The sequence below is a fragment of the Eurosta solidaginis genome, unplaced genomic scaffold (assembly GCF_040869045.1).
Source record: "Eurosta solidaginis isolate ZX-2024a unplaced genomic scaffold, ASM4086904v1 ctg00000151.1, whole genome shotgun sequence".
Classification (NCBI taxonomy): domain Eukaryota; kingdom Metazoa; phylum Arthropoda; class Insecta; order Diptera; family Tephritidae; genus Eurosta; species Eurosta solidaginis.
Genome location: NW_027136891.1, coordinates 1,120,205 through 1,264,383, shown reverse-complemented (window position 1 = coordinate 1,264,383; position 144,179 = coordinate 1,120,205). Strand labels below are relative to the sequence as shown.

The 144,179-nt window shown below is 37.1% G+C and overlaps 3 protein-coding genes across 6 annotated transcripts; 2 read left to right on the top strand and 1 right to left on the bottom strand.

Moving 5' to 3' along the window:
* Nucleotides 1-52,738: 52,738 nt before the first annotated feature.
* On the bottom strand, nucleotides 52,739-58,292 carry LOC137235682 (pineapple eye protein-like). The gene is made up of 4 exons (XM_067758566.1): nucleotides 58,156-58,292; nucleotides 57,912-58,063; nucleotides 54,529-55,138; nucleotides 52,739-54,457 (listed from the first exon to the last, which is right to left on the bottom strand). Exons 2-4 carry the CDS (start codon nucleotides 58,041-58,043, stop codon nucleotides 53,361-53,363), a joined length of 1,839 nt encoding a protein of 612 aa, XP_067614667.1. The 5' UTR covers nucleotides 58,044-58,063; nucleotides 58,156-58,292; the 3' UTR covers nucleotides 52,739-53,360.
* A 15,144-nt stretch (nucleotides 58,293-73,436) lies between these two features.
* LOC137235674 (general transcriptional corepressor trfA-like) lies at nucleotides 73,437-106,371 on the top strand. 2 transcript variants are annotated; one of them, XM_067758558.1, is made up of 2 exons: nucleotides 73,437-73,521; nucleotides 101,546-106,371. In XM_067758558.1, the coding sequence occupies exon 2, from the start codon at nucleotides 101,629-101,631 to the stop codon at nucleotides 103,606-103,608; it is 1,980 nt and encodes a 659-aa protein (XP_067614659.1). In that variant the 5' UTR covers nucleotides 73,437-73,521; nucleotides 101,546-101,628; the 3' UTR covers nucleotides 103,609-106,371. The 2 variants fall into 2 exon arrangements, with proteins under 2 accessions (XP_067614659.1, XP_067614660.1); XM_067758559.1 differs by lacking the exon at nucleotides 73,437-73,521 and adding an exon at nucleotides 101,321-101,458.
* An 8,880-nt stretch (nucleotides 106,372-115,251) lies between these two features.
* LOC137235683 (serine/threonine-protein kinase greatwall-like) lies at nucleotides 115,252-120,672 on the top strand. Of its 3 annotated transcripts, XM_067758568.1 has the most exons (11): nucleotides 115,267-115,378; nucleotides 115,434-115,668; nucleotides 115,930-116,407; nucleotides 116,471-116,629; nucleotides 116,711-116,859; nucleotides 117,451-117,630; nucleotides 117,725-117,841; nucleotides 118,319-118,482; nucleotides 118,539-118,628; nucleotides 118,890-119,584; nucleotides 119,666-120,672. In XM_067758568.1, the coding sequence occupies exons 2-11, from the start codon at nucleotides 115,522-115,524 to the stop codon at nucleotides 119,929-119,931; spliced, it is 2,445 nt and encodes an 814-aa protein (XP_067614669.1). In that variant the 5' UTR covers nucleotides 115,267-115,378; nucleotides 115,434-115,521; the 3' UTR covers nucleotides 119,932-120,672. The 3 variants fall into 3 exon arrangements, with proteins under 3 accessions (XP_067614670.1, XP_067614668.1, XP_067614669.1); XM_067758567.1 differs by having other exon boundaries at nucleotides 115,260-115,668; XM_067758569.1 differs by lacking the exon at nucleotides 117,725-117,841 and having other exon boundaries at nucleotides 115,252-115,668.
* Nucleotides 120,673-144,179: the final 23,507 nt, after the last annotated feature.

The window sequence follows — 144,179 nt, the reverse complement described above, 5'->3', positions numbered from 1 at the left end:
CTTCTAATTGAAAAACCTTATTTCTAAAATTTGTATGTTGCTTCTCACGGGGTGTGAACCCAGGGTCTCCGGTGTGGTAGGCGGAGCACGCTACCTTCACACCACGGCGGCCGCCATATGCATACTTAAATATGTGCATACATATAGTACACAGCATACATAAGTACAAAGTAGAGAGCGTAAAATTCTCTTTGAAATTTGCTCATATATTGACTGTAGACTGCTGTTGAAATGACCAGTGAGATCAGTTGTGTTAACAAAAAAATCAGTTAGATTGATTAGGAATGTGCCAATTTTATAGAATTTTATTAACTTAAAAGCGACAATTTCTCTTCTGTTGAAATGACTAAACTAATTTGCTCGCTTGACAAAGAACTCGGTCGAAATAACCATAATTCGATCAATTTCACCAAATCTCCGTTAAGTCAAGAACAACATAACCGGTTTGTTGATTTTACTAGCACTATTTCTTTCAGTGTAATATAATATTTAATTTTTTATTTTTTTTTTGTTGTAATAGAAATATATTTTCAAAATCGGGTAAGTTTGAGTGTAATTGGAGGGCTTTTAATAAATCAAAATTAAAAAAATTTTAGTTCTTCCAAACTATTTTTTCAATTTTAAAGAGATAAAAACAAAGTTTGGAGTTAAGTAAAACGTTGCTGTTTTTTTTATTTGAAATAGCTAAAAAGGGCGCATATCTTGAAGCTTGTTCCGTAGACGTGCCAATTAGATTGGGCGAGATTAAGAGAAGGCGAGAGCTGTACATGATCGACCAAGCGGGAAAGGCGTGGTCCAAGCGCGATGCTGTAAACTGTCGAAGATTATGTGTAGGTTTTACAACCTTAGACTAACAAAGTTGCTTCTATTATTAAAAAGAGAGGACTGTAGCCTCATGACGGGTATTCTGACTGGACACTACCTTCTGGCGTCACATGCCTTTAAATTATGCTTGGTCAGTGATATCAGCTGTTGGAAATGCGGTGGAGGAGGTAAAGAACGAGCACGTTTTGTTACAGCCGTCAGATTTAGAAGCAGCAAATAGCATAACCTAACCTTGCTGCAAAATGGAAAATTTTCAATTTTTTTTTTTAGTTTTTCATATATATGTTTACAACGCAGAGAATGCAGTTTTTTTATAGATTCCGAATTCGTAAAAGATATGAACAGGGCCCGTGATCGAAAATCATTTTTTAAATCACAATAGCTCTTGAAAGGTAGATCGGATTAATGGCATATTTGAACTAGCGGGAAATAGTGCTCGTTAGATCCATTCTTTATTATAAGTTTTAAAACAGGTTTGACAGTTGCATAGTTATTGCTTGAGTCAAAATAGTTTTAAGTCACTGGTCGTAATACGTAATGTTTAATTTAAAATGTAGATTTTTATTTCCTTAATATTTTTTTTTTGTATTTTGTAAATATGAAAAGACATTACAATTTAGGTTTGATGCTTTGAAACTAAAAAAAAAATTATTAAGAGCTCGAAAAAAGATTACAAAAACGTTTTTTGAAATCCTAAAAGATACGAACAACATTTAAAAGCAGAAAAAAATTTTTAAATTTTCGTTTCTTTTTTGTAGCGGGTTCTGTCAAATTGGTTTTTTGATTTAAAGAATGAAAAAAAAAATTCAAAACTTTTTTGAGTTTTTCAAATATACATATATGTATATATATGGGGAAATCTTTGTCAAATCAGCCACCCCCTGTCCATTTCACTTTTGGAAAAAAATTTGTTTGAGCAAACGAATTTGAAATTTGACATCGGATTCTTGTTTACCGACCGCCACAATATTTCTAGTAAGTAACTTGGTCATTATTATTGAGGAATTATATTTTTTTCGATCATTTTCTACTAAAAAATGGCACTTTTTTGCGAGATTGCTCACTTTAGACAGTTTTTCCCAGGTTAAAAAACTTTATTTTTAAAAAAACACCTAACGGCATAAAGAACTACACTTCTTGGCGAATTTTTTCGAGTGCTCAAAAAATTTGTTTCCCCAAAATTTAAATGGGCAGGGGGGTGGCTGATTTGACAAAGAATTCCCCATATATAAACAAAGTTTAGAACGCGGATTTATATGGATGTCTAATTCTTAAACTATATGAACAGAGTTTACAATATAGATCTGGCTTTACAATTAGAAATTTTGCCATTAAATTTGAATAAAAAATCACAGCTTACATATTTATGTATCTTCTGAAATATTATAATAAACAGAAGTCAGAACGTAGATTCATAAGTCTTGAAAAATTACAAAAAAAAATGTTTGTACATGCAAATGTTTTCAAAACGTTATTAAGTTGTTAAAAGATATGAACAAAGTTTAGAGCGTACATTAATACTAAATTTGAATTAGATTTCTATTAAACAGTTTTTTAATTTTTTCATTACAAAATTAAATTTTTTTTTTAAATTTTCGAAACTTTTTTGAATGCTCAAAAGATATGAACGAAGTTTTGGACGTAGATGTTTAGCACTTTGAAATTGGACTTCTATAAGACGGTTATTTGGTGTTTTTGAATTAAGTATTGAAAAAAAGTTAATTTTCGAAAAATTTTTGAATTCTTAAAAGATATGAACAAAGTTTAAAATGTTGACCGATAGAGCTTTGACATTGATGTCTACAAAATTCTTATTGGAATTTTTTCTTTAATATTAAAAAAAAAAATTTTCAAAATGCTCAAAACTTTTTTGAATACTCAAATGAACACAGTTTATCTTGGGGCTGCAAAACTGTTAAGTGTTCAGTTCATGAGTTAAAATTTAAAAAAAAAAACTTTAAACACTTTTGAAACTTTTTCAAATTCTTAAGGAAAAACGTTTAGAACGCAGGTTAAGGGCTTTGAAATTAACTCGTAGATAATAATTGTTTCAAAATTAGAAATATTGCAATATATAAAAATATTGGTACTAAAGCTTGTGAATATTGGACACAAATGAACTTAAGGTATATAAGAGTAGCTCCAGGTATGTTCATTCTGTAACCTTTATTCATACAAAATTTGAAAAAGCTGTATAAACCTTTTTGTTTGTTTCGGAATATAAAAACTATAACAGTAATTTTATTATAAAAGTTTCTTTTGTTAGTCATCTAACGAACGCAATTTCATAAATTTCATAAGCACTCCTGTATGGTACACTCCAAACAAGTTGTAATGCCGTTAGAATTAATGCAGATGACCTAGAGCGGCATCAAATTCGGCCACGCCGGCTTTCTGCGGATCATTCCAGAAAACTTACATAAGCTTGTTTATGCCATTGATCCCCTCCTTAGACAACACGTTTTTTCATTAGAATACCAGAGAAGCACGAATAGGAAGAAATTTCTACACTAGACCCAGAGTCTCCAGCCGTCTTCATGAATGGCTCCAAACTTAAGGGGCAGTTGGAATTTGTATCTGCTTGGAAGATAAATGACTCTCTTTAAGTAGAGGGCTGCCGAAAATAACAGGGTCTATCAGGAGGAATTTGCAAAAAAAAACCGAAACTCATGGCAATTTTCTATGACAGGCAAGCACTTGAGATTGAAGTTCAGAAAATTACGTTTCATTATAAGTCATAAGAGCATAATTTTCATTTAAAATTCGGGAAATCTTAATTCAGTTTCCGAAAATTACAATTCACGCTATATTGCATGCATAGGCTAGGTAAGGTTGAACTTGCCAGGCAGTAAAGAGACCACATCGAAAAAAAGGGTCACGAAGAAGTGAAGATACCTTACGCCACTTATTGAAGCACAGTTTCCATCAGGAACTGATGTGAAGGAGTCGATAGGAAGTGGTTGGTTTTGTTTACATCCCTTTTGTTTTATTACAAAGAGAAAAAAGGGATTTTCCTTCATGAAATATTCATAAACTTGACAAGCAATATCATGTAAAATTTATACACATTTATGCCTTCAATTAATAATACGCGTAATCTATAAAATTATCGATGTATATTGGAACGATTTTCCGTCATCCCTTGTCAAACTTGGGTTTGAGACAAACCGGTTTCGGCGTTGTGTTGATTTTCGAAATTATTCTTAACTAAAAATTACGTTTTATTGCCACTTTTTTTGGAAATGCCCATATAATATATTGTGAAACCGTTTTTTTTTCTAATTGAACACCTACACAAAACATCTCTTTATTCCTTTTGAACTAATTGTTCTATAATTTTTGTTCTTAAATTAATTATAACGGCGCTGGCGTAGTTAAACATTAAAACTAATTAACTAAAACTTAATTTGAAATAGTGAAAAATACTAATGCGTTTTACGAGTATTTGTGTAGAAATTTCTAAATTAACTTTGTAGTATATCCCGTTGAAAATATAATTTCTCTAATTGAACTCCCCCATAATATTAAAAAACAATTAAGAAAGTCAAAGTTCGGGTGAAAGCGAACATTATACACAGCTGTGTACTTGGAAAGCGTTTGCTTTGTGTGGGTAATAGTGCTATAAGGCTGTGCAATAATACATATTTGGTTCTATTATCAACTCATTTTCGTTTAAAAGAAGCAAAAAGGATACAGAGGCTATTTCTAATCAAATTAAGGGGGCAAAAATACAGTTCCCCTTTCAGATATGGGGATTTCCCTACAAAAACCGTTTATTTTAAAATAAAGATAAAAACAGAACAATAAACATACTAAAAACACAAGTTCTTTTGTACTAAAAAGCATTATTGCTCGTTGAGGGTAATTTCAGAGCCAAGAGTTCTAGCTATGAAAAAAATGTTTATGCCAAAATTTCGTTCAGATTGGTAGATTTTTGTTCGACTTAGGTTAGGTTAGGTTGAACTGGCCGGTCCATGAGGACCTCACATGGACTGATTGAGTCCGTAGTGTTACCAGAAATTTGTTTTAACGACCAAACTGAAAAACCCTATCAAAAACCAGGACCTATGTTATAAAATTAACTCCGTCCTCTTGGCAAATACTAGAAGCTTCCTAGGACTTAAGCCACTTGCTGCTTCTAGATCTGACAGCTCTATCACTCCTAATAGCTGGAGTCCTCGCCTGGCAAGTGCTTTCCTCCTTCAACCCGCACTTCCTACATCTGCTATCACTGACCAAGCCTAATTTAAAGGCATGTGACGCCAAAAGGCAGTGTCCAGTCAGACTACCCGTCATGAGTCTACAGTCCTCTCTTTTTAATGATAGAAGCAACTTTGTTAGTCTAAGGTTGTAAGAACTACACATAATCTTCGACACTTCACAGCCCCGCGCTTGAACCCACGCCTTTCCCGCTTGGTCGATCATGTGCACCTCTCGCCTTCGCTTAATCTCGCCCAGTCTAATTCGGACGTCTACGGAGCAAGCTTCAAGGGATGCGCCCTTTTTAGCTAGTTCGTCCGCTTTTTCATTCCCATCTATTCCCATATGCCCTGGGACCCAATATAGATGTATGCTTCTCCATGTCCCGATTCTCTCCAGAGACTGCTTACACTCTAACACGCATTTAGATGCTGAGCTATTCTCTTCCAGGGTTTCTACTGCTATGGTTACGGCTAATATTTCCGCTTGGAAAACGCTACAGTAATCCGGCAGCCTGTAGGGTCTGCTTATTTCCGGATCACCACAGTATACCGCAGACCCTGCTCCTTCCACTACTTTGGCACCATCTGTGTACACATGTATCGCCTCGTCCACCATTTCCGCACCCTTGCGCCAACCGTCCACCTCTATTGTGGCCTTAAGATCTCCCTCGAAGCGCAGATAGGGAATCAGGTAGTCTGCTCGTCTTGTGATTGATGACGCTATACTACTATGGCCATATGGTCAGCGCTCAAGCTGCCCCGAGGCACCGTTCGACTTATGCCATTAAAATTATTTTGGAAAGAGTAACAAAAAAGAGGGCCGATGACGCCTACTTTCGAAATTTGTCTATGTTTTGTTCTTATCTCAGCTGTAATTACATAACATAGTTAATGCAAACTTTGTTAAGGTTAGACCTTTAGGAAAAGTGGGCATTGTCTATAACCGATTTTGATTATCTTCACTCTGTCTATATAATTTGACAAGGATAGGAAATTTCAATGTAATATCTTTAACCGTTTTGATTTACGGCTTGTTATACTTCCTAATTTTCTTCTTTTAAATGTGTCTTGTGCCACGCCAATATTCCAAAATTGTTTGGAATTCATATTTGGCGTCAGAAAAACAATTCACTTACCAAATTTCATTAGCTTAGCGATATTCGTTTTTGAATTTTCCATTTTTCTAAATTTTCGATAACAAAAAATTGGGCATGTTTATCATCCGATTTCGCTCATTTTCAATACCAATCTATTCTGGGTTCAGATAAGCCCGTATAGGGAAGATAACTCAATATTTGCTCAAGTTGTCATGTTAACGGACGGACATAGGGACAGACGGATAGGCGGAGGGACGGACATGGTTTAGTCAAATTTTTTTTCGATACTGATGATTTTGATATATATGGAAGTCTACATCTATCTCGATTCCTTTATTCCTGTACAACCAACCGTTATCCAATAAAAGTTATAATACTCTGTGTACAAGTACAGCTGGGTATAAAAAATTCACATTTGAACAATACTAATCTTTGTAAAACTGTGAAGCCAACTATTCGGTAAAAATATTACAACACTCTTCACACCACCTTATAGATCAATGAGCACAGCTGCTGTCGTAAACGATACCCGAGTTCAATGCCAAAATTTGGTTAATGCCACCGCAACAGCCAAACAAGAAAAGTAAAAAAAGTTGTCGTCAACTACACTGACGCTACTGCTAACTTTTTCATAAAATTCGAACGCCAAATGCCTTTTTGGTAATGCAAGAACTTCAGTAGCATAATATTCAACACATGATGTATACCATATACAGATTTGTTTACAAATATATATATTTATCTGATGACACTTAACAGCTGTTGCATGACGCACAGTGTAACTTTTAGGATGCCAAAAGTCCAAAAAACAATGTTCTCCAATCTCATGTATCAAATGTATACACAGCAAAGTAAAAAACCCATGATCACCATGATAAGCATTATGAAACTTGGATAATTGAAACAAGTGTAAAAATCATTTCACAGTCCAAAATTTTTGACCAATTTTGTGGCCACGTGGTGGATTTTTCGATAACTGTTTTGACTTCAAGGTATTTTATTTAACATACTTGGATAATTTATAACAGCATTGGTAAGTTTCAGCCACATAGCATTTTTTTAATTTTATTTTTTTTTTTGTTTTAGACAGCCACTAAAAGTTTGGTAAGCTTAGACAATTTTTCGTTTTCAATAGAATAAAACTTGCCTGCTTCCGCCCAATTCCATAGAACGAATACATACATATTAAAGGGAATTTCATATAGTTTCAGATAAAAAACAAACCATTGCGAAATTTTGCGTTTTTCTTTGTAATCGCCAACTTAAGGTCTCTATGCCGTCGCTCACGTATTAAGCGCTGTGACCTAACAATGGAATGTCCTCAATTCAAGGCTACAATACTAGATCCCAAAAAAAAAGGCAGTTATACCTGAAACGGTAAAAACCCAGAAAAAGGAAACTTGTACACTGAATAGCCTTCATTGTTTGTCATATGAGTTTTCCCATAATTAACGAGTTGTGCACTTATCCCATCAACTTGTGTTATGTATGCACGCCTACCTGAGGGTCGTCTATTATGGGTGATACTTCTAAGCAATTGAGTGCTTCGGGAATATACATATGTATGTATACATCACATAAACGTCTACCTAACGCTCTCTCGGCATATACATCACCGCAAAAGTGTTACATATGTAGGGGCTTTTCCAAAAGATATGAACAATATGCGAGCCCTGTCAGAGCGAAATGTTGGCAAACGCATGCTTGCTTTCGGAATTTCCCCTTTACATTCTTGGATACGATGCATGGAATGTATGCTTCACATCGCCTATCGAATGGAAATGAAGACCTGGTGTGTGCGGGGCGAAGAAAACAAGGAAAAATGAAAAAGCAGAAAGAACATATCCAAAATAGATTCAGGAAAGAAGTTGGTCTTTTGATTGATATGCCAAAGCAAAGAACCGGCAACACAAATGATGACAACACAGCGAGAAGATTCTTTGGAGATCCTGAAATAACATCAGACATAACCGACATAAACATCAATCTTTCGAAAAGGTTTCATACAATACTTTCATGCATAGGGTGTGGGTTTCAAATGAATTCTGAAGCTTTTGACCACTATGTGACAGAGACAAGGATATTCTTGTTACAATATGTCAGTGAGCGTACATAAAATTCTGTTTCATGGAAAGAGTATAATCGTGTCTGCTATTATTCCTATTGGTCAACTTTCGGAAGAAGCTCAAGAGTCCAGAAACAAAGATGCACGAAACTATCGAGAACTTTTCACCACAAAGTCAAGAATTTGTAGTAACTTGGATTTGCCTCACAATTTGCTGATATCGTCAGACCCGTTCATAAACAGTTTGCGGAAAACCCCTAGGACAAAGCGGCGAGCATTAACGAGTGAAGCTATTAGCTTATTATCTGAACCAGAACATGTCGACGATATTGTCTCCGACTAACTTTATACCAGTTAAAATGTCACTTTTTATTTATAAGTATGTATTTCGATTCAGTTTTTACAGATATATGTACCTATGTTGTGTTTGACTTTGAAAAAAAATTTGTTTAAATATTAATCAAATCTAAGCTAAAGTTAAGAAATATAAACAATTTTTTTTTATATTGGCACTGGAAAATGCTTTTAAAGTAGAAAATATGATTATGTGAAATTTCACCTTATATGAGGTCAAGGAGAAAAAGTGGGCGGATGATGCCCATTTTTATTCTCAAATCAGACACTGCAAAATTTCAAATGAATTGCTCCATTGGTTTGGCTATTATTAATTTTGGCATCCTAAAAGTGAAAAAAGTTACACTGTGTGACGGTTTGCCCCTTTAACTGAGAAAATACTGACCTTGTATGCGAAATAATTGGTGAATTTAGCAAAGAACCTCACCTCGTACAATGCCACACTAATAATTGACTTGTTGGTATGTACTCTTGTATATGAGCAATGTTCATGAAAAATAGCTGAAAATTATATATATTTTCTGTAATTCAATAAATGCTATGGCTAGAACAACTGCAATTGCGGGCGACAAGTGGCGGTGCATTAAGCAGTAAAATTATGAAAAAATAAAAATTGCTGCTTAAGCAAAAATTCACAAGATCGAAGTCAAGGCGATCGACTGAGGTTTTTTTCAGATCAATTTATGCATGTTTTTGCTTTTACTCTACGACAAAAAAGCAAATACACTTAAATACGGCGGCCGTGTTACGTCACATTTGTGTTTTGCATTGGTACACTGTTGGGAAATTTTAAAAAGTTAGATTTTCAAGCGAGTATTTTTTGTATATCCTCTACTATCTAAGAAACGGCTCAACAAATTGAATGCAGTTTGTTAGTACTTTTACAGAGTTTCACTCTAAGATTACCACCTGCTTCAGTTTTTTGTTTTTGTAATTAATAGAATATGCTTATATGGGTAACCAAAGCGATAGCAAGTCGAGTTTCAACAAAGATATTTCCAAGCGAGGTTTCAGCTATAGCTACCATTTTATAAATACGATTTTCATGTCAAATAAAACTTTTTGCAAATCAAGTGAAACTTTTTTCATATCAATTTAAACTTTTTCAGATCAAGTGAAACTTTTTTTGAAGTGAAATGAAATTTTTTTAGGAGTTAAGAGGGGAATGCCCTCATTGCTTTTTTAAATGAATGAAAACATTTATTTGAAGCAATTTTTAATTTATAATTTTATTTAATATTCTGAAAAAAAATATTTAAACAATTCATGCAAATAGACTTTTAATGATATATCAGGGGCTTTCGATAACACAACACATCAAGCTATCGAACAATCGATGTTAATCATATATAAGCTCTATAATAATACTGTAACGAATTTAGGGAAATTTCGCTCATTTGCAACCTTCTACTAACGTTCGTATCGCTAAACTGTTGAATAAATAAATCCAATATTCAACAATGCAAAATGGTCTTTATTAGACTACTTTAAAAATACTTCACAAAAACAATTATACTTCGCAACTGATAGCGTGCTTAAATCAAACTGTTTGCTGCTTACTCAGCTTTCACTCCTTTTATACTCTCTGCTGTGTCGTTCGCATACTTCTAGGCGTTTCTTCTTCTAGAATTTACTACTTAGTTACCAGCTATAAACTACAGATGCAGGTTTATAGCTTCTCGCATAGCCATATGCGGGTGTATATGTGAGTGATAATTCCACCGATGATTGCATACTTTTGTGAGTATCTCAGATATATGCATGTGTTTGTGCGTTCTCTCCGCTGCTTGCAGGTACATATGTGTAGACATAATGATTGATTTGTTTATGTACATACCAGTGACTGCTTAGTATCGGCTTAGAGATCATAGTATGCCTTAGTGTTGCTATTATTTGTCACAATACCATGGGTGCTGTCCTTGTTAAAGAGTAGAAACATCCATTTGGCACTGGGAGGGACAACTGAATCAATTGCAGCCACAAGAGGATGCCCACAAGGAGGTGTGCTCTCCCCTCTCCTGGTCATAGATGACTTCCTTCAGTTAATGAAAACCAAGGGATTTGACATACAAGGATATGCAGATGACCTAGTTATTTGCATCACAGATATGCACGAAGATACAATATCAGATCGCATGCAACAAGCCCTTTGCATCATAGAGACTGGTGCGATACCAAAGGATTGTCTATAAATCCTAACAAAACTATTATAGTGCCTTTCACCCGGAGAAGGAAATTATCCATCCCAGAACCATTCCTGGGTGGTAAAAAAATACAATTCTCAATGCAGGCTAAATATCTAGGAGTCACACTTGATATAACCCTCAAGTGGAATGCTCATTTGGATGCTATCCTAAACAAAGCAACAAGCGCTTTCTTCGCCTGTACTCGTATCTACGGCACAACATGGCGGATATGTCCAAAAATGGTTTATTGGACATATAATACTGTTGTAAGGCCAATAGTCACCTAGCTTCCCTAGTTTTTTGGCAGAAGGCCACGCAAAGAACGACAACAGCTAAACTAAGCAAACTGCATCGACTAGTTTTCGTTGGCATAACGGGTGCGATGAGAACCGCCCCTACTGACGCACTTAGTGCTTTAGTGGAAATACCTCCCTTCCCTATTCTGATAGAGAAAGAGGCAACACTAGACTAAGCCCTAAGCACTAAGACTTCCAAATATTTCTGAGTTGAAGCAAGGAAATATGATAGGGCATATGAAAGTAATAAGAAAATTCATAGGAAATCCCTCATTACAACTGCGTGACGTAATGTCCCCTAAGCTCAGAATCTCACGGAACTTTGAAGTGTCCATTGTGGACAGGACCCACTGGGAAATAGGGAATCCTTATAACGACCCTGACTCAGAGGTCTGGTTCATGGATGGATCGAAATTCGATAACGGAAGAGCGGGAGCTGGCATCTATGGGCCGAACCTCAAAAAATCGATACCAATGGGATGCTACCCCACCATATTTCAGGCAGAAATTCATGCAATAGGATTCTGTGATAGAGAATGTCTGCGAAGAGGCTCAACATCGAAGAGCATCTACATTATGTCGTACAGCCAGGCAACCCTGAGTGCCTTGCAATCCTACACAGTTACATCTAAGCTAGTGGATGAATGCACTGAAATCCTTAATGCCCTCGGAGCCAAAAACAAGGTTTTGTTAAGTTGGGTTCCCGGACATCAGGGACGTGAAGGTAATGAACATACATATTACCTATCAAAGCAGGGTGCTACATCAGCATTCTATGGTGCAGAGCCATTTTGTGGACTTACAAAAGCACATGCTAAACAATTCAGACGTCACTGGATTGACTGCCCAGGGCAAAGTCAGGCCAAACTGTTTATACTTCCGGCAACAAAAGTAGCAGCCAACCTCATTAATCTTAGCAGGGTGGACCTAACAACTCTTACTGGGTACTATAGGGGACACTGCGGTCTACGATATCACCTAAGTAAATTAAATCTATCGGATACCCAAATGTGTCGTTTCTGTGAGCTGGATGATGAAACGCCGGTTCACATTCTCTGCGAATGCGTCGCTCTAAGGTACAAAATTAGGCTTAAAGGTCTTGCACAATAGATCTGAACAAAGGTCGCAGTGCTTTCAGACATATTAATATAATAATAATAATAATACAAATAGACAATATTGGCCAATTCTTTGCAGTTCTATAAATAGAACAAAAGCAAAAATACCAGTTTCATTGAAACCGCCAACAAAAAGCATATCTTCAAAGTATGTACTGTTTAAAAAGAATAAAATATGCAAGGAAGGCAATTAGGATAAAGTTTCCAACAACTAAGGCATGACGTGGCTGAAAGCATTTGTAACACTTCAACCATCGTAGGAGTACGGGTTCAAATCCCACTACCGGGAGAAAAGGCTTTGAAGATATTTACAAGGTATAATCGAAGGATCTGTCGCCTTGACCGTCCTGATGTCACGTAGTTTAAATTTTCCCCAAATTATTAAATGAAACTTTTTAAATTTCAAATGAAACTTTTTTCCAATCAAATAAAAGCATTGTTTGGCTTATGTGATACACAGGTTTTAAATCTTGATTTTACAACCAAAAAGTATTGGTATTAAAACGATATTAAAGTGCAAATTATATTCTGACAGTGTGACTAGTCAGCTGATTTCCATAGAGCGCTACCATATGAACGCTGTTTCTTTATCAGCCTCAAACAATTTATATAAAAAATATATATTTATGCTTTAAAAGAGATTCACTGGCTTACAGTCAATTTGGCTTTTTCGTTTTTCAAATTAAAAAAATATGTTTAATAAAGAAATTTTAATTGTATAGGTACACCAAGCTAGTAATTAAAAACCAGCTGATTGAAATGTTGTACGAAAACTTGTGGCAGCTTAAACGTTATCCAGTTTTTATACCCAGCTGTATTTATACACAGGGTATTATAACTTTGATTGGATAACGGTTGGTTGTACAGGTATAAAGGAATCGAGATAGATATAGACTTCCCTATATCAAAATCATCAGTGTCGAAAAAAATTTGATTGAGCCATGTCCGTCCGTCCGTCCGTGTCCATCCGTCTGTTAACACGATAACTTGAAAAAATATTGAGATATCTTCACCAAATTTGGTCACGCCCACTTTTTATATATATAAAATTTTGGAAAACACAAAAACCCTAACTATTTAGTAAATAATGCACCTAGAATGTTGAAATTTGACGTGTGGACTGATATTGAGACTCTTGATAAAAATTTGAAAAAAAAATTTAAGATGGGCGTGGCACCGCCCACTTGTGATAAAATCAATTTTACAAATATTATTAATCATAAATCAAAAATCGTTAAACCTACCGTAACAAAATTCGGCTGAGCGGTTGCCTTTACTATATTGAATGCTTTGAAGAAAAATTAACGAAATCGGTTAAGGACCACGCCCACTTTTATATAAAAGATTTTTAAAAGGGTCGTCGACGAATAAAATAAGCTAGATCTTTACAAAAAAGAGCTTTATATCAGTGGTATTTCATTTACCAAGTGGATATATAACAATATATAGGAAAAACTTCAAATTTAAAAAAATGTGCGTGGCACCGCCCCTTTTATGACTAAGCAATTTTCTATGTTTCTGGAGCCATAACTCGAAGAAAAATTAGTTCAGAATAGAGCCATATGTATATGTATTATTGCGCAGCCTTTTAACACTTGCCGTCATCCAGTGAGTTTTACAGCTGCAGCTCACGCTCAATTCTCACGGGAATGCTCTGGATCATTGCGAGACTTGAGAAGCAGATGTCGTGACATTTTCGCACACGTGAAATGTGATAGGCAGATGTCGCTGCTGTTTTTCATTTAACTCATACGGCGAAAGGCTAAGCAGCGCCATCTATTTTTGAAAAAGTAGGTTTATGAAAGGCAGCGTTGCCAAACTAAAGACAAGTAAAAAACAAATTATCTGGCTCACAAATTGAACCAGACTTCTATCTGGATTTATCTGGCTCAAATCGTTGTTGTTGCATTTACATGCAAAATTGTTTATCTAGCTCAGGCTCTTTGCCACCGGATGATGGCTACTATTAAGCACAGAAAACAAACAACAACAGCATTTCAAGTGTACAGATGGGTATGTAATGTTCGGTTTCACCCGCTTAGACTTCCTTACTTGTTTATCAGCGGTTATGTGCTTACTTGCTATGCTAATTTCAAACCCTTTAGGAAGAATTTGTGCGTATAAGATTTAGAAATCTTACAATTATCGCGATGTTGTTATTGAGTGGTATATATAAAATTATATGTCTCATTAATATTTGAATAATTTTGCAATAGAAACCTTCAGTTCCGCTTAAACTTACATTTGTATGGATATGTACCGCCGAACAGGTTGAAAAGATATTAGTGATTCAAATTTACTTCCGTTTGATAGATAATTCCTTAAGATAACTCATTTACAAGTTTAAAATTTAGATTTTTTAAAAGCAATAAAACAACAAATTGCTAACAATTTTAAATCTAGAATTTTACCGGAATACATATAGCCCTAAAAGTTAATATTAGACTTAGAAATGAATTAAAAATAAACGATTAAAGGGAATGCAAATTTAAAGGCTACGAGCAGTGCTTAAGGTCAGCAAGCTAGCAAAAAAAAAACCAAACACGTTTCATTATCTCTGCCATGTTGACTAATGAATTCGCTGGGCGGCTACGCAAAAGGCGGCTTAAATTTATTGACCGGCTAGAAGAGATTTGAGTCACTGTAAAGAGCTTATTATTTTCAAATAGTGCAACCAAGTAGCTGAACAATAAAGTTTCCGCCTTTAAGATGCAAGTACCTTAAACTACAGCATACAAATTGTACGATAACAAGTTGTAATTTCTTTCATGAATTCTTAATTTCATTATTTCTCCGACTTATTAACAAATAACATTTTTTTTAGTTATTGATATTATAGTAAAATTACAAGGACAGTTACTAGGACATGTGACTGAATTACTCTCACTCATCAGCCAGCTTTTTGGAAGTTGAATATTGAACCAAAATCTTCTAGATTCATACTTTATAATAATGTTTAGGCTGATGCCTCTATACACTGAGCCATACGAATGCCCCACTGCACGCTTTGTAAATTTACTCTAAGTATCGCCCTTTTGTTTCTATTCCTTTTATATACAATTTTGGTACATAAATCTATATGTTTTTTAATCCAAATTATGTGGGATATTTACAGGCGCGCTTCGAGAGCTTAACATTGGAATTTTTGTATTATATGAAGCAATATGAGCCTGTTTCTGTATGTCAATTTTTAGTTAAACATAAATGGTCACATTAACAAGAGTTCATTGTTCGTTTCGGTTTCATTGCAATAGCCGTAAATATTGTAAAGACGGTTTGTAATAAATGACGTCATCACGAGTCCACGTTCAAAACTCGGAAGTGACGCTGGATTGTTTAAATGTTAAAGACCATAAATAATGATCACACACTTGTTGTTGTTGGTAATCTTAATATGTATTTTTTGTTCAAACGGATTTATTTACATACACTATATATACACATACAAATATATTAACACATTTGTGTTTATGTTTGTTTTTCTATTGGCAAATTTGCATACTAATTAAAATACATATGAGTTTGTTTACTCTTAATACATATATATATATATATATATATATATATATGAAGAGTTCGGTATTTTTTTTCTAGTTAAGGGCTCATTGATAAAAGTAATAATACATACATATGTCGTTGTATGTATAATACAGTGTGAGGCCTTGGCTCAGCCAAAACTCAGCAAAATGACTTCACCGCGTTATGTGGCACCAGACAGCGCTGCCTGAGAGCTTCTTTTTGGGATAACCTATGCCAGGTCGTGGAGTATAACATCAAGGACTTGATAGCTTTTATCAGGTCCTCAAAATGTTTCGAAAAGAAAATGTTATGGTGTTTTTGTGGTAATTCAACGGTCTGACTTATAATAGCCTGTGTGCTTCCGCCGCAACCACTTCAATTGAACCTAACCTTATGATCTATTGACTAGGTAAACAATACGAAAATTTGATAGTAAGCAAACTATGCTCAAGTCTTACCGGTTCTATTAAAAAACAGGCAGTTAAACTCAAAATATTTTAAACAAAGTAATAGTGAACTTGAGAGTTTTCTTTTCTGTGCGAATTTTTGTGTCAAACAAAAAAAACAAAATGCTAATTCGTTGAATTAAATTGTTTGGAATCTCAAAAATTTTGAAACACAACAAAAACTAATAACGTATGTATGTACATCCAAGAAATAAATTGGCGCATGCATCGGGCTCATCAAAGTAGAACGGCAAGCGCCTCTGGCGAGTCAATGATAAGTGTGCTGATTGTTATGTTGAAGTTGCCCATCATTCTAGTGGTAGGATCAAAAGTCAGCGCAAACAACTTCCAGTTGTAACTGAAAAAACATGCTTGGAAGATTCAGGGAGGTATTAGGAGGTTGTTGTTGTTTTACTAACGATAAAGACACTCCCCGAAGGCTTTAGGGAGTGTTATCGATGTTGATGGTCCTTTGCCGGATATAGATCCGGTACGTTCCGGTAACAAAGCACCATTAAGGTACTAGGCCCACCATCTCGGGAACGATTTATATGGCCACATTAAACCTTCAAGGCCATCCCTCCCTCCTCACCCCCTAGTTCCATGAGGAGCTTGGGGTCGCCAGAGCCTCGTCTGTTAATGAAAGAGGATTCGCCGCGGGTAGGTGATGTTGACAATTGGGTTGGAGAAGCTATATATTGCGCTGGCCACCCCTTGAGAGGGTTGCGCTACACAACCCCTTGAATCCCAATATAGGAGGTGTTCCATGTTAATGAAGCTTCCGTATTTTATCCTTCTGGTACTAGTCCGACTGCAGCGGAAACAATTGTTTTTGGCACCTGAAATTATTCTCCCTGTGAAGTTTAGTCATCTCTTACGGGCAGCATGCTTGGGACTATCGAGCCGTCTATTTTACCTGTTAAGCTGCTGAGCGTGTCTTATCGCATGCAAAGGTCCAAAAACTTTATAAGCAATTCCTACCTGAATATTTCAAAACGCATTTGTATATTTATCTCCTCCGCAGAATTCAATTTCATTTCTACTCAGTTCAAAGTTGCAGTTGTTGGCGGTTAGATTAGGTTGAACTGGCCGGTCCATGAGGACCTCACATAGATTGAATAAGACCGTGTTAGCAGAAGTTTGTTTTAACGACCAAACTGAAAAATCCTACCAAAAATCAGGACCTATGTTATAAAATAACTCCGTCCTCTTGGCAAATACTAGAAGTTTTCTGGGACTTCAGCTGTATCACTCCCAATAGCTGGAGTCTTAGCCTGGCAAGCACAGGGCACAAGCACAAAGCGTGCTCGATCGCGTCCTCCTCCAACCCGCACTTCCTACATCTGCTATCACTGACCAAGCCTAATTTAAAGTTGTATCTTGTATCTGGCGGTGTCCCAGGCGTCGGAACTGGTGCAGCGAATTATTTAGGCTTAGAATAGGATGGTAATGGGCCTCAAGGTGGGTTTGCCTTGCAACAGCATGACATTATCCTTACAATGGTAAGAAGCTTTGATATATTCCATGCTTTATCAAGGTAAGACTTTGTGATTGTACACCCGATTACAAGCTTAGTTGGTACAAATGATTGTGCACTGTAGTGTTTGGGCAGGAAAAATGCAGCCAAAAGTTGGGTCTTTGCTCATGCAGTTAAATACGCTGTGTTTTGGCACCTTGAGGTTGAACCTTCGGGGCAGGAACTTACGTGAAAAGCATACAACTAAATGTAACCCGCCGATATCAAGCCAATTATAAACCCGTAACTCGAACATAATTTTGTTTCAATAATAAGCCGGTAATAAAACAATAACTTGTCGGTATCGGTTCTTAGCGATAAGAAGTTGACGAAGCTCTTCTCAAACAGAACGAAATTAAATGCGTGCTTTACACACAGAGTATATTAACTTTGGTGATATAACGGTTGATCGTAACGGCATAAACGAATCGAGATGCATATAGACTTCTTATTATTATTATTTATTATATATTATATTTTTATTATTTATCTCTCATCGCTATTTAAAATAAGGGAAATCGAATGATTATCACGACCACTTTTTACATATATAACATTTTGGAAAAACCTGATCATTTAGTAAATAATACACGTAGAATGTTGAAATTTGACATGTGGACTGATATTGAGGCTCTTGTTAAAAATTTGAAAAAAATTTTAAATTGGGCGTGGCACCGCCCACTTGTGATAAAATCTATTTTACAAGTATTATTAATCATAAATCAAAAACCGTTAAACCTATCATAACAAAATTCGACAGAGAGGTTGCCTTTACTATGAGAAAAGCTTCGAAGAAAAATTAACGAAATAGGTTAGGGACCACGCCCACTTGTATATACAAGATTTTTAAAAGGTCGTTTATGAATTAAATAAGATATATCTTTGCAAAAAAGAGCTTTATATCAATGACGTTTCATTTCCGAAGTGAAATTAAAACAAGAAAAGCGAAAAAATTTAAATTTTTGAAAATGGGCTTGGCACCACCCGTTTTATGACCAAGCAATTTTTTACGAAAACGGCGACCTTGTAACTGATGTCCAGAAATTACTTAGATTATGGATGGAACACTTCTCTGCTCTCCTAAATGGAGACAGCGATTTAACGCACAGGGATTACGAACCCGATCCCGCAATCGATGATGATGGAATAAATGTCCCCCACCCGATTATGACGAAATCAGAATAGCAATAACCAGATTGAAAAAATACAAGGCCGCGGGCGCCGATGGATTGTCTGCGGAGCTATTCAAATACGGCGGCGAGGATTTGGTAAGGCGCATGCATCAGCTTCTTCGCAAAATATGACCGGACGAGTGCATGCCCGACGAATGGAATCTAAGTGTTCTTTGCCCATTCCACAAGAAGGGGATACTGCAAAATGCACCAACTATCGCGGAATCAGCCTTCTTAAAATCGCATACAAGTTCCTATCAAGTGTATTGTGCGACAGATTGAAGCTCACCGTGAATCGGCTGAATGGACCTTATCAGTGCGGCTTCAGACCTGGCAAATCTTCCATTGAACAGATTTTCACAATGCGCCAAATCTGGGAAAAACCCGCGAAAAAGGAATCGACACACATCACCTCTTCGTCGATTTTAAAGCCGTCTTCGACAGCACATCGAATTTGGTTTCCCCGCAAAACTTATATGGCTGTGCAAGATGACGTTGAGCAACACCATCAGCTCAGTCAGAATTGGGAAGGACCTCCCCGAGCCGTTCGAAACTAAACGAGGTTTCAGACAGGGTGACCCCTTATCGTGCGATTTCTTTAATTTGATTCTGGAGAAAATTATACTAGCTGCAGAACTTAACCGCTCTGGAAAAACATTCTATAAAAGCGTGCAATTACTGGCATATGCTGATGACATTAATATCATCGGCCTAAACACCCGCGTCGTTAGTTCTGCTTACTCCACACTGGAAAAAGAAGCGGTAAAGATGGGTTTGATGGTAAATGAGGACAGAACTAGGTACCTGCTGTTGTCGAGCAAAGAGTCAGCGCATATGCGCATTGGAAATCATGCTACTGTTGGCAGCTATAATTTCGAAATAGTAAAAGACTTCGTTTATTTGGGAACCAGCATCAATACTAGCAACATCAGCTCTGCAATCCAGCGAAGAATCATTCTTTCCAATAAATACTACTTTGGACTAGGTAGGCAATTTAAAAGTAAAGTTCTCTCTCGGCAAACTAAAATCATATTTTACAAGTCACTTATCGTTCCCGTCCTGCTATGTCCGTCTAGGAGTGTTCGAGAGAAAAGTTCTACGAAAGATTTATGGACCTCTACGCCTTGGCGAGTACCGAAAAAGATTTAACAATGAGGTGTACGCAGACATCAACATAGTCCAGTGAATTAAAACACAGCGGCTGCGCTGGCTAGACCATGTTATGCGAATGAAAGATGACGCTCCGGCCAAGAAATTGCTTCTATCAGAACCCGCCTATGGAAGCAGAGGTAAAGGGCGGCCCCCACTCCGTTGGAAGGACCAGGTGGAAAACGATTTAGGTTCCCTTGGTGTGACCAACTGGCGCCGGTTGGCAGAGAGTAGCGACTTGCGGGCCTTGTTTGACGGCTATAACCGTTTAAACGATTAAGCGCCAATTAGGTAAGTAAGTAAGTAATTTTCTATGTTTCGGGAGTCATAACTCAAAGGAAAATCAACGGATCGTGATGAGATTGGGTACACATATTTTCCTTATAGCCGGAAATATTTCTAGAAAAAATTACGAGGTCGGTTAAGGGCCACGCCCACATTTATATAAAAGACTTTTAAAGAGCCGTAGACGAATACAATAAGGTAGTGTTTTACATTCTAAATGGGATTATAACAAAAAGTTGAACATATTAACATTTTTTTAAATGGGCGTGGGACTACCGCTTTTTGGACTAAGCAATTTTCTATGTTTTGGGACCAATTACTCAAAGAAAAATTAGCATATCGTAATAAATTTGGAAATACATATTTTCCTTGTACCAGGAAATATTTTTAGTAAAAATAAACGGGATCAGTTACAGACCACGTGCACTTTTATATAAAGGACATTTAAAAAGGTCGTAGACTAGAATAATGAGCTATATCTTCGAAAAACAGTTAGGTATCAATGATATTTCGCTTACTAAGTTTTATTTTAAGAGGAAATTGGGAGACCTTTACCCTATTCCAGTCAAACATTAGACAAAAAAAATAAATTCCTCGTAACAAAATTAGAAAAAGTAATTTATCTCAAATAAATTGTACAATTGAAACTGACGCTGAGTATATAATGTTCGTTTACACCCGAACATAGACACCCTTACTTGTTTTTAGTTAAGTATTTCATAAATTGTGTAATTTTGTTATAAACATCGCCATATTGTAAATTTCACATTTACAAAATAATAATTAGAGGGCAAAGTCTCATTTTCTATATTTTTCCAATAATTTTGTTCAACTTTGTTGATTTTAAAATGCGTCACAGGTCAACAAACAGTTAAAATACTAGAATGAGTGATATGTAATTTGTAGATGCATCTAATATTTAAAAATCCCCCATAAAGCCAATACAACGAAAGACTTAGGACACGAACTTTAAGCGGAATAAAATTAAGCGTAAGAAATCAAGTGTTAAAATGACAATATTTATATTTTCCAAAGCTAAATAATTGTGAGTGTGTACATGCCAACAAATTGCATTAGCATTCACCATTATATTTTAGCATAAACAAATACTAAGCAAAACATTTATTGTAAATTAATTTGCACAAATATTGTCAATTTAGATAAGTTAGGTAAAGAAAAGTATGTAAATTAATAGAAAATAAATATAATTGCGCCGTATATCGGGCTGAGGAAAATGCGAGGCCGACTTTCTTTCAGTAATTAGTAGCAGCATTCTGTTATACGTTTCAATTCCAGGGTAGTATGATTTTTTTGTTTAAAAGCTCTTTGCATATGCTTTAAGTTTAATTGAACTTTTTCCGATAACCGCCTTTTTAGTAGATTAAGATAGGTATTGCGAAATAGAACTTAGCACCTTTGTCATTTAAGGGTTGCACACTACCAGGCATAACGAGTTATGCCGTTCTAGAGTTTATATAGAATCACATTAACATGCAAGCCTTGTATTTGTTGTAATATTAAGTGATTGACATCATTATAAATAGACATTCCATGTTTTTACTAATGTCAATACACATTGTAATATAACGCAAGTAAGGATAGTGCATTCAATGCATTTCTAGACTTAAAAGGGTAACTGTCTGCTAGAATATCATGTAAATATAAAACAAAATATAATTTCTGTGAAAGGTGAGATAAACAGTGAATGCGCGAATGAAAGAGAGCAATTACAAGCATCTTCTCTTTTACACAAATACCTTCGACTTATTTACGCAAAGTTTCAGGAAATCAAGGCTTGCGATTTGCACGTTCTACGGTTTGATATTTGTTGTCAACTCAAAAGCAATGTTGGGAACGTTTTTTGCAGAAATTATACATTTAAGGATTAGCCATGTTCATAGGCACATTTTGTTCATACTAAATATTATACAGTATGAGCAACCGCGCATGACACATTAGGCGTGTTTTGCATTTTCAAGAAGTTTTTGAGTCCAGTTTTATGCTTTATTGCAATAAGCGTGTCTGTCTTACTTAATTTAACCAACACCGTCATGCCTGTGGTGCGTTTAGAATCACTAATCATTCATTGTTTGTGTATGTATGTAAGTATGTAGGTACCTAAGTACGTCAGGAGGAATGTTATTACTTGTAGTTGTCTGTATATTAGGGTGTTGAACGAATCGATCATTTGTAAAAACCATATTTTCAGTTAGTCTAAAAACTTCAATTCGAATTTTTATAGGAGTCAAATTTTAACAGCTTTCTCAAATATATCTTAAGACGAACTATCTTCGGAACGCCCCTTTGTCAAGGGCTGTTAATGAATTCAATATAAACTCTAATTCTATCGATATTGATTTCTCGGTCTCGAAATCATGTTTTCTGTATACTTTAAATTTAATATAATCTATTAATTTGCTAAATTTTAATTTACTCATAGTCTGTTATTGATATTTTTCATGATCGTAGACTAATTCAAATAAATAAATATCTTCAAAGCCTTTTATCGCAGGAGTAGGACTCATAATTCCGCGTTGTCCGTCCTAATGTCGCGTTGTTTATATATATTACACTGTATATCTATTACTATTTCGGCTTAAGTGATTTGAATAGAATTTAGTATACAAAGATGAAAAAGACATTGGACACAAATTACTTCTCGACGAACGTGACACTGACAGAGATGAAAACAACAATCATTTTGACGAATGCTAATTTCAATTGAACGCTGCTGTCGTATGTAACGAAGTCGGAAGAATAAAAGCTTCTTGCATTCAGTCAAGAGACTGTTATTCTTCTATACTTCTTTTCGATTGTTACACATTTTCTACCGACACAATGGTTATTAATGCGCTGCCCATTATTTATAGACAAGTTATCGCTCGGTTATGGAAAAATTATTGCCTTATGAGCGAAAATGTATCCAAATGTTATCAAAAATTGTCGATTTGCTATCGAAAAGTTTTAAAAAGTTTTCAATTTATTATCAAAAAGTTATCGATATGCTATCGAAAAGTCATAGATTTATTATTGAAAATTTTTTGATTATTTATAGGAAGTTTTTCAATTTGTTACCAAAAGATTATAGATTTGTTATCGAAAACCTATCCATTAGTTATCGGAGTGTTACTAATTTGTTATTGGTTGGTTATCGAAAAATTATCGATTTGTTGGCGAAAAAACAAAAATTTCTTTCTCGAAACTTATCGATACGGTATCGAAAATTTATCGATTTGTTATCGAAAAGTTTCGAGGACTCATCGGCTTCTTATAAAACAGCTGCCGATTAAACTTTAAACTTCGGGTTTGTAAATTGGCTTGAATCCCAATGATATTTTTGCTCGTTTCCCTTTTTTTGTTGAACTTGGTATAAACATCGCCGTACACAGCGGTGCCGTAAAGTGCAGTGCCGTGCAACTCGATAACGGATTGCCCACCAAAGCCCGCCCAGCCGACAAGAGGGGCGCATGCACATGACGCAGGGATTTGTTATTTTGCATTGCCGAGTTGTTGAAAGGCGGAGGTTTATTAAGCGTCGAGATCTAAAACTACTCAGCTACAGAGAAAGATTCATCAGCTAAGTAAAAATTAAGATAGGCATTTTTATACCCAGCTGTACTTGTACACAGGGTATATAACTTTGATTTGATAACGGTTGGTTGTACAGATATAAAGGAATCGAGATAGATATAGACTTCCATATATCAAAATCATCAGTATCGAAAAATTTTATTGAGCCATGTCCTTCCGTCCGTCCGTCCGTCTGTCCGTTAACACGATAACTTCAGTAAATATTGAGATATCTTCACCAAATTTGGTATACGAGCTTATCTGGATCCAGAATAGATTGGTATTGAAAATGAGCGAAATCGTATGATAACAACGCCCACTTTTTATATATATGTATAACATTTTGGAAAATACAAAAACCTGATTATTTAGTAAATAATACACGTAGAATTTTGAAATTTGACGTGTGGACTGATATTGAGACTCTTGATAAAAATTTGAAAAAAACTTGTAAAATGGGCGTGGCAACGCCCACTTGATAAAATCAATTTTACAAATATTATTGATCATAAATCAAAAATCTCTATTCTATATTTCGGGATCCATAACTCGAAGAAGAACAAGTTCAGAATAGAACCATATGTATATGTATTATTGCGCAGCCATGGAACACAAAACAAACAACAACAACATTTAAAGTGTATAGCTGGGTATGTAATGTTCGGTTTCACCCGAACTTAGACTTCCTTACTTGTTTTTATATGTGAAGAACATTTAAGTATTGAAATAGTTATGTGTATGACTCCGAAAAGTTACTAATTATTAAGGGAGGAAAGAACAGTTTACTTAATGATAAAAAGTGAGTCCTTTGCTTCCTATGCCGGTCAGTTGAGCTGTCGTCGCTGCTAGCATTAAAAAGTGCTCAGATCGGAGCAAATCGGATTCAATCAATCAAAGGACATCATCCGGAAACTTTTCTTTAAATCATCGTAATACATAAGAACAATGAAAACAACAACAACCCATCTACCTGCATAATAAGTTTCTTGTCTCAGTAATAAATTTACATATCTTCCCAAATAAATCTCCACATCAACAATTATCTTTAACAATAACTTATTATTTTCAAAATTCATTGCCAAATACTAAAGTTTAATGACCAAATCACACCATGTACTTGACGAAGTGCACTTTGGTGTTAATTAACACAATGCATTAGAACCTTTAATTGGAATAAGAAGATGTCATTGCTATGAAAAATTATAAACACAAAAACACACAGTTTCTTTTGTTTGTTTAACCAACTAGGTTGTGACTTATGTTCGAATGCAAATAATTACAACAACACCAAAAACAGCATCAATTTTACATATCTTAAGGTTCTTTGTATTGTCACCTCTCTACCACATTAAGTTAATTTTATCTAAATGCCCCTGCGCAATTCGCACGGCGAATTAACAATGCTGCTCGATTTTTTTATAAAAAAGTTAGAAATAACATATAACGGCTAACCAGAAAAAGTAACTGAGTTTATCACGGATAACAACCAATATCCGAGAACAAAAAAGGGCATGATTCCGTGGGTTGCCAGTGCAACCAGAGCTTCTCCAACGCAATTCTGAGCCCTACCTACAAGTGGCGAATCCTGTATCCGTAGCATGCGAGGTTGTGGCGACCTCATATGCTTCATGGAACTAGAAGGTTCAATATGGTTCCGAGGTGGTCGGGCTTGTACTTTGACGGTGCTTGCTACCCGATCGTACTGGAACTATATCAAGCAAAGGATCGTCAACATTCGTAACACTCCGCAATCAGCAAAAAAACAGGATTTCTCAGATATGTTTATTTTTGATTTTTTTTTTTTGGGAATTCATGTGATCTCTATTGCTTAAGTTTTTTAAAAGGAAAATAGGTTTCGGGAATGGTAAATCCCTAGCGAGCTAACATAATGTAAATTGAGCATTATTTAATTATATAAGGGTTTGCAAATAATTGTTGTTTTCTCAAAACTTAAACCAGAAAAATAATACTTCGTTCCGATGGTATATTTTTGGGGTTATGTTGAGGTAATTTCGAAGTCGTTGTTGAACTGTTCGGTAATAATATGGGATCGTATTGAGACAGTTTTGTAGTAATGTTGGGATGATTCCGGAACAACTTTTTAATAATTTCGGGATAATTTTTAATTTTTTTAAGATTTTTTTAGGTTTTATCTCGATATCATTTTGGCAAGGTGTTAGGCAGTATTTCGAGACTCTTTCGGGATTATTTGTACGACTATTTCAAGATGGTAACATTATTATGACGGGGCTATTTTTAGATCGTTATTGGATCATCTTGAGTCATTCCGGAGCCATTTCTAGATAATTTCGGGATCATGCTAGCGACTATTTTGGAATCATTTTGGGGATATATTGGAGAATAATTTAGCAAAGTTTCGAATGTTAATTTATAAATACAAAAAGTTATCGGCCTGTTATTATTATAGGCATATTATCGATAACAACTGTCATCGAAGAGTTAACGGTATAGTATTGGTGAATTACTGACGTGTTATCGGTTTGTTATCGAAAAGTTAAAGATTTCAACAGAAAAAGATCAATTAAAGTATCGATTTGTTGCGGAAATATTTCCATATTATTTTGATAGCAAACCGATAACACATCGCTAACTTTCCGACAAAAAAACAATATTTTCGCAATTATTGATATTTTTAATTAACAACAAACAAATCAATAATTTTTCGATAGCAATTAAATTTTTTTCGAAAACAAAGCAATATTTTTTCGATAACAAATCGATAGTTTTCCGTTTACACATCCATAGCTTTTTCAGAACAAATCGAAATTTTTATATAATATATCGATATTTTTTGCTTAAAGAGGTCATTGATATAGTTTGCTATCAACAACAAATTCATAGCTATTCGGTAACAAATCGCTAACTCCTCTATACCTCGCCGATAACAAAGTGGATAAAAACAAATAATTCATAAAAAATAAAAGTATGACACGCCCATTAACCGTCGATGAAAATCCGAGCACTCGTCTTCAACAGTTGTTATCCTTTATTTTCCTATGCATTCCTTTCTTTGGTGGGGTGTTACAGGAAGCCGGTAGAGTGCTTAGCTTCAAAAATTCATATATCCGACTGAGCTCCGTATTCATCGAGAGGTGGGATATATATCTTAGAGATAAATACCAATATTTATCAAACAATTCCTTTTTAATATGCTTTATATTAGCTTCACTTGTATGTTTGTATGTATGTATTACTCTTTTATACCAAATAAAAATAATAAATGTTACATAAACGGTACCCGTCTTTGCAGATGGTACGGATATGTTTGCGTGTAATTGGGTGATTTTTAAATAAAACAACGTGCTTATATAAGATACACTTTTGAGATGTATGTAAATATTTTGGGATGCTTAATTGTTTGTAGTGTTGTGTGAAGTGCATTTGAACACAAATAAAGCGTTAGCCATATGAATTTTTCCAACAGCGGCGCAATAGATTATGTGTTAAGATGTCATTGTTTGAAAACGATTTATTTATTTTAATGGTAACTAATTATATAGCTGAGTTTATTTACTAATGCTACCGTGTTCAATTGTTTCCACATTAATATTTCTTCAAATAAATTTAAATGCATAAAAAAGTGTTTTCTAGGTACTTAAGTTTGAATACGTGTGGGATACACGAAGTATGGAAAACCAATGCAGTGGCACTAAAGGCCGCGGTACAATGATATTTTTCATATAGATGCGTTTAACACAAGCTTATGCATTCCAATAACATTGCCACAATCAACCAAGATGTTGCGTTTGTAAATATGAAGGAACTTCATACTTGGCAATTGAAATTTATTACGCCTTGCCCATTCACCTACAAAATTTCGCGAAGCACTGTTATAAACATTCTCCCTATACAACAAAAATACTTGCTATCATATTTGTGTCGTATTCTATTGTTATATTCGAGTTTTTAATTGCGAAAAATGTTAGAAAATTTACCAACCAGTGGGAAAAATAATTTAACTTGCAAAGTGTACCAACACCCTTAGCCAAAGCAAATGTCAAGTTCTTCTTCTTATGCTTTGCTTGTAACAAAATTTGGGAGTTGGCTACTTTTCAATATCAGATGGCGCCATTGCCGCTCATTCTACCGTTCTCCATAAAAAGACGTGCAATCTATTCATAATGCATAAGCTTATGTTAAACTCATCTATGAAAAACTGCTTATGTGTCGGAGCTATAATCATTGACGGCCGCGTCACAATGAAATTTCTCATGTTCATGAGCTTCGATGCAGAAGAAAGCATCGTTACAATAGCGCAAGATGTTGCGTTTGTGAATATAGAGAACAATTCAGACTTAGCACATGAAATTTATTTCGACTTGCCCATTCATATAAAAAATTTCGAGAATCACTCTTATAAATACTCTCACTATAAAAGAAAAAAAACTGATGACATATTTTGTCTCATTTTCATGTGTTAAAATGCATTTTTTAATTGTGAAAAACGTTGGAAAAGTACCAACGAGTGGGAAAAATAATTTCACTTTCAAAATCATTGACAAAACACATGTCATATTCTCCTTCTTCTTCAGGCATCAAAAATCGTATGTGATGGGGCTTTAAATTTTCGAACGGTAAGTAACGGTATTCACGCTGTAGGCTTTAAAAGTGACTGACAAGTTGACATAAATTATGACACACTTTGGCCGGGTTTTCTATGCGATTTTAACTAAGCTAGAGTCTAACCCCACTACTTTGAGCGACTTAACTGAGATAAGTATTAAAATCTAGTCTAAATCGCAAAAGTACCAAGGCTACATTGAGTTCAACTATAAATGCACTGAGAAATCGGCTCTAAGCATCAAAGGTTTTTGGGTTAGATTCTAACAAAGTTTAGCTTTATATAGTTTTTGATATTAATTTAGTAAAACAACTGAAATGACGGAAAAAAATGGCTTTTTAAACGGTTTTATTTAGCTTGACTTGCCAGGCTGGCTGGTTGGCTGGCTGGCACGAATTTTGTAATTGAAATTTAAGTAACTTCCCGATAAGCTACAAGCTTGAAACTTGGAATATAGTTCAGAACCCGATGACAATGCAATAATGAGAAAAAAATCGCCACTAGGTGGCGCAAGGATCGAGATATTTTTAGTCCGATTTGGCTCATATTTGGAACACATAATACATACAAGAATAAAAAGCGACCTATGAAAAAATGGCCGCTAGGTGGCGCAAGCATAGAGATATTAAAAAAAATGTGTGGTCCGATTTTGTCCATATTTGGAACACATAATACATACATGAATAGAAAGCGACCTATGATGTCCTATTTGGATCATATATGGAGTAAATATTACATATAGTCCGGTAGAAGTGAAATCAAAATATTTTGGAGTTTGAGGAGGGACAAGCATACTTGGCTCAGAGTCGAGTAAAGTCTTTGGAAGGATTATGTATTGTGGACTTAGATTGAAACAAATTGTCAGGAAAGAGTCCGTGTAATAAAGAGTCGCTAAATGAACTAAATAGAATCAGAAATAATACGCAATTAAAAAACGACTAAAAACTTGAAAATAAAATAATTAAAAAAAAAAAAATACTTAAGGTAAACCGTTTCTTTGAAAGCAATACTTACATGAAATAATAATAATACTAAAAGCTAGAAAATAATTATGTGGGTCCTAGGTACTAGTCATCACACTCCCCACCAATCTAGGGCGTTGATCAGACCTTTAAATAAAAACGTTGGACGCGTCAAATTTCAATTGATAGTCATATATAAGACCAACTGAACCTTAATCAGGTTATGCTACGCCTCACAATTTTAGAAATTTCACGCCGTTGTGCAAGTGGGCTTTAAGCGAACAATCACACACATTTTTATTTTCTTTTAATATCTTTTTTTTTGATAGCTTTGTAGTTGCTTAATGTTGAATTTTTATGAAATTTTTGGAGGTTGCTTATTTGCAAAGGAGAATTCAACAAACGAAATTTTTATTAACCCAACAAATATTAGGAGAATTTCTTCTTTTTCGGTAGCCGAAATGACTCTGAAATAACTTCTCATTTGAAGCATTTATGCTCAGTATAAACTCATTAAGAGTGCATCATGAAATAAATAAAAAACAAGTAAGGAAGGCTAAGTTAGGGTGTAACTGAACATTACATACTCATCTGCTAAATTACAGCTTGCAAAACTTTTAAATTACCTTCTTTTAAAAGTGGGCGGTGCCACGCCCATTTCCCAAAATTTTACTAATTTTCTCTTCTGCGTCATAAGATCAACCCACCTACCAAGTTTCATCGCTTTATCCGTCTTTGGTAATGAATTATCGCACTTTTTCGGTTCTTCGAAATTTTCGATATGGAAAAAGTGGGCGTGGTTATAGGCCGATTTCGTTCATTTTAAATAGCGATCTTAGATGAGTGCCCAGGAACTTACATACCTCAAAATTTACTCAAGTTGTCGTGTTTACGGACAGACGGACGACCGGACGGACATGACTAAATGATATATAGAAGTCTATATCTATCTCGATTAGTTTATGCTGTTACGGGGTACTATTATGCGAACAAAATTAATATACTCTGTGAGCTCTGCTCAGCTGAGTATAAAAACTGAATAAGAAATAAGAATCCCATATGACTCCTAAAGGGCTTATAAACAGCTCATATTTTGCTCCTTAAATGACTATTAGGACTCTATTCGATCATTAAGGTTTGGATATTTATCAGAAGAAAGCAATATTAAGGTGATAATTCTATAAAGACATGCATATTTATTTCTCTGAATCGCCAGGAAAATGTATAAAATTTTGTGCTGATGTTGCTCTGTTGTATATACACTAAGTATAATTTCCCCCTGGAAACACGTGTAGGTACTTACAATAATTAATGTAATATGGTCCCTTTCCGCGCTTTCATTAAAATTAGTTTACTTTGCAGGTAGGTATGTTAAGATGCAAACTTTGTTGTTACTAACAACCACTTTAAAGTTGAGTAAATATTTTAAAATTAGTTTTTTTTTTAATGTAAACTTGCACTTTGGTTACGGTAAGCATTAAGGTGATTTGTACTATGTCGAAATATTAAAGGGCTAATTAATGGTGACTTATCCTTAACCAGATAGAACAGCTGATCGAACCAACCTTATGGAAATCAATGTAATCGTTAATGTTGTCATACCATAACGCTAATGCCATAACCATATCATAGCCAACCAATTGATTTTTGGTTTTTCGCCATATCCATAACCTAGAAATATTTTGATTTGGAGAATTCATTAACCGTTTGTACATTGTATTTGTTTTGGGTACGTTTTGACTAAGACACTTATTTTTTGTGCTATATGTTTGTAATTTTGTGCGTTTTCTTCATTTCTATAAAATTTTCAAGATTTTTAGGTTAAGGCACCAATAACTGATGCAAATATGATATGCAAATTTGATAAGGAAGTTTAACTGGCCCTTAAATTCTTACACATTTTTATGCGATACTTCTTTCAAAATAGCTATAGCTTATGAAAGCGATAAATTCCCAAGTTCCACTTATTTTTGTGACCACATATATCAAGCTGTAGTAGTGTGTAGGAGTAGGACTGCATTTGTGTGAATAGTATTTGTTTATATTGTAACGAATTTGCTTGCAAATCCTCTTATTTGCAATCCTCTGCTAAGTTCGAATCACTAAACTGTTGAATAAATAACTCCAATTGGTAATAATGCAAAATGGCCTTTATTAAAGTACTTCACAATAACACTCAAACTGTGCACGAATAGCTTGCTTAATAACCAAACTGATTGATAGCTCAAATGAAACTCTACTATTCAAAATAATACTGCTCCTGCTCGCTAGATAGCGTCTTAGTCGAAACTGCTTGACAACTCAAATCAAACTGAATTCCAGCGCCTCTACAATTGCCGCCTTTTATACTCTTTGATTTCAACCTTCGCATCTTCTAGGCGCTTCCAGAATCTACTAGCCCAGCAGCTCTCAAACTTCTCAGCTGTAACTACAATTGCACAATTTTATAGTTTTTCTCATTGCATACTTATAAGAGTATCTCCGATATATGCATGTGTTTGTGCATTGACCCTCCGCTGCTCGTATACGTACATGGTACATATCTGTAGACGCAATTATTGTTTCGTTTATGTAGATACATAATGATTGATCTATGGATGTGAATTTACGTCACTGCTTAGCATCGGCTTAGAGACGATAGCACCGCTCAGTGCTGCTAACATTCGTTACAATATTGTATTTAGTTATGTTTAAATAAGTTTGCACTTTGATCAGTATGTAAATAATTTAGCTACAGACAATCACTGTCACTATGCACGTAGATATAAGTAGGTAATTACAAAGTTTGTAGGTATAAGCAGAAGATGCGCATGCGCATGATTGTGGCTTAGTGTATGCTTGTAAATCAGCTCAAACAAAAGTTGTAAAGTTAGTGGTAGCTTTTTGTTTATTTTTTATTTCTTTTTTTTATACTCAGTTGAGCAGAGCTCACAGAGTATACTAACTTTGATTGAATAACGGTTGGTTGTACAGGTATAAAGGAATCGAGATAGATATAGACTTCGATATATCAAAATCATCAGGATCGAAAAAAAATTTGATTGAGCCATGTCCGTCCGTCCGTCCGTTCGTCCGTTAACACGATAACTTGAGTAAATTTTGAGGTATCTTGATGAAATTTGGTATTTAGGTTCCTGAGCACTCATCCCAGATTGCTATTTAAAATGAACGATATCGGACTATAACCACGCCCACTTTTTCGATATCGAAAATTTCGAAAAACCGAAAAAGTGCGATAATTCATTACCAAAGACGGATAAAGCGATGAAACTTGGTAGGTGATTTGAACTTATGACGCAGAATAGAAAATTAGTAAAATTTTGGACAATGGGCGTCGCACCGCCCACTTTTAAAAGAAGGCAATTTAAAACTTTTGCAAGCTGTAATTTGGCAGTCGTTGAGGATATCATGATGAAATTTAGCAGGAACGTTACTCCTATTATTATATGTATGCTTGATAAAAATTAGCAAAATCGGCGAACGACCACGCCCACTTAAAAAAAAAAATTTAAGTCAAATTTTAACAAAAAATTTAATATCTTTACAGTATATAAGTAAATTATGTCAATATTCAACTCCAGTAATGATATGGTGCAACAAAATACAAAAATAAAAGAAATTTTCAAAATGGGCGTGGCTCCGCCCTTTTTCATTTAATTTGTCTAGGATACTTTTAATCTCATAAGTCGAACAAAAATTGACCAATCCTTGTGAAATTTGGTAGAGGCTTATATTCTAGGACGATAACTTATTTCTGCGAAAAAGGGCGAAATCGGTTTAAGCCACGCCCAGTTTTTATACACAGTCGACCGTCTGTCCTTCCGCTCGGCCGTTAACACGATAATTTGAGCAAAAATCGATATATCTTTACTAAACTCAGTTCACGTACTTATCTGAACTCACTTTATATTGGTATAAAAAATGGCCGAAATCCGACCATGACTACGCCCACTTTTTCGATATCGAAAATTACAAAAATGAAAAAAATGCCATAATTCTATACCAAATACGAAAAAAGGGATGAAACATGGTAATTGGATTGATTTATTGACGCAAAATATAACTTTAGAAAAAAACTTTGTAAAATGGGTGTGACACCTACCATATTAAATAGAATAAAATGAAAAAGTTCTGCAGGGCGAAATAAAAAGCCCTTGGAATCTTGGCAGGAATACTATTCGTGGTATTACATATATAAATAAATTAGCGGTAACCAACAGATAATGTTCTGGGTCACCCCGGTCTACATTTTGGTCGATATCTCGAAAACGCCTTCACATATACAACTAAGGCCCACTCCCTTTTAAAATTCTCATTAACACCTTTCATTTGATACCCATATTGTACAAACAAATTGTAGAGTGACCCCTGGTCCACCTTTATGGCGATATCTCGAAAAGGCGTCCACCTATAGAACTAAGGCCCACTCCCTTTTAAAATACTCCTTAACACTTTTCATTTGATACACATATCGTACAAACAAAGTCTAGAGTCACCCCTGATCCACCTTTATGGCGGTATCTCGAAAATGCGTCCACCTGCAAATCTAAGGCCTTAAAAGACTTATTAACACCTTTAATTTGATACCCATATCGTACAAAAACATTCTAGAGTCACCCGTGGTCCACCTTTATGGAGATATCTCGAAAAGGCGTACACCTATAGAACTAAGACCCACTCCCTTTTAAAATACTCATTAATACCTTTAATTTGATAACCATATCGTACAAACAAATTCTGGAGTCACCCCTGGTCCACCTTTATGACGATATCTCGAAAAGGCGTCACCCTATGGAACTAAGGCCCACCCCGTTTTAAAACCCTCATTAATACCTTTAATTTGATTCCCATATCGTACAAACAAATTCTAGAGTCACCCCTGGTCCACCTTTAAGACGATATCTCGAAAAGGCGTCACCCTATGGAACTAAGGCCCACCCTGTTTTAAAACCCTCATTAATACCTTTAATTTGATTCCCATATCGTACAAACAAAGTATAGTCACCCCTGATCCACCTTTATGGCGATATCTCGAAAATGCGTCCACCTACAGATCTAAGGCCTTAAAAGACTTATTAACACCTTTCATTTGATACCCATATCGTACAAACAAATTCTAGAGTCACCCCTGGTCTACCTTTATGGCGATATCTCGAAAAGGCGTCACCCTATAGAACTAAGGCCCACTCCGTTTTAAAACCCTCATTAGTACCTTTAATTTGATACCCATATCGTACAAACGAATTCTAGAGTCACCCCTGGTCCACCTTTATGGCGATATCTCGAAAAGACGTCACCCTATAGAACTAAGGCCCACCCCGTTATAAAACCCTCATTAATACCTTTAATTTGATACCCATATCGTACAAACGCATTCTAGAGTCACCCGTGGTCCACCTTTATGGCGATATCTCGAAAAGGCGTCCACCTATAGAACTAAGACCCAAGCCCTTTTAAAAAGACTCATTAACACCTTTCTTTTGATACCCCTATCGTACAAACAAAGTCTAGAGTCACCCCTGATCCACCTTTATGGCGATATCTCGAAAATGCGTCCACCTACAGATCTAAGGCCTTAAAAGACTTATTAACACCTTTCATTTGATACCCATATCGTACAAACAAATTCTAGAGTCACCCCTGGTCCACCTTTATGGCGATATCTCAAAAAGGCGTCACCCTATAGAACTAAGGCCCGATCCCTTTTAAAACCCTCATTAATACCTTTAATTTGATACCCATATCGTACAAACACATTCTAGAGTCACCCCTTGTCCACCTTTACGGCGATATCTCGAAAAGGCATCCACCTATAGAACTAAGACCCAAGCCCTTTTAAAAAGACTCATTAACACCTTTCTTTTGATACCCATATCGTACAAAGTCTAGAGTCAACCCTGATCCACCTTTATGGCGATATCCCTAAATGGCGTTCACCTATATAACTATGGCTCACTCCCTCATAAAATACCCTTTAATACCTTTCATTTGATACATATGTCATACAAACACATTCCAGGGTTACCCTCGGTTCATTTTCCTACATGGTTATTATCTTGTCACCATAGCTCTCAACTGAGTATGTAATGTTCGGTTACACCCGAACTTAACCTTCCTTACTTGTTTTTATTCAATTTGTATTTTTTTTTTTTTTGCCAATTTCTACATATATAAACATGAGTATTTTGTACTGCCGATAGATCATCCCAACACCGATATGACTGCGCGACAAAGTCACGATAAGCGTCAAACTCAATACACTTTTTGTTGTTGTTTTTAACGTCATTATTTATGTGTGAATTTTACAAATTGTTTGCTCTTTCAAATACGCTTAACTGATTTCCCACCACACTTAGATTGACTATGTTAATAGGTAATAACAAAAAAGCTGGAAAAAATGAAAATAAAGGAAATAAAAACTCATGAGCAAAAAACGCAAGAAGTAGCAATTATACGCTTGTTAAATGCTTAACACGTTCGACTTTGAAGAGCTGCACAGCCAATGGGGTTAGAAAAACAAACTCACAAAGCAATATATAGTAAAACTTTTCTAATCAACTCCAGTTAATCTCATATACATATGTATATTTCTTAAAAAAAATACATTTGACTATATATAATACAGCATTCAAACAGGCATTTAATTGTACAATTAAACAAATTTTCGCAATTAAACGCTTATTGGGCACAATTCTTATATAAAATAAAAAATGTTAAATATTTAAATAAAAATTAAATTGAACGTCTAATTGAATAAAAAATCGAGTCAACTGTGATTGTTGGCAACTTTACCGAGGTCACACGCCTCCTAAGATCAATGTGTTTTCCAAAACTAAAGCCAATGAATATTACGAATTAACGACCACAGCGCGCAAAAGTTTTCACTGCAACAATTCTAAAGAAGATACAGGAGACTTTTGTAAGCCTCATAAATGGGAGAGGTGAGGCAAGCAAGCGGTAGAGATAAAATGATAATGATGTGGAAAAAAGAGAAGGAAAGGGAAAGGAGAAGCTAGAAAAAATAAAGGGCAGAGGGAAATATAGAAAAGGAGATTATAGAGGAATAATAAAAGAAGGGCAAATGGAAGATTAGGTTAAACTGGCCGATAGTGAGACCTCACATATATTGAATGAGTCCACAGTGTTAGGGAAACGGAAGCGTCGGGGAAAGAAAGTAGGGGATGAGTTGAAAGACGAAAAGCCGTCGGCTGACTGGCCGCCTACACTTAAGTTACAAGGCTTTGCCGACAAAAAAATTTACCTCTACAACAAGGAAAAGAAATTGAACCGGCCATGTTCAAGCAATAATAAGCTGCTACCTGTTACCCAACGATTACATATTAGAGTTCCAATAGAAGTTCAACGATACCGCAAATACGGCCCGAAGAATAAGTGAAGCAGCAATCATCGCTGACGACTTAAACTTAATAGCTATCGAAGGAGGAACGCACACGACGAACTCAAGAGGAGTGCTAGACATGGCAGCTTAACTGGAACTAACACTCATACACTCCGGCTTATCGACTTTCATCAGGCGCCTATGCAGCGAGGAAACAATATGATATATCACGATGACAGCTGAAAGCATCTCTAAAGTCATACTGAAGTAGAGAGCACTACAGTACTTCTCTTACTCACTTGAGCAGCTGTTATTACTATATCCAATTCTTCATAAACTCACAATAAGGTGGACACAAGCATAAACACCTGTCGATGGAATGCGTCAATTAAATTCTGAAGCAGCCAAAAGGATAAAAACAGCTAAAAGTTCCTATAAAGAACAGTAAGAAGAAGAAATGGGAGGAACTTCGAAAAGATGTCGCCATATAGTACAAAAAAGGAGCAGGCTCATGATACCGACGCCAAATAAAAATATAATGGTTAATATAATAAGCATACTTGTTACTACTTTAGAGATTAAGGAAGATTGAGAAGCCCTAATAAGCACGCCTGAAGTGTCTCCACTAGTAAACAAATAAGTATTACCATTAGCAGCAAGAAGCCTGAAAAACATAAAATCCTGCGCCTTTATCTCAGCAGAATTAATTTACAAAAATTCACCCAGAGTTCCTTCTGGATATGAAAAAAGCAACAGCTAGTATCAAATGGCAACTGTTAGGGGTCTCAAACTCAAGATCACAAGCTCGTAAAACTACATATTGCAGCTCCATAAGACAAGTATCTTCCTATCACCCAGTCAGCATGGTTTCAGATATGGAAAATTCACTGTAGCTACATATAGATGACTGGTATGATTTTTTTGGTAATTATTTACAATCTCTGACCTATCAACAACAAAAAAGTATGAACACGTGCTTCCATGTTATTCCCGTTTGCGTTACCCGTCATTCATTTATCGCCAGACTCAATTGTTTTATTCCATTTTTTTAACATTTTATTTTCATTTATATACATACCAATCATTTACCGTATCTGTCTATTGTCGTCACCTTGATTCAACAGTCGCATTGCCCAAACGTTGCTCGAACAATTCTCAACAACTCCCGCTTATATGCACAAGATTAGATATCTCTGTTCCATTTCTTAAGCACATCGTCGGAGACCACCGCTTACCCCACAACCTCTAAATTGATCAGATTTTCTCCCAAATAACTCATTAATTTACTTAAAGCATAATGTCAAAAGCTTGAAAGAAAAAAAATCTCTTGTTATAAGGATTTAATAAATTAAGTCACGTCTAAGTACGGCGACAACCAAAGTAGGCAAGCGGGAAATAATTTACATTATATGCAAATCGGTAATCCCATTTTTTTTTTTTTGTAATCGTAAAAGCGCTCAAGAACATAAGCTCATGATAAAATATGTAAATTATTTTTTTTTTTAAGAATGAACCTTATTTATATATGTAAACATTTTTTTGTTTTGTCTTGTAGGCAATTGAAAGGGTTATACAATTGTAATGAAGCATGTAATATCACGTAAATCTCAGCTAAACTTATTATCTTTTATACACAAAATTAATTCAGCTTGTTTGTCAACAATGGGCGAGAGAAGAGCTGAGCCCATTTGTGATTTGATTTCTCAATTGGGTTTTTTACAAAAAATATTCCAATAGGTGGCTCTCTTTTATGAACGTATATGCGGGGATTTGAGAAGAGATAATTTAACCAACCTTTTACTCGAGGAGTGGCACTGAAGAAAGATACTCGTAAAACCCCTACACATGAACTTATCAAGTTCATTATTATAGAATACTAGCTTTTTAACAAAGTTTCTGATTAAAAAATTTACTCGAAATGTGACGCTGCTGATATATATTCAAAGAGACAGTATACAGGCAAAGAGCGAGAAATAAATAGCAATAAATATAAAGCAAGAGAGAAAGTGAGAGTACCATAGAGAAAAAAAGCTTGAGAGTGAGCAAATCTAGCATAATTGGTAGTTACTGGAGGGAGTGCAGTGATAGGAATTGAGAGGAAGAGAGTGAGAGAGAACAGCTTATATATGTGTATGTCTTTTTTAAACATCCAAAATCCTCAAACAAAAATTTATAAAATTTTTGAAATAGCAACCTGTGTAGAATAGGAATAGGAATAGGAATCGGAATAGGAATCGACATACCAATAGGAATACGAACATAAATAAGAATAGGAATAAGAATGGGAAAATGAATAGGTATAGGAAAAGGAATAGAAATAGGAATAAGAACAGCAGTAGGAATAGAAATAGGAATATAGGAGTTGGAATAGGAATAGAAACGGCATGATACTAGAAAAAAGGCGGGGTGGTACTATGCTTCGAAAACCACACCAAAGGTCCTGGATTCAATTCTTGGGCAAAGCAACATCGAAAATTTAGAAAAAGGGATTTTCAATTAGAAAACAGTTTTCAAGCGGTGATTTGATATTTTATTTCATTCTATTTTAGTTTGTTTTTTTATTTTACTTTATTTTTTATTTTTTTTTTTTATTATATTTAATTTTATTTTATTTTATTTTACTTTATTTTATTTTATTTTATTTTATTTTACTTTATTTTATTTTATTTTGTTTTATTTTAGCTTATTTTATTTTAATATATTTTACTTTATTTTATTTTATTTTATTTTATGTTATTTTATTTCATTTTATTTTATTTACTTTATTTTATTTTATTTCATTTTTATTATATTTTTTTTATTTTATTTTATTTTATTTTATGTTATTTTATTTCATTTTATTTTATTTACTTTATTTTATTTTATTTTATTTTATTTTATTTTATTTTATTTCATTTTTATTTTATTTTTCTTTTATTTTATTTTATTTTATTTGTTTGATTTTATTTCACTTATTTCTAGCTTATATTATTTAATTATAATTCTTTATTTCAGTTTTTTCTAATTTGATATAATTTTTGTTTAAAAATAAATAAATAAGGGGCGATAATCTCAGAAGAGATTTTCCATTTTGCGCCGTGCTTCTTATTAATTTTTCCCACAAATTGGCGGGACGGGATCTACATGTTTTATGCCGACTTTGAACGGCGTCTGCAAGGCAGATCAATTTTCACTGAGACGTTTTTCATGGCAAAAATATATTCGGAGTGTTTGTCAAATCGCTGACGAATGGCGCTTAAAAAAACTGTTTTCTAATTGAAAAAATTTCTTTCTAAATTTTTAATGTTACTTTGACCGGGAGTTGAATTCACGATCTTCGGTGTGGCCAATGTAATTTTTGTTTAGCTCGCTTAAAAATCTTCATATCAGTGTTAACATATGTATTTATGTGTTCATGACTCTGGAAATTTATATATATGTAGATGAATTCATACATATGGACATTGATATGAAAATGTTTGTGTTTATTTTAAAACAAAACATTGCACGCGTTACTGGTTAAAATTATCTGTTACTTTAGGTTAAGGTCGACCAGTAAAATCGAGCAAGAAAAGAATTAGCAAAAAAAGACTCAGAACGTTTTAAACGACAATTTACTAATTACACTAATAGTTATGAAATAATTGGTGAGTATAGATATTACAGATCCAAACACCTTAAATTAAACGATGGAGTGAGACAAGTTATAAAAAAGAAATGCAAATAAATGCTCGTTTAAAGATTCTTATTGAAAAAAAAAAACAAAGAAGAATATCATGCGACTAAGTTTACTTTGCTTAAATCAAAATTTTGCATAACTTTAGAAAGTGAAATTTTATTGAATATAAATTTGCATAGCCATCAAGTTCGCGGCACAAATTACGAAAAAATTTAATTTGAGTAAAGCATCGCAATGTTTAAGTCAAGAACACGTTTTGCTCCTGGCAATTTAATTTCAAACAACAAAAGACTTAAGAAGCGAACTTGTTTGAAATATTATATATGTATGTATATGTAAATTGAAACATCAAATCTCATAGCACATTACTTTATCGGAAAGAGTTATAGATGTTTTTTTTAGTTGAAATATATAAACCAGATTTTCTTAGCTGTGATCTCTTAAACAAATTTAACCATATAAGGAAATTCTGGCCAGGGCAAAGTTGAGATTTTTCTATGGAGTTTCAAAAAATTTAATAATTTTTTTATGCATCTTTGAAGACTAATGTTGTTATATCACAAAAAAATTCTAAAAGGCGATTTTTATACTATGTAGAATTTGTTCTTCATTTGACTAAAACTTAATGGGCTGCAAAACTTTATACTTATTTATTTTTTCTATACCTTTTTGAACTCTTCAAAGTTTGGTTAGAACGGATGTTTTTATAGAGATTCGAATTTCTACAAAGCTATTATTTGTTTTTTTTTTTACATAAATTTGGAGAAAGAAAAAGTTACACATTTTTGAAGTTTTTACCATCTTAGAAATATGTACAAAGTTTATAGACTCCGAAGTTCGATTTCTACAAAACTGTCATTAGTTTTGGCCGCCGTGGTGTGATAGTAGAGTTCTCCGCCTACCGCACCGAAGATCCTGGGTTCACGCCCCAGGCAAAGCAACATTAACATTTTAGAAACAAGTTTTTTCAATTTGGATAATATGTATCTATGCGGAGTCGCCCCTCGGTAGTGTTTGGCAAGCACTCCAAGTGTAGTTCTGTCATGAAAAGATTCTCAGTGAAAACTCAACTGTCTTGCAGATGCCGTTCTAATCGGTATAAAACAAATAGGTCCCATCCCGTCAATTTGTAGGAAAAATTAAAAAGGATCACGATGCAATCTGTAAGAGAAGCTCGGCCTAAAATTTCTTCGGAGGTTATCCCGCCTTACATTTATTTTTTTTTTCGTATGTATTTAGTATTTCATCTTAAATTTTAGAAAACAAATTTCAAATTGCAACTCTCAATAGATGCAAAGAAATTTAGAACTGAAGGCTTTGAAATTAGATTTCTTTAAAACATAAATTGGATCCAAAATGAAAATTGAATAATTTTCGAAACTTTTTTGAAGTCTTAAAAGGCGCGATATATGTACCATGGAAGGGATTTAGGCCTAGCTGACCTGCTCCTTTTATTTATCCTACAAATTGGCGGAACGGGACCTGCATGCCTTACGGGGACCTTATGCCGACTCCGAACGGCATCTGCAAGGTGGATGAATTTTCACTGAGGAGCGGGAGTGTTTGCCAAATCACTGCCGAAAGGCGACCTCGCTTAGAAATATTTATATTCTAATTGGAAAAACTTGTTTCTAAATTTTTGAGAGTTGAACCCAGAATCTTCGATGTGGTAGGCGGAGACGCTACCACCACACCACGACGGCCGCTTAGAACGCAGATTTAGGGATTTCAATTTATTGTTGTTATATTTTTTTTTATAATTTAAAATTTGTAAAAAAAATTATTTCTTAACTTTTTGAACTCTAAAACGATATGAACAAAATTTAGAAAGAAAATGTTCAAGGCTGTAAAATTGGATTTCTACAAAATATTAATTAGCTTTCAAATTAAAAAAGAAAAATTATTTTAGAGACGATTTTGAAGTCTTGAAAGCTGCGAAAAAAGTTCAAAAGTTTAGAATGGAGGTTAATAGGGCTTCCAAATTTTTGTTGTTATTTTCTTTTTGATTTAAAATTTGAAAAGAAAAAGTTCTTTTCTAAGCTTTTTTGAGTCTAACGCGATATGAATAATATTTAGAACTGAAACTTGTAGAGCTTTTAAAATTAGTTTCCAACAAAACAATAATTTAATTTAAAATTAAAAAAAAAATAGTTTCGATTTTTTAGGCCTTTAAAAATAGGGGGCAAGTTTAAAACGTAAAATTTTTAGAATTTTCTAAACTTTTTTTAACTTTAAGAAGATAAAACGTAAACTTTTTAGAATTTTCTAAACCTTTTTGAACTTTTAAAAAGATATCAATTAAGCTTAGAATGAAAATTATAGGGTATTACAATTGAATTTCTGCAAAACTGTTATTAGTTTTTTTTTTTTATTAGAATTTTTTTTTCATATTTGAGAGAACCAAATTAAGTTCCAGAATATAAATATTTACACAGCATTATACGCACACACAATATACTATTATGATTTTTTTTTAATTACATATTCATAAATAGTAATAACTGCCACCACCATAACTTCCGTACCTTTTTATTTCGCACCAAAAGTACACTAAAGTGCCAAAAATTTAATTAGTTTTCACTGCTACCTCGTTGATTAAGACGTTTCCCAAATCATTAGCTTCACTTGAATGTATCGCTTGAATATGATTTTTTCTGATTGCAGTTATTAACCGTGTCTGGCTGCCACAAATTTTGTTTATTTATTATTCACTGAGTATAAATGAATTACTTTCAAAAAAAAAATTGATAAATTATAAAAATCTCAAATCGTTTCTTAACCGTCGTTTGCGGCCGCCTAGAAGATACTGATATCACATTCTATTCACTCAGGTGTATAAATAAACATAATTAGGCACTTTACTCCTAAGCGTATTCGCACGCCACGCATATTAGTACACTCACAACACAAAAACATTTCAGTGTGCAAACATATAAGCTACAAATTATACATACATATCTACAATACATTAAATGGTTCGCCATTATCAACTTAGCTTTTCTGCTCTGTTGTACTCACATTCTAATTTTTTTTTTTTTTATCTAAGTTGAGTACTCGCTCGCCCGCTAAAGATTTTAAGGACAATGTCAGCATTGTACATGTCAAAGTATAGATATATAATATACTATTTGCTTTTATATAAGCGCTTTTCCCTCCCAACAAGAAACGAAGTAAGTCGTAATAAATAGCAAGAAACGCGGCTCTTTTTTCCCAAGAAGCAAAAAATACAAAAACTCTTAACGTTTGTTGATAATATTAATTCTGAATTTGATCGCAATGCTTTTCCATATTTAAAGCAAAACTTTTCTTCAATGCTTCTGTTGACGTTCAACTTGAGGAACAATTGCAAGGGGTTGTGTAGCCCAACCCTCTCAAGGGGTTGCCAGTGCAATATATACCTCTCCAACCCAATTGTCAACCTCACCTACCCGCGGCGACTCCTGTTTCATTAATAGACGAGGCTCTGGCGACCCCAAGCTCCTCAGGGAACTAGGGCGTGGGAAGGGAGGGATGGCATTGAAGGATTTAATGTGGTTGGGCTAGTACCTTAATGGTGCTTTATTACCGGAACGTACCGGATTTATATCCGGCAAAGGACCGTCAACATCGATAACAGTCCACAAAGCCTTCGAGGAGTGTCTTCATCGTTAATACAACAATTGCAAAGTTCGTTTCGTTTCAATTCCGGTCGTGTTTGAGATGGGTTTGGGAATATACATTTTTTCAATTTTAAAGTAAAAAGCGTAGATCCCATAAAGAAAGTTAAGAACACTGGCAGGGGTAGGTTAAGTTAGGTTTAAAATCAAATTGAAACAGATCGCGGGTTCGAATCGAGCCCAAGGCCTAACAATAATTTTTTTATCATTATTATTGTTATGATAAATTTTTTCTTAATTGAAACAATTTTTAAATTAGAATGGAAGAAAGAAAAAATTTAGACAACTGCCAAAGCTCGTTGTATAGATCCATTTCGGGAACTGCTAAATTCCTTCATCGGCAACGTTTAGGCGCCGCTGCTATAACCATTCAGCCATCACAGCGGTTTTTTGTTTGTATTCATTAATCCTACTTCTATTCTGGTTCGTGCCAATTGATATTCACAACACTGCGACATCTGTTGCAGAATGGATGTGAAAATTGGACTTGTTTGATGGCAATGCTGCCATAGTGTCATATTTTATTGACACTTTTTTCCCCGTGCTCTGGGATGTATTAACAATTTTTGTTGTTATATCGGCCTACTGATTTTAAGATCGCGGGTGCGAGAATTCATTACCAAAGACGGATAAAGCGATAAAACTTGGTAGGTTGGTTGACCTTATGACGCAGCATAGGAAATTTGTTAAATTTTAGACAATGGGCGTGGCATCGCCCGCTTTTAAAAGAAGGCAATTTCAAAGTTTTGCAAGCTGTAATTTGGCAGTAGTTGAAGATATCATGATGAAATTTGGGAGGCACGTTACTCCTATTACTGTATGTGTGCTAAATAAAAATTAGCAAAATCGGATGACGAAAATTTTAAAAGTCAAATTTTAGCAAAATTTTTTATATTTTTATAGTCTATAAGTAAATTATGTCAACATTCAACTGCAGTAATGATATGGTGTAACAAAATACAAAAATAAAAGAAAATTTCAAAATGGGTGTGGCTCCGCCCTTTTTCGTTTAATTTGTCTAGAATACTTTTAATGCCATAAGGCGAACGCAAAATTTACTAATACCTGTGAAGTTTTGAAGGGGCATACCTTCGATGACGATAACTGTTTTCTGTGAAAATGAGCGAAATCGGTTTAAGCCACGCCCAATTTTTATACACCTTTTTATACGTCCTTCCGCTCAGCCGTTAACACGATAACTTGAGCAAAAATCGATATATCTTTACTAAAATTAGTCCACGTACTTATCTGAACTCACTTTATTTTGGTATTAAAAATGGGCGAAATCCGACTATGACCACGCTCACTTTTTTGATATCGAAAATTTCGAAAAATTAAAAAAATGCCATAAATCTATACCAAATGCGAAAAATACGGCGGCCACCGTAGTGTGATAGTAGCGTGCTCCACCTATCACACCGTATGCCCTGGGTTCACACCCCGGGCAAAGCAACATCAAAAATGTTAGAAATAAGGTTTTTCAATTAGAAGAAAATGTTTCTAAGCGGGGTCGCCCCTCGGCAGTGTTTGGCAAGCGCTCCGGGTGTTTTTCTGTCATGAAAAGCTCTCAGTGAAAACTCATCTACCTTGCAGATGCCGTTCGGAGTCGGCATAAAACATGTAGGTCCCGTCCGGCCGATTTGTAGGGAAAATCAAGAGGAGCGTGACGTAAATTTGAAGAGAAGCTCGGCCTTAAATCTCTTCGGAGGTTATCGCGCCTTACATTTATTTATTTATAAATTCGAAAAAAGAGATGAAACATGGTGATTGAATTGGTTTTTTGACGCAAAATATAACTTTGGAAAAAACTTTGTAAAATGGGTGTGACACCTACCATATTAAGTAAAAGAAAATGAAAAAGTTCTGCAGGGCGAAATGAAAAGCCCTTGGAATCATGGCAGGAATACTGTTCGTGGTATTACATATATAAATATTTTAGCGGTACCCGACTGATGATGTTCTGGGTCACCCTGGTTCACACCTGGTCGATATCTCGAAAACGCCTTCAGATATACAACTGAGGGACACTCGCTTTTAAAACCCTCATTAGTACCTTTAATTTGATACCCATATCGTACAAACACATTCTAGAGTCACCCCTGGTCCACGTTTATGGCGATATCTCGAAAAGGCGTCCACCTATAGAACTAAGGCCCACTCCCTTTTAAAATACTCATTAACACCTTTCATTTGATACCCATTTTCTACAGACACAAATGGTCATAAAGTCGAACTAGTTTTTCGCATGATTTTTTACTACAAATTTTCGCCTGCACCGCGAAATCAAATTAAAACCTGGGCCGGTGAGGACACTTTCGAAATAAGCAGAACATATTTAATTTCTAGCCCAACCTGAGGAAGTTTTTTGTTTTTGTGCTAATCTTAAAGTGATGTACTTGGTTATGGTATTTTTCCTGAAATCCTAAAATGGTCATAAGATCAAACGGAAATATCCTAAACGGTCATAAAGTCAAATTAAGAAAGGTCATATAGTCAGTTGACCTTAGGACCATTTGAAAGTGTTATAAAGTCAATTTACCTTTTGGCCGTTGACACCTTTGTCACCCCACCGTTTACCAAATGCAGATCAAACTGTGTTCAAGAAAAAAATTTATGAACAAAACTTGGCTGCCTATCAGCATTGTAGCGCGCGATAATTGCACGGCTCATTTACTTACAATAGTCAATGTTCAGAATCAACAAGGTAATACTTACTTACCTAATTGGCGCTTAACCGTTTAAACGCTTATGGCCGTACAGCAAGGCGCGCCACTCGCTCCTTCTCTCTGTCAACCGGCGCCAATTGGTCACACCAAGGGAGTTGAAATCGTTTTCCACCTGGTCCTTCCAACGGAGTGGGGCCGACGCGTACCTCTGCTTCCATAGTCGGGTTCCGGAGCGTCATCTTTCATTCGCAAACCATGGCCTAGCCAGCGCAGCCGATGCTGCTGTTGATGTCTGCGTAGACCTCGTACAGCTCATCGTGAAATCTTCTTCGGTGCTCGCCATCGCCAACGCGTAAAGGTCTATTAATCGAAGAACTTTTCTCTCGAACACTCCCCAGATAATAAGTAATGTGAATAATGTGAATAATAAAGGGCTAATTAAACTTCCTTAACCCTAACGCCATAGTCGTAACCATACCCATATCCATAACCATATCCAATGTGATCGATTAATAGTGCCTTAACCTAAAATTCGTGAAAATTTCATAAAAATTAAGAAACGCAAAAAATTACAAACATATTCCACAAAAAATAAGTCTCTTAGTCATAACGTATCCAAAACAATGAATAAAATCTACAAAAAGTTATTAAATTCACCAACTTAAATATCTTTAGGTTATGGATATGGCGAGAAACCAACAACCAATTAGTTGGGTATGACGTTAGCGTTATGGCATGGCACCATTAATCGATTACATTGATTTCCATAAGGTATGTAGGTTCGATCAGCTGTTGTATCTGGTTATGGTTATATGGTTATAAGTCACCATTAATTGACCCTTAGGTAATGTGAATGACTTAAAAAACTTAAAGGCTCCATTACTGATACTTAGCATAGACTTGACTTGACTTGGCGTAAACTTGGCAACTTAGCCACGATTATACTCCACTTGGCGCATAAAATCTGGAATCATAATCAGCGTTGAAATTTACTTTTAAATAAATGTCAATTTGTATGACAAAATGTCAAAATGAAATGGAAACAAACAAATGGCATCTCGAAATGTAAACGTCACTTAGAACTTACATAGAAAATCAAAATTCAACAGACTTCTAAGTCAAGTAAAGTCTTGAAAAATCAGAAACATGCAATGTTAATTTAACAGAACTGTAAGTGACAGTTCGCAAGCCAAGTCAAGTCTATGCTAAGTATCAGTAATGGAGCCTTAACTCATGCGTATTATAATCTTTTCGATTCTAGTGTTGTTGTTGCAACCAGAAAAACACCCCTCGAAGGTTGGTTTTACGGATATGGGTAGTCCTTTGCCGGATATGGTTCCAGTATGATCGGGTGATAGTTCACCTTGTGGTACTAGCCCTACTGATATGGGAAAGATTTTATTTTTATTCATCTCTTACGACAAACAATTCTTAACGCGGGTATATTCCAAGGCGAATCTATACAAGGTGGTGGCAAAGCGAATTCAACCAATTCGCCGTACTGAAGAATGTCAAGTCAAAAGAAAATTTTCATCGATTTCGATTAAATAACATATTAAAGTACAAGGCGCTGTATGGAAAATGATCAAGAAGAAGCAATCAGCTGTTGTGATAACAACACCTGGTACTGAATTCGCCTTTGTATATTCTTAGCCCCTTAAGACGTTGGAGTAAATTAAAATAAGCCTCATATAACGTGGCTACTATTTGATGAGCTTCTGAAACTTCGCTCACACCACATCCAACATGTTTGATGCCTGCACATACATATGTAGGTATGTTTGTAGGTAGAATTCTCAAAAAATCAGCATGAAATTATCTTTCGTATTTGTTAACTCTTCACAGTTACGTTCGAGCCATTTGTTTATATAGTGAATGAAGTACAACAAAAATAAGGTGACAATTTAAAAATGGTCAAGGTAGCAATAAAGTAGTGAGCAAAAGTAGAATTCTAAATAAGCACATTATTCGCTTACTCAGATCAGTGCGAAAGAATATACCTCAACAGTTTTTTTTATGTATAAATGAAAATAGGTAACCGGCAGCCAAAGAACTCAGATGTTTGTCTTCTATCTCGTCCATTCTAATGAAATAACACCTAATCCTAGCGAAGGCGGCTGAAACGCCCCGGAAAATGCTCAGTTATCTCATTCTCCTTGTTATATAAAAAAGTGATCCTGCAGCTCTAACAAAAGTGGTCTACCGACTTGTCTACTTTTCTCTTTGTTTAAACTTTCTAAAACTGAAAGCATTATGAGCTTAGCCTAATTACGATTCCAGACTCGATGGAGCGAAATATTCACCTAGTTTTAAAGCGTTGTTTTCTTGGCCTTGGCTAAGTGATCTCTTGTACCCCCGTATCACCCGTCAGTCAGACTATAGCTTATAGTAGGTTTGACGTGATTACCTGCCAACAGCACACCACTAGGGCAGGGTGGGAGTGCTCCCCCCAGCGGGTTAGGGGGTTATAGAATATACCGTCGGTAGGTATTGCCTGTCGTAAGAGGCGACTAAAATACCAAATAGATTCAAGGAGTTGTGTAGCGCAACTCTTTCAAAGGGTTGCCAGAGCAATATATAGATTCTCCAACCCAATTGTCAACCTCACCTATCCGTGGCGAATCCTGTTTCGTTAACAGCCGGGGTTTTGGCGACCCCGAACTCTTCATGGATCTAGAGGGTGGAAGGGCGGTATGGCCTAGAAGGGTGCATGTGGTCATAACAAATCGTTCCCGAGATGGTCGGGCTTGGTACCGGAACGTACCGGACCATCAACATCTATAACACTCCCCAAGGCCTTCGTGGAGTGTCCTTATCGCTACAACAACAACAGTGGGAGTGCTGGTGGGAATGGGAAGGGAGGCGGAGTGAGAGTGTGAATGGGAGAGAGTGGCAAAAATAGAATGCTTTCCTACTCAAAAATACTCAATTTGCATATCAGACATGAAAGGTTTTTGTAAAATTTATTTCTCTTTTGTGCTCTTACTTTATTTATTGCTTATGCCGATGTAGCTCAGCCGTACCATATGGAAAAGAAATATCAAAATGTGCAAACCTTAAAGCTACTTCGAGTTAATGAACTTCGAATTCAGTAATAACTAAACTAACCGTTATATTTAAATGCAGTTAATTTATCAAATTCGATTGAAATGGAAAAATGCTACACTTCCTCATGCCTTCAGTTAGAGAAAAAACTTGGTCAAGGAATGAATATTGAGTTCGAAAAAAAAAACACTTAGAAGATACTGAAATCATTTGCTTAAACGTTATTTAAAAATTTTGATAATAGCTAATTAGTACGTACAATTAATAGCGCACCAAAAGATCTAGAAGCAATTAAGTTGAAAATTATGAATTTCGAATTGAAGCATAAAACGAGTGTGATATCTTCAGCATAGACGTCAAAATAACAAATGAAGCTGAGCACCTGGTTTTTAAAATTACTCTCGTGGTCTCACCTTGCATATCTTTCTTTCACCCGCTCAACCGCTGAAGATAGTCGACTGTATGCGTCGGCATATTGAACATCCTGTCAAAATTCTACCAAAACCATTGTGGATAAAACTTATAAACAGCGCCGCATTAACAGGTATGCAGAAAGGTAGTTGCCTGGGGCCCCCGAAAAATGAAAGGCTTCTAAATTTTCTTACGAACATAAAATTCTAGAGAGTGAAAGAAAAATATAATCAGAACTGAAAATAAATTTTACTCAAATAAATAAAACTCAATTTAAAAAAAAATAAATAAATAAATGTAATGCGCGATAACCTCCGAAGAGATCTAAGGCCGAGCTTCTCTTCCAATTTGCGTCGTGCTCCTCTTGATTTTTCCCTACAAATTGGCCGGACGGGACCTACATGTTTTATGCCGACTCCGAACGGCATCTGCAAGGCAGATGAGTTTTCACTGAGAGCTTTTCATGGCAGAAATACAATCGGAGCGCTTGCCAGACACTGCCGAGGGGCGACCCCGCTTAGAAAAATTTTCTTCTAATTGAAAAATCTTATTTCTAAAATTTTGATGTTGCTTTGCCCGGGAGTTGAACCCAGGGCATACGGTGTGATAGGCGGAGCACGCTACCATCGCACCACGGTGGCCGCAAAACTCAATTTACCTCATTCAAAAGGCGACAACCGAAAAACTAGACAAGGTTCCTATAAAGGACATTTCCGACTCATTTGACAAATTGTATGAGCGTGCATAGAAGTGTATAGAAGTAAAAGGAGAGTATATTGAATAATAAAAAAGGTTTAAAAATTTTTCTTCAGTTAGGTCATACTGGTGAAAGTCTAGCGAATCAAACTTTACTTTCTTACTATAGACTGTGGTTTAGATATTTAAAATTGTAGAGGACAATAATATGACAACGCATTGAACATGTCCGGGAAGTATAAAGGTGTGCAAGCAAGAATATTAAGTTTGAATTAGAATGCGATCAATGTTCACTGTTCCGCGCACTCCCTTAAATTGGTTGGAGAGCATGCTGTGAAGTGCTGTTTTTATGCAGTAAATTTTTTCGCTATTATGCAGACATTATATAATTTTTTTCCGCTTCCGTAGCCAACCAATTGGGTTTTGATTTACCGTCGTAACGATAAACAGCTGATTACGTTAGGGATACGGATACAGCGATACGACATACGGCACCAATGACTCCCGCTTAAAAGTGTAACGCTTTTGCGTTGCGAGCAGGCAACAATTTTCACAAAAGAACGAAATACCACGTAAAGGCTTTGCCTGTTTTTTAGAATAGAACAACAACCCTTGTGCGGCGTGGCGTACAAAAAGCTTAACACTTTAGCCAGAAAAGAAAACGCTATAAGATAACGGTTTGCTTGCACATACGATTATGTACTAGGGATGTAGCGGAAACTCCATTTCGATGCCAAAACATCAAAACTTACGATGGATTGAGATATCTGGGGTGACTCCGTTATTCGATAGTCGACTACCGTCGGTTTGATGCTTAAATTCAATATCCGTCTTTCAACGACACCGTGTGCGTTCATGTATCTTGAAATCAGCATTATTGCTTTCATATTTCAAAAAGTGCTATAAAAGGGTTTTGGAGGTATCAAAAAAATGTATATTGTGAACAGTGTTTATTTTGGATGTTTTATTGAAGAAATCATTCCTAAAATAATCTAAAGCATAATAATTTTCAGCTTACCTTTAGGCGGTTTGACAGCTTATTTGCTATCGAACATTCGATACGACGCGTCGACTTTTTACGTAAGGAAAACAAAACCATCTTTTTATACACGTTTTAGATCGATATCGACTCACGGAAAACTACAGCTGTTCCGATTCCGACTGTATGAAATCGCAGTTTGTATTGTAGAAAGCGTCAACTGGATATTAGAAAGAGCCAACTAGATTTTAAGTTTAAAAAAATATTTAGGGCGCGAACAACCTCCGAAGAGATTTAAGGCGGCCGCGCTTCTCTTCCAATTTGCGTCGTGCTCTTTTAATTTTTCCTACAAATTGGCGGGACGGGACCTATTTGTTTTATGCCGACTCCGAACGGCATCCGCAAGGCAGATGAGTTTTCACTGAGCAGAAATACACTCGATGTGCTTGCCAAGTGAGTGCCGAGGGGGCGACCCCGCTTAGAAAACTTGGTTCCAAAATTTTGATATTGATTTACCCGGGGCGTGAGCCCAGGATCCTCGGCGTAGAAACGTTAAATAAAATCGGATTTCGAATTCGCTTCCAATAAACTTACTTCCGTAGCGTCTTTATATACATCGTCTTTAACTAATTGTTTGTTTTATGCTCACCTTTGCTTCCCTTTTCGTTTATCCGCTAAAAAAAGTTGAAGTTCATGGTTTTCAAATGCATAAATTTTTATAAATAAATATTTATGTACTTCTATATTGTGATTTTATTTTGAATTTTTATCACAAATTCCAAAAAGCAAAAATTGTTGTAGAGTTAATACTAAATTTATAAAAATTTACAAAAGCGGAAGTAATGTTTCAGCAGAGTACACACATTATCAAACCACTTCGGTGTGATGATTCTCAAGCTCTGTAGTATGCAATATTAGGTATGCTATGAAAAAGTGAAGTGAAAAGGACACCCCTGTCCTTTCTCTTTTGGTGTAATGTTTCTCAAGGCCTTTAGTCTGCAGTGTTAGGTATGTTGAGAAAAGATATATCGTAAGGTTTGCAGTGGCTCGCATGTTTAGAAAAAATGTATCCTGCTGTTACCATAGTGTCCATCTCAGCCCTTGCAACCTAACCTAACCTACGTCTGGAGTGTGTGTCAAGACACCACTATCCATGACTTGCCAATGGTACGAGGTAGAATTTACATTGCTTGTGTACAGCCTTAGATCTAAAACCTGTCTCAAACTAACGAGCTTGAGAAATGCCACACCAGGGGTCAGGACCTGAGAAAGAGCCACTGAAAAGGCTTGACGTAGTGCTTTTTGAATTGGATATCTTGCCACTGCTAGAACAACAGGGATGTACCGACCCCTGATTCGATTACAGAAAAGGACTGACAATCAACTCAGTTGGAATTTAAGTTCGATTTCATTTGTTTCATACATAGATAAAGAGATAATCATATAAATTTTCAAATAAAAACTATTTCGTGAAATAAATGAAAAAGAATTAGCAGCATCACAACGAGTTATTTTTGAACTGTAGATGCCACTTTAATGAAAGGAATCGATTGAAATTCTTCATGATTACATGTATTCTGCAATAATTGAATCGATTTTAGCAAAAATGCCAATATCATCACTACGGGATATAATATCAGCATCTGTTATTAAATCACAAGAACTATCTTCAATTTGTTCTAACGTCATACCAGCAAAGCGTTCCTCATTTAAATTAATGCGTACAGTAGCGCTACCAATGCAGACTTTTTTAACATCATCGTATTCATATAAAATAAAACTAGCCCAGTCTGCTTGATCTTGTGAGGATGAAGTCACTTCAGGCGATTGATTATTATCAATTTGATTTACTACAATACCACTGCAGTACAACTCTTGAATAGTTTCAGCGGATGGCATTGTGGTACTTGATAAATCGGCTAAATTTGGGTTTTCTATTCGCGACTTAGGCGACGACAAATTAGTTACTTTTATATTAGGTGAAGTTGTAGCAAATACTTGTCTATCAATATCATAACGAACATCTAACGTTAATGGCTGCTGCACACGTGAGGATCCGGTATCATTCCAAACTTTTGGTATGTTGAGGCTTGTTACACCCAATATTTGTGTTTCATCATCAGCTTGTATATCTTTAGCTAATGACTGCTGTATAAGCGCGGTTTCTTCAATTAAACGTTGCTGCGCCAATGATTCCTCATTGCTTCTCTCACTAATTATGCTAATAGTAACATCTGCTTCCACAGGTATAATATTAACATCAATTTTTCCGTTGTGGTCCCCTCTGTTTTGTTCACTTATGTGTGATGTAACTGTCGTAGAAATAATTTCAATAGGTTTCTGCGGTATTACAGTAACAAAACTGTCCACAGATTGCGTATCATCATCCTCCGAAAACGTTGGAGTGAAACTGTCTGCTATCTTTTCCTCTTCGACGCTACACTTCTTTGTCATAAATATGCTTTTGTCAATTATATCATCTCTATTAACTGCTGTTGCTTCGTCGCTTGCGTCGTTGTTATTTATCTTTGTTTCGGTACTTGCACAAGTAGAACATTTAAAGATTGAAACCTTATCTTTAGCGTTTTCTTTTCCTAGTAGGCATTTCGGATTATGAGCACCTACGCTACCACAGAGGGAGCATAACGTAATAGACCATTTACCTGTAAACGGAGCCGAAAAAGTAAAAATTGGCTTACATAGATATATTTACAATTGTTATAGCCAAACTAACCTTTATTGTAATCTCTTCCTCTAGGACAGAAACATAAATCCATATTACACGTACTATGACCACGATGCAAGTCGGTGTATATACCCTTTTGTGTTTCCCAACGCGCATCTCTATCTGGTACAAAAATACCCTGTTGCCGTACACTGATACGAAATTCCTCCTTGCGACACCATATGCAACGCAAGTAATAGCCGGCTGCCAATGCATATTTTTGAACGCATACATTATGTGCATAACCTTTATTACAGCATTTTCCAAATATGAATACAATCTCATTGTATAAACCCATTTGCCCACGACATATGCTACAACGTTCGAAACTTGATGGTCGGCTTTTAAGTCCAATTGGTTGGAGTTCCTTTCTCGGTATACAATCATCACAGTATGATCGAAAATCGTTGTGAAATATCAATAGACACCGCTCTAAGCGTGCACAACGTATATGAAAATATTCTTTGCACTTATGGCATTGAATGGACGCATGCATTCGGCCACAGTAGCAGCATACCCGCTTTGAAGCGGCAGTGATTTCTTTACGAATGTCTCGCAACAGAAAGCCATTGATGCCACCACAGTCTTTTCCTCTTTGTGGTAGATGTGTGGAAAGAAGCTAGAATGGGAAAGGAAATCGTTTTGGTAATAGTCTAGTTGAGGGGTCGACTGCTAATACGCGACCAAAAATATCGACAGAGGTGTCAAAAGACGCGTATTAATCTCGAGAACAATGATCCGATGGCGGAAAAGAAAAATTTTATCTCTGTCCGGAGATATTTGCAGTTGAAGTTGGCGATTTCCATGTGGTTGTTGTTGTGTTTTTACCCCCAAGAAAAATTGTGCATTACCGTGGCGGTAGCCACGGTTATACCACACACCCGGACTTAGCATCGGGGATTCAAGGGGTTGTGTAGCGCAATATATAGCTTCTTCAACCCAATTGTCAACCTCACCTTCGAGCGGCGAATCAAGTTTCACTAACAGACGAGGCTCTGGCGACCCCAAGCTCCTCATGGAACTTGGGGGTGGGGAGGGAGGGATGGCCTGAAGGTTTAATGTGGCCATATAAATCGTTCCCGAGATGGTCGGGCCAGCACCTTAATAGTGCTGTGTTACCGGAGCGTATCGGATCTGTATCCGACAAAGGACCATCCATCGATAACACTCCCCAAGGCCTTCGGGGAGTAACCTAATCGCTACAACAACAACAACAACAACTTAGAATGGCGTAGCCCAGGGTTATTTTTGGTAATAGTCTAGTTGAGGGGTCGACTGTTAATACGCTACCAAAAATGTTGCTACGCCATGCCAAGTCCGGGTGTGTGGTATAACCGTGGCTACCGCCACGATGGTGCACAATTTTTTTGGTGGGTACCAACACAACAACAACCACATGAAAATCGCCAACTTCAACTGCAAATATCTCCGGATATATGTAGATACAATTTTTCTTTTCCGCCATCGGATCATTGTTCTCGAGATTAATACGCGTCTTTTGACACCTCTCACCTTATTTTTTATAAGCGCGGCCGAAGGCCGCCAACGCAGAAAGGTGGTCTGCGCAAAAATACTATGGATCCGACCCCCGGTTTCGGAGGTACCCGCGGATATTTTTTCGGTTTTTCGTTAATATCTTTTGAACGCGTTAAAATTTTTATTTTCCGCCTTCAGATTATTAATACTGATGTCAAGACGCGTCGTCATAGATTAGATTGATACGAATCTTTTGCTTACGCTCTCATATTTTCGCTCTCATGAGGGATTTATCTTCTAGTTGTTGCTGGCAACAATCACAGATAAATCCCTCGCGGCAGCTGAAGCGGGTGCCAGAACAAAAAATGTGCCAGCCAAAACGAAAAACGTGCCAAAAATTTTGGTAAACTTTAGTTTGGCCTACAACTGTAGAATAGCGTTCAAAAATTATGGGAAAAAGGATAAGAATACTTGTTTTAGTGTAAGTATTATTAGTTCGAAGGCGTAGGGTAAATATTATTTCTCATTCAATAGTTATCACTAAAAATAGGTTTTGTAAATATGAACTCCCGATGCAACCAGCCCATTTTGATCACAGAACCTGGAACGCCAGACATGCAGGATAAGCCCTATCCATTAAATAATGTTAACTATTATATCATAGGTCCGATTTACTGAAATTTCAAAAGAATATATGGTTTTCATTGCGAGTTAAATGCGTTACAATATTTGACTAATTAATTTAATCGAAATATAAATTTTACTTAGATTTGTTTGTATTTAACTCTAACTAGTCGTATTATTGTAAAATAACTTTAAGGAAATAAATATTTTACGCCTATCATTTTATTAAGTGATTGAAACTATAATCGCCGAAATGTATGTCAAAAATCCCCATTTTCAGATCTATACATTTTTGTTTGGAGTGGCATCATTGATAAATGTTATAAAAAATGTGCATTTTGACAGCGCTCTCTCGAAACAAAGAGTTGCAAATCCATTCATCTATGGCGTCGTTTGACACCTCTCGATATTTTTGGTAGCGTATTAGCAGTCGACCCCTCAACCATAGATTAGATTGTTACGAATCCTTTGGTTACGCTCTCATATTTTCGTTCTCACGAGGGATTTATCTTCTAGTTGTTGCTGGCAACAATCACAGATAAATCCCTCGCGCCAGCTGAAGCGGGTGCCAGTACAAAAAATGTGCCACTCAAAACGAAACGCGGGCCAAAAATTTCGGTAAACTTTAGTTTGACCTACAACTGTAGAATAGCGTTCAAAAATTATGGGAAAAGGGATAAAAATACTTATTTTAGCCTAAATATTATTAGTTCGAAGGCGGAGGGTAAATATTATTTCCCATTCAAAAGTTATCACTAAAAACAGGTTTTGTAAATATGAACTCCCGATGCAACCAGTCCATTTTGATCACAGAACCTGGAACGCCAGACACGTAGGATAAGCCATATCCACTAAATAATGTTAGCTGTTATATCATTGGTCCGATTTACTGAAATTTCAAAAGAATATATGGTTTTCACTGCGAGTTAAATGCGTTACAATATTTGACTAAGTAATTTAATTGAAATGTAAATTTTACTTAGATTTGTATATATTTAACTCTAACTAGTCGTATTATTGTAAAATAAGTTTAAAGAAATAAATATTTTACAACTATCATTTTATTAGATGATTGAAACTATAATCGCCGAAATTTATGTCAAAAATCCCCATTTTCAGATCTATTCATTTTTGTTTGGAGTGGCATCATTGATAAATGTTATAAAAAATGTGCATTTTGACAGCGCTCTCTCGAAACAAAGAGTTGCAAATCCATTCATCTATGCCCTCAACTAGACTTACCATCGTTTTCATTTTGGAATATTATAAGAAAAAAAAATATATTATCTTACCAAACAAAAGTAATGCACAGTTATATCTCGACTTTGTTGCCAATCACCGAAAAGTATAAGGTCATGGGCGCAGTTCGTTTTGTCCTTGCAAATATCACAAGTTTTATACTCGACTATTGCGGAATCGCTCATTTACCTTATATGGGGACTTACTATAAAAACAAACAACAAAGGGAACTTGAACCGATAATACAAATTCAAGAACAAATAGAAATGTTAATTTATTTAAAAAACAAATCCAAACTTTTGACTTTAACTGTTGTCAAACAAAAATTTATTTCAGCTGATTGCAGAAAATAGTGATGAACGATATTTCACTATCGGTGATGGCTTCCCCGCGAATGAAAAAGCGCTAATAGTGATAGGTATTGCTATCCAAATATGCCAGTGATTGGCGATTTTCCTTCAGCATGCAATTCTTTTGAATGACAATCACCTCTGACAGAATTTCGCAACAGCGAGTGCGGCGATATTTCATAATGAAGAATGAAAATCACCTCTGGCAGCACTCGGTTGTGGTTATTTTTAGCTAGTTTGCTCTTTCTGGCGATATTATTTTGAATTGAAATTTTTATAAACAACGTTTTGACCTGGTTGGCTGCGAAAATTGGATTGTGTTATTATTATATTATTATTATTATTAATATTATTATTATTATCATTAATATTATTATTAAACTTTTTTTTTTGTTACGTGGAAGGTGGAAATGCTTTATGCACTAGCCGGGTTGTTAAGCCTCGGTGCTACTCTCTGTAGTAGCGATCCTCTCCGAGTGTAGGACTCCATTTATTTTCCTTCATGGGCTACCCACTAAAACCTAACCTCCCACGACCCGCCCATTTTCCGCACCTGGGACCGCGTTTAGCATAACTTCGGGTACGGAAGTGCACTACGTGAGCTCTCTGGCTACTCTCACGTTATTGGGCTAAGCAACCATCTTGCCGTTTAGTGAGGAGAATATTCCTTACATATCTGCTGACCATGTCCCATCTGTCATTTCCGCAGGTTATTTTATGGATGACACTGCCCGGGGATAGATCGCCTAGTGTTACTTCCACTCTTCTTCGTTGCTGTGCGAAGTGATCGCATTCGAAAAAGGTGTGGCGTACGTCGTCTATGAGCCCACAGTATAAGCAATTCGGATTTTCAACCTTGCCCATCCTGTGGAGGTATTCCCGGAAGTAGCTGTGGCCACTTAAAAACTGTGTCAGGTAGAAGTCGACTTCTCCATGTGGCCGTTCTAACCATGGCTCCAGCTCGGGAACCAGTTCCCTGGTCCACTTGCCTGCAGTACTGCAGCTCCAGCGTCGGATAGAATCTTTTCGCCCCTGCGCGACAGTAACATCTCTGCGTACTTCTCCTCGGAGGTGGTAAATTGATTTCCTCTCCTCAGCGAAAATATGTATCGGTATGGTTCCCGCAATAACAAGAACTGCGTCTGCAGATACCGTGTGATAAGCTGCTTAAATTCGTAGCGCCCCTCTGCGTTGGACAGAAGTAATGGCTGCTCGGTACTTTCGGAATTTCATTGCATCCGCCAAAATTTTTGCACCGTACAAGAGTATAGAATCCGAAGCGGAAGCAAACAGCTTTCTTATACATGGCCTTGGCCCACCTGTGTTTGCCATTAATCGACTTAAGTATCCTATGGTCTGTGCAGTTTTCTCGCAGGCTCCTTGAAAGTGTTCCGAGAAGGTTAGCTTGCAATCTAGCCTCACCCCACGGTATTTTGTGGAGTTGCGTGTTTGTACATGTTGTTCTCCAACCATCATATTCATAATGGTGGGAATTCGTCTCTTCGTGAGGATTACGATCTCAATTTTCGCTGGCGCGAGCTGAAGTCCATGGTCACTCATCCATCTATTTACACTGCGCATTACTTGGTTTAATTTAAGCTGCGCCAGCTCGCAGTTCCGCGCTGTAATTACGGCAGCCGCGAAAGCGACAAGAAAAACACTTTCTGGCATGTGCAAACGAAGGAGGCTGTCATACGAAGCATTCCAGAGGTCGGGACCTAACACCGATCCCTGGGCTGCTCCGCCTGTTATCCTCACCTTTCTCTGACCTTGATTTGTTACGTACGTGAGCCAGCGATCTTTTAGGTAGTCCCTTAATATGGCTAGTAGATAAGGAGTTACCTTGAAAGAGTGTTTCAGCGCATCGATTATGTCGTCCCATCTGACGGAATTGAAGGCATTTTTCACGTCCAGCGTGACCAGTAAGACAACCGGCCTAGCTTGATGGCACGCGGTTTCGGCTTTCCTTACAGCATTTATTACCTTGGCTATGTCATCTATTGTGGAGTGACCTTTCCGGAACCAATGCTGCCGATGGGACAGACCACCTCCATCTTCAATGGCTGCTATCAGCCGTTGTTTAAGGAGGCTTTTCATCATTTTCCCAGCCGTGTCGAGCATGTATAATGGTCGAAAAAATGACGGGGAGTTCGGGTCTCCCTTGCCTTTTGGGATTAGCACGAGGTGCGCTGTCTTCCATCTTGTAGGAAAGATCCTGGCTTCCAGGCATTTGTTATACATATGCAGCAGAAACTCAGGACTGCTCTTAGCAGCCAGTCTTATTGCTTCAGCTGGTGTCCCATCCAGTCCTAGCGCTTTACCGGCCTTCATTCTGTGTAGTGCCGCTTTTAGCTCACCTTCACTGAACGGCTGCACGTCGTGGTCTTCGTGGGTGACGTGGTCACCCTCTCTGCTTGTGCGAGTGAGGAACAGAGCATCTACTATACTTCGCACCTTTCCCTCATCCATCGTTTGGGTCGGTGGGCGGAATTTCCCCATTACTATTTTTTTATTTTTTTTTATACCCCTGTCCCCAAGGATCACGATCAACTTCTTTGCAAAGCTTTTTCCAGCTATCAAGTTTGCTTTGCTTTATGGCGGCACAGAGAACCTTTTTTGCTCTTTTGTATGCCTCCGCATGCTCTAGCGCCTCAAACCCGCTGCGTGCGCGGATTGCCAACCTTTGCTTTCTGTGGCATACCCTGCGTAGTCCGGCGATTTCGCTACTCCACCAGTGCACTTTTTTTTTACCTCTCCTAGGCCCTTTTCGAGGCATTGAGGTCTTGCACGCGTGGTTCAGGCAACGCATGGTGGCTTCTACCGAAGCGTTCGCCACTTCGGCACTGTCAACTATCTGTCGTGCGCTCGCTTGTACAACAGCTGAGAACTTTGCAGCGTCAACCTTATAGGCGTCCCATTTTGTTTTCATATGGGGCAGTCTCCCTGTCCGACTTTGCCCTGAGTCATTAAAATGGAAGGTGATGTAGTTATGGTCACTACCCGTGAGATCCTCCATCACCCTCCATCTAGCCGCCTTTGACAGCAGGTTTTCCGAAACTAATGTAATATCAGGAATAGAGTGTCCAAAGCCTGGTCACCGATATGTCGGGGTCGTGCCGGTATTCAGAATGACCAATCCAAGTCGGGCACCCATTTCTAGCACTAGCCTTCCTCTGGAGTTAGTCTGGGGCATTCCCCACTCAACAGCCCTAGCATTGAAATCTCCAACGACGACCACGTTACCGAATTCATCACGCAAATAGTCTTCGAGTAGTTCTAGCTTGTCTTTAAACCCTTGAATTGGATCGTTTGGGGACAGGTAGCAGCTCACTAGTGTGGTGTGTGCCACTGTTACGCGTACGTAGCCGTTTCCGACAACACGGCTTCGTACGTGGGTGCCAGCGTCTACGATCCATATCGCAGCAGCACCTGTTAAGTCTACGTGCCAGTCACTCCTGACTCTTACAGTTTCGCTGATGATGGCATAGCTGGCTTCGTTTTCAAGAACCAGTTGGTCCAGCAGACTATCGACTAACCTGCTTCGGTTCAGGTTGCCTTTGATGAAACTGGTCATTCCCTCCCTGAAGGTGCTGCATGCTCCAGACCCGGGAAGGTGGTCGACCTTCTCTGACTGGCATAAAAAGCACTTTAGAGTTTCCGTACAGGCCGAGGCCTGGGGCCACTCTGTCCGCACTTCCAGCAAGCACTGCTTCTATCAGGGCCCTTGCAGTCTGCTTTTTGGTGTCCGTAGCCTAGACACCTAAAGCAGCTGCACGTCTACCCTCTGTCTAAGCCTGCATTGCAGCCAGCCGATACAGATCTTGCCCTTGGCTAGTAAAAGGACGCCAACAGCTTCGTCCACTTCAATGGCTGCCATCTTCTGTTAACGCTGGTTTTCCGAGAAAATAGACACACGGACCTGTCCCGTCATTTCCCCGCCAGCAGCTTTCCTAACAGCCTCGGCAACTTCTTCAGCGGTTGCCAGACAGTATATGCCCAGCACCTCTATCCACATTCGCCGTGTAAGCTGCTTGGTTTGGCCCGCTCGCCCGAGATTCTCTTCGCAGAACCCTCATCGCACTTTTTCTTGACCTCCGGGGCCCCCGGTTGCGAACCAGAGTTCGCTCGTGCTCTTTTGTTCCCACGAGCCGCTTTCGGTTCGGTGTACTCTGCGCTTTTTCCCTCTAATACGCCAATTATACGGCTCAAGTATCCTTGTGCCAATTACCAATTTGCACAAGGATTTGCCCGGTGTGTGCACTGGTTGCGCTATTTGCGCAGAGAACTGCGCTAAAATCAAAACGATTTTGATATTTACGCATGTATGCAAAAATTGCACATGCTTTTTTCTTCGTGTGTGGTGAATCTTACACAGTTTACCTGTGGTTCCTGATAATATAACATCAGTAATTATTGCTTAAAAATGTTAATATCGAAGGCGTAAGGACCATCTCTAGCTTGTAACAGGAATTCACACAAATTCAAAACCTGTTTCTCTGCTGGTGCTATTGTCGCATTGGCTTTTAACACCGGCGATCGGAGCACCTCACTGATAGTTCAAAATCGCTGTATCGCCCATCACTAGCAGAAAACGTCTGTACTCTTCTTCTTGACCCAGTGTATTCACAAATTCGAATCGGCTGGGAACAGTAAAGGCTGATATAGACAAACGCATTGGCTAATTTTTGGCTATTGAAATATTCGTAATTGAAAGACGTTGCACGTTTGATTGTGCGACATTAAGTCTTTGGTTTATTGAATAAATTATTGTCTTTTATACTAATTTACTTAACCTATACATTCATAAATATCTTAATGTTAATAACTAAAAATAAGTACATAGGAAATGGGTTATTCATACATGTACGTTTGTATACAGTCTTTGTATACATGTAGTTTTGTATGCATAACTCCTACATGTACTCCTTTGTACAATTTGCAGCGTCAGCAAATCAGTTTGAATATTTTGGTATTTTCCCACAATTAGTTGAATGTTTGTATGTATATTACAATGGGTTGTGTGTTTATATGTATAATTAATTAACTGTGATATGTGTCTCATATTCGGCATTCCGTGCCGTCTGGGTTAGTTCAATAATTGTAATATAATTATTACTAAAATATATTTGAATTTGTTATGCGTAAAGCCGCAAGTATGTTACAGTAGGTGTGGCATATAATGATACAATACAGTGTGTGTCGTATAATGCTACACTATGTCAAAGCGCAGGCGTACAGAGCGTTCAAATATAATAACAGTCGCGACACATAAGCAATTTTTCATATAGAAGAGTTTAACACAAGCTTCTGCTTTATGAGTACATTGCACGTATTTTAATGGAGAACGGTAGAATGAGTGGCACTGGCGCCATCTGTTATTGAAAAGTAGTCATCTCTCAAATTTTGTTCCAAGCAAACCATAAGAAGAAGAATTTGACATTTTCTTTGGCTAAGGGTGTTGGCACAATTTGCAAGTGAAATTATTTTTCCCACTGGTTGGTAAATTTTCTAACATTTTTCGCAATTAAAAACAGCAATATAACAATCGATTACGACGCAAAATATGTTAGCAGGTATTTTTATTTGGAGAATGTTTATAACAGTGCTTCGCGAAATTTTGTATGTGAATGGGAAAGGCGTAATAACCTTCAATTGCAACGTCTGAAGTTCTTTCATATTTACAAACGCAACACCTTGGTTGATTGTGGCGATGTTATTGGAATGCATAAGCTTGTGTTAAACGCATCTATATGAAAAATGTCATTGTGTCACCGCCTTAAGACGCCAATCACCCTCAACACATGTTCAAAGAGGATAAATATAATAGGGGGACTCATGATAGCATATAAACTTATAAGGTGTAAAATTATATCCATTTACACACGCTGTTATATGAACGCACCTAGTAATACTCTTGATAAACTTGATTGTTTATCAGCTGTATTATTGCCGAACAACATTTTTTGATTGTTATACAAATTAAAAAATGCCAAGATTAAGTGAAAAATCAAAACTAAAACGTCTTTACTAAGATATTCTTGTAAATTACTTGCTGATGGAGATTTCTGATGAAAATGCCTGCTGTAATGTCTGCAAGGTTGCATTCCTTTGAGTTTATCGCGTTTACACAATGAAATGTGCGCGTAAATTTACACAAATTGTGTAAATGATTTTTCATACAAAATTTGACAGCTCGTGCGTAAACTAGATAAATTTATACGTTTACACACTTTATAAGGCATTTATACGGTTACATGAGTCCCCCTAATATGAGCCGTCACTCGTTATTTTTTAGGCATTTACTCGATGTAAACTATGAGGTAGTCGCTACTTTCTTTTTGGGCGAGATGTTTATAAATGTCTTCCATACATTTTCATGGGGTAATTGTGTTTATTTTTCCGACTGTATTTAATTAATTATTTAATTCTCTTTCCAAAAAACACTTTTGCATAAAGTGACAACACCGCATGGATAAATGGAAGGCAATTCAAAATGTCCCTCATAAAACAAAAGTAGCGACTACTTCACAGTTTACATCGAGTAAATGCCTAAAAAATACCGAGTGACGGCTCTTATTATATTTATCCTCTTTGACATGTTGAGCAAATCCAAAAAAAAAAACTATAATAAGAGACGTCACTCGTTACTTTGCGTAATGTTCTTCGTTAGGTTAATCGCAGTTTTTTTTTTGGTGAGATGTGCATAAATGTCTTCTATACATTTCGTGGGGTAATTGTGTTTATTTTTCCAACTTTATTTAATTAATTAATTAATTGTCTTTCCAAAAAAACATTTGCATACGGTGCCTACACGGCATGGATAAATGCGAGACAATTAAAAATGACCCTCATAGAAAACATTAGGCATCAATTTTTTTGATTTCCAGCGAGTTACTCGCCACTCGTAGCAGACTGGTGGCTCTTATTTATTTATCCTCTTTGGTGAAACATAGACACGTATTTCAGTTAAAAATAAAATAAATGTAAGGCGCGATAACCTCCGAAGAGATCTAAGGCCGAGCTTCTCTTCCAATTTGCGTCGTGTTCCTCTTGATTTTTCCCTACAAATTGGCCGGACGGGACCTACATGTTTTATGCCGACTCCGAACGGCATCTGCAAGGCAGATAAGTTTTCACTGAGAGCTTTTCATGGCAGAAATACAATCGGAGCGCTTGCCAGACACTGCCGAGGGGCGACCCCGCTTAGAAAAATTTTCTTCTAATTGAAAAATCTTATTTCTAAAATTTTGATGTTGCTTTGCCCGGGAGTTGAACCCAGGGCATACGGTGTGATAGGCGGAGCACGCTACCATCACACCACGGTGGCCGCCGCGTATAATGCGTATTGAAATTTAGTAGTACAAATTTTATGCGCAGCAATAGCAGAGGTGTATTTGAAGCAGGCGTCGGCAAAATGGAAATGCAGATGTGTTAGTGAGAGCGCGATGATAACGGACATCACGTGATGCATCGTTTTGCGTAGTTCATTCGCTTATTAGAAAGCACTGATGACCTGATACCATTGTGAATTCATACAAGTGGGGAATGTTCGACAAAAACGTTCACAATAGTAAACAGCATCGACCACCTGTTCAATCGCTGTTGGATTACTTAAATCATTTGCTCAGTAGTGTTTTTCAAACAATTGTTTAGACGACTGGTATATTGCATTATTTACATATTTTAAAATGTTTGCATAACTGGCTGCTCAAATTTAATCTATTAACTTAATTTTAGAAATGAATATTAATATGTAGTCTGATTTTCTGTATACACATATAAAAGAAAAGCTGATTTGAAACACAAAATTCGCGGCACTTCAATTTAATAACCGGGAGCAAAAAACAAACCTTTCTTCCATTCTCTGGCCATTCGCGACAGCCGTTCTCCCTGTCAGCTATTATTTGACAGGTAGGTATGGCAATGGAGGAATAGAAAGATTTTTCACTTGTATGAATTAATGCCTGATACGAAACATTCATTAGTTACGTTCCATTGAGACTTGAGCGAGATACGGATAGAAATTTAACATGCAAATGCAACAACAACGTTGTGATCCTGATATTTATCTGGTTCAATTTCTGATCCATGGTTCAACTATATACAGGTTAGCTCATCTGTAAAGCAACAAAATATGTCTGTTCAAATTGTCAAAATCTGTGTATTGGTGTTGGTGCGAATGGTATGGAATGGAAACATAAAACTTAGCAGTTTTTGTATGTGTAAGTAAAATGTTGCCAATGTGTTGGTTTCATTTTGAGTTTGCCATCTGCTTTTGACAATCCCTTCGACCATGCAATGACATAAATAAAATCAGCTGATGAGATGAGCCAACCTGTACATAATTGAACCATGTTTCTGATCCGTATAGCAGTTCTGTTCGTTTCGTTTGCTGTAGTCGATTTTTTGACAGCTAACCACTTTTGAGTTGGTAGCACTCATGGCTCAACTATATGGTTGGCTCATCTCTACAGCAATAACATACATTCGTTCACATTGCCAAAATTAGCGTGTTGTAAGTAGTAAGAAAATGTTGTAAATTCGTTGGTTTCTTTTTAAGTTTGCCATCTCTTTCTGACAATCCCTGCTCCAGTGAAATGAAAAAAATAAAATCAGCTGGTGAGATGAGCCAACCATATAGTTGAGCCATTGTAGCACTGAACTAAATACGTGTACATTTTTGTATACATAAAAGATCTCGCCATATTTAAAAGCAAAAACACTGAAAGAGTAAACAACTTGAAGATGATGTAAGGAAAATAAATAGTTTGCTTACGTGTGAAACTATTTAAATGTTAATAATTCTATCAGTATCTTAAAATTTTGTGTACGTTTCTTCTTATTTTCTACAAAACAGATGTTTTATATTAGTGCTGCCAGCTCTCATAAAGTTGATCCAGATCCTTCCAATGAGATTTGAGCCAGAGCCAGAGCTCGATAAACCAATGGAACGGCCCTATTCTCTCTCAATTCATTTCCAGGAATGAGTCTTCAAGTTCATTCGATTGTAAACAAAAGGTTATTCATTTCCAAGAATGGGTGTTGAACATCAGATGGCTAAAGAGTTGCCTAAAATACGCCAAAAAAAAACTAAAAGAAATCCGTTTGGTTTCATTATTTTCAAATAAATCAGAAAGTAAGCTGATAAAAACTTATTAAAATTTATAAAAAAGGCAAAGTTTTGTAGAAATATTTTGTGGCAGATAATGGCAAAATATGAAATATTATATTTCGATTGCGTTGCTTTACTTTGTTGCTCTGGCACCGCCATAAGATAACAATGAACGGCTGGCCCCTTTTTTCACTTTGATGCGACCAAAACGTTTATGTACATATATACGCATACAATAAAAAACGCAAAAATGAATAATGCGGCAGTTACTCACGAAAGTACGTACCAAAAACGTGTCAGCTGACACGACCTATCTTATGAGTGTGCAATGTAAACGAAAACTCACCGACGTGCAACGCCCGTACGTACGTAGCCCGGAACGTAGAAATCAAAACAATTTTGATTTTTTCCGTAAGAGCGTGTCAGCTGATCGCTCTCTCACTAGACAGAGTTGCCTAGTAAACTTTTGTGCGCTAATTTTTGACCGTTTGCAGTTTCATGCAAAAACACCTAATTAAAGTTTGAAAAATTGTGAAAATAATTCGAAATAATTATGTAAAAGTGCAGATTATAAACATGTAATCTATTTATATTTATTTAATATTAATTCCAGCCTTTTACACCATCAAAAATTAAACTGGAAAAAGTTGATGTTTGCATAAGCATGCATGCAAACTGGCCAATGGCAACAGTGCTTTGTTGTAAACAATACACACACAAATATGTTATGTACATGTACACAGACGCACACATTGATTCCTACGGGCTTGAGAGTTCGGTCAAACGTGCTTCGTACGACAAACGTCCGTACGTACGGCACACGTCGGTGGGTAACTGCCGCATAAGAAATTACGAAATTAGATCACTTGGTGAAGTATCTACGTTGTCGTCCGCAAAAGGCTGTTAATTAAACATGTTGCGTTAACCTTTACGTATACCTACAATTTATCTCAGCTGTTAAAAATGGAATGTTGCAACGCGCCACAAAAACATGGCCTTTATCCATCCACTTAATGCGAAGGCTAAAGGCTCCATTACTGATACTTAGCATAGGCTTGACTTGGCTTGCGAACTGTCACTTACAGTTCTGTTAAATAAACATTGCATGTTACTGATTACTCAAAACTTAACTTGACTTAGAAGTCTGTTGAATTTTGATCTTCTATGTAAGTTCTAAGTGACGTTTACATTTTGAGATGCCATTTGTTTGTTTGCATTTAATTTTGACATTTTGTCATACAAATTGACATTTATTTAAAAATAAATTTCAACGCTGATTATGATGCCAGATTTTATGCGCCAAGTGGAGTATAATCGTGGCTAAGTTGCCAAGTTTACGCCAAGTCAAGTCAAGTCTATGCTAAGTATCAGTAATGGGGGCTTAAGAAGTCAACCTTTTCGCCAATCGAAAGTCGCTACCAAAACCCGTTTCGTGTGCAGCTCTTCTATGAAAGGTGTGGTCACAGATAAATTGTACACGGGTGAAGAAGAGTTAGTTTTTTATTCGGGTTTGTAGTCCTGACATCAATTCCAGTTTTTTGATATTCCAATGGACAATTTTGAACAAATTTTCGGAGAAAATCATAAATTAAACCTTTAGCATGTAAAATACGCCAAAGTTATTCTGAAATGCCCAAATTTGATTTTGAGCATGATGGAATCTATGGCCAGTATTATAAAAAATGCACATTTTCACGCGCTCTCAGAGAGCGAGAAGTTTCATATCAGGTCACTAGTGTTAGAAAGCAACAAGACAAGATCATTTATTATTATTTGCGCACAATGGTAAACCACCCTCGGTTCTGAACGAACACACAGCACATACACATAACTAAATATACACAAGCATCAATTTGACAATACCTGCTCATATAACTACGAACTATAAATACAGGACAAATGACAACAACAGATCAGAACGAAAATCGACACTGATGATGGCACAACGCCGAAACCGGTTTGTCTCAAAACTAAATTTGACAAGGGATGACGGAAAATCGTTCCAATATACATCATTTATCCACCCTGTCGGAAAATCAACCAAACAAGATAAGTCAGTTATTGCTTGTCAGGCTTTTAACTTGAACGCGAACGGACTACTAACAATTTACAAGCGACGCCTACTGAAAATATATAAAGCAAAGGCGAGCATTTGGTTCAACAAACAATGCCTGGAATTGAATGTTACTCCGAAATTCGCAAAAATAACAATAAAGGCAAATACCAAATCTAGCAGGAAAACAGTTAGAAAAGCGGAAAAGGATTTTTTAAAATATGAGTTGGAAAGCTTATACTCGAAGAAGGATGAGATAAATGCCGAGTTATTATCTATCCATTTAAGATTGGCAGAACAACTACCTACGACTGTATTAATGGAATGCTTCGACCGCATTAAGACAGAGGTCGATCAGGAACTACAACAAAAATACAGGTCGCTGAACCGAAAATTGGATAAGCTGGCAGGACGACGAGAGGGTAACCAAAACCAAAACACTCACCAGTTTCATGACAAGTTCGTTAACCTCACAACAGTGGCCATTACCAAGGAAGAGGCACAACTTCTCGAAAAGGGCCTGAAGCACAATATCATGGACCAGAATACAGTAAGAAAAACGGAGCAAGCGATTGTAGATGCGGAGATCGCAATATCATTGATACCACAGGAAGAACAGGAGCACGCAAGACACATGTGCAGGGAAATCATAAGAAAGGAGGCGAAAGCACAGGAAGGACAAAAAACGAATACAGAGGAGAAAACAATAAAGAATCTACGGCATAAACTAAGGAAAAACAATATTGTCACAACGAAAGCGGACAAAGGAAACACCACTGTGCTAATCGAAAAAGAGAAATATATATCCAAAACCGAGGATCTCATAGAGGAAATGAAATGTCGTAGAATGAGAGAGGATCCCACAGATGAATACCAAAAACAAATCAAAGTTGCTATAAAAAATGCAACAAATATAGTAGATTCTAACATGGCACATAGATTGGTCCAAATGAACCCTTCGGCTCCTCCACTGGTTGCGCTACCAAAAATCCACAAGCCGGACACGCCAATGAGGCCCATCATTAATTTTAAATCGGCACCATGTTACAAACTGTCCAAGTATTTAAAAACGATATTGATAGACACTCTGGAGCTAAGGAACGAATATGCAATAGCTAACACAACAGAACTAATAGAGAGACTCGAGACCGTAGAGCTAACAAGAAACAGCAAATTGGTATCTTTTGACATAAAAGATTTATACCCATCTATACCACTATCGGAGACTTTGGACATAGTTAGCTCAACAATAGTTCAAAACACAAAAAACAAAGTAAAAAGTATGCAAATCACAAATACGCTAAGAACCACTTTACGTCAAAACTATTTTAAATTCAACAATAAAATATATAGACAAACAAACGGTCTTGGAATGGGAAGCCCCACATCAGCAATTCTTATGGAAGTGTTCATGCAAAATCTGGAAGAAAAGTACATACAGGAGCTGAAGTCTAAATTAGGCGTGTCATTTTATGCTAGATACGTGGATGACATAATATGCGTTTTAACTACTAATAACGAACAGCTCGTACTGGAGTACCTCAACAAACAGCACGGCAATATAAAATTTACAATGGAAACCGAAAAAGACGGAGGAATCAACTATCTAGACCTCACGATAAATATTGATAAAGAAGCCAAAAGATTTAACTATGACATATATAGAAAGTCAACGGCTACCGACACAATAATACACAATACCTCAAATCACCCTCAACATCATAAAAATGCAGCATTAAGGCACTTGGTACATAGACTTGAAAGAACACCTCTTACACAAGAGGCATATAAGAGAGAACTTGAGGTCATATATAATATCGCTGCAAACAACGGATATAAAAAAGCACTAGTAGATAAGCTCAGAAGGACAAATGGAGAACCAAAAAGAAATAATGAAAAAGAAAATAATAGCTGGACGACTATGACATATACTGGAAAAGCAACATATAAATTGGCAAATTTCTTTAAAAAATACAACATTAACACAGCATTCAAAACATCGAACAATCTAGGGCGAAAACTAAGAACTAACATTAACTCAGAGGATCCGTTTAGCAGCCACGGCGTATACAAGCTTACCTGCGGATGCCAGCATAGTTACATAGGACAAACAGGACGGCAAATAAGAACGAGGTTCAGAGAACATATTAGAGATTACAACAAAAAAATACGGAATCCAAACATTATACCCGAGTCTAACTTCGCGAATCACATGGTCGAGAATGAATGTTCCCCAGCAAACATCAATAAAACAGTTAGGGTTCTTCACATACAAGAAAAGGGCCGACGTCTCAACGTACTCGAAAACATGGAAATCTACAAACAGAAAACATTCGACGGTAGAATAATAAACGAACAGATAAACACCATTTCTGACACAATATTCGAGCCTTTAAAACTTGTTTACAGGAAACAACTTAATCACACAGGTACAACAGACAAACGCACAACAACAAATAAACACAAAACAATTAACACACCAAAACAAAAAACCGACAAAGAAGGTCAAACGACTAAAATCACAGATTTCTACCTACCCCAGTCAGCCACACAAATCGATTAGTAAACCACCCTCGGTTCTGAACGAACACACAGCACATACACATAACTAAATATACACAAGCATCAATTTGACAATACCTGCTCATATACCTACGAACTATAAATACAGGACAAATGACAACAACAGATCAGAACGAAAATCTACACTGATGATGGCACAACGCCGAAACCGGTTTGTCTCAAAACCAAATTTGACAAGGGATGACGGAAAATCGTTCCAATATACATCATTTATCCACCCTGTCGGAAAATCAACCAAACAAGATAAGGCAAACAAAAGGTTTATACAATAAAATACATATGTATATTGTATTTGCGCAAAAGGGTTGGTCAAAATAAAATATTTTTCGCTTGTGCGCATTGAAAAAAACTAACAAACGATGTTTGCTTGTTGCTTGCTAACAACATTCGTCGACATTGCGAACGACGCACACAATCGATGATAAATAAAATAAATGTAAGGCGCGATAACCTCCGAAGAGATCTAAGGCCGAGCTTCTCTCCCAATTTGCGTCGTGCTCCTCTTGATTTTCCCTACAAATTGGCCGGACGGGACCTACATGTTTTATGCCGACTCCGAACGGCATCTGCAAAGCAGATGAGTTTTCACTGAGAGCTTTTCATGGCATAAATACACCCGGAGTGCTTGCCAAACACTGCCGAGGGGCGACCCCGCTTAGAAAAATTTTCTTCTAATTGAAAAATCTTATTTCTAAAATTTGATGCAATCGATGATGCTGCACCAAATTTTCAGCGACTACTAAACTAAAGGGAATAACATGCCAACCTAATATAAAAGCACGCAAGTAATTTTCTGTCAAAAATGTCTCATGCACATACAACTTGTATGAGAGCAACCGAAATTGAATTTGCTGCGTGAAAACCTAACTCGCATTCCAATTTTTATTCTGCGTGACATTTAGATTTGACGTTTGCATACATGTTTTACATTATCGAAACGCATACTTATTTCGGTTGGGGCAAAAAACGCAGTGCGGTTTTATTAGGTTGGCATGTAAGAATACGTATGAATTGAGTGTGCACAATTGTGCCACTATTTGCCGATGTCTGATTTAAAGTTTGACGCTTAGCAGTCCATATAAGTTTTAAGCGTAAACGTCTATATGTAGATGTAAAAAACCACAGCTAGTGATTCGGAAATTTTATACGTGAATGGCCAAAGCGAAATAAATTACTGGAATGCATAAGATTGTGTTGAGCGCTTTTTATGAATAACCTCACTGTGTATCGGCCTTTATCCGCAATAGCGTCATTGAAAGATATTTCACTTATTCACAATTAATGATACAAACTGGGCACCCAACAGTTAACTCTTCCCAAGCGGTTTGTGCCTGTACTTTACCAAACTGTTCCCATGCGGCGTTGTTATGAACATGCGTAGATTTCGCCGCGTTGCAACGCTATTTTTTTGACATTTTCAATTATTCTTCTATTTTTGAACGTGTGTATTTGTTGCGGACTTTCATTCGAAACGGACGTGTGTGAGTGCATTGTAAACTGAAAAAATTGCAATTAAACCAGAAAAAAAACGCCCGAATAGCTCTAAATATAAACAAATATAAAAGGTTTGTGGAAGTTTATATAACCATTAAATCGTGCATTTTATATAACTTGAAGGCGTTAAATGCTGAAACTTTAGTGGCGTCTGCAATTATAATTGTTGGGGTAGGGAGATCAATTAGATGTAGAGAACCTTTTTTTTTGCATAATGAAAAGTTAGCCGGGAATAAGTGAAGCTGTAGAAGTGCATTTTGTTGCTATTTCGCTGCTGAATTGTGAAAGGCCAATTGAAAATATTTCGATGGAATTGCAAACAAAAAATAATGAGAACAACTTTATAATTGATAAAATTAACTGCAAGAAAAAAACGGCCAACAAGAAAGCGAACAACCGCCATTTTTAAAACGCACGAATCTTGCGACTCCTTTGTATGATACAGTGGTGGCGAACAGTATTGGGATTTATTTTAAACCAAAAATGTACACGTATACAGCGCTAATAATTTACAAAACGGTTACATACGACAGCATGATACGTAGTACCCGTCTAAAAATAGCGGGAATGGTGTCAAAAGACTAGTTTTGAATCCAGGATCGCGTATCCGAAAACGGAAGTGAAAATTGGGTAATAGTCTAGTTGAGGGGTCGACTGCTAATACGCTACCAAAAACATCGAGAGGGGTGTCAAAAAACGCGTATTAATCTCGAGAACAATAATCTGATGGCGGAAAAGAAAAATTGGTAGTAGTGCAGTTTAGGGGCCCCACCCTAAAGTTGGGCCAAGATTTTCGAGTGAGGTATCAAAAGACGCGTATTAATCTCGAGAACAATAATCCATAGGCGGAAAAGAAAAATTTTTGTCTCTGTCCGGAGATATTTGCAGTTGAAGTTGGCGGTTTTCATGTGGTTGTTGTTGTGTTGGTACCTACAAAAAAAATTGTGCATCACCGTGGCGGTAGCCACGGTTATACCACACACCCGGACTTGGCATGGCGTAGCCCAGGGTTATTTTTTATAAGCGCGGCCGAATGCCGCTAACGTAGAAAGGTGTTCTGCGCAAAAATACTATGGATCCACCCCCCGTTTCGGAGGTACCCGATGGTCTTTTTTCGGTTTTTCGTTAATATCTTTTGACCGAGTTAATATTTTTATTTTCCGCCTTCGGATTATTAATACTGATGTCAAGACGCGTCGTTTGACACCTCTCAATATTTTTGGAAGCGTATTGGCAGTCCTGCTGTCGTAAAGAATAACCAATACGAAGGCGGAACATAAAAAATTTCGCAAAGCACTCCTATAAAACATTATGATTGTACAAGAAAAATATTGCGCTTGGCGGTCAGTATCACATACATATTATCGAGGAATTTATGTTGCATACATTTGTTCTATCTTTTTCTTTTACTATGGATTCTATGATAACAAAATTAAAATATTGATCATAATTGCCCAAAGCAAATCCAAAAAACGCTCCTTTGTCAAGTTCGTATACATGTGCACATAAGTATGTTGATATGTATATAAGTATACATGCATTTCTGAGTGCAATGTATCTATATACGCAGCTTACATCTACATATGTATGTGCGTATTACCTCCAAGAAAAGTACACCTTATATAAAGTTTAAGTGTTTGATATTATCACGTAACTTATAAGGACCTGACTTCTGGATGTCGCAATGTTATACTAGTGTCATATACCTAGTTCAACCAGAGGGAGACAACCACGGCTGCCCAGGTAAATCTTACTTCTTCTACAGTCTGTTCTTATAAGTCTGTTGTTTCATCAAAAACTAAGGACAATGTCTCAAAAATTGCCCAAAGAGCCCACATTTCTCTTTTTAATGCCTCGGCTAAATTATCTCCTAGGTGAAATATCATTGTTATGCTACATTTTATTCACTAAGCAATTTTTGTGGTAAGAATTCCATTGAAGTAAATTGAAAACTATATGTGGGTTAATGAATGTGTGGCAGAACTTTGAATTTTCGCCTCAGTGAAAAAGAAAGAAAAGTACTAAAAGTGAGTAGAACTGTTTATAACTCAAAAGCGCCTATTAACAGAGCCCATCAGAAATTAATTGCTTCTCTAGTGTTTTGGATATTGATTTCTCTGACTCAAAATACGCTTTTCAACTTAAACTAAAAAATTGCTTAATCTGTAATAATATAAATTCTTCTTGTTAATGTTCTCCATTGCTTAATATAAGCTGGTCTCTGTAATTTAGTCATAAGTGTCTGTACTAAACATTTGTTACTAGACTAAATAAATAAATAAATAAAATTGTGGCTACTACCTATAGAGGACCAAAATTGCAAAAGGGACCATCGGGCCAAATGGGGTTGGAAGGGGCCATTATTGGTCCAAATGGAGACAACCCTTATATATGGCGCTTATAAGTCATGTACAGGGTTTATTACAAGATACACATTTTTGGGAACATACATATACTACGTGGCCTACTTTGCGGATTTTATATATAGCTTTGGAACACCAACATCACTATTTTCAGCATAACCTTATGCGGATCAGGGATCAATTCGATTCATCCTCGTTGCGCTCCGAAGCATGCCAAATTGTAGTATTCCCACATAATCCTACAAAACACGGTACAAGATGCCAATCGGATTCCGGAAAAAATACGCAAGAGTTTTTTCTTTTTCAGACGATTTCGAATGATCGGTGGAATATCACCCTATCTCGGCTGCTGTTTCAAAAATGCCATATCACAGAACTCGGTTGAAGAACGCCTTACCTCAGAATATTTTTCAACCAACCCAACCCAATTGTCAACATCTCCTAGCCGAGGGGAATCGTATTTTAATTATGAAAGTATCATACGTAATTAGCAGGCGAAGCTCCTGCGACCCCAGGTTTCTCATGAAACTGGGGAGTGAGACGTTTTGGCCTAGAAGATTCAATGAAGTCATTAAATCGTTCCTGAGATGGTTGGGATTGTACCTTGTACGGATCTACATATATCCGGCAAAGAACCTTCACCATCCCCCCAGCGGGTTAGGGGGTCAGAATATACCCGCGGTAGGTAAGCCTGTCGTAAGAGGCGACTTTTATACCAGATTCAAGGGGCCCTTTAGGTTGCCAGCGCTTCTCCAAACCCAATTGTCAACCTCACCTATCCGCGGCGAATCCTGTTTCACTAACAGACGAGGCTCTGGCGACCCCAAGCTTCTCATGGAACTTGGGGGTGGGGAGGCAGGGATGGCCTGAAGGTTTAATGTGTCCACATAAATCGGTCCCGAGATGGTCGGGCTAGCACCTTAATGGTTCTGTGTTGCCGGAGCGTACTGGATCTGTATCCGACAAAGGACCATCACATCGGTAACACTCCCCAAAGCCTTCGGGAAGCCACCTTATCCCTACAACAACAACAACAACCTTCACCATCGATAACTCCCCAAAACCTGGGTATGGGAGTGTTTTTATAGCAACAACAACAATGCCGAACTAACGGAGAACTACTGCATGAAGAAACGGTACTAGTTTTAATTCTGTGCACTCGCTGTGCTTTCAACTGACGTTTTAAGAATATGATGCCCTACGAAAGGGCAATGCAGATTGCCATTGGTTGAGTCGCAGGTGGGTTACAGCCTTTGATTTATCAGACTTCATTACTGTTGGTACTAGTTTATGTATTTACTAACTGTCGGAAGTAGTCACCATACCTGTAGTGCAAAACTGTCACTTTGGGTGACTAACTCACATTTTTTCAGCAGTATTCTGAGTACTTGCTTAATTTTTTAGCGGGTTTAACCATGCATTCATACAAAATACACACAGTAAACAGAAATATCTTGTATAGAGCTCACTCGATATACATAAGTACAAAACGTTCCGTTGCCTGACTGCAACCATTTGTTGAATGATTTGCTGCTAGTACATCGTTTGTTTATAGCGAGCCTTAACAGCTTTTTAGCTGAGTGTTTTCCGCCGAGTTTGCTTCTTTTGAATCCCCACATTGGATGATTGTAGTACTTAATTATCAAGTACCCCTCTGCCCACAGCCGTCAACTTTTTGTATTTTTTGTTTATAAATACGTATTTATGTATAGAAAAATTTTTTGTTGTGTTTTTTTTTTATCCAACTGCCTGTTTGATGATGATGATTCGGGTGTTTGTTCCAGTCGCTGCAAGTTTCGCTTATACATGAGAGCTTCGGAATTTTTGTCCCCACCCAAATATTAGTCATTCAAATTTACATTTACTATATGGCTTCAAGTCTTTTATTTGAATTGTTCAAAAAGTTTTGTTGCAAAGTGCTTTGTAGTTGGCTAAACTGAGGCGAATGATAAAATTTTACTCAAAATAATTTTGTTACAGTCGGCTTGCACTTATCTTATTATTATTATTGTCTATTTTTATGTTTTCATTTGCCGCCAGCAGGTAGCATCAATAAAAACTAGCCAAACACTATCGTCAAACTATCGCAGATTTGTGTTGACATACGACAGATGCACTTTCTATTGCTGAGCGAAGAGAGATATATGTGGGTCATTATTTTACAAATCGTACGGATTTGTATAAAAAAAAATTTTAACTTTTTTAAAAGACACCAAATTTATTTGTTGGAATCTTTTCGCAATTGAAGTCAACACATACATATATCAGAATTTCCTCGAAATATTTTTTTTTTTTTTTCAGAGATCTGCATGTACTCAAGTTCGATGGGTAAGCAAACTTGCCCACAATCAAAATTGTTATATCTTTGGTTCCACTTGTCGTATCTTATTCATGTTTGTTTTATTTTTATATTTACTTTATAACGTTAAAAAATATTTAATTACAAAAAATCAAAATAATGAATAAAAAATGAATTTTTTAAATAATTATTACATACTGTTTTCCCCCACGAATATTTTCGAAAAAATATATATAATATGCAATACACTTTCATCTAAAATCCCTTTTTATTTTAAGTTGTACAATTTTGTGGTTCAAAAGATATTAACTCATTTCTGACCTGACCTCGAGCAACTTGCTTATATTTATTTATTTATTTAATTTATTTATTTATTTATTTATTTAAAGTCGACGCAAACACAAAGCGGTCGACTAATTATTGTAATAGACTGATATATGTATATGTAAATACAGAGCCATCCTTAAAATTAAAAAGTTTAAAAGAGGTACATGGAAAATTAGTATGTTATAAAAATTTGACATCGCATTGTATAAGAAAAAAATAAAATTAAAATATCAGGCTAAACCTATATAGCAGTATGTAAAGCCGCAAACGAACATTAAAAGCCAATGTAGTTATACAAATCATTGTAACGCGAGCACCAATGAAGCAAGGGACTATTTCTAGCTGGCATAGAGGTAAATGAAAAGGCACAAAATGTCTGGAGGTCCTAGCAGGAACAGCAAAATTTAGTTGACTGATTAGGTCAGGGGAGTCAATCACGCCAATGATGAGCTTGTGAATGAACATAATGCCGAGTAATACTCTACGATTCTCTAGAGATGGGAAATTAATTAGAAGAAGCCTATTCCTTCCTGTATGGTGGAAGATGAGTACTTGATTCCCAGTTGAGACCTCATAATGCAAAAATTAAAAACTGTCTCTGGACCGACTCAATCCGATCTATATGGATTTGATAGATTGGAGAGACCAAACACATGAACAGTACTCAAGAATAGGACGTACGTATAAAGAATCTTGGAAGTAAGGGTCATCAAACTCTTTAGCCCAACGTTTGATAAAACCTAATACACCAATTGCTTTGCTTATAGTGGTTGAAATATGTATGGTAAAACTTAATTTCGGATCAAAAATAACACCTAGATCAGTTACAACAGATATCCGCTCCAAAGGGTTGCCGTTAAGTATATAAGATGTCAGGACCGGCTTCACTTGGTGAAAAGTCATTTGCTTACATTTAGAGCAATTCAAAAAAAGTAAATTTGCAGTGACACAGCTGAAGCTGATTAAAACAGAACAAGTTTGAAGGCAGATATGTGTAACAAAGTTTTACATAATCTGCATACATAAAAACTCTAGAATGTAAGATAACCTGTGGTAAGTCATTAATGAACAGGGTAAAAAGTAATGGACCCAAATGGCTACGCTGGAGCACGCCAGAAGTTACATCAAACGACTTTAAACTCACTGAGTCCTATTTTCAAGATAACTTGAAATCCAACATAATAAAGGCGCTGGAAAGCCCAGAAGATCAAGTTTGTGAACTAAGAGCTCGTGATTAACAGAGTCAAATGCTTTAATAAAGTCGGTGTAAATTACATCTTCATTCATAACAAAAGACGCAAATTCAAGCAAGTTGGTAGTTGTTGATCTCCGATGCACAAAACCATGTTGACAAGGTGATATTAAAGAGCTACACAGATATTGAAGCTGGTATGTAATTATCTGCTCAAAAGTTTTAGGGATAGCTGAGAGCTTAGCTATGCCTCTGTAGTTCTCAATATTAGACCTACTACCTTTTTTATGCAAAGGTATAATAAACGATTGTTTCCAAATAGATGGGAATGATGCGGATTCCAGAGACAGATTAAATAATTTAAAGATAGGCTCAGATAAGCTGACAGCATAGTACTTAAGTACACAACTTGGAACACCCCAGCAGGTGCGCTTGCAGCAGGTACGTGCTACAATTGTATACCGCCAACGTCTGCCTGTGTATGCATGCATGGCCAACTTAACTACACCATACATACATATATCTATCTAATATATAAAATTCTTCTGTCATGCTGTTAGAGGCTTAACTCCTCCAGAACGGCTGAACCAATTCTCATGAAATTTTGTGAGCATATTGGGTAGGTCTGGGAATCGGCCAACGTCTACCTTTTTTTCGCTACGTGCCTAGGGTCTTGGGATCAAAACGTGGACCCCGGTACTCCTAGAATGTGTTATACAATATGTATATCAAATGAAAGCTGTTGATGAGTGCTATAGTACAGGATAATTTCCATACCCCTGGGTGACTAGGGTCTCGAGATATAGACCAAAACGTGGACCCGGGTACCCCCAGAATGTGTTTGTACAATATGGATATCAAATGAAAACTGTTGATGAGTGCTATAGTACAGGATTATTTTCATACAACTGGGAGGCTAGGGTCTCGAGATACAGCCAAAAACATGGACCCGGGTACCCCTAGGAAGTGTTTATACAATTTGGATATCAAATAAAAACTGTTGATGAGTGCTATAGTACAGGATAATTTTCATACCCCTGAGTGACTAGGGTCTCGAGATATAGGCCAAAACGTGGACCCGGGTACTCCTAGAATGTGTTTATACAATATGGATAACAAATTAAAGCTGTTCATGAGTGATTTAGTAGAGGATAATTTTCATACCCCTGGGTGACTAGGGTCTGGAGATATAGGCCAAACGTGGGCCCGTGAACGCCTAGACAATGGGTTTACATTGTGGGTATCAAACTGAAGATGTTGATTAGTGCTTTAGTACAGGGTAGTTTTCATACCTATTGGTGACTAGGGTCTCGAGATATATGCCAAAATGTGGATTAGGGTAACACTAGGATGTGTTTTTACATTATGCGTATCAAATTGAAGCTGTTGATGTGTGCTTTAGTACAGAGTACGTTTTATGCCGCAGGGTGACTAGGGTCTCGAGATATAGGCCAAAACATGGACCCGGATACCCCTAGAATGTGTGTATTATGTATATCAAATGAAATCTGTTGCTGAGAGCTCTAAAGTTCATTGTGATATTCGCCTTAGTCGTATCAACCTGGCAAAACTGATAAATATGCATGCGAAGCCGAAATAAAGACAAGAATTAATAATACCCACGTACCTATTTACATACGTCCTATTCGATTTGCCTGAAATTTCGTATATAAATTTGCCTGTATTAATGTTTATGATGCTTTTTTCCGGGAAGTATGCCAGAGACGGACTGGGACACTGGGATTAGGACTAGGACTGGGACTGAGACTGAGACTCGGAGTGGGACTGGAACAAAATACATACCACCCTCTGGGACTGGCAATAAGAGATGAAGAAGAAGGAGAAAAACTCGAGAGAAGAGAAAAGAGAGGAGACTGAGAAAGAGATAGAATGAGAAAAAGATGGAGATGAAGCGAAAAAGACGGAGGGAGGAGTGAATAAAAAGGTTAGGAAAAAGTGTGGAGGGGTAGGGCAGAGTTAGACGGAAAAAGCTTATTAAAATGTATGCAGATAGGCCAAATTTAGGGCAGAACAACGTCTGGCGGGTCTGCTAGTGTACTTGTAAATAAACCTACAAATCATTTAGCAGGTAGCTAGTTTTACGAAATTATTATTTATGTCAGAATTAGTAGTAAGTAGATGTAAGATTGTAAATAGAAAACAGAATTAAATTTTATTTCAACGTAGAAAATTCTTAATTTCCTTAATTCAGAAATTTCTTGTTTTATTATTGCGAGTTTTATATAAATATTATTAGGAAAATGCCGAAAGTTAAATGTTTTAATCCATTTGATTTGTCTCCGCACCCAAACAACAAAAATTGCGGAATTCTGAGAAAAGTAACAAAAAACCACTTATCGACGCTGGATATTCCTGTAACCAAAAAAGCGATGGAACAACGAATTTGCAACAAATGTCGACTTAAGCTATCTAAAATTAACAAAGATAATGAGGTTTGTGTATACTTGCCCATATAATAATTGAATATACAAATTTAGAAACAATATATCTATTTATGGAACTCATCTAAGAAATTGGCAGCTGCCCTCATGTACACATATGGTTTTCCATATTTTAACTTAATATTATTAAATTCGCCAAATATTAGATACTTATCATAACATTTATTCGTTTTTCCAGATGAAAGAATCAGATGATATTAATTTCAGCGAAGTACTCACTGAAACTGATAGCGACGTGAATTACGCTCCGGAATGTTCTACATCTGTATCATTGGAGAAAGACAGAGAGACATAATAAATTATTAAATCCTATATTATTAGAAATTATTAGATTATATTTTCGAATACGAAGTTTTTTACAGTGTTGAGGTCAGGTCAGAAATGAGTTAATATCTATTGATCCACAAAATGAACCAAATAAAAAGTTTTTTAGATGAAAGTTTACAGCATATATATGTATATTTTTTCGAAAATATTCGTGGGGGAAAACAGTATGTAATTCTTATTTAAAAAACTCATTTTTTATTCATTATTTTGATTATATAAAATTAAATATTTTTTTAAGGCAGTTGTAAATATTGTTATTTCAAAATAAAACAAAAATTAATAAGATAAGACGAGTGGAACCAAAGATATAGCATTTTGAATGTGGGCAAGTTTGCTTAAGGCTTGGTTTACTCCAAAAGCGGCGCCGCTTTATTACGACCGCTAAAGAGCGGCCGATATACTCACCGTTTTCAGCGGTACCGTTTTGTTGGAAACTACGAATACTTACCGCAGGCGACCCCGTAAATTTCAATTTCATTTTCGCTTGTTTTTTTAGTTTCTTTATTATTTTTTTTATATGCGTAGAAGAAGTTTGTGTGGAAGCCGTTGTAATGCATTTCAAATGGTTGAAAATTTTGGTTTAAATCTTAAACTTTTTTGGTGTACATATATGACCAAACCTTTTTTGGTTTTAAATGCAGACCTTGCAAAATTTACAACGCAACAAGCTTATATATCTGGTGTTGAATTAAAACATCTGAACTTAAATTTAAGCCCAATTTTAATAAAAATTGGTTTTATATTATACACCAAAAAAGTTTAAAAACTCAGTACGGAAAAAGCTTTTTGGTTTTAATTTTAAACTTTTCATCGAGAGTTATATTTTTCAAGTATCTGAACTAAAATTAAAACCGAGGTATCTTAGAAATTACTTACTTACTTACTTAATTGGCGCTTAACCGTCTAAACGGTTATGGCCGTCCAACAAGGCGCGCCAGTCGCTCCTTCGCTCCGCAAACCGGCGCCAATTGGTCACACCAAGGGAGTTTAAATCGTTTTCCACCTGGTCCTTCCAACGGAGTTGGGGCCGCTCTCTACCTCTGCTTCCATAGGCGGGTTCCGATAGAAACACTTTCTTGGCCGGAGCATCATCTTTCATTCGCATAACAGGGCCTAGCCAGCGCAGCCGCTGCGTTTTAATTCGCTGGACTATGTTGATGTCTGCGTATAGCTCGTACAGCTCATCATTAAATCTTCTTCGGTACTCGCCATCGCCAATGCTTAGAGGTCCATAAATCTATCGAAGAACTTTTCTCTCGAACACTCCCAAAGCCACTTCATCTGCTGTTGTCATGGTCCATGCTTCTGCCCCATATACGGGTACGATAAGTGACTTTTAGAGTATGGTTTTCGTTTGCCGAGAGAGGACTTTACTTTTCAATTGCCTACCTAGTCAAAGTAGCATTTATTGGCAAGATTGATTCTTCGCTAGATTTCAGTGCTGATGTTGTTGCTAGTGTTGATGCTGGTTCCCAAATAAACGAAGTCTTTTACTATTTCGAAATTATGGCTGCCAACAGTAGCGTGGTTGCCAAGGCTCGTATGCTCGATGACAGCAGGTACTTCGTTTTATCCTCATTCACCATCAAACCCATCTTTACCGCTTATTTTTCCAGTTTGGAGTAAGCAGAACTATCAGCGCGGGTGTTTAAGCCGATGATATCAATGTCATCAGCATATGCCAGTAATTGCACGCTTTTATAGAATATTGTTCCAGTGTGGTTAAGCTCTGCAGCTAGTATAATTTTGTCCAGCATCAAATTAAAGAAATCACACGATAGGGGGTCACCCTGTCTGAAACCTCGTTTAGTTTCGAACGCCTCGGAGAGGTCCTTCCCAATTCTGACTGTTGAGTCCTTAAGTATATATAATGAAATTTGGCAGGAACGTTACTCCTATTACTATATGTGTGCTAAGCAAAAATTGGATGATTTTTAAGTCAAATTTTAAGAAAAAGTTGAATATCTTTACAGTATATAAGTAAATTATGTCAACATTCATCTCCAGTAATTATATGGTGCAACAAAATACAAAAATAGAATAAAATTTCAAAATGGGCTTGGCTCCGCCCTTTTTCATTTAATTTGTCTAGAATACTTTTAATGCTATAAGTCGAACAAAAATTTACCAATCCTTGTGAAATTTGGTAGGGGCATAGATTCTATGACGATAACTGTTTTCTGTGAAAATGGGCGAAATCGGTTGAAGCCACGCCCAGTTTTTATACACAGTAGACCGTTTGTCCTTCCACTCGGCCGTTAACACGATAACTTGAGCAAAAATCGATATATTTTTACTAAACTTAGTTCACGTACTTATTTGAACTCACTTTATCTTGGTAATAACAATGGGCGAAATTGTCATGGTCACTTTTTCGATATCGAAAATTTCGAAAAATGAAAAAAGCCATAATTCTATACCAAATACGAAAGAAGGGATGAAATATGGTGATTGGATTGGTTTTTTGACGCAAAATATAACTTTAGAAAATACTTTGTAAAATGGGTGTGACACCTACACCTACCATATTAAGTAGAAGAAAAAAAAAAAGTGAAAAAAGTGAAGGTGAAATTAAAAGCCCTTGGAATCATGGCCGGAATACTGTTCGTGGTATTACATATATAAATAAATTAGCGGTACCCGGCGGATGATGTTCTGCGTCACCCTGGTCCACCTTTATGGCGATATCTCGAAAACGCCTTCACACATACAAGTTAGGGCTACTCCCTTTTAAAATACTCATTAACACCTTTCATTTGATACCCATATCGTACAAACATTTTATAGAGTCACCCCTGGTCCATCTTTATGGCAATAACTCGAAAAGGCGCCCACCTTTGCACTATGGCCCGCTCCCTTTTAAAATACTCTTTAATACCTTCCATTTAATACCCACGTTATACAAACACATTCCAGGATTACCCTAGGTTCATTTTCCTGCATGTTTATTTTCTCTTATTTTGTCTCCAAAGCTCTCAGCTGAGTATGTAATGCTCTGTTACGCCCGAACTTAGCGAACTTAGCCTTCCTTACTTGTTTTACTTAGTTTTCGCTTTTTTCAGTAAGTATGTTGCACTAAGTTGCTGACTTTTCCTTTCTATGGTCAATGTTGTTTCTGCTTGTTTGCCAAGACATGGTGGCAGCAATGGGCAACTAACTGTGTGCTTATATCTTCGCTATAATTTTATGTACCTTTTTGCATTATGTATTGTTTTTGTTGTGTTCATTTCGTATACACTTTGCATACATTTTTGTGCATACATAAAAGCATATCACATAGCTGCACATTAGGGCGGGTCGATTTAAAAAACGCTCATTGCTCTGTGAAAATCGTATTCTAGGGATCAAAATAAGAAACTTTGCCGAAGGAGCCATACCTCTAAAACGAATTCTGATGTCGTCCCCCCTTTGGGTCGAACTTTTGGGTAGGGGCAATTTCAATTCTACCTGCTGTGTCTTGTGGTGGCTTAAAAAAAACAACACAAGCAATTTTACGATCTGCAATTGTGTCACAGTGATGCCTTCATTTTTTAAAACGGTTGAATTAAAAACCCACACAACTATGTTTACGACATGCAAATGCATCACAGTGATGCCTTGGTTTTAAAAGGGGGTTGTAAAAACCCTAATTTCTAATAATTTTTTTTAATTTCTTTTCTATTACTAAGTTAAATTCATTTTTTCATTTACATATGTTCTGACTAAATAAATTTCTAAAGAGAAAAATAAACTCCAAAAAGAAAAAAACATAGGCATTTCAAAGTGGGATTTTTCAAAATTTGCCCCTACGACCCAAAGGGGGGACATCAGAATTCGTTTTATAGGTATGGTTCCTTCGGCAAAGTTTCTTATTTTGATCCCTAGAATATGATTTTCACAGAGCAATGGGCGATTTTTTTGCCTCCCCACAAATCGACCCGGCCTACTGCACATGTTTTGGTTGCATTTTGATGTTTTATTATATTTTTTTATTATTTTATATTAACAGTACAAATGAGAAATTATAGGTAGGTAGGTTTGTATTTGGTAAGGTCCAAAGTATCTATAAGTTCGTTCACCAACATCTTGCTTCGGCAGAACATATACTAAAATTGGAAGGATTTTTCGAAGTTACCTCTATATGGTATATGTCTGCTTGATGTGGGATTTGTTTTTTTTATGATTGCGTTCCTAAAGGAGATGAGATGAATTTCGTTATGCTTTTTTGTTATGGCTAGATCCATAAAAAATTTATGTTTATTTAAGTTGTTGTTTTTGCGACGGTTTTTGGGGCATTTTATTGATATGGATGCTCCTTTTCCGGATATAGATCCGGTACGTTCCAGTAACAAGCTCCATTGAGATATTATCCCCACTGTCTCGGAAACGATTAAATATACATTAACACTCTGAGCCATGCAGGGCTTAAATTGATTGATATTTTGACATAGTTTTATTTCATATGTTAGTTCGTTGTTCTTGTCGAATTCCGATCCAACAGCTGGCCTACGAACTTTATTTCTGTTTCTTGTCTGGTACCTAGTCATAATTTTCGTTGTTGTATTTTACGCGGTCATTCAAATATTTCGGCACGTCGCCTAGTTTCATGTAAATATTGGTCCTCCACGTCGATGAGATTGGTCTGCCGACTGCCCGACCCAAAAATTTTGGCTGTGAAGTTCGATAATGACCTTAAGTTGAGGGTCACATTAAAATTCTCAAGCCTCTCGAGCTTAAAAGAAATACATTGGAGGAAGCTGCAAGCTTGCAATAAATCGCGTTCAAAAGTGCCACGGGATGTTTTACATATGTCGCCAGAACCCCATATACACAAGTGAGGCGGGAATACTCCACATAAAGAAATTAAATGCTGAATAAAAAGTTTTTGTAAAATACCTAGAAACTCCCAGCAGCGTAAGTAGTCATCTCCACAAGCAATGTGAAGAAATCCGGCTTAAAAACTCAGCCGTTTGAAGCTAATAACCATAAACAGGCTATCAGCCTCATTCATGATGAGTCGGGAAAGTCATATACCAATAAATATCCGGCGAACCCCATTCTTAGAGTCCAATGAACGAGCGTCACTGGCACAACTTCGATCTGGATAATGTAGTAGGCTACACTTATACTTATCCATGATCAACACCGACTTACGAAATGTATGTATGTATGTCCTGGCTGTAATGAGTATTAACATGATGCTTTTAATTACAATGTGGAACCAACGCCTCTGACACCCATGTCTCATTGCTCCAACTGTGTTGAAACTGCTAGTTTCCTTGGACTTCCGTTACAGGATATCGATAACAATTCGTGAGCGGTTGCACTTATTGGATGGGGTGAAGCACTGTAACAAGAAGAATGAGAAGAGGATAAACTCCAAGTGGAATACGAAATTGAGAATATAATCGATTTTTATGTAACTTCCTTTAAAGCTAGAGACTTGAAATTTTAAACATGTTTAAGAGGCTAAAGGAAATGAAATAGCTCCACTAGGGGTGCACGGATCGTACGAAAAGGGGAATCGTGCATCAGAATTTATACAAGGTTTCAGTTCCGTAACTACCCAATAAACCTCTGGGGTTCTCGGGTAGATAACTATCATACTTCCCAAATCTCAGGCGTTGTTTCTCAACATTGGCTGAACTTGAAAATCACTGCGTTCTCAACAGGGAAATCCCAAGTTGAGAAACATATGGTTCTCACCTTATACTCAAGTTAGATTCTACGATTGGACTCAAATGTAAGATTCCAACAGTATTTTCATGGAAATAAAAAAGCGTATATAAATTATTTTTAACGCTTCGTAAACGCTGAACTATAAATTTCTCAAAATTTCTTAAAGGTTGCAGAATAATTTCAGAACAATATTGGAAATCAACTTGATAACTCTAAATTTTATAAAATTTCTCAGAGGTTGGTTAATTATTGGAGCGATATGTTTGATATCAATATAAAATATAGTTATTATCGAAGGCCAGTGAAGTATTTTCTCGAGGTTTGTTGGGAATTGGTAAAAGTTTTTACGTCCTTATTGCTTGCCGAACACGCCCAGAATTTGTTATTGGATTTACCGAAAGAAGCGATGTTGAGAAAATGGGTCTAGTTTTAGACAAATTTCGCTCATTTTCATTACCAATATATTCTTAATTCAGATAAGCCCTTGAAAAAAGTTTGGTGTCCGAACAAATTCTTCTGTTAACATTGAAAAAAGAATCAGTAAAATTTAAACAGACAAGTAAGGAAGACTAAGTTCGGGTGTAACCGAACGTTACATACTCAGCTGAGAGCTTTAGACATAAAATAAGAGGCGAAATAACCATGTAGGAAAGTGAACCTAGGGTAACATTGGAATGTGTTTGTATGACATGGGTATCAAATGAAAGGTGTTAATGAGTATTTTAAAATAGAGTTGGCCTTAGTTCTATATGTGGACGCATTTCGAGCTGTCGCAATAAAGGTGGACCAGGGGTGACTATAATCTGTTTGTACGATATGGGTATCAAATGAAAGGTGTTAATTAGAGTTGGGCCGTTTCGTTCTGAACTTGTTCAATTGACCGGATCTCTCAATTGAACAAGTGAACTAGATCTTCGATTTCGGTTCTATTTGTTCTTTTCGTTCTTTCTCCCTTCTCGTTCGCGAACATTGTAAATTCATACATACATACGTAGAAATTCCGTGAGGACGAATGTTGATAATGCCACTTACACTAAAGATATGTGTGGACAATTTATGAAAAACATCTTTTGTAAGAAACTAATTATTACAAAGCCTTGCTGCATACACACTCCCATCTATATTTGTTGACTATTTTCGTGGGTGTGAGCAGCAGTGAACAAATTTGCTTGAAAAAAAGGAACTGATGAACAAAAAGAACAACTTGTTCGGTCACCAGAAAAATAACGAAAGAACCGAATCTCTGAAATGAACGAAAAAGCACAACTCTAGTGTTAATAAGTATTTTAAAAGGGAGTAGCCCTAAGTTGTATATGTGAAGGCGTTTTCGAGATATCGACCAAAATGTGGACCAGGGTGACCCAGAATATCATCTGTCTTTAGTAAAGATATGTCGATTTTTGCTCAATTTATCGTGTTAACGGCAGAGCGGAAGGACAGACGGTCGACTGTGTATAAAAACTGGGCGTGGCTTCAACCTATTTCGCCCATTTTCACAGAAAACAGTTATCGTCATAGAAGATATGCCCTTACCAAATTTCACAAGGATTGGTAATCGAATTTCGAAATTTTCTTTTTTTGTATTTTGTTGCACCATATCATTACTGGAGTTGAGTGTTGACATAATTTACTTATATACTGTAAAGATATTAAATTTTTTGTTAAAATTTGACTTTTAAAAATTTTTTTTTTAAAGTGGGTGTGTTCGTCATCCGATTTTGCTAATTTTTATTTACCACATATATAGTAATAGGAGTAACGTTCCTGCCAAATTTCATCATGATATCTTCAACGACTGCCAAATTACAGCTTGCAAAACTTTTAAATTACCTTCTTTCAAAAGTGGGCGGTGCCACTCCCATTGTCAAAAATTTTACTAATTTTCTATTTTGCGTCATAAGGTCAACGCACCTACCAAGTTTCATCGCTTTAGCCGTCTGTGGTAATGAATTATCGCACTTTTTCGGTTTTTCGAAATTTCCGATATCAAAAAAGTGGGCGTGGTTATTGTCCGATTTCGTTCATTTTAAATAGCGATCTGAGATGAGTGACCAGGAACCTACATACCAAATTTCATTAAGATACCTCAAAATTTACTCAAGTTATCGTGTTAGACAGACGGACATGGCTAAATGAATTTCTTTTTTCGCCCAGATAATTTTGATATATAGAAGTCTATATCTATCTCGATTAGTTTATGCCGTTACGGGGTACCGTTATGCGAACAAAGTTAATATACTCTGTGAGCTCTGCTCAGCTGAGTATAAAAATGTGTGCGGAGACGGAAGATGAGAATATACCTTCTCCATTTCTTCAAGGATACGAAGGTGTCTACATATTCCTGTAATTTTCATTTATTTTCTAGTTAATACATATGCTCAAGTCTTCTTCAGGTAACAAATTTATCTTGATCTGGCGTCTTTGTCAAATACCAATGAAGCATATCGCTGCTAAATTTTTCAGGTAGAACTATTTTGAAATTTACAAATGTTCGCTATATTTCGGCAATCCCATTTAAGTAAGTACATATATTCAGTACATTCATGTGTACCCCCAATTTACATACATATGTATGTATCTACTATGTAGAAGAGTACCTTTAACTATACTAATTTGTTATTTTCTGTGGCGCCGGAAATAGAAACAATTTAAAATTTGGTAGACCAGGTAGGCACGTCGTGCGTATGTATGAATGTAACTAGGGATAAATATTTTTGTAATTTACCTATACAAAGTAAACTTACATTAACAAAACATCAAAATTGTTTACCACAAAATGCATTACTGGGATATGATATTTTACCGAAACTTCGCGCCTGCATGTATTCAATGTCTAAGGCGAGCATGTAAATATCGTCGCAATCCATTCTGGGTCGTCAATTTCTACATTCATTTTGATTTATTTTTACAATTAAAGTTTCCATTAAAAATAACGGCCATATTATACTAGATTTTGTATTGTATGTAAGTATAAATGGATGAATACACACCCATAAAAAATTCATATCTTGCTGTCAAAATTTTTTAATAGTCATTGAAAACTATGTATTTAAAAGTTATGCATTAGTTAAGCGTATTATAAGAAGCTATAATCAACGATACGCTTATCAAATATCAGACACCATATAAGAAAGTTTTTTGGTTAAATGAAACATCCCTTATAAAACTTGCGCACGATGAAATTAGTGCACACATATTCACTTGCACAGTCTTTATACTCAGCGTGCTTTGCACGCAGAGTATATTAACTTTGATTGGATAACGGTTGGTTGTATAGGTATAATGAAATCGGGATAGATATAGACTTCCATATATCAAAATCATCAGTATCGAAAAAAATTTCATTGAGCCAAGTCCATCCGTCCGTTAACACGACAACTTGAGTAAATATTGAGATATCTTCACCAAATTTGGTACACGAGCTTATCTGAGCACAGAATAGATTGATATTGAAAATGAGCGAAATCGGATGATAACCACGCCCACTTTTTATATATATAAAATTTTGGAAAACAAAAAACCTGATTATTTAGTAAATATTACACCTAAAATGTAGAAATTTGACATGTGGGCTGATATTGAGACTCTTGATAAAAATTAAAAAAAATGTTTTTAAATGGGCGTGGCACCGCCCACTTGTGATAAAATCAATTTTACCAATATTATTAATCATAAATCGAAAATCGTTAAACCTATCGTAACAAAATTCGGCAGAGGGGTTGCCTTTACTATAAGGAATGCTTCGAAGAAAAATTAACGAAATCGGTTAAGGAGCACGCCCACTTTTATATAAAAGATTTTTAAAAGGGTCGAGGTCCAATAAAATAAGCCATATCTTTGCAAAAAAGAGCTTTATATCAATGGTATTTCATTTCCCAAGTGGATTTATAACAATAAATAGGAAAAACTTAAAATTTTACAAGATGGGCGTGGCACCGCCACTTTTATGACTAAGCAATATTTTTCGGGAGCCATAACTCGAAGAAAATTTAACGGATCGTAATGAAATTGTGTACACAAATTTTCCCTATAGTAGAAAATATTTCTAGTAAAAATGGTTAAAGACCACGGCAACTTAGATTTAAAACAAGTTTAAAAGGGTCGAACACTAGAATAATAAGCTATAACTTAGCAAAAAATAGTTTTGAATCAATAATATTTCACTTATCAAGTTTTAATGTAAGAGGAAATGGGGAGACATTTTTTTTAAACGGGCGGTGCCACGTGTTATGTAGAAAAGTAATTTATCTGAAATGAAATGTACAATTGAAGCTCACGCTGAGTATATAATGTGCGGTTACACCCGAACTTAGCCTTCCTTACTTGTTAATTAAAAAATTTTTTTTTGCGATAATGCGAAGTTTCAAAACAATTCAATACAATTTGCGATGAGCAAGTGAAAATAAAATTATTCGATTGTACAACGAAACTCCAAATTGGACTTTCAAAGCTTTCGCCAGAAAAGCCAAAGTTCGCGCAATACCGCATCTCGTGTTATTAAATTGCAGGCATGCTTAACCAACGAACCGATATCATTTTGTTACGATAATTAACGTTAATAAACGAAACAAAGTCATATCGTTTCGTTTATTAACGTTAAGAACGTCAAGTCAACGAAATGATTTTGTTTCGTTTTCTGCCATATCAAAACGAAATCAAATCATTTATGTTGATTATTAATTTCAAACTATGCTGGCAAAGCTCATGAATTTTGACAGTACGAACATTTCTCAGAGTATTTTTGACATTACCACCAACGAATTACACAAAAAAATTAAATTGTGTATGTCCGCTCGCTGTTACCACCTTACGGCTTCACCATGGCTATATCATTGCCAGCACAATTCAAACATAAACAGACCAATTCTAAATATTCTCGCGGAATTTTGTTCTCGCGGATTTTTTTATTCCCGCGGAAAAATTCCTCCAATTCTTTTCTCCTAGGGAGAAGAAAAATTGGGGAACAGGAATTTCGAGTTTTCGAAGTCAGCTGTTTTGTCAATTGAAATTTCGTTGCGCATTTCTTATTTTGTTTAAAAAATTGAAAAGTTTAATTATTGTTGCGAATTTGTTTGAAATTAAGAAATAAGGTATAAACAATGCACATTATTGCATTTCATGTGGTATTCACTGAAATGAGTAATGAATTGGTGCCACAGCAACATCAACAGAGGAGCATAAGAAGAAGACGGCGGGATAACACAAATCCGTCGGAGTTGCCTGCTTTCATTCTGCAAAGCAATTTTCTGGCGGCCACGTCGAGTTGAGTTCGCCTTTCGCCATATGCCAAAATCTACTTAAGCCTTCTTAAAAAATCCTTGCGCAATTTCTGGATGGCTGCATCAAATATACAAAGAGCTCTTCCGTTTCTTATGATATACTTTTCGACTTAAAATAAAGAATAGTGTGGTTGTTGTTGTTGTATTAACAGTGAGAATATTGTGGTAGAATGTAAATACATATTTTAGCGCAAATTTGTACAAATAAGTGTTCTTTCTTAAAAGAACGAATTTCCTTTAACTATTTCGATGCATTCCCTTTAATTTAACCAGTGAAAAAACTCCTATGAAATGGCAAAGAAATCTCCCTCTCCCTCACATTCATAATACCTACTTTTCTCCCATAACCGGTTTCCTCTTTTTCGAACATTGTTCAGAATAGGACGAAAGGGAGAAGTGAAAAAACTCACAAGGAATTTTTATTTAGAATACGAGGAATGGGAGAAGGGAAAAAACTCGCACGGAATTTTCGTTTAGAATTGGGCTGAAAGTATCACGTTTTTGTTAACGTTTTTAACGTTAACGAGAGCTTTTCGTTTCGGTCAAGGAGTGTTTGCAGGAACGGCTTTTGGACCGACTTGGCTTCGTGCCATTACATCAAAACGGCAGTTGAGTGGTATGAGAAAAATCATATAATATTCGGGCCGAGACGCTACCTAACTGCCCGGAGCTCACACCCATCGAAAGATACTGGGCTCTGGTTAAAGGGTTATGAAAGGTACAAAACAAGTTGCCCCTAATACCTAAGTTTAAAAAAAAAATGGTTATCCTCAAGCAAACAATTTTGTGAAGACACTGTTAGAAGGCGAATGAACAGTATATTAGAAAAAGTATATCGTCATCTATTACAAAAGTTATTCGAAATAGTTCGTGCGCAAAGCATATTTTTTGATGGACATGTGTGCTGGACCTTTGCAGTTATGTATTGATATTTAGGGTGAGCCAAACCATTATCAAATATTTTAAGTTGACTTGCATGAACAACAATCATTGGTCTGAGCTGCTACCTGCTACTACCATGTTTATACTCAGCTGAGCAGAGCTCACAGAGTATATTAATTTTGTTAGTTAAAAAAGATCTGGGCGAAAAAACAAATTCATTTAGCCATGTTCGTGCGTCCGCCTGTCTGCCCGTGAACACGATAACTTGAGTAGATTTTGAGGTATCTTAATGAAATTTGGTATGTAAGTTCCTGGGCACTCATCTCAGATCGCCAATTAAAATGAACTAAATCGGACTATACCCACGCCCACTTTTTCGATATCGAAAATTTCGAAAAACCAAAAAAGTGCTTGGTAGGTGGGTTGACCTTATGACGCAGAATAGAAAGTTAGTAAAATTTTGGACAATGGGCGTGGCACCGCCCACTTTTATAAGAAGGTAATTTAATAGTTTTGCAAGCTGTAATTTGGCAGTCGTTGAAGATATCATGGTGAAATTTGGCAAGATCGTACTCCTATTACTATATGTGTTCTAAATATAAATTGGCAAAATCGGGTGACGAACACACCCACTTAAAAAAATTTTTTTTTAAGTCAAATTTTAACAAAAAATTTAATATCTTTACAGTATATAAGTAAGAACATTTAACTCCAACATTTGTCTCTAAAGACTCAGCTGAGTATGCAATGTTCGGTTACACCCGAACTTAGCCTTCCTTACTTGTCATTTAAAAAATGTGTGGGAATGCATTGTGTTTTTACACTTTGTTCAATTTTAGCCTATTTCAAGTCTTCATTGGCCGTCAAGTAAGCCTAACCCATTGTATAAGTATACCATGGTCTAACTTATGTTTGAAAGATATAAAACGTTAAGGGAGTTCAGAATTTTGTGCAAATGATCTAGCATCATTGCATTTGCAAACTTCCGTATCATATCTTTTAAAGTACACTAACAAAATGCATGGCTTTGCATTGGATACGCCATTGCAAATACGCAACATCAAAAACCGTAATTTATTTTTTCAATATATCAACTGTTGAAAAATAACAAAAGTAGAAGGAAAAAATTTAAAATGAAAGAAGTTGCTCACGATCCGTAGCTTATATTTGCTATAGCAACGTTTCCAAATTCAAATACACAAAATCCTGAACTCCGTTGTTATTTATTAGGCATTGCCAAGCAACCAAATACCCGCCATAATGTACATATTTACATACATAGTAATACATCTATTTTCAAATTAATTTGAATAACTGTATGTATTGTATAGAACATACAGTGATCAAGATTAAGAGGCACTACAACACTCAATAGAAGCTAACTCGATGTGCAACTATAGATTATAACACGTTTTGAGTGCGTTTGTAAGAGTGTAATTTATGCCTATAATACATTTAGATAAGCGCATAATCAACAACAACAACAACATAAGCGCATAATAGGCTATGAGGTACTTGGTACATGGTACATGGATGATTCCACGGAAGTTCAGCCACCATAATCACAGATTTCTCTGTTCTCATGTATTTCTTGTACTTTGTCAAAAAAGTGCCTAAAAACTTTTCCATCTTGTTTTTTAATTTTTTGCATTTAAGTGTAGATACTCAAATACATGAGCACACAAGTTTCAAGAGCAAATAACTAATAAAACAGTCTAACGTTTCTTTTTGAAATGTTGGTATGGGAATATTTAGATGTTATTTGACACGTATGTAGGTGCAACGAATCAAATTTGCAAAAATTCTAATTCTTATGCTATTAAAATTTTGCCCTTTTCCTGTTACGGTTGCGACAACATTTCTTTTAAACTTCAGATATTTACTGTGAGCCGTATATTCTCCCAAAGATCTTAAGATTGGTTTAGAATTAGGGAAAAAGTATGTAAAACTCATGGCAGCTTGATTTGTGGTCTGTAATAAATACCCACTCAGCATTCAGATGATTAAATTTTGAATTTCCCAACATATCAATACAATTTGATTACTCTTTCTGACTAAATAATGAGTTATCATATAATTGAACAAAAGAAATAATCAAATATGAATACTTTTGATGATCAAAAACTGAAAAGCATTTTTCGATCACTTTTTGGAATCATTTTTGAATTCCTTTGATGACTAAATTTTAATATTTCATTAAAACCAACAAAAAGAATAATCAAATATGCTTACCTTTGATGATCAAAAACTGAATATACATAGGTTTCCAATCACATTTTGGAATCATATTTGAATCAAATGTGTAACTTAGGTGATCAAAAATTTATAATCATTTTTAATTCAGCTTTCTGAATTTTTTTTTGGACTATATCTGTTGACTGAATAATGAATTTGATACTTGTTAAAATTTTACTTTTCATTGAAAATCTTATTTTTTCCACATACACACATTTTTTCAATCATGAAGTTCAGAAAAAATATGTACATATGTATGTATATAAAAATTTTATTATTAAAATATTATTCAAGACAATATAATGCAAATGCTGCTCGTGACCGAAGATTTCCCCAATCATTTCTTCACCTTCGGCTTCCCAGAAAATACATTGCACAATACAAAGGTTGTGTGTTATTTGAACCCCAGGTAAGTGAAACTCTCTTGACATACATATGTACATACCTGGATATGTCTTCAACATCCCGTACCGTACCGTATTTTAAGATATTGAAGATCAACAACAACAATATTGAAGATCATAGCTGATGATCTGATGCTGAATGTTGTAGTCGCAGGTGTATACCGGTCAAGTTTGTTTGCGAGTGACCTGTGGTTCAAATAGCTCACTTTCGCATGCTTTCTTCCCCTGATGAAATAAAAGTATTATGTAGTAGTAGTATCTTATTTTTAATGAGATATGAAGAATAAATGCATCATAATCGCATTCAAAAATGATTCAAAAATCTCAACCAAAACGATTGAAATATGTTCACGACTATGATCAAAAATGACTGTGAAAAGCAGTCAAATATTACTCTAAAACAAAGCTCAATTTTACAATGATATCAAATATGAATAAAAGACGTTTCGGAATAGGATTCAAGGGGTTGTGTAGCGCAATATATAGCTTCTCCAACCCAATTGTCAACCTCACCTTCGAGCGGCGAATCCCGTTTCACTAACAGACGAGGCTCTGGCGACCCCAAGCTCCTCATGGAACTTGGGGGTGGGGAGGGAGGGATGGCCTGAAGGTTTAATGTGGCCATATAAATCGTTCCCGAGATGGTCGGGCCAGCATCTTAATGGTGCTGTGTTACCGGAGCGTATCGGATCTGTATCCGACAAAGGACCATCACATCGATAACACTCCCCAAAGCCTTCGGGGAGTAACTAATCGCTACAACAACAACAACAACAATAGGAATCATAAATGATTATTCAAGAATAATCACGTTTAAAGTTTTTCTCCCGACCATACATTAATTTTCGAACAGAAAATGCTTTTAAATTTGAACGTTTTTAATCATCTTGGGGTATGGTATTTAAATATTTTTTGATCTAAATTTTCAAAAAATGCTGGCTGGGCATAGTTTAAAAAAACTAAGCAACACACCGTAGCACAGAGGTTCGTGTATCCGCTGTTAAGCACAACTTGTTTTGTAGCAAATTATTTAACGGCTGCCTTCTTCAATAATTGTCGCTGGATGGGTCTCTTTACGCGTCAAGCCTAGAGAGTTACAAAGGTACCAGTGATACGGTTGGTCCCTTATTAATGTTTGCTGAACATAAGATTTGGAATTTTTTCTTTCTAGCACAATAATCGCGAAAATAGTTAAAATTTTTTTGTTGAATAGGTGCATTAGGGTGGTTACAAGGTATATGGTGAATTTTGTTTTTTTTGTTCTATCTTTCGGGGTACCCTCCTAAAATATGACAATATATCAGAAAATGATTATTGCAAAGTTTCAGGCCAATCGGATAATGTTAACACGTGCCTCATTGAGGTCAAAGTTAGGAAAAACAGTGATTTTTAAGAAACAATTTTAGTGTTTCGTCAGTAAAAGCGAAATCATTTATGCCAGTTTATCATTCGATAGGTAATTTTATTTGTATTAATTTTGATCTAAATAATATTTAAAGAAAACGGTTATTTTTAGCAGTATTTGGCATTTATCCTATCAGGGTGGCCGCATTAAGATTAAGATGTTCGGATAAATGCCAAATACTGCAAAAAAATACCGTTTTCTAAAAATATTATTCAGATCAAAATTAATACAAATAAAATTACCTATCGAATGATATACGAGCGAAGTTCCTGGCATAAATGGTTTCGCTTTTACTGACGAAACACAAATTTTTTGAGGCACGTGTTAACATCATTGGATTGGCCTGAAACTTTGCAATAATCATTTTCTGATCTATTGGCATATTTTAGAAGGGTACCCTGAAAGATAGAACAAAAATTAAAATTCACCATATACCTTATAACCACCCTAAGGTGCATACTCCCACGTTTAACGAAATATGTACATACATATGTACCAAATTTTTCCAAATTTGAATATTTATATTTTATATTACTGAATTCGATCTCCAAAGACTGCTGTTAGGAAAAGTTTTCGAATGAACATGGCTTTGCGCAGGGCAAATTCAGTACCAGCTTCTTCTTCTACAACAATGTCAGTTCATCGAAATCAACGCAAATTTTCCGAATATTTTATGTACGCAGTTTTAAAGCCCATTCAATTTTCGCATAATGAATTGCAAGTTTCAGAGTTTTAGTTGTATAGACTTGCCTTGAATTGAGAACTGTCACGTACAGTTCTGTTTAATGTATTTTGTGTGTAACTTATTCCCCAACACTTACGTTAAACTGGCCGGTACGTGAGGACCTCACATAGACTGAATGAATTGACTTAGAAGTCTAACTATAAAAATGTGTACGATTTGTCACGTACCAACTGTGGAATGCCCCAGCTACATGAAGTGCTACCTACACTACTGGGAAATACAGAATCACAGTGGTGGTCACCGTAATGAAGATGTAGTGTGATGGGCTAATTAACCAAATATCAAAGTACTTTAGAACATTTTTATAAAACTGGGTCGCTCCTTGCTTGTACTTTGGCAAGCACTTCGAGCATATTTCTGCCATGTAAAGCTTCTCAGCAAAATTTAGCATAAGCAGATGGTGTCGGTATAAAAGATGTTTATAAGACAAAGAATTACAACTTAAATTGAAAAAAAAACTCGACGGGAAATATATCGCTGCAAAATTTTATTAAACTATATACATATCTACTGAAAATGGACGAGATCGGCTAAGTCCCACTCCCACTTTTATATAAAAAATTTTAGAGATTTTTAGGCGAGTATTAATAGGCAATATTTACCAATCGAAATGTTGCAATTTTTAAAATGGGCTCTTCCTCGCTCTTTTTTTTTACCAAACAAATTTGAAGCGTTTCGACAGCTAAAAATCGGAAGAAGAATTTATGGACCGTAACAAAATTTTTTATATCGAGAAATATTTCTGTTATCAGTTGTCAGAATCACTTAACGGACTCGCACAATTTATCGACTATATTTTAAAGATTGAAGAGGTTTCGATTCAGCTCATCAATAACATCAGTAAATTTAATTATAATTTAAGGACACGTTGTCGATTGAAAAATTTGAGCCTATCCCTTGTTCCTGGTATCAAGTAATATAGATAGCACCATATTTCGATAATAGGGCAGGCATTGTTTTAAAGATACTTCTGGTACTATTTTAGTATTATTTTCGGGTCATTTCGATGTTATAGCCGCTAAACAATCCCGAAGGTTTAGGAGAGGGTTGCGGATGTGGGCACACGTTTTGCCGGACATGGTACTACTCCGCGAACGTTAGCGTCTGTAAACTTTTGTCGCCTCTTACGACACGCATGCTCAATTAATATTCGAAACCCTTTAACCCGCTGGTACATATTTTGTGATTGTGATCGATTCCATTGCAGACTTTTTTGGAACAGTTTGGGTTCTAGTCCGGTTAATTTCGGGATTGTTTCGAGAAATATTCCGAAACATTTTCGGAACTGTTTTAAAGAAGGTTATCTTCGAACTCTTAGGGAATAATTTCAGAATAATTTGGTACTATTTCACAGTAGTTCCAGAATTTTTAGGCGACCATTTGGAGTTCATTTGGAGATTGTATAAAGGATGATTTCGAAATTATTTCATCATAACTACGGAATGGCTTTCGGCACCAATCCGGACTGTTTTACAGTTGATTTCAGGGTTATTTTAGGAACCATTTTTGAACTGTTTTGGGACCATTTTCGAAATTACTTCTGCAGTTTTCCAAAAGGAACAGTTTTTAATCCCTATAAACCTGAGTCTATTCCACCTAATATACAAATATTTGATGAGTGGGTCATAAACATAGATCGAATCCTTAAAAATTGTGTAGTTTGAGTTCAACGAAATCGATGAGAAAATATCGGTATCCAGTGCCAAGAGCAACGATATGGTATGTCCTGGTTCTTTGTGTCTAAATGGCTCAGTTTTTACTCAACCAAGAGTTGCTATTTCAGTACAACGTTATTTAATACGCCTCGTTCTATTACCATGATTGGAAATACTGGATTAGCAGACAAAGTCCTGTATCAAAAACAAAGATGTTCTGGGTCACCCTGGTCCACATTTTGGTCGATATCTCGAAAACGCCTTCACATCTACAACTAAGGGCCACTCCTTTATAAAACCCTCTTTAATACCTTTAATTTGAATCCCATATCGTACAAACACATTCTAGAGTCACCCCTGGTCCACCTTTATGGCGATATGCTGAAATGGGGTCCACCTATAGAACTATGGCCCACTCCCTTTTAAAAGACTCTTTAATACCTTCCATTTGTCACCAATGTCATACAAACACATTCCAGGGTTACCCTAGGTTAATTTTCCTTCATGGTGATTTTCCCTTATTTTTTCTCCAAAGCTCTCAGCTGAGTATGTAATTTCGGTTACACCCGAACTTAGCCTTCCTTGTGTTTGTTTTATGTTACACAACAGAATGCAACAGAATTTAGAATGTAAATAGAATGCAATATGCGGCTATAATAATTCAACTGAAGTAGTGTTGGAGGAAGCATAAAAATGTCTTCACTTTCATTGCAGCATTTTCTTTCAGTAAAACATAAAGGAACCGAAGTATAAGCAAGCAGGGGGAAAAGTATATGTAAACAAAAGGAATTGTTATTAATTAGAAACTGCTTCGTCATTAAATCTTTACAACAATTTAATTAATAATAATCTTTTTTTTCAGAGATACGACAATATTAGAGGATAATTATTAATACAAAATAAGGATTGTAATTAATTTTGATATTTTTATAAACTAACAACAAGATGTCGACAAAGGCTGTAAATCAACAACAACGACGTACACCTCTAACCCTCACTGGTGGCGCTGCCAAAAGTAATCAAAATCAACAAAGCGGTAAATCGTCGTCAGACACTAATGGCAATTCAAATAATGGCGCTAGCGCTAAAACTGACAATAAACTATCTGCTAGTCAGAAGTTGGAGACGGCAGCTAATAATGCCGATAGCAAGGAATCCACACCGAAAGATGTGAAGAAGCCACAGAATAGCGCTGATAAGCGTCCACAAAATGCTACCAATAATGAAACGGCTAAGAAAAATGATAAAGTGGATGACAAGAAAACGCAAAATGGTGCTAACGGCAAGCAAACAACTAATGGCGGCGCAAAGGAAAAGCAGCAAAATGGTAGCGAAAAACAGGAAAATGGTGATGGAAAAACTCGTTCGAGTAACACGACAAATTCAGCTAGCAATGCAGCTGCTAAAGCTACAACAAAATCAAACGAAAAAAGTGGCACCAGCACACCAACTTTGAAGGAGGAAACAAAAGCGCAGGAGCAAAAGCCATCTAGCAAAGGCACAACAAGATCAAACGAAAAAGCTGTTCCCAATTCAACAATTGCAAAAGACGATGCAAAGACAGAAGAGTCTAAGACTGCGTCAGCTAATGAAAACCATGAAAAAGAATCCGAAAAAGAGAAAGAGAAAAAGAAAGATAATGCATCGGAGAAAATTGTTGTTGAAAAAGAAACAAGATCACGTCGTAATGAGCACGCTGCAGCTGAGAGTGAAAATAAGCAAACCGAAAAAACCGAGCTACCAGCAACACGCTCAAGCGCTGCACAACCTAAAGCACGTGCTACTCCCACAAAAGGTGTCGAGAAGTCATCTTCAACAGCAAGCACGCCAACAAAAGCTTCACAACGCACGCGAAGTGTTACTACTGTTATAGACGATGTTGAAATGGAAGTGCTTGAAGTGGAATCCTCACCGGAAAAATCGCAAAAGAATTCATCCGCTGGTAGTGAAGTCGTCGCCACTATTATAACTGCACCACCGTCAGTTACTCATCTCCAGCCACCAACGGCCACATCTACACCAGGCAAGCCTTTATCCACAACCACCACCATGCAACAACAAAAGTCAAAACAAACAAATCAAAATACTGCTGCTGCTCCTAAATCATCAGAGATTCCATTAAATATGCAAAATAGTGCCAGCCCACTAGAACGCAATAGTGTACCACGGGCATTTACACAAATCGGTGGACGACGCAGTATACGTCCGCTTAACGAATATACGCCATCGAAATTTCAGGTTAACGTACAGTATCGTGAATCTTATCGACGTATCAATACTGAATTAGATGTTAGCTCGACTACAAATACCAGCATGAATGTTACAGTGGGTTCAGAAGTCCCAAATAATTCATCATTTTCATTCTTTGGACGCGGACGTAAGCGTGATCGTACACCACCGCCAACACAACAGCAATCGACTATGGAATTACATAATGATGCTGATTATTCTCCACCCAAACGTGCACGTCTCGATATGCAAATGTTCTTTAACGTAGTCGCATCACCGTTAACATTATTGCGTTCACGTTTTTCAAAAACTTCAATACAAAGTAGTACGCCAGTAAAGTTGAGCTCTAAACTAACAGCTGATGATGATGATGAGGCTGAGGTGCAAAATGTTTCTGGCATATCAATTGAAGAGGAAATTATCGAAAATGCTGAAAGTGGTATGGAGAAGACTGCAACTGAAGATGTGATGGTGGGTAAGAAGTTGGATGATGATACCACCACGCCCAAACAGTTGGAATCCTCGCCTATGAAAGTCGATGAAAATTCCGGCGGCCTTGAGCAGCATACCGATGAAATAATAAAGGACGCACAGAAACAGATTGGTTCTGAGCTCAGAAATGTACATGAAGTTGCTGCGGGTATTGCAGATACGTCTTTTAAGTCGGCAAAGAATAAGAGATGTAATGTCATGTAAATGATTGCACATCAAGCGTATTGTTTTTTTATAATACATACATATATGTTTTGTATACCATATTTGTGTTAAGAAATGTGTATGTCAGATGTCATTTAAAGTATATAACTTTGTATGTTAGTTCTAAATATTAATTTCATGTTCTAAGTAATATGCTTTAGAGCTCTTTTACAAGAGTCGAAATTGACCAGCAATACGACTCTGGCCTGAAAGAAAGTATATCGTCTGCTGAGTGGAATATCAGTCGATCTCGGCTGTCGCTTTGAAAATCTTCTATCTCAGCGAACTTTTGTAAATCACGCTATATTAGAATATATTTGCAGAATGCTCGACTTCAGCCATTTCTTTTTTTAACCGCTCTGTCTCCTTATTTTAGAGAAAATCTTCATATTTCCGATTGCGGTTGAAAATTCCCTATCTCAGCTTTAACTCAATACATTTTGAGCTGAGATGGGCTTTTATAAAAAAAAAGACGTGAATAAAAAGTACATTTAAAGATTGATGTATCTAAAAAAGAAATATTTTTACTACATACAATCTTTTGGAAATGAATTGAACATACTTAAGAGCACGTTTGGTTTATGGAGATTTTTAAATAAATGGTCTGACTTCGACCTCGCTTTCAGTTTCGATTCCATTTCAACACATCTTTTGATACTCGTTTATTTTAGACGTGTTGTTGTAGCAGTGCTTCGCCCCATCCAATAGGTGCGACCAATCACAAATTGTCATCAATGTCCTCTAACGGGAGTCCAAGGAAACTTGCAGTTTCAACAGGGGTGGACCATAATGAGAGGGGTGTTAAGAGACGTTGGTTCCACATGACAATTAAAGAGATGGTTGGTGTCATGTGGGGACACATTGAAAGCGGGGCATACATTTTGTATGTCGGGGTTGATTCTTGATAGGTAAGAGTTTAACCTGTTGTATCCAGATTTTAGACGTGTTATACTTTCGTATAGAATTGTCGGTTTTTCTTCGATTAACTGATTTCATATCTGATTGTGCTCATATCAACTGAACTATATACATTGATCCCATGTTACAATTGCACTTTTTCTTACACTTACAATATATCATGAGCCAAGATGTTTATACATCAAAAACTCTGAGATAGGTCGTACTTGAAATAAACTCCCCTGCAAAAATCGTTTGATCATGTGTTGATGTTGTTGTTGTAGCGCTAAGGTTACTCCCCGAAGGCTTTGGGGAGTGTTATCGATGTGATGGTTCTTTGCCGGATACAGATCCGGTACGATCCGGTAACGCAGCACCATTAAGATGCTAGCCCGACCATCTCGGGAACGATTTATATGGCCACATTAAACCTTCAGGCCATCCCTCCCTCCCCACACCCAAGTTCCATGAGGAGCGTGGGGTCGCCAGAGCCTCGTCTGTTAGTGAAACAGGATACGCCGCGCATAGGTGAGGTTGACAATTGGGTTTGGAGAATCTATATCCCTGCAAAAATCGTTGGGTCATGTGGTCCACTGGAGTACGCACCATTATACTCCACTCAACTCATGTTACTACACGAACATATTGTAAGCCGATCATTGCTCGTTTTTAGCGATTGTAATCATTACACGATGTTTATTGGACTGTGGGTACTCCATGAATTACTCTGATGTAATGCGGAGCTGGAGTATATGGTCCAGTCCTAGGACATCGCAATGTTAATTGGACCATGTTTTTTGTATGAATTGTGGTTAATTTTGGAGCACTCGCTTGGTCCATACCGAGTACTCTATACATGCATGCATGGAGTACTCGCGATTTATGCATGTGATCTGAGATAGACGTTTTCAAGAAAATTCTTCTTAGTTGGATATTCCACGTAGCCGTCGATATACTTGTCTTATTACCTAGGGACATGCATACAATATAAAATATAGTACGATTATTTTAAAGTCGATTGTAATCAAATAAATTTTGCTACTTTTAGTAAATATTTGTGACCCGGTCTATGAAAAGGTGGCTTATGACTAAAAAAAATTTCTTTTTTGAGTCATAAGCCACCTTTTCATAGACCGGGTCACATTTGTTTTTTCGTTGTTCTTTACAAGACAATCAAAAGTGTTTGCATTGTCTTAATCTGCAACAACAACAAAATTGTAAATTTGGTCAACTAATAAATGTTTTTCTTCTTTCGAAAACGTTTTAATATTAGACCATATACTCGTGACACCTCTCTTATTTCAATGTTATACGGAATACCCAAATATAATTTTTTTATGTTTTTTGACGTCTGTGTTTCTGCAGTGTACCCAAAATGAAAAAAACATAAAAGAACGCATATTTGTCGAAAAATGTTAAAACAAAAAACAAAGCATATCAAAATTTTGATTTCCCTCTATATTCGACTTCTGTCGATATTAGTTGTAATTTAGTTTTTAGTACAAAGTAAAAATTGTATTCCAATGGATTTGAAGTTATTAAAAGATTAAAAAACAATTATAAAGAAAATAATACATAGCATCATATGTACGCACGTATTTTAATTAGCATATTCCTTACAAACTGCAAATGTTTGTATTATCTTAGAATTTATTTCTGTATTATTATATTTTTTAATTCGTATTCTTATTTCAATTAAATATATTTTATTTCCATATGTTTGCCGTTCAATTATAAAAAAAAAAAAATTCAGCATCATAATTTGTATGTAGTTGTGCTTCAATTTATGTATTACAATAATTATACACACACACATATAACATAAATCATAATTTTATTCAGAATTTTATCGCTATCCATTAAACATAAAATCATAAAATAAAGGTTTTATACAATATTGGTTTGAAATTTCATTAACGAGTTGGTCCCACACTTCGAATAGGGGGAGAACTTGTATCACCAATTCTGAGGTAGACTAGTAATTATACTCAGCGTTTTTTGCACACAGAGTATATTAAGTTTGATTGGATATCGGTTGGTTGTACAGGTATAAAGGAATCGAGATAGATATAGACTTCCATATATCAAAATCATCAGTATCGAAAAAAAAAAATTGATTGAGCCATGTCCGTCCGTCCGTAAGCACGATAACTTGAGTAAATATTGAGATATCTTCACCAAATTTGGTACACGAGCTTTTCTGGACCCAGAATAGATTTGTATTGAAAATGAGCGAAATCGGATGATAACCACGCCCACTTTTTATATGTATAACATTTTGGAAAACACAAAAAACCTGATTTTTTAGTAAGTAATACACCTAGAATATTGAAATTTGACATGTGAACTGATATTGAGACTCTTGATGAAATTTTGAAAAAGAATTTTAAAATGGGCGTGGCACCACCCACTTGTGATAAAATCAATTTTACAAATATTAATTATAAATCAAAAATGCTTAAACCTAGTTTAACAAAATTCGGCAGAGAAGTTTCCTTTACTATAAGGAATGCCTTGAAGAAAAAGTTACAAAATCGGTTAAGGACCACGCCCACTTTTATATAAAAGATTTTTAAGAGTCATGGATGAATAAAATAAGCTATATCTTTGCAAAAAGAGCTTTATATCTATGGTATTTCATTTCACAAGTGCATTTATAACAATAAATAGGAAAAACTTCAAATTTAAAAAAAATGGGCGTGGCACCGCCCCTTTTATGAATAAGCAATTTTCTATGTTTCGGGAGCCATAACTCGAAGAAAAATTAACGGATCGTAGTAAAATTGGGTACACAAATTTTTGTTATAGCAGGAAATATTGCTAGAAAAGATGGACGACATCGGTTAAAGACCACGCCCACTTTTATATAAAAGATTTTTAAAAGGGTCGTAGACGAAAATAATAAGCTCTATCTTAGCGAAAAAGAGCTTTGTATGAATAGAATTTTACTTTGTAAATTGAATTATAACAATAAATTGGAAAACACAAAAATTTTTGAAAATGGGTGTGGAACTGCCTCTTTTATGACTAGCAATTTTCTATGTTTCGGGACCATAACTCGAAGAAAAATTAACACATCGTAATGAAATTGTGTACACATTTTCCTTATAGCAGGAAATATTTCTAGTAAAAATGGACGGTATTGGTTAAAGACCACGCCAAATTAGATAGGAAACAAGTTTAAAAGGGTCGTAGACTAGAATAATAAGCTATAACTTAGCAAAAAATAGTTTTGAATCAATGATATTTCACCTATCAAGTTCTACTGTAAGAGGAAATGGGGAGACATTTTTCTTTTAAACGGGCGTTGCCACGTGTTATGTAGAAAAGTAATTTATCTGAAATGAAATGTACAATTGAAGCGCACGCTGAGTATATAATGTTCGGTTACACCCGAAGTTAGACACAATGGCGAATAATCATAGTCAAAATAAAATAGGTTTTAAATTTAGTTGCAGCTTTTTGACATAATTTTCTATGAGCTATCTGTCAAAAAAGCTGAAACTAAATTTAAAACCTATTTGATTCTGACTATGATTATGTGCCCTTGTTTTTAATTCAAATGTTAAATCAGTGCTCTTTTATGCTTGTGAGACGTGGCAAAGTTCAAGCTTAATTGAGAAGCGCCTACAAGTTTTTAAGAATAAATGCCTACGCCGGAATCCTGAAAATTCGATGGCCCGAAACAATAACAAATGACGAATTATGGCGAAGGACAAGCCAAACAAAAGCAGCCACAGAAATTGCAAAACGCAAGTGGTCGTGGATTGAACACTCGATTCGGAGGCCTCCAGACAATATAGCAAGGCAAGCATTGCGGTGGAACCCGCAAGAAAGCAGAAGACCCGGGCGCCAGGGAAGATCTGACGTAGAACTGTCGACAAATAATTGGACGATGCAGGTTACACGTGGAATGATGTCACGAGGATAGCACCAAATAGAATAAGATTCAAATCGGTTATCGAGGCCCTATGCTCCAGTAGGAGTTAAGGAAGGAAATAAGAAGAAGCACAGTATCCCGCGTTGCTCCGGCTAAGCAGACATTTTTAAAGAAGTTGTAATGACACATACTTTCACAAAACTTACGCAAAGTCATGAAAATATTTTTTCCCACTTTTCCCCTCTTATTATTCTCCATTATAATTTACTTCTCTTATAACGTTCTCTACCTCTTTATCCTCTCTTCTTTATTCTTATATTGCCCATCCCTGTAATAGCCCTATCTCCCTGTACCACACTTTGTTTCTCCCCATATTATCACTCTTCAGCAACTTTATCGAAAACACGTTACAAGCCTCGTATGAAACCTTTTTTGATGATTCCGAAAAAATTTTAAGTACAATGTATCTGGGCATGAGTCCGGACCCTTTCAGAAAAAGGTACCGATGGCCGACTGGTTTATGTGTTTGTTGAGGCAAGGACTGACAGAAAAGGCGGTGGATTGGGAAGGCAGAAGGGCATTGGAATGTCTACCACAGTCACCATAAGGTGAGCAGCGCAGAGTTGGTTAGCTTTTTGGATGAAAAGATATTTCGTTGTTGTACCTCTGCTTCAAGATGTCTTCACCAAGTACTGTCGTTTATAACACCAATAAACGATAAAGGCATTCCCTGAAGGTTTTGGGGAGTGTAATCGATGTTGATGGTCCTTTGCCGGATACAAATCCGAGTCGGTACTAGGTAAAGGTACTAGACCGACCATTCAATCCAATATTTTCAAAGAAGCTGACTCCGGTAACAGCACACCTGGTTCCTTACATCTCGTGTAAAATACAAAAAAAAAAAAAACAAAAAGAACCCTACAATGCAAGTAGTCTAACGCACCCACCTCCCATGTAACAAACATGCCACAATCACTTTATACACATTGTTTAAGGTACGTTTGCAAATATTCGTAGAATTCGTAAGTGTCAAGCACATTGAGGTAGTAATCATGGTGTGCCAGTCCCAGCTTTAACTATGCCGCGGGACTATCAAAGTACAGCAACGTGACCCCGATAGACGTAGAGCTTAGAGCTCAACCTATTTTCCGACGGAATACTTGACGGTAGTACCGGGGGGTAAATGGTACTCTGACGGTAGGAGGTTTAGTGCGGTTAAAGTCGATTCTTCCTCCTCGTAACATGTCGTGCACCGTATGCCAGTACAGAATATATACGACTGCGACATCGGCTAAATGTAACTCAGCTTTTGTCAATGTCATTATCAAAGCTGTTCTGGGCTGTGGCCTAGAAGATTTTACTTGGTTGTTGTTGTTGTTGTAGCAGTGCTTCGCCCCACCTAATAGCTGCGACATATCACAAATTGTCATCAATATCCTCTAACGGGAGTCCAAGAAAACTTGCTGTTTCAATAGGGGGGACCATAATGAAAGGGGTGTTAGAGGCGTTGGTTCCACATTACAATTAAAAGAGATGGTTGATGTCATGTGGGGACACATTGCAAGCGGGGCATACATTTTGTATGTCGGGGTTGATTTTGGATAGGTAAGAGTTTAACCTGTTGCAGTATCCGGAACGAAGTTGCGCTCGAGTGACTCGCGTTTCCCTGGGGAGTATGCGTTCCTCTTCCGCAAGTTTTGGGTACTGTTCTTTGAGTACTGGATTCACCGGGCAATTCCTGGTATAAAAGTCCGACGCCTGTTTGTGGAGTTCACCAAGGACCTGCTTGTGTTTTTTTGCTTCATACGGTTGAGTTCTCAGGTGCCGTATTTCCTCAAAATGTTCACGGAGATGACTCCTTAAGCCCCTAGGCGATGTTGGCTCAACAATCAGATGTCTGTTGGGATGCCAAGGTTTCTGGTAATTCAACAGGAACTGTTTGGTTAGCATCTCATTTCTCTCCCTGATGGGGAGTATTCTCGCCTCATTATGTAGATGGTGTTCTGGGGACATAAGGAGACAGCCCGTGGCGTTTCTGAGAGCAGTATTTTGGCAGGCCTGTAGCTTCTTCCAGTGGGTAGTTTTTAGGCTTGGCGACCATATAGGGGACGCGTAGCATGCAATGGCTGGCCAATTGCTTTGTATGTGGTAATGAGCGTTTCTTTGTCTTTTCCCCAAGTACTGTCAGCAAGGGATTTGAGGATATTATTACGGCTCTGGATTTTCGCTACAATTGCGGCTGCATACTCACCAAAATGTAGATCCTGATCGAACGTCACACCCAAGATTTTGGGGTGTAGGACAGTCGGTAGCGTAGTGCCATCGACGTGGATGTTCAAAATTGTCGACATCTGGGTCATCCATGTTGTAAATAAGGTCGCGAAGGATTTAGTTGGTGATAATGCCAGGTTTCGCGATGCGAAAAAACTGGAGAGATCAGGGAGGTAGCCGTTTATTCTGTTGCAAAGCTCATCGATCTGTGGGCCTGGGCCTGTGGCCATTATTGTGCAGTCATCGGCGTAGGAAACGATAGAAACTCCTGGTGGCGAAGGTAGCTTAGATATTTAGAAATTAAACAAAAGTGGGGACAGGACACCACCCTGTGGCACCCCTTGTTTAATTCTTCTTGGTTTTGAGGTTTCGTTTCTAAATTGCACCGGTGCCTGCCGACCACCCAGATAGTTTGCGGCCCACCTTTTAACACATGGGGGAAAGGTAGACCCTTCCAGGTCTTGCAGTAACGTGCCATGGCTGACCGTATCAAAAGCTTTTGGTAGGTCTAGCGCCACGAGTACTGTTCTATGGTGGGGGTTTTGATTTAAACCGCAATTTATATGGGTGCTAATGGCATTTAGCGCGCTGGTGGTGCTATGGAGTTTTCTGAAGCCATGCTGATGACAGGCTAGCTGCAAATTTGCTTTGAAGTAGGGGAGAAAAATGGCTTCAAGCGTCTTGGCTACTGGCGATAGGAGAGATATCGGGCGATATGACTCCAATGTTAGCTCGTTTCCCAGGCTTTAGTAGCGGGACCACCTTGGCCATTTTCCATTTTTCGGGAATGACAAAGGTGGAAAGAGATGGGTTGAAGACATGTGCTAAATATTTGAAACCCTCTTTCCCTAGGCTTTTAAGCAGCGGCATGGCTACGCCGTCTGGACCCACTGCTTTGGATGGTTTAGCATGACCGATGGCATCCTCAACCTCTTTGGCGGTGATGGTAATTGGTGACGCGCTGAATTTATGTCTGTTGGCCTTCCGTCTATCTTTGTCGATCGTAGAATGCATTATATATTGTCGGCAGAAAGCGCTCGCGCATTTTTTTTGCATCCGACAGCACTATCGCCAAAGGCGATGGAATCTTTGTCATTGTGCCTAGACGGATTCGATAGGGACTTTACGGTGGACCAAAAATTACCTACACCGCCAGAGAGGCTACAACCGCTTAGGTGCTCCTGTCATTTCGCCCGCTTGTGTTCATCCACAAGCAATCTGATGCGTTGGTTTATATCCCTTATTTAGGGGTCGCCGGGATCGACCTGTCTTATAAGGTCACGTTCTCTCGCTAAATTTGCGGCCTCCGCCGGGAAGTGGGCCGAATTTTGGGAATTCTACCGGCGGGAATGAAACGAGCCGAGGCGGATTCAATGACCTTGCGGAAAGCACGCTCCCCTTGGTGGGCATCAGTCGGGATAGGGAGGGCAGCAAAGCGGTTGTCTGTAAAGGATTTGTATTCGTCCCACTTTCATGAAAGTGCGTTTTTCTGTGACGATGAATTCGGCGGTATGCTCGAGCGAAATAAGTATAGGCAGGTGTTCGGATGCCAATGTTACCATCGGCTGCCAGTTGACGCAGTTTACGAGTTCTGCGCTCACGATTGAAATGTCCGGCAAAATGTGACAGCTTCCTACAATACGTGTGGGGGCGTCTCCGCTTATTGTGCAGAACGTCGTTTCTTCTCTTTGAACCGCCAACTTCTCACCCCCACTCTCCGCCCGAAAGTTTGAATACCATAGATCGTGATGGGCATTGAAATCGCCTAATTTAATGCGATCGTTGCCAGTGACTAAGGCGCTGATATTAGGGCGGTATTCACTGGGCCAGCAGGTGGCAGGAGGGATGTAGATGTTGATGTGTTCTAGGTTTGCATCGCCTGACCGGACAGATAAGCCTTGACGTTCTGAGACACTGTCCCTGCGGCCGATGTCGGGATCAAATATATGATATTGCACAGAGTGGTGTATGATAAACGCGAGGCCCCCTCCATTTCCGCTCTCGCGATATTTTCTGTGGACATTATACCCAGAATAGGTCTGCAGAGCAGATCTTGCTGTGGGTTTAGTCTCTTGGATCGCAGCAATGCGGATGTTGTGCCGCTTCATGAAATCGACTATCTCCGTGATCTTCCCAGTTAATCCATTACAGTTTAACTGCAGAATTCTGAAGAGCATAGGGGGAGACGTCGTCACTATGGGAGTAAGTGACGAGTGACTACGCCTGGGTTGTGGAAGGCTAGGACGCAACTGCTGTTGTGGCCCTGGGACTGGACGTCCTTGGGTAAGCATTGGGCTGCCCGGTGGTTTGGGTATGCGGCCTGGCAACATGGCGCAATGAAACTCCACGGGGGTTGCCGTCGCGGAGACCAGAACATGTAGGAAAGTGGCACCGTCCATGGCAGGAGCTGCATTAGGCGGATGTCGCAAACATATATATTCTGTGCTGGCAAACGGTAGAGGTAGGGACTAAGAGTCGGTTTCCCTGACCTACACAATTGTTGCCGGAAAAGAGGGGGAGAAGACTCGGCATTGCTCCCGACTCTACTACGGAGATTGTAGGTATGAGTGGGAGCAGCCGTATGAGTTGGTGGCGCCGTGGGGCCCGAGCAGCAGCGGGTACTGGTTGTGGCTTGCTGGGCAGCGGGGCTGCTGGAAGGTAAGGGGGGGGGGGGTGGTAAGGCGCAGACTACGGGACGTCCTAGGGCGTGAACAGCAAGGAGCCACAAAAGATTTATTGAAGTTACGTGGACGTCTGGTTTTGGGATCTAGCCCAGAACAACCTGTCCGATGCAACCATCCCTTACACGAGACACACTGACAAGAGTATGACCGTCCTAAAAATATTCTTTTCCGGCAGATGCAGCAAAACCATTTCTCAGGACCGGGGTCAGGAGACGGACCCGGATTGGGTTCGATACCTTCCCGGAGCAAGAGAATATGGAGCATTCTCGCTTCAAGGACCTGCTGGGAGGATGAAAATTTGTGGGAAGGATCTAACAAATTAAATGGGGTTACACTGAAATGACAGTCCTTGGTCGGGAAAAATCCCGAGTCGCTCCGGTACATAGAACCGACTGCCTTGGGAAGCGGTTTAACTTGGCCATGTTAGTCGTTCCAGAGGTGGTCGGGCTATTGACTTAATGGTTCTTTGTTGTCGGAACGTACCGGGTATATAACCGGCAAAGGGCCATCAAAATCAAATACACTAACGAAAACTTTCGTAGTGCTGTTGTTGTTGTCGTAGCGATAAGGACACTCCGCGAAGGCCTTGGATAGTGATCGATGTTGATGTTCCTTTGACGGATGCAGATCCAGTACGCTCCTGTAACAAGCACCATAAAGGAACTAGCCCGACCATCTCGGGAATGATGTGGTATGACCACATAAAACCGTCTAAGCTATCCCGGCCTCTCGCCCCCTTAGCTCGGGGCCACCAGAACGTCGGTTGTTAATGAAACAGGATTCGCCACGGGTGGGTGAGGTTGACAATTGGGTTGGAGAAGCTATATATTGCGCTGGCAACCCCTTGAGAGGGGGAGAAGCTATATATTGCGCTACACAAACCCTTGAATCAATTTGGTATCTTAGTCGCCCTTTGCGACAGGCATACTTACCCCGGGTATATTCTAAGTCCTCTAACCCGACGGGGCGAATTGTCTTTATCGTTAATACAACAACAGTCCTTTATCGCTATAACAACAACAACGATGCAGCTTCTGAAATCATAGAAATCTGCATACCCGTTTTTGTTGCTGTTGTTGTTGTAGCGATAAGGTTACTCCCCGAAGGTTTTGTGGAGTGTTGTGATGGTCCTTTGCCGGATACAGATCCGGTACGCTCTGGTAACACAGCACCATTAAGGTGCTAGCCCGACCATCTCGAAAAAGATTTAAATGGCCACATTAAACCTTCAAGCCATTCCTCCCTCCCACCACCAAGTTCCATGAGGAGCTTGGGGTCACCAGAGCCTCGTCTGTTAGTGAAATAGGATTCCCCGCAGATAGGTGAAGTTGTCAATTGGGTTTGGAGAAGTTTATATTGCGCTGGCAACCTGAAGGGTTTGCGTTACACAACCCCTTGAATCGGGTATTTTAGTCGCCTCTTACATACGCATACCTACGGCGGATATATTCTGACCCCCTCACCCGCTGGGGAAATCTGCATCTGTTGTGGGCTTCGCAAATAATCGAAGACACGCAATCATTAGGGGACTGTCTTCGTTGTTCTTATTGCAGTAGCAATTTTATGCAATATATCTTCCGATTTCCTAACAGATAGATGACACGTACCGGTTTTGTGATCTATAAGGGAGACTCCAGACCCATTCTATTGGAATGCGACACCTGCTTCAGTCAAAGACAGAAATTATTGGGTTTGCCGTAGTCGGACTATTTGTTCTTACAAGACCACAAGCCAAAGGGAATACTTAATTTATTACGTGAGCTCGGATTGGGCGAGGTGTTGTGAATGAGATTTGTTTCATCGTTTTTTTAATGTATATTTCCAGGCTCAACAATTGCAGCCGCACTGTAACAACATCACCAAGCTGCCACCTTATATAGCTCCGGCATCCTAAAATGGCAGCATTTGGTTGGACGTGAACTTGGTAGCACTTTCTAATGGCAGTTATGTCAAAATTAATTCAATCAACGTTTGCCAGAAAGTTTGAAAGAATTTTTGTGCTATGTATTTCAGCTAACGTGTTATTTTCAATAAAAATGTATTTATAAAACATATTCACACGCAATATATCCGCTATTAATCCATCGTTATAGAAAATAAAATCTGTATATTCTTGAACACTTTGGAAACGTGGAAAAATCTAAGCGCGGCAGCAATTCAACAGGATTATACGATCGGGTCATGGAAAAGGAGGAAGCTGCATGTGTGCAATACCAGCTATGTGATTACAAGACACCCAAAAAGACATCCATGCTAATTGATGGAGAACGTTTAATAGATAAAATTAATATATTAACAACGCGACAAGATAATCAAACATGCACAAAGGTAATTATTCGCTTTGATTTTGCTTAAAATTGATCTTACACGAATACCTGTAGTGAAACACAAAATATGACTTTGCTATTGTTGTTAAACTTCCATTAATTGCTTTCGTAAAATGCAGTTAGAATATTGCGAAATGCAGCTGCACTTCGTTCAGCATAGTCATTTGTTAACTGGCGGGGTGGGAACCCTATATCAAATGTCAACTTAAAAATCTATTTTTCTTACATATTTGAGTTACTAATATTTAACCATGCCTTATAGCTACCTACAATCAAAGACTTCGTTATTATAAAACCAATAAGCCGCGGCGCATTTGGAAAAGTGTTTTTGGGCTATAAAAACAATGATCCTAATAAATTATATGCAATCAAAGTGATGCGTAAATCCGATATGATAAATAAGAATATGGTATCACAAGTTATTACAGAGCGTAATGCCTTAGCATTGTCACGTAGCCCATTTTGTGTTAGCCTATTTTACTCGCTGCAATCCATCTCCTATATCTATTTAGTAATGGATTATATGGTGGGCGGTGATCTCAAATCATTACTTACCATGTATGGCTACTTTGACGAATCAGTTGCGCGTTTTTATGTAGCAGAAGTTGCATTAGCATTGCAATATTTACATGAGCATGGAATTGTGCATCGTGATATAAAGCCAGATAATATGCTGTTATCGGGGACTGGTCATGTAAAGTTGACTGATTTTGGTTTGAGCAAAATTGAGAATAGGAAAGGTAAATATTTATAAATTGGATTTACTCTGCATTCATATATGTAAAACGCATCTTATTCTTCAGATTTGGAAATTTCCGATCTGATAAATATTTCGCCTACGCTAAATACACGTACACCTGGTCAGTTGCTTTCATTAACGTCGCACTTGTCTTTTGGCTCGGAGAAGAAAATAGAATGTGGCACAGGCACTTCTAATTTGATGAATGCTATGAATAAACGTAGTATGTGCAGTTGAATTTTAAATTATATATAATACAACATTTATATGTAATACAAAAATAATTATACATTTTTACAATTAGATGTAATAACTGAATCATCAGATAGTGAAGCAGATACATCATTGAATGAAGCTGAACGCACAAGTGACAGCAAAATTTCTGGTGTCTCACCATTCTTTTCAGCTGACGAAATTAATATATCTGCAACACACACATGCAACGCAACTAATGTTAGTTTTTATTTATATGATCCCACATAGCATTCTCTGAAATATTGATAATATGCTTTTCGATTCCTCAACGCGCCTAAAATATTCATGAATGCACTTACTTTCTGACCATAAAGAATTTCGTCAGTAGAAAATAGTTTTCCTTACGCGACTCTTTTTGATAAACATTTTCCAACTCCCATTGCCATGTTGTTGTTAAAATTTTTATTTTCTAATCAGTGTTAAATCATCTTTCAGTCGTATTTATAATCACTTTGAGACCGTTGCACATTTTTTATGTTGTATTTAAAAAAAAACGTTTTTCACCAGTATTAAGGATCAGTTTAAAGTCTTGTCCAAGTCGTATTTGCATTCAATCTGGAACGGCTGTACACTTCGTTATGGTATTTTCAATGAATCACTTTGTCACCGAGAGTAATTTTTGGCTTTTTCAATCGCTGAAGTGATCATTTAATCGCCGGAATGGTAAATCACTTTTGAGTCATCAAAAGGGGTCGAAAGATCTTTTCTGTTGAAAATAACGTCCCGAATGCTATGTGTTATAATTTTGTTTAAAAAAGTTTTAGCCTCCATATATATTCTATTATATAGACACAACTCACCGATAGCACATCTTCCTATCATACATGTACATCAACAGAATTAAGTAAAAATGATGGAAGTGCGAATACAATTTCAGCCAATAACACGCGTCACGTTGGCTTTGCAGATATAAGTATTGTCATGAAAGTTGAAAATGACTCTGCTGCTGTTTCTAAAGCAAACTGCAATGTAAGTAGCTTGTGGCCTTAATATAAAATAAGTAAACTCCATAGTTTGAATATCGTGTTTGTTTTAATTTTAATTTTTATTTTTTATGAATAAGGGCTGCAAGCTTGAAGATTATAAAAATCAAAATAAGTTTTTAGTTAAAGTCGAACCATATGAGCAGGAAGAAACTTCGTTTGAGTTTAACATGGTTCGGAAACGTACCATTGACGAGGTGTGTAAGCATGTTTGTTTGTTTGGTTTCGTGTGTGTGTCGTGCTTTGGGTTGGTTGTTGTGTTGAAGCTTTGGGTTGGTAATTGTAATTTCTTAAATTTAGAATTTTTTTCAAATGAACTCTCTGAACAGACAGTATATGAAAATAGCATGTAAATGTTAACTGGTGGATGTAAAATTTTTCTCTAACAATTTCTCAATGATCTGTCTGTGATCATGTAAATGTTAACTGGTGGATGTAAAATTTTTCTCTAACAATTTCTCAATGATCTGTCCTATTTAATTTAGTCTCAAGCGATAACCGCGTAGGCACGCTGGTACCACAAAAGTATTGGTATGTGCGTGAGGCGATATCCCGAAAAGACTGTCACTTCGGTAAATTCATCGAAGTCTTTAGGAAGAATAGCACTCAGTCGGTTATCGCTTTTGACTAGGTATGTAAACATTGTTACAAACTATAGACATTGTACATTATAGATACAGCGTTTACGCATTTCAAAATGTCCAGAAGACTCTGGTGTATCGAGTAGGAAAAGTGACTGTTCTAGCTCGCAGATTAATACAACTACAAGTTCTATGGATAAGGCTGAAAATATGTGTGTTTCTAAAACTGATACAAGCTGTTCAGATTATTCACGCAGGTGGGATTAAAAAAATATTTGTATCTAAATAAAACAAACTCTAATTCTAATTGCAGCTACAACGTCAACATCAGTAATGAAACCAATAGCATGCGCTCACCATTTCGCAACTTATCGAAAAATTTTAAACGGCCAGAACTGCTTAGGTTAGTTTTGAGAGATATGTCTTGTTTAGGGCTTTAATCGGCCTAGTACTGCAAAAAAGGAATATTTTGATCCTAAGATGTTATTTCTGGAAATGAAATTTGACCAAACTAGACATTTCCTTTTCTAAACATTTAGAAATAAAAGAGGTTAATCCTTTGGGTACTGCTGAAGTGATTGAAGCTCCAAACAAGTTCAAGCTGTATTACGCATTTTTACTAAATTTAACCTATACTTGTATATATTAAAAAATCCGTTCTTAGGGGTATGAAACGCAAGCTGAATCTTCTTAATCGTTCTGAAAATTCACCCTACTTAGAAGCGGATGGTTCTAATATGACTTCTAAATCAGGTAGTACTGGCCTTACACAAGAAATTGATATCCTAGACATTGGTAGCAGTACACCGAAAAAGCGTAAAGCAGCCAATGGTGTTCTAAAAGTTCGTTCACTCTCTGATGATGATATGCCACAGGCTTTAAATGAACATGTCACCAATGTTGTCTTTTCAACACCCGTTTCCTCGCAAAAGATATTACGTCGTGATGGTGGTTTACTGGGCAAACTTAAAGCTACGCGTTTCGCATTGCCTCCGTCAATGGATACAAAAAGATTAGAACAAGCAGCAGAAAAAACTAGTATGCAATATTTAAAAATGGCAGCTGATGATCCTACTATGTCACCCATAAATTTGGGTAATAATTTGCCCAAAACACCAAAACGTATTAACACACCATTTCGCACACCAAAATCTGTACGTCGTGGTGCTACACGACAATCTAGCGATCGCATACTCGGTACACCTGATTATTTAGCACCAGAATTACTATTGCGGCATGGACATGGTCCGGCTGTAGATTGGTGGGCACTTGGTGTTTGTTTCTATGAATTTATGACGGGTTTGCCGCCATTCAATGATGAAACACCACAAAAGGTTTTCGACAACATTCTACATAAAAGTAAAAAACAAAAAACATTGTGATATTGAAATATTTATGTATGTTATTATTATTAAACATTATTTATTCTTAATACCACAGATATTGAATGGCCTGAAGGTGATGAAGCCCTCTCCAGTGAAGCAGTCGAAGCAGTTGATTTGTTGCTCACAATTGATCCGAATGCACGTCCGGCAGCCAAAGAGGTTCAGCAAATGCGTTTCTTTGATTCTATAGATTGGAAAAATATGGAAAACGAGGAGCCACCATTTGTACCAACTCCTGATAATCCCACCGATACAGCATATTTCGAGGCGCGTAATAATTTACAACATTTGAAGTTGTCTAACTTTACGATGGAGGACTAAAGACTAAACAATTATAGCCTAATAAACAATTTATTTTAGTTGATTATTAAGTAAAAGATATTAGCGATACTAACATAATCTAATTACCTTTCAATATGCTTATGAAATTAATTATTCGTAGAGTTCTAAACAAAGAGGATTATTTAATGTTCTACAAGTCATATAACAGCTATAACTACGTTATGTAATATCATCTAGCAAAACTATAGCGTTCGTATAATCCAACGTGTAATTCAATTTAACTTTTATTGTATTGCATGTTTTATTTCTTCTGTAAGAATATCTATTTTGTAATTTGTTTATTTATTGATGCTTTAGTTTTCAGTTATATGTGTTTCCCAGTTGAACATCCGCTGTATTTAATAATATACTCTAGTTTTAAAGCATTCAAATATGTATTTATTTGCATCTGCTTTTAAATTTCACTAGTGAGTATTAATGTATATTTGGTGAAAAATGTCAATTAATTATTGAAATGCATTACAAACAATTACTAATTAATTTTCGCAGTCGATTTAGTTTTAAAAATATACATTTTTTAAAATGGTACTGACAAAAATGTAACATATAAAATAGTATTCCATTATTTTATGATTACATTACATATTTTATTGATTTATTGTTTATTTTATTAAATTTATTTTAATCGTTTTAATAAATTCTTACTTATATATATATTGCATATTTTAAAAACCTTAAAATAATAAAATCGCATTAAAAAATTGTAAATTAATTAAACTATATTGAACTGTTGTTTCTGCCTCAATATCGTAGAAACTAATTAAATTAATGAAAAGTTAGGCACCTCAATGCTTCAAAAGGTGCAACGGAGTTCGGAGCTCTGCATTACCGAGTCTCACGGCTCCACTCCGTCTGAAGCACTCAACACAATGCTATACCTACCACCTCTTGACCTGGTGGCCGAAGGAAATAGCGGTCATCGCCGCTCTAGGCATAAGGGAAACAGGTCTCTGACTACTACGCGCCAAAGAACGTTTTCGTTAAAAACTATAGTATATATACCATCGCGACAAGACTGGAATACCAGACAACATACGGTACCGGGTGCTATCAACATATTCACGGATGGTTCTAAGCTTGACGGGAAGGTGGGAGCAGGCCTCTTTTCACCGGATTTGGGTCTAGAGGTCTCTTTTCGCCTACCAGATCACTGTAGTGTTTACCAAGCGGAAATGCTGGCAATACATAGGGCTGTGAATAATCTCGGGTCTATGCCTAAGGATGGTAAATGGGTGTTTATTTTCTCAGACAGCCAGGCCCCATTCAAGGCCCTGGACTCATTCGTCGACAACGCAAAATGGATCACTGAATGCCGCAGATCTCTTAACGAGATGGCTCAGCCCTTCAGTATCAGCTTTATATGGGTACCTGGGCACAGGGATATTGAAGGCAACTGCAGAGCAGACGAGCTGGCCAGAAGAGGTACCACCGATCATATCCTTCCGAGAAATGATTCGGTAGGTATACCCATGGCCACTCTCAGGCTTCGTGTGAACACAAGCATTATAAGAAATGCAAATGGACGACGGTCAGCCATATCATCGTGTGAGACATCCAGACTAACCTCATATGACAAGGAGTGAACAAGAGCGCTTCTGATTTTAAACAAATCAGTTTTATCGTCTCAGATAAGGGTTCTAACAGGACATTGTTTAATAGGCGCGCATGGTGTTAGAATGGGGGTAATGACCTTCGACTATTGTCGGAGCTGCAGATGTACAGAAGAGGAGGAGAGTGTCCAGCACTTTCTCTGTCAGTGTCCAGCGCTTAGTAGGCATAGGTTGGCCATCGTTGGTAAACCTCTTCTACATGACCTTGCTAAGGTCTCTAGTTATGAAGTCAAGGCTATAGAAAAATATATAAATTCCACGAAGTGGTTCGACCCGCTTTAGGCAGGGTAGGGGTCCTCTTTGAGACCGTATAGGGTATTACGATGGGTCCATTGGCGGCCTAAGTAGTGAGCTGTTACCATAGTGTTCAGCTCAGCCCTCGCAACCTAACCTAGGCACCTCAACAGCTACGTAACCATATTGCAAATCCTGCTGAACCACTGCAAGATGGCAAAACCACGTCACAACAATGGATGCTATCTGTAAGCATCGGAACTCTTCTCCTCGGACCTAAGGACTGAGTCCTCACACGAAATACAAAGCAGGAATGTCAAAAAAACAGACTTAAAAAAATCTGCCAAGTTTCAGTAATCGTAATAGGCATGGAGCTGGAAGATATAATGAGCAGTATGAATCACTTGTTAGCTGACGCCTTCAATTTTGGCCAAAAAGTAGCTCTTAATGGGCACAGGAACTTACAGATATGAAGCTTTTTAACAAAGCCAGACGCACTGTTCAGTGGAAGGACTCTACTATACAATTAACTGCGTACAGCAGCACTTGGGGCAAAGGCAGAGAAACGCCACTTATAAAGCAATTTGCCAGCCGATTGTGTGGTAGAGTCTCTGATATGGTCGTTGAGCTTGAAAAACAACACAATGGAGGAAACTGCCGGCCTGTCAAAATACCACAAACAAGAACTGCCACGAGATGTCTTCTTATGACGCTGAACAAAAAATTTGTGTTAAATTCCCATAAACATGTGCATCTGATTGTCTGACAACTGACTGAAATGCCCGATCCTCCCAGAGTTATAAGGGGACATATCCGCAAGTACTACGATGAGATCCGGCGACTAGAACTCAGCCATTTGAGCTAGACGAGGACGCAACAAATTAAAACACCGCCCAGGGGCTTAAGGAGTCACCGCCGTAAGCATTATGAGGAAATACGGCACCTGGGAACTCAGCCGTATGAAGCCAAAAACACAACAAGGTCCTCGGCGAACTCCACAAACAGGCGTGGGACCTTTATGCCAGGAATTGCCCGGTGATTCCAGTACTCAAAGGACAGTACCCAAAACTTGCGGAAGAGGAACGCACACTCCCCAGGGAAACACGAGTCACTCTAGCTCAACTTCTATCTGGATACTGTAACAGGTTAAACTCTTACCTATCCAGAATCAACCCCGACATACAAAATGTATGCCCCGCTTGCAATGTCTCCCCACATGACACCAACCATCTCTTTAATTGTAATGTGGAATCAACGCCTCTAACACCCCTCTCATTATGGTCCATCCTTGTTGAAACAGCAAGTTTCCTTGGACTCCCGTTAGAGGATATTGATGACAATTTGTGATCGGTCGCACCTATTGGATGGGGCGAAGCGCTGCTACAACAACAATTTGTGATCGATTGCACCTGCACTGCTACAACAACAACAACCTAGATGAGGAAAACAGGCCCTCAGATTTAATTACAAATAGTCGGCAAAGTCTTATGCCGATAAATACCCGTCGAACCCTCTTATCTGACACCAATACCCGCAACTCGTATTACTGTATATTTTTAAACTTTTAGTTGCTCATAATCAACCCCGACACACGCAATGTATGTCCTGCATGTAATGGCCCTAACAATTTTTCCAATTGCAATTTGGAACCAACCCTATTGAAACTGCAAGTTTCCTTTGATTTTCCTTAGAGGATATCGATGACAATTTGGAGTGGTCGCACTGCTACAAGAAGAAGACTTACTACGTACAAAAAGGAAATCCCTAGGTCACTACTACAGGGTCAGCCAAATATTGCGTCAATGAGTAAGTATAACTTGGTGGATATTTTTATGATGAAACCTGGTCCTACACTTGACCATATTTCGAGCTGCAGTAAGCCGATGCCGAATTTCTTGACTGTGGAACCAAAGAGCCCTTCCTTGCCTTGATGCGGATACCAACGAGACGCTCGTTGAGAGCCGTGAAAAACGGTACTTGGCGGTGAAGTTTCCTTTCCACTCATTCCCATCACAAGCCACTGTACGTTATGCGTTGCAAAGGCCAACTTATCCTCATGGCTGGCCTCATCGTTCGCATCTCTTGTATGACGGTGATGTCAGTCTTCATGAACCAGCCTGGCATCTGCACCATACCGTGAAAGGACCCAAAAGCTGGGTTATATACTGTTCTACCGCAAGGAGTGCAATCTAAGGCCTCGCATATATAAACTTTTTAGTCTCGTTTCTTCGCTTTAACACGCCAAAGCATTCTATGTAAAACCAGCCAACGGTATTCAATAGGTCATCGAAAATTGCTTTTCAATTTTTTATTCTAAACATCTTACGATACATAATGAGCTCATTTGTGTGGAAAATTGCTTTTTCATTCCATTTATCGATTTACCTAGATTTTATTCAGAGCTCAATTTTCATAAACTTAAATATTGGTTTTCTGTTCCACTTAAAGAAAAATTGTACTATGATTCGATTTTCGTTAAAAAATATTTTGGTAAACAAATTTTGGCTATGCATTTACAGCAAATTCGCAAACCAAATGTTAGTCTTTCTATATTAGGGATAATACGGATTTGAGATTATTAGAACTTGAAGCGGACTTTTAAAATTTGCTTTGTAGGTAACGATTAGGAGGTCAAAGAGGGCTCCCGACAATAGAGCTACCGCTAAAGCTTTGCCGAACCACGGTGGTTCAAACTGCATTCCCCAGTAAACAGTGCCAAAGTCCATCTAGCTTTGAACATAAAAGAACACTGACGCACCGCACCCTTTGCCCTCACCACTGCAGCCTTTAAATCCTTGAATCAAATTGGATGGGATGAACTTAGCATCAGCGTCGGACAAGGTATAATGATGGCACAGCAGATAAGGATTCGAAGCGCGCTGCATTGTCCACACGTATCTTGTAACAGAGTGCAACCCTTTCCATTTGAAAGTCTTTGCATTTCTCTTGGCCATTGAGGATATGATACCCAAGTTCAAGCCCTGTACAGTTAATGCAGAGGAGCTTATGAGATAATCAACGTTCGCCATTAAAATTTCTTTTCATTTCGGCTGGTACGTCTTGCTACTGCTAAGATCCGATAGCTACCTTTTAATTGAATGGTCCTTAGCGTCTTCATCCATTCGCTTTAAAAAGACCTAGCCAGCACTAAGTCCTTTTCAATCTTATGGCGGAAGGGTCAATATGACACCACTAGTTGTGATTAAGCCTTTATAACCATTTATAACTAATTGGCGCTTAACCGTCTAAGCGATTTCGGCCGTTTCGTAAAAAGTTACGCCAAGTATCTCTGTGGGGCGACAAATGACCGTCAATTGAGAGCACCAAGGGAAGACAAGTATTCTTCCACCTGCCTCTCACAACTCAGTGGTCTCCCTCTTCCTTTGCTTCCAAACTGCTGTGTCCATTGAAATACTTTAATGGCCGGAGCGTCTTCGTCAATTTGCATAAAATGGCTTAGCCAGAAAAGCCTTTGATCTTTTATTCGCTGCACTATCTGCTATCTGAGTAAAGCTCACACAGCTCATCATTATACCTACTTCGATTACCGCGGTCGGCATCGCGGACATCATCATAGTTAATCCGGACAGTTAGAGCCCTACCTCCTTTAAATAAATAGGAAATTAGACCAAGGTTTTCGCCTTATGTAGTCTTTGATTACGGCTGGCGCATCCACACACATTTGAAGGCAATTCTCTTCTCTATCTCTGTGGCGTTATCTACTCAAATTTTTCCACATAGATGTCTACTGAGAACCGGAAAGGCTGTGAATGCGCAGTTTATTTTTGATGTGCATACTCGAGAGGCTCTCTAAGGTTTTCAGGAGAAAGACGCAAGGTGGATAGGCTTGAAGTCATAAGGCTTTGCATCCGAATGCCTTTCTCCTTTGGGTATGGAGATTATCTTTACATCAATCCATCTTTCTGAAATGTGGCTGAGCCTTAAACATGCCTAATAAATTCAGTCATCATAGGACAAAGAATGCCACTTGCCATTTATACTGCAGCAGGAAAAATATGATCAGGCCCGGAGATCCAAATGGGTCGAATGATTTGATGGTGCATACGAAAGTTTTCAGTGGGAAAATATGACCTATGAAGTGGTTACTAACCGTTAGCTTTGCAGCTGTTGGTGATTCAGTAGAAGAGCATGTGGTATTTTGTAATTCGGCATGCGTACCCATTACAACTTCTAACATTTCTCTGTTGTTGTTGTTGTTGTTGTTGTTGTAGCGATAAGGTTAGTCCCCGAGTTTTGGGGAGTGTTATCGATGTGATGGTCCTTTGCCGGATACAGATCCGGTACGCTCCGGTAACACAGCACCATTAAGGTACTAGCCCGACCATCTCGGGAACAATTTGTATGGCCACATTAAACCTTCAGGCCATCCCTTCCTCCATACTCCCAAGTTCCATGAGGAGCTTGGGATCGCCAGAGCCTCGGCAGTTAATGAAACAGAATTCGCCATGGATAGGAGAGGTTGACAATTAGGTTTGCAGAAGCTAAATATTGCGCTAGCAACCTGAAAATGTTCCGCTACACAACCCCTTGAATCTGGTATTTTAGTCGCCTCTTAAGAAAAGCATAGCCACTCTGTAGCTCTGCTTCCAACGTGCTTCTGTTTTCCCAGTGTAGCTCGGTGCAGTTGGGATTTTTACGTGGCCGATTGGCCTTCTAGTTTCCTTCTACAACATCTTTCGAACAGTTATTTTGGCCTTTCTTGACTATCTTCTTGAACCTTTTTATGGCATCTTTGTAAGCTTGCCAACATCGGGCCACATCTGCTTTATTTAACAGCCATTTGCTGTTTTTCCAGAGCGAGTAAAACTCCGAGCTGCACCATGTAGGCTGGTTCATCGTGAATCAGGATAAGAGGCGTTAAAAGTAGCGTTATAAGACTCTATGAGTGCGTGTACAGTTTCGTTAATTCTGGTGATGAGTTGATCTCTATGCGGAAATCTGACTAATTTTCAGAATATGCATGCGCGGGTTTCATCAGCTTTTATCGGTAAATCAATCACCTATCGTTCTCAGCTTTATAAAAATGGGACAACATGTTCGTTTCATGTTTCTGTAGGCTGCAAAACAAACAGAACCGACTAAAACAAACAGAACCAAAATAGGAATCACAAATCTAAAGAGAACCGAAGTTCCGTAACATCCCTAAAGCACTTTACTACTTTCCAGGCTTTTGCGCTTATTGTGTGGTCCTTTGGTTTGGCCGAACGTTCCTACTTACAAACTTCACCACATATAATATTCGTAGTTAGAAAAAGTATTGAAATTACGACCAGCCACATTGGCCATCACAGCAAAACGTAAACCAATTACATTTTATTACAACAATAACACAAACAGTCGCGAGTGAAAAGAAAATAAGCTTTATTGTAGTATGTGGACAATGTTTTGGTGGCACTGGTCCAGTTGGCCAATTGTCCAAATAAATTCTAAATATCTTTTTTCCCAAGCTTTTTGAATATTTAAGAAATATGTCCGCTGAGTGCATTTGTGTGTGTGCCACATACATGTGGTTTGTTATTTTTTCATTATTAGCTCCTTTGCATATTCTCCTTTTGAGTTTTATTCCTCGTATTCTTTTATATTTTAAAGGTCAATCACCCTTTCTGTGGGTGGGGAGGCGTATATACATATGTACATTGAATGTTGTGTTACATCACTGCAGTTAAATCAAATATTTGGGGACTGTCTAAGTATGGAAGCAAGTTTTAACATGGAAATCCTATGAGATCTCAATTCTGACGAATACGCTACCGCCAAGAACGTATCTTAATCGACATCGCAGCTTAGCAGCATAGGAAGGGGAAGCGATTGAGTTAAGAAGAGGCAGCTGGAGGAAGACTTGACCCCCCTTGGTGCTCCCAATTGGCGTCCGTTATCGCGATACAGGGATACCTAGCATGACTTTATACGAAACGGCCAAAGTCGCTTAGGCGGCTATGTGCCAATTAATGATGATAATAAAGTGGTCATCTGGATATGCGCTGATTCTGTGGTTGGAGAAGGAGATACTTATTCTTCTTCTTATATCAGTGCATCGCTCCATCCAATAGGTGCGATTACTTACAAACTGTTACGGATATGATCTGATGGAAGTCAAAGGAAACTTGCATTTCCAATTGTGTTGAACCAAAGAGATATAGGGGTTAGAGTCGTGGGATCCACGTTAAAGTTGACATATATTTCTTATATCGGGGTTTACTATAGGTAAGGTATTGGACTCTGAGAACGGAGTTATCCGCCAATTATCAGCACACGATTTTCAAGACTCTTTGTGGATGAGTCTGACATTCCGGTTAAAACGCGTGAACTCTTTTTTTAGGTTATCTCTTCTTAGTGGTTGTGGAGATGTCTCGTTACAATACTGAGAGACGTGGACCCATGAACCAGCAAATATGCCTAGGTTTCAGGAAATTCAACAGAAACTGTGGGTTCAGCATATCATTTCTTTCCTTTATATGGAATGTTCCCGTTTTATTGTGCAGATGATATTCTGTCGTCGCAGGAGGACATCCCGTAGCAGCTCTGAGCACAGTGTTGTGACAGGCGCTCAGCTTCATCCAGCTTGTTTCCCTCCAACTCGGTGACAATATCGGTGACGCGCGGCACATCAGTGATAGGCCAATTGCTTTATAAGTAGATATCAGCATTTCTTTTTTCTTGCCCCAAGTGTTGCCAGCAAGCGACCTGAGTATTTTGTTACTGGTCTGAACTTTGAGTACAAGTGCATTTGCATGATCATGAAAATGTAGGTCATTACCGTACGTCACACCCAGTATTTTTGGGTGCCGTACAGTCGGTAGCGTAATAGCATAGACGTGATCTATGGAAGAGCCAGTCCCTGTGCCAACGTCTATGATAAAGGCCGAGTGATGACCAATATTTAGTCGGCAGTAATAGATTACAAACAGTGACTAAATGAACTGACATCTGTGCGCACTACACTGGTTGTGTGGGCCTCAAGTCACAGTGATAAATCTGGGAATTATGCTGCTAGTGAACCTCTTCTATTGAGCAAATACTTGCTCTTGTATGTTTTTGTCGAAAAAGCCAGATGGTCAATGGGACCCACATGTGAGGCTGTGCGAAGCTGGCGCCCCAAAATGCGTTTTTTTAAATAAAATATATATGGTTCGTTTGCCCGAAACGGGACTATACTGAAAGCGCTAAGAATCCCAACAAATGATTGCAGTCGAAGGTGAAAAGTTTGGTTAGGTGTCTGAACAAGCACTTTATCGACAAAATTAGATAGACAAACTTCAAAGTTCAACTTTTTCCATATCTAATGGTGGAAGACCGTTCATTGGCCAGCAGGTCTAAGGGTTAAACCAACCTAAACTTATATCATTTGGTGAATATAATCGCATTTCTGGCCAATTCTAAACATATCTCCTATCTATGATCTTCAAAAATGATTATAGCTATGAGGGGAATCTTAAAAGTAAATAATAAAAATAGACCTCATAAACTTTTGTACTTCTTAGTAAACTTTAAGTGTTAAGAAGGCGTCACCTACAAATATATGGTGCTAATGATGAAAATCCATTATAAATCCTCACTCACCCGCCCATGTGACATTAGCAGTTATTTTGTGTGTTGCATATGTGCCACAGATTGTTGAAACACAAATTTTCCACCTTCATGCACATGCATATCTACTTACATACACAAAGATACATACATGCGTACTAACACTTCTTGATATGTACATATATTAGTACCTCCCATAGATGTGTGACTTGAACTAAGCATGTAGATATTCACTAGCTAACAAATCCATCGCTGACAAAGGTCGTACCATTGCAGTTGTTTTCCATCATAGCTAAAGCGACAAAGCGTGCATAGCGCGAAAGTCGGTGAAACGTAAAAGTAATAGCTTTGGTGCAGTGGCAATTTCCTCGGAGATAGATAAACAATTGCAGTATCAAAGTTGCATATACGTATAAACATGTACTTATATACATACACACATACGTTCGTACATATATACATTCGTAAATCATAAAGTGTTAGGCAAATGAATAGCAGGATTATAGCAGAAATACTACAATTGGGAGTTCCAAGTGTTGATACTCACACTCATACATATGCAAATATTGAATTCAACTGCATAGAAGTACTATAATGAAGTCCACATCGAGCGCCATTTGGTGGATCAAAGATCCAAAACAAACACCAAAATGGGCAGAAAAAAAGCGAAAGCAATCAGTTGGTGCCACATTTAGTCGCGACATGGCAGATCTATTTCGTAATATATCGATGCATGCTTATAGCAAACTTGTGGACAATACATTGAATTTGTGGGAGAAGTGAGTATATACCTATGTATGCATGTGTATTCATTCATCGCAGTCAACCAAGCAAGCAAGCAAGTAAATTGATAATGCATTCAAGATACCCGTAATGTTATATGTATGTAAGAGTGTGTGATTGAGAAGTGGGAATGTTGCTCATACGCAACGTCTGACATTTGCAAATTTGTTTAACACTGATAGATGAGATATATGTATTTGTGTCTTTAACAGCATATACTTACATATGTATAGTGTGCAATATACATATATTAATTCGGGTCGAACAAAATTGCAAAAGATCGCCCCTAAAGCGTTTGTTGAGAGAGTCTCAGAACAAACACATTTTTTAGTCTGCTAAATACTGTTGTTGTTGTTGTTGTTGTAGTGAAAAGGACACTCCCCAAAGTCCTTGGAGACTGTTATCGATGCTTATGGTCCTTTGTCGGATACAGATTCAGTACGTTCCGGTAATAAGCACCATTAAAGGACTAGCCCCACCATCTCGGGAACGATTTGGTATGACAACATGAATCTTCTAGGCCATACCGCCCTCTCACCGCCTAGATCGATGAGGAACCTGGGGTTGCCAGAGCCTCGGCTGTTAAAGAAACAGGATTCGCCACGGGTAAAAAAAAAAATAAAATAAATGTAAGGCGCGATAACCTCCGAAGAGATCTAAGGCCGAGCTTCTCTTGCAATTTGCGTCGTGCTCCTCTTGATTTTTCCCTACAAATTGGCCGGACGGGACCTACATGTTTTATGCCGACTCCGAACGGCATCTGCAAAGCAGATGAGTTTTCACTGAGAGCTTTTCATGGCAGAAATACAATCGGAGCGCTTGCCAGACACTGCCGAGGGGCGACCCCGCTTAGAAAAATTTTCTTCTAATTGAAAAATCTTATTTCTAAAATTTTGATGTTGCTTTGCCCGGAAGTTGAACCCAGGGCATACGGTGTGATAGGCGGAGCACGCTACCATCACACCACGGTGGTTCGCCACGGGTAAGTGAGGTTGACAATTAGGTTTGAGAAGCTATATATTGCGCTGGCAACCCCTTGAAAGGGCTACTCCACACAATCCCTTGAATCAATTTGGAATTTTAGTTGCCTCTTACGATAGGCATACCTGCCGCGGGTCGGGTATATTCTAAGCTAAACCCAACACACAGGGGACGCTAAATACTGTCGCAATTGTCTTTGATGTGAAAACATCCATTGTCACGGTATGTGGGAGTCCAGAATATTTGAGAAAAGCGTTAGCGTAGTCTTTAGACGTGGTATGTTATAAGGGGAATATAGAATGTAAGCGTAGGGGTAGTTTGTGGGACTTGTATGCTGGATGGTGAAACACTGAATATAAGCGTACGCTGTAGCGTTATATGGGAACAATATGCGGAAAGGAAGCAAGAAAAGAAGGGGATAGGAGAGGAAAGATGACAAGTCAAAAGCGAAACCAAAACCGGATCGCATGTTATCAGCTTGTTATGGAAGTGTTAACGGTTTGTTATCGATGAGCAATCGGCTTGTTTTGGGTGTGTTATCGACGAGCTCATCTAGAGCTACAGATTTGTATCTATATATTATAAATTTGCTATCGATAACAAAGGTTATCAATGAGTTATTGATTTTTTATATACCAGTTATCGCTTTGTTATCGAAAATTCGACTAAATTTTTATCAAAGAGTTATCGATATGTTACAAACAAATTTCGGCCAAAATTTATCGATGTTTTATCGAAAAGTAATTGATTTACTATCGAAAAGTTTTCGATTATATGTATATCGAAAAGTTGCAGGTAGATTACAAAAAAGTCGTCGTGTTATTCGAGTGTCACCGATTAGTAACTTTCCGATTTGTTATCGAAAATTTACCAATTTGTTTTCGACGGCTTATGGTTTTTTTATGGAACAGATACCGATAAAACTTAAATATAAAATCGAGATGACATAGCCCGAGCGGGTTAGGGGGCTTAGAATATACCCGCGGTAGGTATGCCTGTTATAAGAGGCGACTAAAATACCTAACAAATCGTTCCCGAGATGGTCGGGCTTGTACCTTTATGGAGCTTGATACATCGATAATACTCCCCAAGACTTTCGGAGAGTGTCCTTATCGCTACAACAACAGTGAATGTCTTCTCAAAAAGGCCGAAATATTGTGTTTGATGAAGTTGCCTCTGTTGCGGTCTTCTTTCAACTCCTGAGGGAGATGTAGTTACGTTACTTGGAATTTAGGTATTCAATTTTTAAACCTAAAAAGTCATTTTTTGGCCTTGATAAGCGCTTTGTTTAATTCGAGTAGCGTCTCCAGATTTCTCGGAGCTCCGGTCCACAATCTAACGCAGCTTCAATCTTCGATATATTGATATCATCGGCCTTCGATCTGGACGTTTTTACTTATTTACAATGGGGAACGGATATATGACACTCAATAATATTTTTAAATGTGATGCCCACCCAACTCTTCTAACATTAACTACAACGGCCCAACCCTACTGAAACAGCAAGATTCTCTGGACTTCCGTTAGGGGAATTCGCTGAAAACTTATGGGGGGTTGCACCTAATAGATAAGGCGAATCATTTTTAATATAACAGGCATATGAAGGAGTCGGTGTCGCATTGTCTGAGGTTTTTGGGAGTGGAGAGTCTCGAAAGAGAAGAAATACAGGCTACAGAATTCTCGTTCTTACATACAAGGTTTTTAAAAGATGGGAAGCTCACACAGGGTTTTAGCATCGCAGTTTTCATGGAAGCATTCCAAATCGCTTCTGATTTGGGAGCAAGAACTTCAGTATCCAGGAGATACAGATAACAGGGTAGCCATTTTCGGCTCAGGATAAATAATATCAAGCAAGTATCATTTATTTGGTTGAAGGGGCATCGTAATAAACAGGGGGAACGGAATGATCGAATCATCATGAAGTATCCAAAGAAGTTCATTTATACCAGCACTAAGAGTCCTCAGAGTCCAACTTTTTTATACCAGCTAAAAAGTTATGTACTCTGACGAATGTTATCAAGTATTGCACATCTCTATAAAATTCCAAAACTCCTGCCATTTGCTAAAGAAAGCTACTACAACAAAAACGGCACGTAAGCACAAGATAACGACAGCTACATACATATATATATGCAGGGATAAGTCGAGGAGAAGGAAACGGAATCAGCTATCGTTGTATGAAGGTAGAACACTCGCATACCATGCCGATGGTCCTAAGTTCAAGTCGTATTAACAGCAACCACCAAATACATTAGACACAGGTTTATCAAGCGGAATTACCCCTCGTTGGTGATTCGAAAAAAATGTGTGTGTTGTCCGCATAATATTTATAAGTCCCATCCTGGTTGTTGATAAGAAATGGTTAATAGGTAGGATGACGCAAATTGGAAGAGCAGTTCGGCTAAATCTCATCGGGGATATAAATTATAAATGGGATGCGAATACAGGTTGTCATTAAAAGTCAGGTTAAAGCATTTTATTTGTATAGGTTATTTTCCTTTACTTATTTGACAATTTAGTGTGACGAACCGGTAAAAAAATAGCGATGAATTACCAAAACCTGGTTGTTACAGGTAAAAAAGGGTCTGAACAGTATTAGGAAGTATTAAATTTAAATCAACTCTTAGTGGACCTTAAAGGGCACCCTCCGATGATGCTGCAATGACGATAGCACGAATATTGACGCAAATACCCAGCACTTTGGCCTGTATTTTACTCTTTCCATTTGTCTCTCTTTTTCGAACTCAACGGCAAACGTTTTCCACCTGGTCCCTCCAGCGGGGTGGGGCCACCCTCTTCCACTTCCACAGGCGGCTTCCGATAAAATTGCTTTCATAGCAGGATCATTATTTTTTCCTTCGTAGAACATGGTCCACAGCGTATGCGCCGTGACTTAATTCGCTGGAGTCTTTTTGCATGTGCTGAAGAATGTGTTCTCTATACTAAAAGGATAAAAAGTATTTTAATGGTCCACCCTAATGTATATGCATTACTTGCACTGTATATTTGCAGATTAATTTGGTTGACTCTGCATATGACAACGATGTGCGTACTGCTGATAGTGTTGTCTTTGATTTGGGAGCAATTCGTCTCACAGTATATTGTCATCTCCCTACACAATCCATTGTATCCTGTTGAATTAGTGAGATTTCCATCCATTTCGATCTGTCCGAACAATAGAATATCATATCAAGCGGCATTGGCACACGCAAAAGAGCTGTAAGTTTGTAATTTCAATTATTATTGGAATTAAGTTAACACACACATACACATATACAATCGGAACAATTTAAATTAGGGATGTGACGAATATTAACAGATGGGACTCTTTCGCAAAAAGTTTAGCATTCGCATTGGCTCAAGTCCAAATAACTATAGAATGTCCTAAAGAAATGTGCTTATGGCTCGGCATAAGTCTCCTCGGAGCCATATCGTGCCTTGTTTTTGGTTTTTATACCTTTCATGAGCGTGAAATGGTATGCTAGGCTTGTTCCGATTCTTGAAAATTGTAAGTCCTCAAAGGAGATGAGAAAGACCCATGCAGCGAAAATTTAAAAGTGCCAATATTAGTATATAGATCGCGCTTGTAATGCGTAGTTTCCCATTTCTCATGAGCATACATACATCTACTCAGTCAGCAACGCATAAAGCTACATCACAAATCTAATCTGACGAGGCTATTAATAACACTACTTCTGCTTTGAAGCGGATATACAACGGAAGCCCAAAACTAGAAACGTTAAACTTATAAACATGCAGAGCTTTTATAACGCTGGTTTGGTTTTTCAGCTCCAAATATCTTTTTTTTTTCATTTGGCTTAAAAAATTCCAAAATGTTTTCAGCAGATTTTTTCACTACATTTTCCACTGAGAGTAAGCATGCACCGATTTAAACACATACTTAACTATAAAATAAATTATATCGCATTTTTATTTTATTTGTGTTATTTTATTCGTCATCTTCTTTAAACTACCTTCTTCTCTGCTATAACTTCCGGTTCTTGTTTCGGTTCGGATTCCGACATAAAAAATTTAAAGGTTCCGATTCCGCATCCGCTTTCGGTAAACAACAAAATGATCTCTTGAAAACAGTTGACATTCGCATCATCATTGCCAAATATCAAAAAGTCCATATTCGCAACATCCCTCATTTACGTTAAACTAATTGACATTGGAACGAGGTTGTAAGAATTAAGAGTTTACATATACTAACGTATAAATAGCTTATATCATGTGATGAGCTTTCCACACTTGTACTCGATGTCAAGGTGCTGGGCTATTCATCATCAAACTCAAATGCATTAAAATATTTTATAAGTAAAATTGATATTTACATTTATTTGTTTCTTAAACATATCAATCTTGTACTTTTTAGCAGCGAAAAGGATCCGAAGGAGCGCAGCGTTGAATATTTCATGGGACATTTAAAATATCTTATTGATTTGTATCCACAATTTAATCGAATCGGCTACACTGAAGATTACACAGATTTTCAAAAATTTCTGGACTCTTACGATACATTTGACAACGAGACTTTCTTTAATACGCGTAGGATAGCGCAAATGGTATTATATTCATTTGGGATAAATATATAATAAATATCATTTCAAACGAGCTTTCCCTCCGGTTTGTGGTTTCCTGGTGTGACTTCTTCTATATGGCTAGCAAATCATAAATTTACACTATTATTTCAGCGACTCTCTCCGGTCAGATATCGTACCTAACCCCCCTCCAAGGGAACGCATATGGGACATCGACCCGAAAAATATATCGCTCATTTACTTCAATAATAATATAACTCAAAAAACATGACTTTTGAGTTAATAACATATAAACATACCCAATAACATGATCTATGTTGTATAAAAAATCTTTGTGATCAGTTACAAATTTACCACGTACTATACAAATGCAAATATGTTTTTATATGCGCAACATATGGCAGTTAAAATCTTTGAATGTCTGTCCTGGAAAATTGTGTTTTTTGAGTTATGACACTATTGAAGTAAATGAGCGATATGCTGTTACGAATTTTTTAGAATCTGTGATGATTTTCTGTTACATGTTTGCTCACTGAACAGCCAAATAAATCGACTCAAATATTTGGTACAACAAAATCCTCTTTTTTAAGCACTACAATGGTAGTAAAACTTCACAATATAATGTGTTCGAGTACTTCAGTTACAATGTGATAAAATAAAACAGATTAACTCATTCATTCCTTACATTGCAACGGTTGCCACGCCATTATGTTCTCCCAGGGTATAGACTTGTCGCAGACAGCCTACCCGAATAGTTGCTTATTGACTTCCCGCTCTTCTGTGGCTCGCTGTGTCTAAACACATGCATGCATGTAGTTTATCTAGCGTCGCCTTAAGCTGACTGCGCTCGTAGTTGCTTCGCACATAACTGGAATTATGAAGATGTTTACCGTGTATATATCCGATGTTATATCGTCTGCTGAAATTGTTGTTGTGCAGTATTCCCAAATATAATTATATTAGAAACAGACAGTGAACGGCGACGCACGTTGGGAAAGTATTAAAGCACACTTGATCGGTCTGACGAATTTTTGTTTTCTCCTCGGACCCTACTCAAGGATGAGCTGACAGAATATGTATGTTAGTAGAGCAATATTAATCTACAGTGAACAATCCAAAATGAACGAAAGTCACGGAGCAGGAGGCTTCTGAGAACAATTACAGCTCATACTTTTCCCCCGGCTTCTAAGCAGCAGCTGGCATCTTCAAAGCCAAAGTTGTAGAAACCAAAATGGCCTGCGGTTAATAATAAAATAACTTTGTGGAAGTTATATTAAACTGCGATTGCGCTGTCGTGGCGGTGATTGCACTCACAGACTCCATTAGGTGCCCATAATATATTTACCAGCCAGTATTTTATATGCCATCCTTCGGCAAATATAGACAATTCAATGGACAGCTTTGAGCGACTGACGTGGTGTGGTATTTTGGTATTAGTGTGCTCCGCCTATCACACCAAAGGCCCTGGGGTCAATTCTTGGCCAAAGCAGCATCAAAAATTTAAAAAAAACTTTTCTTCAATTAAAAAAGGGTTTTTATAAACGGGGTCGCCCATGAAATTACGAGACCATTTTTGCCATGGGAAGCTGCTCAGCGAAAAATCATCTGCCTTACAGTTGCCGTTTGGAGTCGGCATAGAACATGTAGGAGTCATCCCTCCAATTTTTAGGAAAAATTACGAAGGAGCAGGAAGCAAGTTTAAGGAGAAGCTCGGCCCAAATATGCTCGAGTGGAAAACGCACTAAGTATATGTGACCCGGTCTACGAAAAGGTGGCTTATGACTAAAAACAAACAGCTGTTAACAGCTGTATCTCTCAAAAAAAAAAAAAAAAAACAGCTGTTAACAACTGTTTCTCACAATTTCTTTTTTGAGTCATAAGCCACCTTTTCATAGACCGGGTCAAATATATGTTTTATTAGGCTTTGAAAACCAAGGAACTCTGATGAAACCTTTTCCATTATCTTTAAAGTATTGGTAATTATTGCTTTTTTTTCCAGCTGTCACCAACTTGTAAAAATTTTATACGCAAATGCAAACTGGGAGGACGAGAAATTGATTGCTTCGACCGTACAGTCTTTCAAGACAGTTTGACTACATATGGATTGTGTTGCACCTTTAATAAGGGCAATTAGTAAGTTACAAGCTTGATTAGGCATGAGAATATATCGCCGAATCGAGCTTATTTTTTAAGGGAACATGTCAGAGTCCGATTATATACTTCGTGAACAAAAAAAATTACTGTTACTTTGCGATCGAAATAAAAAGCTGAAAAAATAATTATTACCTGGCGATTTTTTAATAAATAGTTATTAGGTTTCAACCCCTGGTTTGAAATTAACCTCTTTGTTTTTTAATACTTGCAGTTACGCCAAACGTAGATTTCGTGATCGTTTCGTTGATCCAGATCTGGGTTTGAAAGTTGTCCTAAATACAAGTCATGAAGATGATTTTATGTCCATATTAAATATAGACGGCTACATTGTTATTGTACATGATTCAGACACATATCCGGATCCATCATCCGGTGAATCACAAGAGCTATATTTATCAAGTGGCGAAGGTTCTTCTGTTCTGTTGAGAGCATTTTTGATTAGCACAGAACCATCACTTCGGTCATTTAGTCCACAAACGGTAGTACAAATTTTATGTTATCACATATCTTTATTTTACCATTATTTCTCTTTTTCGTTTTTCCCTCTCTCGCATAGCGCAAATGTTATTTTGAGGATGAGTTTCCTAAAAATGGAGTATTTCGTACAAAGCCTTATAGTTTCTCGGATTGCATAACACGTTGTCGTACGCGCAGCATGTTGGCTCTGTGCCGTTGTATACCATTTTATGTTGTATCCAGCTTTTATGGCGATCAGGAAGGACTAATTTTTTGTACTCTTCAACACGTGTCTTGTCTTGTGTCGTATAATTGTGAGTAGAAAATTTAAGTTAAAATCATGTCAGTAAGTCAGTAAGTATTTCCGTACGCATAAAAAAGGGTAAAAAAACAAGTAAGGAAGGCTAAGTACGGGTGTAATCGAACATTACATACTCAGCTGACAGCTATGGAGACAAAAAAAGGCAAAATCACCATGTAGGAAAATGAACCTAGGGTAACCCTGGAATGTGTTTGTATGACATGTGTATCAAATGAAAGGTGTTAATGAGTATTTTAAAAGAGAGTGGGCCTTAGTTCTCTAGGTGGACGCCTTTTCGAGATATCGCCATAAAGGTGGACCAGGGGTGACTCTAGAATGCGTTTTTACGATATGGGTATCAAATTAAAGGTATTAATGAGGCTTTTAAAAGGGAGTGGTGGTAGTTGTATATGTGAAGGTGTTTCCGAGATATCGATCAAAATGTGGACCAGGGTAACCCAGAACATCATCTGTCGGGTACCGCAAATTTATTTATATATGTCATACCACGAACAGTATTCCTGCCAAGATTTCAAGGACTTTTGATTTCGCCCTGCAGAACTTTTTCATTTTCTTCTACTTAATATGGTAGGTGTCACACCCATTTTACAAAGTTTTTTTCTAAAGTTATATTTTGTGTCCATAAACCAATCCAATTACCATGTTTAATCTCTTTTTTCGTATTTGGTATAGAATTATGGCATTTTTTGATTTTTCGTAATTTTCGATATCGAAAAAGTGGGCGTGGTCATAGTCGGATTTCGGCCATTTTTTTACCAATACAAAGTGAGTTCAGATAAGTACGTGAACTGAGTTTAGTAAAGATATATTGATTTTTGCTCAACTTATCGTGTTAACGGCCGAGCGGAAGGACAGACGGTCGACTGTGCATAAAAACTGGCCGTGACTTCAACCGATTTCGCCCTTTTTCATAGAAAAAAGTTATCGTTCTAGAATCTAAGCCCCTACCAAGGATTATGATATTAAATTTTTTGTTAAAATTTTACTTTAATAAATTTTTTTTTTAAGGTGGGCGTGGTCGTTCTCCGACTGCCAAATTACAGCTTGCAAAACTTCTAAATTACCTTCATTTAAAAGTGGGCGGTGCCACTCCCGTTGTCCAAAATTTTACTAGTTTTCTATTCTGCATCATAAGTTCAACTCATCTACCAAGTTTCATCGCTTAATGCGTACTTGGTAATGAATTATCGCACTTTTTCGGTTATTCTAAATTTTCGATATCGAAAAAGTGGACGTGGTTATAGTCCGATATATTTCATTTTAAATAGCGATCTGAGATGAGTGCCCAGGAACCTACATACCAAATTTCATCAAGATACCTCAAAATTTACTCAAGTTATCGTGTTAACGGACGGACGGACGGACGGACGGACATGGCTCAATAAAATTTTTTTTCGATACTGATGATTTTGATATATGGAAGTCTATATCTATCTCGATTCGTTTATACCTGTACAACCCATCGTTATCCAATCAAAGTTAATTTACTCTGTGAGCTCTGCTCAACTGAGTACAAAAATGGGCTGAAAAATAATGCAAGTAAACTTTTTCAGTACCTTTATGCACAAAAAATCTAGTTATTTCAGCTCTGATTAACCAAAAGGGCGACTAAAGAATTAACTTGGTTTTTGGATAGTCAAAAAACTGATTACTCAAGTAAACCTACTTTCTAATGAACCAAGAATATAATTAATCGTTTAATTGAGTAATTGAAGTACGATTGATAAAAATTTTGAGTAATCAATCAATCGCACAGCTAATTAAATGAGCTAAATTCAATCACAAGAAACTAAATTGTAATTAAAAAATTTAAAATGTGATTATTTAAACTCTTAAGTAAGCAACTATTCACATGGTCCTTACTTTAAGTGAACTGAATTTAATCATAAGTAATTAATTTGTAATTGAGCAATTTGATAAATAATTATTAAAAATATTGAGTAACCATCAAATCGCACAAGGCTATTTTTAAACGAACTGAATTCAATCATAAGTAATTAATAAACTAAATTCAATCGCAATTAATTCGTAGTTGAGTAATTTGAAATATGATTAACGAAAATTTGAGTAGCTAATCAATCCATTATTTTAAAATAGCTTTATTCAACCATAAGTAATTAAATCGTAATTGAGAAATTTGAAATGTGATTATTAAACCTCTTAAGCAATAAATCAATCGCAAGGTCTTAACTTTAAACTGAGATGAATTTAATCATAAGTAATTAAGAAATTTGGTACATGATTAGTAAGAATTTTTTTGAGTAACGAATCAATCACACGGCCCTTATTTAAAATGAGATAAATTCAATCACAAGTAATTTATTTGTAACTGAGTAACTTGAAATATGATTAATGACAAACTTGAGCAAAAAACTAAACAAACAGTTCTAATTTTTATTGAACTGAATTAAATTTTCAGCTATTAGTTCGTTATTCAATTGTATTTTCAGTCAAATGGAATAACGTACTTACAGAGCGCGAGTCCGTTCCTGGGCTAGAACGCGATTACGAGGAGGCACTTTACTGTCCCGAATGCTTGCCATCCTGCAATGATATACAATATGGAATGTCGATGGCGTCATTACCCATAGATCTTTTCATGACTACAACTACGCCAGAGTAAGTATAAATTAAGAAAATAGAGGAAAATCACGGAAAATTTGTTTTGTCCGAAAGTCTCCTTCTTTCCGACCAAGTTTCAGGTTCTTGATTGTTCATGAAGCTAAAAAGCTGCCTTCCTAGAGATCTATATTTTTCAATAGATGTCAGCCCAAAAGGATTGCTAAGATCAATTAGCACCAAAGTCAGTGTCTGATTCCCATCGTCAGCCACAACGTTGCTCCTTTTTGAATTCTCCGAGTAAGCCTTAGTCTTGACATTGCCACCATTAGACCTATCAACCACTTTATCCGTCCTTTCTTTAGCGTTATTAATTATCACGTCTATTCTCCCTCACGCTGGCTGTCGTGGTGTGGTGGTAGCGTGCTCCGCCTATTACACCGAATCTTCTCTTTTTTTCAAAACGTATCGAGGGCTTCTTGCACAGGTCTTGTCAGTGCACTGCCTTCGACCTGCTAATAAGGTTTCGCTGGCTTTTGCGAAGCGCTCACTGTGTGATTCCATACATTTATAAAACAAAAATTCAGAAACACATTTTTTTAGAAAACATTAGTCAGAACCCTTTTTTCAGAAAGATAAAATTCAGAGGTCAAAGCTCAGAAGTCAAAATTCAGAAAATAATCAGACGACAGAAAAACATTAAATTTTTCTCCAAATTCACAAAAAGTTTATTTATTTAGAAGGAATTATGGATAAAGTAAAAGTAGTACAATCTAACGTTTTAAATTATGCGCAATAGAAAGCATGTAATTAATTAAATCTTTTCGGGTTTTTCTTTTTCAAACGAAATTACAATATTAAAAAACGAAGCCTTTATATTTTATCTTGCGTTTCCGATATGACTCGCCTCCACCTGAAAATTTTCCGCAGTTTTGTTTCTGTTATTGTCCATTCGTTTTTTATTTTATTTATGAAATTAAATATGGTAGGGTGTGTCCCAAACGCACTTCGAATGACGTTGTGCCACATTTCGACATAAATTTTTACGGACTTCACCCAATTTGGTGATATTATACATACTGTAACGAATTTAGGGAAATTCCGCTTATTTGCAACCTTCTACTAACGTTCGTAATGCTAAATTTTTGAATAAATAATTCCAATATTCAATAATGCGAAATGGTCTTTATTATACTACTTTGAAAATACTTCACAATAACACTTATACTTCGCAACTGATAGCGTGCTTAAATCAAACTGATTGATGCTTACTAAGCTTTCGCTCCTTTTATACTCTCTGTTGTGTCGTTCGCATACTTCAGGCGTTTCTTCTTCTAGAATTTACTACTTACTTACCAGCTATAAAGTACAGATGTACGTTTATGGCTTCTCGCATAGCCATATGCGCGTCTATATGTGAGTGATACTTCCACCGATGATTGCATACTTTTGTGAGTATCTCAGATATATGTGTTTGTGCGTTTCTCTCCGGTGCTTGTATGTAGATATGTGTAGACATAATGATTGATTTGTTTATGTACATACCACTGACTGCTTAGTATCGGCTTAGAGATGATAGTATCCCTTAGTGTTGCTAATATTCCTCACAATACATATTCCATAATTCGATTGGATATAATACCTTCTTTCGACGTCGCTGTGTTCCAGGCTGAAAAAAATTCAGAAGTCAAAATTCAGTAAGTAAACAGACAGCAAAAAACATAAGATTTTGCGCAAAATTTATTGTCTTTTTGCTGTCTGATTACTTTCTGAATTTTGACTTCTGAAATTTGTCTTGTGCATTTTGACCTCTGAAATTTAACTTATAAAATTTAGTTTTTGAAGTTTGTCTTTCTGAAAAAAGGGTTCTGACTAATGTTTTCTGAAAAAATGTGTTTCTGAATTTTTGTTTTCTGAATTTATGGGTGGAAGCGTGATTCCATGTGTTGGACAATTCTTGCTGCAGTTCAGTTCTTATATAGGGCTCTCTTACCCCCTGTTACCTACAATTCTTCACTTTTCTTCCCTATTCGAATTTGCTTGCCGCTCGTTGACTCTTCACTTACTTCGCTCTCAAAATTCGGCGTGTTGTTGTTGTTACCTCAAAACTACTTTCCAAAAGCTAAGAAAGTAAACGGAAAGTAGCAGGGACCTAAAATAATAATTTTTTTTGGGAGTTGAAAAAGTCCTGTGCAAAAAATTGTTCTGGGTGAAAATGTTTGAGTTCCCAGGTATCCCTATAGCAATATCATGTCGAATCATGCATCCTTTTTATTTTTCGAACTTTTTCCATAAAAGTCCACATATAAAAGTGAAATCTGTATTTTTATTTTTTGAGTCCGATAGAACTAGATAATCTCGGACTTTTAAAACTAAAAGTCGGGAAATAAACGTTAAATCCGGACTTTAAAGCCAAAATAAAAGTTCGGCTTGATAACAAAGAAACGGCTTATCCAAACTAAAAAAAATTGTTTAATTCAGACTTTTATTTTTAAAAGTCCGAGATTCACTAGTTCTATCGGACTCAGGTATAAATATCCGAAAATAGTTTTTATCTTGATCCAAATATATTAAAAGTCCAAAATTAATAGTTTTGCAAGGAATTATAGTATAAAAGGAATAAAAGTTTCCGCTCCTGGACAGTAGCAGTCCTTCGTCGGATTAAATCGGATACACTTCCTTATGATACTAGGTCTCCAACTTAATGCGACTTTTCTTCCACTAAAACTTAAGGAGCATTCAACTTCAACTTGTTAACCAAAGTTTTCACACAAATTTATTTCAATCCGAATTTCAGGGAATTAAATGACATCGGCTTGCATTCGAAGGATGTGTCGGTGCTGAGTGTATTTTTTGACGAGTCGTATTCCAAGAAGTATAAACGTTTGCTGGGCAATACTTGGTATGAAGCGTTATGTAAGTATTGTAGACTATTTATTAAGCGAGCACTAACAAAACTGCGTTTATTTGGGTAATCTTAAAGTCTTAATCTTAAATGGAGTTTTGTTTTTCCTTTGACATTACGCAGGTACAGTCGGC

What these genes read in the sequence shown, in the direction of transcription:
- LOC137235682 (XM_067758566.1), bottom strand. Translation starts at nt 58,043, where the DNA reads ATGAGCGATTCCGCAATAGTCGAGTATAAAACTTGTGATATTTGCAAG. An exon ending in CTGTGCATTACTTTTGTTTG is followed by an intron (nt 55,139 to 57,911) that starts GTAAGATAATAT and finishes TTCCCATTCTAG; the next exon opens with CTTCTTTCCACACATCTACC. An exon ending in AGGAAGAGATTACAATAAAG is followed by an intron (nt 54,458 to 54,528) that starts GTTAGTTTGGCT and finishes CTCCGTTTACAG; the next exon opens with GTAAATGGTCTATTACGTTA.
- LOC137235674 (XM_067758558.1), top strand. Translation starts at nt 101,629, where the DNA reads ATGTCGACAAAGGCTGTAAATCAACAACAACGACGTACACCTCTAACC.
- LOC137235683 (XM_067758567.1), top strand. Translation starts at nt 115,522, where the DNA reads ATGGAAAAGGAGGAAGCTGCATGTGTGCAATACCAGCTATGTGATTAC. An exon ending in GGAAACGTACCATTGACGAG is followed by an intron (nt 117,842 to 118,318) that starts GTGTGTAAGCAT and finishes TGTACATTATAG; the next exon opens with ATACAGCGTTTACGCATTTC. An exon ending in TGTTCAGATTATTCACGCAG is followed by an intron (nt 118,483 to 118,538) that starts GTGGGATTAAAA and finishes TTCTAATTGCAG; the next exon opens with CTACAACGTCAACATCAGTA.